This window comes from Diadema setosum, chromosome 14 (assembly GCF_964275005.1).
Source record: "Diadema setosum chromosome 14, eeDiaSeto1, whole genome shotgun sequence".
Lineage (NCBI taxonomy): Eukaryota > Metazoa > Echinodermata > Echinoidea > Diadematoida > Diadematidae > Diadema > Diadema setosum.
In genome coordinates, this window is record NC_092698.1 from 3,622,743 (window position 1) to 3,766,921 (window position 144,179).

At 38.1% G+C, this 144,179-nt stretch overlaps 7 protein-coding genes across 7 annotated transcripts in view; 5 read left to right on the forward strand and 2 right to left on the reverse strand.

Moving 5' to 3' along the window:
* Window positions 1–2,832, forward strand: part of LOC140237705 (HHIP-like protein 2) — a 13,411-nt gene extending 10,579 nt beyond the window's left edge. The window contains exon 9 of the mRNA XM_072317628.1: window positions 2,417–2,832. Within this exon, the coding sequence (XP_072173729.1) occupies window positions 2,417–2,754 (338 nt within the window). The 3' untranslated portion in view covers window positions 2,755–2,832. The remainder of the gene's footprint in view (window positions 1–2,416) is intronic.
* Window positions 2,833–12,781: 9,949 nt separating this feature from the next.
* Window positions 12,782–27,517, reverse strand: LOC140237568 (uncharacterized). Its single transcript, XM_072317504.1, has 4 exons — window positions 27,440–27,517; window positions 15,308–15,504; window positions 14,383–14,575; window positions 12,782–12,883 (listed from the first exon to the last, which is right to left on the reverse strand). The coding sequence occupies exons 1-4, from the start codon at window positions 27,515–27,517 to the stop codon at window positions 12,782–12,784; spliced, it is 570 nt and encodes a 189-aa protein (XP_072173605.1).
* Window positions 27,518–34,238: 6,721 nt separating this feature from the next.
* LOC140237626 (uncharacterized) lies at window positions 34,239–39,301 on the forward strand. The gene is made up of 3 exons (XM_072317552.1): window positions 34,239–34,322; window positions 38,146–38,369; window positions 39,220–39,301. The coding sequence occupies exons 1-3, from the start codon at window positions 34,239–34,241 to the stop codon at window positions 39,299–39,301; spliced, it is 390 nt and encodes a 129-aa protein (XP_072173653.1).
* A 7,661-nt stretch (window positions 39,302–46,962) lies between these two features.
* LOC140237846 (uncharacterized) lies at window positions 46,963–52,840 on the forward strand. Its single transcript, XM_072317776.1, has 4 exons — window positions 46,963–47,043; window positions 47,952–48,184; window positions 49,480–49,573; window positions 52,799–52,840. The coding sequence occupies exons 1-4, from the start codon at window positions 46,963–46,965 to the stop codon at window positions 52,838–52,840; spliced, it is 450 nt and encodes a 149-aa protein (XP_072173877.1).
* A 2,982-nt stretch (window positions 52,841–55,822) lies between these two features.
* Window positions 55,823–60,483, reverse strand: LOC140237485 (S-crystallin SL11-like). Its single transcript, XM_072317411.1, has 5 exons — window positions 60,345–60,483; window positions 59,140–59,232; window positions 58,339–58,457; window positions 56,751–56,861; window positions 55,823–55,987 (listed from the first exon to the last, which is right to left on the reverse strand). Exons 1-5 carry the CDS (start codon window positions 60,481–60,483, stop codon window positions 55,823–55,825), a joined length of 627 nt encoding a protein of 208 aa, XP_072173512.1.
* A 2,045-nt stretch (window positions 60,484–62,528) lies between these two features.
* Window positions 62,529–85,924, forward strand: LOC140237847 (acetylcholinesterase-like). The gene is made up of 13 exons (XM_072317777.1): window positions 62,529–62,558; window positions 63,829–64,000; window positions 76,351–76,422; window positions 76,921–77,171; window positions 79,167–79,326; window positions 80,968–81,045; window positions 81,426–81,544; window positions 82,056–82,223; window positions 82,641–82,970; window positions 83,724–84,022; window positions 84,758–84,915; window positions 85,105–85,144; window positions 85,672–85,924. Exons 1-13 carry the CDS (start codon window positions 62,529–62,531, stop codon window positions 85,922–85,924), a joined length of 2,130 nt encoding a protein of 709 aa, XP_072173878.1.
* Window positions 85,925–88,513: 2,589 nt separating this feature from the next.
* On the forward strand, window positions 88,514–99,765 carry LOC140237848 (acetylcholinesterase-like). The gene is made up of 9 exons (XM_072317778.1): window positions 88,514–88,601; window positions 89,495–89,748; window positions 90,702–90,861; window positions 91,969–92,046; window positions 92,451–92,569; window positions 93,190–93,357; window positions 93,767–94,096; window positions 94,666–94,958; window positions 99,600–99,765. Exons 1-9 carry the CDS (start codon window positions 88,514–88,516, stop codon window positions 99,763–99,765), a joined length of 1,656 nt encoding a protein of 551 aa, XP_072173879.1.
* Window positions 99,766–144,179: the final 44,414 nt, after the last annotated feature.

Genomic DNA, 144,179 nt, shown 5'->3' on the forward strand with positions numbered 1-144,179 from the left:
CAATCCACTTGATATGGATGTTGGAAAAAAGATTGAAATTGCAATAAGGACAGTAATTTAGAAATACTGTTTAGAAATACTGTTTCATTGCCAGCACTTCAGTGAGGCTTGGTAAGGCAGTCTACCATATCTGGTCCAATGAACTTCATGCAGAAAGATCTATTTCATGTACCTGGTATACAGTTAAACTCGCATAAGTCGATCTTCTCGGGACTGAGCAAAACACATCGACTTAGGCGATTTTCGACTTGTGCGTAAGTCGAAAAAAATCGACTTACAGTTTCACCACAGGTACATACATGTATGTTTAATGTACATGTATGTTGTCTACTCTGGAGCCGAGAGCTGGAGCGGTGTGCCGCAGCACGGGTCGCCCAGCAGGGCCGCGGCTAACTTTGCATGGACAGTGCATTAGTATTGGCACAGGTCCGATTACTTTACACCCTTGTTAAACCTTGGGGAAGTGAATATGAATGATATTTGAGCAGTGATTGATTCCAGTTTACCATACCGTAGCTTGAAATGCGTGTAGAGGTGCAATTCTGATTTACCCGTGCCCGTAACTTTCCCCCTACTTTCTGCTTTGAAAACTCAGCAGCTTCATCCATTATACCACTCCACTGCACAGCGCTGCAAATGCCAAGCTACATGTACACTGCAAGCTCAATACTGTACATGTAAATGAACGCATGTGCACTGTACGAATGCTGTACGTACGTAGTGCGACAGCTGACAGGGCTGTACCAGCGGACCTCCAAATACGAAGAGAGTTAAACGATCCCATGCAATCGCTTTGAATTTTGATTTTAGATCATTTTTTTTGTCACCACAAACTCATCTGACAAACAAAATAATGATGAGTAATAAATAATGAATAATAAATGACAGTGATTTATTACACAATAAAATCTTATTCGATTTAGGCACAGTGAATTCAATGGTTTTTTCCGTGAAAGTGTTCTTGGAATTTCATCGACTTAGGCGAGTATTCGACTTACAAAATTCGACTTGTGAGTGAACTAATACACGTACGTCAATGGAGAAAAATCAGGACTTTTTAAAATCATCGACTTACGCGATTATTCGACATATGCTACGTCGACTTAGGCGAGTTTAACTGTATATAACTTCCATAACAACTGTGGTAATACAAGTAGTTAAGTTGCCAATTGATGTGCACTCTCAATTGGTTGAGAAGAGTGAGGGTAGAAAGTGTCTTTCACCAGTCAATTATGAAAAAAAAAAAATCCCACAATGCCCTGATTTTATGATATACCTCTTTGTGCCACACCTGTCATGGATATATATATATATATATATATATATATATATATATAGAGAGAGAGAGAGAGAGAGAGAGATTATGTTATGGTCGTGTATGTTTAGAAGCAGTTGCCCACCTCCAATGTGTGTACCTATGATATGAAAATATTACACTCAAGCTCAGCAGGTCCAGGGGTAATTTTACTGTAGAAATGCTCGTCTTGTCCTCACAAAAAATTGGCAACCCTAAACTTTACTGCATATGATATTTGGAAAAGATTAGATGGGGAAAAATAGATGGAACTGGTTATATTCATTACATTTGCACAACCTCCCCCTTCCCGCCAAAAAAAAGAAACCAAAAAAAAATATGAAAATGCAAAAGTTTGCCAATTTTAGAATAATTTATAAACAGAAAAAGCACTCTGAGAGCACAGACCTCCGGAAAATTGTTCATTTCCACCCATACACACACGCTGAGAATCGCCCAATTTCCCAATGTAGAATCCTTTTGTTTAGGTCATCAGCTTCCAGCTGCGCGGCACCTAGCCCTAGCAGAGCATGTGCTTTAGCGTGCATATGCAAACCTTAAATATGTGCAGCTTGAACTCCCCAAGTTCATTGACCTTACCTACCAAAATATCAAAAATCCTTCAAAAATTCATGAAACATTCTCGGATCACTACCAAAATGTAAACATCTGTTCCTTGTGTCATTATCAACTTTTCCAGCAAGTTTCATCCAAATCCAACAACTTTTAGAGTTATTTTACACACAGTCAAACAAACTAACAAATGCTGATGAAGACATAGCCTCCTTCCTTGGCGGAGGCAATAATCTTTATTTAGGAATTAAGAGGCTTTTCTGCAACTGAAAAAAAAAAGTTGTGTATGAGCAATTAAGGGCTCAATTGAAAGAGAAATTTTACTCTACCTTATGAAATACTAACAATGTATCAGACAATGCAATATCAAATATAGCAACAAAATAACAGAAATGTGGTTTTGGGGAATCAATGGGTTAATTCTGAAAGTGAAGTTTAGTCTAAGATAACTTATTATTTCACCCAAGATCTTATCATCTGGTTTGTTGCGTTTAGATAATGCATCTTGTTGTTGCACACCCTTGCATTGTATTTTGCTTATCATAACAGTCATTACAGGCACAGTGCAGAAAATCCAGAACTACAATGCTGAACTTCGCATTACCATGCGTGTCAACGAAGTCCACAAGAGGGCGTACGACGTACCGAGCATCGGACGCCGAATTGTCATCTCGCAGTACGGACGCTCAGCTCGCTGCCGCTGCCCAAACGTGGAAGTCGGTCAGACCTACTTCATCATTGGCAGTTATCGTGGCACCTGGGAGCAGTTCGTCATCAAAGAAACCTCCATTGTTCGCCGCTTCCACTGGCACCATGCCTTCGTCATCCCGCAGCTGAACAGCGAGTGTCAGCAGCAGCTCATTGATCTCTTCCAGCAAGGTGGTTGATTCTTCAAAGACCAATGGTCAGAAAAATTTAGAGTGGTACGTCATTCAGTCATCATTTATCTTTCATTTCAGATATATATACATGTATATATGATTTATTCGACAAGAAGAACTGTACTAACTGCATGCTGTCTAAAATTTCTATTTCTGTTGAGGGTGCGAGTACTGGTAATCATGTTACCCAAAATAATCACATACTATGCAAGCGAATCAAATAGATCCAGTAAGAACAAAGTAGACATATAAGTTGCTGATTTTATTTTGCTGTGTAATGACCTTATTTCAAGTTCTATATTTGCTGACTTTAACAAGCATTTAGAAGCACTGTAACAATTACAGTTCATACAAGAGTTCAGATGTTTTTCTAAGAGAATGTACTTCAAAGTGAATTTTGTTTTGACTTTTATCTATCAATATAATGCACTATACCAACTGAAATTGAGTGATACTGCCTAAGAATTAATATTTAAAGTAAGTGATGACTGTTAAAACATTCTATTGCAGTATCATGACAACCTATAACACAATGAAATTTCTGTATTGATCATGCCACCTTTTCATTACTTGTACAGATAGTGTTTTAACATGAAAGACCAAATTTTTGCTTTCTGAATTAAAAGATAATTGAATTTAGTGATGTAAGAGGATGTGTAGTGTGGTGATATTCTCACAGTATTATCAGAATCATAGAGAAAATGTGCCTAAATTGAACACTCATGAAAATTCATAGACATTCCATGCCCAATGCAAGTAGAAAAGAACTTAATATTCCAACAGTTACCGTCCAGTGACCAAAATGATCATTGACAGAGCAACATTACACTGCTTCAATGCTGCTAGGTTATGTTAAATTGTTTAAAATTTTAACTGAGTTGGTGCTTTGGCCTCTTCGTGTACATGATGTATGAATCTCTTCTCAAATGTTAACATTCCCCGGTGCACTGAAATCAATTGTGAGAACAGGAGTCTACAGTGTACATGTACTGTCTTAGCAGAACCTTTGGATCATGTTCAGTAAGGACCATGAAGAGGTTGTGGGAGTGAATAGTGGGCCTGTCAGTTTGAGAGTTTTGGATTTTGGTCAATTGATGCAAGTTTGGCTTCCGTGCGTTACTTCATGTTAATCCTTGCAGCCGTGAATCTGATGATTATTACATGAAAACAGAGAGAATGAGAACTCTAGTGTAAACAAAGGGTGTGTTCAAGGGCTCTCCTAAAGTGAACCGTACCGTACTGTACCAGCGCCAGAGGAGCGCCTGAACACTCCTAAAGTGTACCGTTACATACTGTACCGAGCCAGAAGTGGACCATTTTCCGATGTGCTCCAAAAGTTCGCTGTAAAGTATGCGCGTATCATGAGCATACGTCACAATGCAAAGACATCATTCTCTTTGTTCGGGACAGCTGTAAGTAGTTCAAGCGCACTAGATGAATGACCCTTTTGCTACAAAATGCTTGACCTCTTCTAAAATTAGCTCATGAGGTACGCTTTCTACACAGAGTGCTTGAATGCTCCAAAAATTGGCATGGTACGGCACGGTGCGCTTTAGTTCAGTTCGGTACGGTTCGCTTTAGAGCGCTCGAAGGCACCCTTAGTCCATGTTTGCGGAGAAGCCTAGCTGCAAATATAAGAAGATATAAAATGTCAGCTGATCAGGAAAAAAAAACATTTTGATTTGATTAGGATCAGATGTTCACTGCTTCTCTCAGGTAGTAGAAGTTCTGATATTTTTGAGTATGAGTAAATGTAATAGAATTGAAGATCATTGTGCATCACATTCTAAGAGAATATGACCAGGGTTATGATTTATGTCAGTTATTAGATATATGACATAAATCATAACCCTGGTCATATTTGTACCAAAATATTTCAAACACTGACTTTGCTGGAAGTGTTTCAAGAGCAGATCAGCTACATGTAAACTACACTGTAACATCTGCTTTAAAACATGTGGCATGGTAATAGGACTTATATGTTGATAAGTTAATTTAATATATGAATACTTGTGTATATTGATACATAATGTGTATTCAATGTTTGAATACCTTGACATCATGTCAAATGAAATTCAGTGTGAATCTTTTTATTGTTGCTGTCAAATTTTGGCAGCTGGCAATAATCTGGGGTGATTAAATAATGTGCAAGTGTTCAATATCATGACAGTGATGTTTTTTATTTATGCACATGAATTTATGAATTGATGTGCTGCAACTTGCCAATCTTTTGCTTCTAATGCCACAACAGAAGTTAACCCGTTTAGGACGGTTTGATTTTGCTACAACACGCATTTCCCATAGATACCTGCGCGAGTATACTCGGGACTCGTCCTCAACGGGTTAATGTGTACCTGCTATAAGCATGAAACTGAAAGGCTAACATGAATTAAAAAAGTAAATTCCAAAATTGATTTCATATTATGTCATTGGATAAGATAATATTATCAGCTGATTAAGTGAGAATCATTCTGAGAATGTATTTGAAAGTATTGTGTTTTACAGTATTTTTGTAGTGGTTAAAGTGCTGTGTTTTGTGAGCAAGCCCCCAGGGTGGTGATGAATAGTGTTTACACTCTAAATAGATTGCCAATGTGTAGATATTGTTTTGTGAGTTTCTGAAATTATTAACATGTGCAAATTAGTACTGGATGCAAAAAAAAAAAAAAAAATATATAACTCTACCATTTCTGATCAAGTTTTCCAGACTTCCAATTTAAGTTTAAAAAATGTAGTGTTGTCTTGTCTCTTGTTCTCATCTGATATCAAGAAAAGAAAATAAACACTGATATAAATCAAGCATACAGTTTATTTGAATAACATTTCATGTCAGTTTGAAGCATATGATGTTAATTTTCAAGACGGTATAATATTGAACTCGCACTGCAGTGTTTTATCCGTGCTGTTTAACTCCACCTGTGGGTCTGGCTGCTGCTCAGCCATCCGCTATGTGAGTGTTTGTTGTCTTCCACAGGGCCAGGGCATATGCCACTCATAAGGATTTTGTGGAATTTTTCTACAAAATGGCCTGCAGTCACTTCTATTGTACGTTGAGGTCACTTAATTTGTGTGTCCCTGCTACAAATTGAGGTACATTATCAGATGATCTTATGAGAAGCATGTGTCATTACAACACATAAGTCAATTTTATGCAGTGTGTTACAACAGCTTTTCTCCTATTTTGCTCCGTTTGGCAGCATTTTGGCAAAATCCCACACTTCAACTTAAAGGGAATCTCTCCCCTAAAATTTGAATTTGAAAGGTGTGAGAGCATGTCCTAAGAACTCTAGAGAAAATTCTATCCCATCACAAAAAATGCCAAAAAATGTGAAATCAAATATCAATTTTAATAAATCAGCACGCACTAGTGCGCACTGCAATAGTAGCCAGATCTAAAAGTAGTAGCCGTGCGTAGACCATCGGTGTGTGCACGTTTCCTTCGTTCGCCTCCTTCTGCACACAGCTATATCAAATACATACTGTCTATCGGTATCGCCTCATCGAGCCATATGCATCTGCATGAGTAGATGCTGCTGCGGCTGCCTAGTCAGTGGCCCGGCGTGGTGCGGCGTGGCAGCAACAACCTAGCTGCGTACGTGGACATTTGCGTGCGTTTGCGTGTTTTGACAGTATCGTTGTACACTGATCGCACATATAATTATCGAACTATACAATCGAATGCAGTCGATAACGCCAGACGACTACTCTTAGATCAAGGCGCATGTAATCTTTGTCATTTTAGAGATTGCTCTATGCCTCTTTATATATTGCTATATCTCTGTATGTGAGTAACGTTGCACTCTTATATTTCATAGGGATATTACCAGTACAATAACCTACAATGTCAGAAAACTAAATTTCTGTGTACAGATACACTTTAAAAAGGAAAAAAAAATCAAGCTTCCACTTTGGAGAATATAACATAGGAGCCTACTTGTTTTTTATTCGTTGATATGAGGTAAAGCCAGCTTATAGGTCATGATAACTGACACAATGAGGCAGATTACATTATTCTAAGATATTTTTTATTTTTTATTTTTTATTTATTTATTTATTTTTTTTTTTGGGGGGGGGATGGATTGGTGACAATTAATAGATAAAATATGAAGAAAATTATAACATTGAATAGCTGGCCTATTGTAAGTAGACTGTCAGTTATGACAGGACCCTTTTGATCTTTAGGGGGTAGTCTATGATCTAGAGTATGCAATCAGACGTGGAAATATCGTGTATTAATTTACTGTTTCACCTCATCCTTGGACATTGTGGAGTGCACATAACAGCTGTAGTCTGAAAAGCCAGATTAATAGAGTAATAGAGAGATGCATGCTATCAACTAGCATCATTATGTAGATTGAAACTACACTGTACATGCACAAACTAGCAATGTTGAATCCTTCCACAGGCAATGGTGCTACAATATACTTAATTTCTATGCATACTGTTGATGTGACCAATGCATTGATACTGCACTTTCGTGTGATGCATGTAGTGTGTATGGTTAAAATGAAATATCCTATGCAGTAAATTCTGCACATGATATGCCACTGAGTATTATTTTCCTTCATTATCTTTGAAGATATATATATTTTTAGTAACATAATGGCTGGAAGTTGTTCATGCCCATGCCGTTTTCTAGTTCCATAGACATAGGTTTGTATCTGTGATATATGCCTGATTTCAATAATTAAAACAACCCACAAATAAAAACAAACAAGAAACCATACTGATATTTGACATATACAGCTGTACTACATGTATTTGTTTTGTGTATCTCTGTGTCAATGGTAATTAAACTGGTGTGTGTGTGTGTGTGTGTGTGTGTGTGTGTGTGTGTGTGTGTGTGGTGTGTGGGTGGGTGTGTGTGTGTGTGTGAATGTATATGATGAGGATTTTAGTCCATGTTTTGGTTCTAGTACACACAGGATGCAAAGAAGAGATCAGTAATACATTATTATTGTCCAACGAAATTTAATGGTTGAACAAAATTTTCAGTGCATTACGCGGTATATACCTTCACCACTCAGTATCCCGCTTACTCGCTGATAGTCTCGTTTCCAGGTCTCTGATCATGCATGCTGATAGCGGGGTCTTATCAAGAGGCAACAGCTGCTCCACTGAGCACAAATACTGTGGACGGAATCCCGGAACGAAGTCCTCAGGACCGCAGTTTTCTTTCGTTATATCGAAATTTCGTTACGACCGAACAAATAAACAATAGAAATACATACAGTAGATAATGTTGATGCTTGAATTTTTACTTCCGTTTGTTACCGGAATTTCGTTATAATCATGTTCGTTATACGGGAGTGCACTGTAGTGTATTCTGTGCCTAATGCCTGGTGCTGTCACTAGAGTGCATTATGGGTTTTCTTCTTCTTAAAAGAAACCCCAAAACAACAAGAAGTTTGTGGCAAGGACAGAATCTACTTGAGTCTTGAAACTAACTGACATACACAAAAATATATGGAGCAAAGACCTTTCAGAATGGTTGCCAAAAGTGCCAAAAATGTTAGGCATACACCTTTTCATAATTTTGAATAGCGAGACCGAACAATAAATTTGCATACCACTATGTATCGTCCAGGATCTAAAGCAATTCAGTACCATTTTATCGTCTATTGTGGGAGATCTATTTGATCTTTAACCTGTGCCATCAACATGCCTCATAACACTTGTAAGCACAACCAATTAAAGCCATGCGTGGCGTCCTTCATCATTCTGATACTCGGCGTTATAGAATGAGTCTCCAAGAAGAAAGATATTCATGTCACCCATCACGACGCCTTCAGAAAAGAACAAACTCACTAATATACGACATTAATCGATGTTTGTGTTTGATGATATGGTCCACAGTTTCATTCTCATTCGTTTCAGACATTGTTGACAAAAATTCTTGAAAAAGGAATGGAATAAAGCATAATGCCTGCGTATCACCCATATCTACCTTAAAGGGATTGTATAGTTTTAGTTGAGACCCATACTTCATGTTTCTAGCATTATTTGGTGAGATAATGAGAAACCTCTTATGGAATGTGAAAGAGGATGTAATTCCAAGAGGAATTCAACGTTTATTTGATGAAAATTGGATTTGAAATGGCTGAGATATCCAAAATAGAGCAATCCTATAATAACAGGTGTGACCCATCTTTTATTATATTTGCTTTGTTTTACTTTGTTTTTGGATGTCTCAGTCAGTCCAAAACCGATTTTCATGGAGTAAACTTTGAATTCCTCGTAGAATGGTATGTTCTGTATACTATTTCATAAGTGGTTTCTTGTGTGGTTAATACATTCTACGGTCGAGGGTTACAGGAAAGATAACGAAATTTAGAAAAATACGAACAAGGATAAATACAAATGTATGCCCAAATGATACTGAAACTACACTACAAAGACGGTAATAATAAATTTTCATCAAATGCATTAGTGTCACAATAAAAGCACCCAGTCGAAGGATGTTTTCTCCATCTCAGTCACTGAGTGATGGTTTGATACTGTGACTTATAAGATAATTGTAACAAATAAAGACAGAAAAAACTGACCAGAAAGAATATAAATTATTAGTGGATTGATACATCGTGCAGAGATGATTTAGAAAATTTGGTCATACTTCTCATAGCATTGGATACTTGAGTACTATTCGCTTTATGAATAACGTCATAAAATAAGTGTATTTATAAGTTCATAATATCCACTAATTTTTTAAAGGTATAAACTCGGCCACGTACACATCTTTATGACATTGTTGTTGTTGTTGTTGTTGTTTTTTGTGCGTATGTGTATGTAATATGTATGTGTGTGCGTGTGCAAGTGTGTCTGTTTCTACGTTCTTTATTCATCGATCACTCTCTGGCTCTCTTGACGCTTGAGGATGCATTATCCCTTTGTTTATGAAATGCAACCCACAAGCGGTCTCAGAGACTCCAACTCTCCCGTTTTCGACAGGAGATCGCCCGCCGAAAGCCCATTTTTGCAAAATCTCCCGTTCTCCCGCTTGAGATTCAATTTCTCCCGCCCTGGCTCTGTGTCTCCCGCTTGAAATGATTTTTTACTTAATATCATTATGTTGAAAAATAAGCCTGAGATAAACACGAGAGAGCATCTAACTGTTAGAACCCTAACGTTAGAGCACACATCAAATTGGAGTCTCCCGTTTGCTATAGGGGTTTCAGGCGGGAGAATCTCCCGATCAGAAGGTGCTTGGGGTTGGAGTCTCTGCGTTATAGGATTGTAATTCTTTGCCTTAGACGATGAATGGAAAGAAGAAGAAAGAAATTAATCTCACATTTTGTCGGCTATTCTAATTTCGTTGTTGTGAGCGTGTGGCATTACAGTTTAATGCTCTATAATATTATCATGGAACTTTGGTCTGTCTCTAAGGCAGTAATTCCCAACACAACGACTAGCCCCATGCTCGTTTAATTCTTTGACCTTTTCGGAACTAAAAGGCAAATGAAAGCTGGAGTGGCAAGATTTCCAAATCATCATTAAAACGCATTATTACTTTCACATTATCCAATTCCACTTGAAGAATTTGAGTGAATAAGACCACACCCCTTTCCCGTCTATTATTCGGGTTCGTTGAGGGCAGCAGACATTTTACGGCACAGGGCGCAGCCATAGTGGGTGTATCAGCCGACCCCCCCCCCCCCCCTGCTCTCCCCCACCCCGGGGCAACATGTTTACACGCACTTGTAACAAAGGTTCGCGCACTAAGCAAGCATTCGCGCACTCAGTACGAGACGCCTATTGGCTAAAGCAGTTTTTCATTCTGCGCGCGTGCTAATGTAGGGAGAGGGGTGGGGGAGTGCGGAGGGGGGGTCGGCTGATACACCCACTATGGCTGCGCCCATGCCAAAAATACACATAGCGCGTCACAGAATCGGTCAATAGGCAAGGAATGCAAGCCATTATAGGCACTGCGATGACGTCACAATGGACCACACTGTCATGACTGTGTAATAGAATGTATTGCACCAAGGAGGTTCACTACATTTTCTATACTTGTTGCGAAAAACAAACAAACAAACAAACAAACAAACAAACAAAACAAACAAACAAAACAAACATACCTCCATTCTCATCCAGCACAGTTGAATATCCTGTGCTAAAGTGGTACAGTTGAAGGCATCTTTGGGGCGGAGCATTCCACAGTCTGGTTCTTATCGCATTTCATTCCATTTCATTTATTAAGTTTCCACGCAAATTATACAGTGTTCTATTTGCTACATACATCCATGGCAATGTCAATTAACACATGGATTATAAGTTCAGCGTAAAAAGACTAGGCCCTATATCTGGGAAGAATGTCCGTTGATAACAAACACCTCGCGCATATGTGAAATAATGAGCTTGTGAGAATGTCTACAGTTTGATATTGTTGCAGATCATAGGCATTATATCTAGGGTATGTCAATGGGCTGTATGCATAAAAAGTAACAATACTATTATTGCCTGTGCAATTCTTTTGCTTGAATCCGTGGGACCTGGCAGATCCGGGCATAGGCAGCAGTCGGAGAAGTGATGGAAGAGGTAGGTGTGTGTGTGTGTGTGTGTGTGTGTGTGTGTGTGTGTGTGTGTGTGTGTGTGTGTGTGTGTGTGGTGTGCTGTGTTGGGTGTGTATGTGTGTGTGTGTTGGGGGGGGGGGGTGAAGCCACTTTTCTTCCTAGTACTGTATTAACATACACACACCCACAGCACGTAGACCTACACTCCGTTCTATAAAAATAGTGACACAATCGTTTGTACAAACACCTGTAGTGTACTCATTTACACAGAAGTTCGTACGAAAGAGGTAACAATTTCTGTTAAAGCTTTCGAGGGTTGTCTCGTGGGGTACACGTCACGAGGCCGAAACCAACGAGTAATGTATACATCCCACAAGTCATACAGCCCATGAGTTGGGTAATAATACGAATTTCACTTCAAAATCATTTTATTTGTGAATATTTCTGTGCTTACGTGTAACACACAGACAGGAATGCTACAGCCCACTAATTGTAGGCCTTTACAGCTCACGAGTCATGGACAGCGCATGAGTTCGACACTAAGGGAACAATAAAGCCCACGAGAGCGACACTATAATTAAGCCCCATGTTGCATCTGTCGAACTCGTGGGCTGTTTTTACCTGGTGTCGAACTCATGGGCTTTCTTTGCCTAGTATCGAACTCATGGGCTGTATATACAGACTATAGTGAGCTGTATCACTCATGGACCTGTTTTCAATGTCGAACTCGTGGGCTGTATGACTCTAGGGTGTCGGTCTCGTGGGATGACCCCGTCTCATGAACAAGCGATGCTGAATGATTTGAAAGTTCAACGAAAGTCCAAATTAGTATATGAACAAACAAATATTGACCATGAACACCTTGAACGCAGTCTACATACTGTAGTCTGGGGCCGCGGGAGAATAGTCTTTGGCTCTTCAAAATGTCGAAAATTGAACAGAAGAAACCGAACTTTCAAGGGTGCCGTTCCGAGATGGGGGGGGGGGGGGGGGGGGTGTTGGGAGGACATTGACCCTTAACCGAACCAAACGCGAGAACCCCCCGCTTCCCCGAAAAAACACACCTTAACACCGTTCCTCGGTCCCTGCATAGTGTATAGCTATTCCGAAACTTCCTTTGTCCACTTGTCACGTAACATCCACTGACATCGATTTGCGATTCACAGAGTCTCGTAAGAATTCCTGGCAGCATATGATTCTCCGTGGCATCATTCTGAGCAGTCTGAGGTATTAAGTGGACGAAGTTCAAATGACGTCATCAAGCCATGCTCAGGGGCAAAAACTGCATATGGGGGCCCCCATACGCGTGGGCAAGCGCGTAAGCGTTACGGGTTCTGTGCGCGTCCCGCGCGCTAGAGCTACGCGCTTACGACACACGTGATTTGTCTTTGCCCCGCTGGCAATGCGTCATTTGACGTCACGGAACCTCGTCTATTGATGCGCAATGAGTTTAAGTTAAACAGTGCGTTTTACATGACGTTGACGAAGAGGGTTCATCATGCAGGCTGCACGTTGGGGTATCCTCAAAAATCGCAGCCTCCAAGGTCGCAGTCTCCAAGGTCGCAGTCGCATCCGTCACAATCACAGCCGCCACAATCACAGTCACAATCATGGTCGCATCCATCCTGGATAACAGAAGTTGATAGGATAGAAAGATAAAAAAAAAAATAGACTGAAAGATAAAAATATTTTATACTTGAGACAGGTTTATCGATAAAATGATCAGATAGATAGATTAGTACACAGATATATCAATTTTTGTGCAGATGTAAAATCGGTTATACAAAAGATAATGAATCATAACATATATAACTAGAAAAGCACTCCGAGAGCGCAGACCTCCGCCAAGCAGTTACTTTTGATCTTGCTCTTCCATATGGAGATCTGTGATTTCCACCCACTGAAAAATTGCCCGAGATCCCTAATATAGAAGCCTTTGTAACGTCATAAACCCTCAGATGCGCGGCGCGCCTCGCCTTAGCAGAAACTAGGGCACGCATGCAAACCTATGTGATATGCCCAGGCTGAACGCCCAAGTTCATTGACCCTACCTGCCAAAATATCAAAAATCTTTCATAAATTCCCCCAAAATTCTTGGATCATTACCAAGAGTTAATCGTTTGGTACTTGTGTCATTCTCAACCTTTCCTGCAAGTTTCATCCCAATCCGTTCAATACTTTTTGAGTTATTTTGCGCACAGACAAACGAACGAACGAACGAACGAACGAACGAACGAACGAACGAACGAACGAACAAACCAACGGTAACGAAAACATAACCTCCTCCCTTCGCGGAGGTAATTATAGTATTTAAAAGTCATCACTATAGCTGTATAGAGAAAGAAAAGTGGATTTTCGTAGAGAGACAGGGTGTGAGTGAGAGTGTGTGTGTGTGCGTGTGTGCCTAGAGGCACGACAACGCTTAGCAGCCATCAGGAGCTCGAACCAGTAAAATCGTGTTTGGAAGCAGACGTCACACTACATGTCCCGAAATTGAGCAAAGATGGACACGAATAAAGGAAATGTTCCAATTCGTGTCTGATCGTAACAACATCTGGTTATTCGAGAGGACGTCAAATTCTGCTGCACGAGTAGTATCCAAAATCAGGAAACATGAACAAATTTCACTAGTTTTAAGAAGCTTACACTGGCTTCCAGTGAAAAATCGGATTCAGTTTAAGATACTATGTTATTAGAATTTGAATGTTTCCATAATATGTTTGCTCCACATTATCTAAGGGAGCTACTTCAAATCTACACATCAGAGAGGAACCTTCGATCAAAAAGTAGAGATTTATTTGTTAGTCCAACCAGAAGAACCAAATTTTACGGAGAACGAGCATTTGTTTTTAATGCCCCAACCCTATGGAATAATTTACCTCAGAAATTAAGACAAAAAACTGATCTAAATAGATTCAAGTCTGCCTTGAAAACGCTGTAAGTGGAATTGTATGTTTTTGTATAATCTTTTTATTTTTTTTTGAGCGCATAGGGACATTATCACTTTGTGTTATGCGCTATATAAGCACTGTCAATTATTGTTATTATAAATTTTGAGACAGTGTAACGCCAGTCACGCCAGCATACGGAAACTCGTGTTGGACGACCGACGGGCGAAACTCACCGAGCAACACTTGCAGTCGCATCCGCCGTCACCATCGCAACACCCGCCGTGATCGTGGTTGACGTGACCGCCGTGGTCATGTGAGTGTCCACGCCAAATCCAGCAGCATAGTAAGCATGAGAGACAGTCGTCATCGCACTCGTTTCCTGTGCAGTAGCACGACGCGCAACAATCATCTGAGCGCACTGTGGTGCTATGAAACCAAGTAGGAGAGTGTGACAGAATCAAAATTAATGGGTACGTTGCGCAGACGTCTGATTGATTCATTGCGAGCCATGTGATTACCCATGGTATAAGTTTCTCGTCATGTGATATAGATTACAGTACATACAGTACTCCACAATACATAGAGCCACAGTGATTGATTCCTTGATAATGAAATCATTATACCAATCATTGTGACTATGATGATCATCAAATCGATGCGATGTAAAAGACATTTCATTCACATTGCATGCTGGATGACAGTCGTTGAACTCCGTTTCTACAATTAAGAGTGAAGAAATTTTGATACTAAAAAATATTGTCTGAAATTCTAACGTTCACATCACCACACAAGATCATCAGTGTTGATGGTGATAATGGCAATGGAAGTAAAAACATTGATAATGAATAAGAACAACAATAGTAATGTTAATGACAGTAATCATTACAGATTACATTGTCAACATTGCGATAATTATCTCAGTTCCAAACTTTGATTAATCAATTGCACTTCCATGAGAGTTTCCAACCACTTTTGTTTTTCAATGCATAAAGGTAAATGAAATTTAACGTAGAGCATGTGTCGCACGATCCACACTTTCACGACTTTATTCGGTATTTTTCCTGCAGTACATAAATGTAAACGGCAGCGCTAGGCTATCATACTGGCTATGTGGCCAGAAATTTTGCGACAGGTATAATACTTGTGTTCATATTTTACCTAGGATGAGCAACAGGTTGCGTGTATACGGGAGCGTTGTCATAGTAACCCCGTCTTCGCTGCTTCTCCTCTTCCGATTCGACGCCAGTACCGTTCGTTTCCATGGGGGCGGTTGGCATGGGCTGAGCCGTCACCGCTGCTGTCGCTAAGGGCGAATTATCTGAGTATTCCGACGGTGGCATCGGGTCGACAGAGACCTGAATGAGGGAGGGAGAGAGATCGGGACGGTGGGATTGGGGGTTGGGACGGGGGTATACAGTAATATTGTTGAGAGTATATTTTCATTATCAATTTTACTAATCATTGTTAGTGTTTTATGATGTTAATGATAGAAAAAATGTCTTTCATTAGAGCATGTTGTTGAGATAAAAGACAGTTGATTGTTATGATGGCCTCTGAATATTAACAAAAAACATGTATAGCGGATTTTTGTATTGGCAATATATTCTAAAAGATCAAACTTTCTCGCTCTCACACATGGACCTTTTAATGCAACTTTCTTTTAGATTTAGCGCAGTCATTTTCAATTTCAATTTTCAAATCAATCATAGTTTATTTCCAATCAACGAAAATCAAAAACATAGTACAATGTATACATGTCATTAAATGATATTGTTCAACGCTTGCAAAAGATTTATGTAATATACGAGACAAATTATAAAACAACATATATGTACAATAATAAAGAGGAACACTGTACAAATACTACGTGGGCGAGCGGAAAATAAATTCGATCATGGAAAATAGTGATCCACTAAAAAGCAAAGCTTGTCGGACGTGGATCGCTAGATAAATAATGAGTGAATGATATACTATTCTATAACAGTATACATGTAGTTATTTTGAGATACACAGGTCGGGAAAAAATATAGAATACCAATGCTAAAGTGCCCGGACACTGTTCATTGAACCACGTGTACCGGGAAAATATGACAAGGACAATACATTCGTACACACATTCAATTACCCACACGCATATACACTGTTGGACGCGAGACAGTACCGAGAGGAGAGAAGACGGTAACAATACAAGTCTACGAAGAACAATAGACAGGAAAGGAAAAGGAGAGAAGAAAGAAGAGAGGTCTGCACACAGAACACGCCAAGTGCTGCGACATCTGGACAGGTGAAAGCTCAAGCATAAATTATAGCAATTTAAATTATCTAAGATTATAAGTAGAAAGTAAATGTTTTCTGAGTTTGTATTTAAATGTGACAAATTTGGGGGAATCTTTTAAACTATTATCTAAATTATTCCAAAGTCTGGGTCCAGTATAAAGAAATGTATTTTGGGCATGTGCGGTTCTCATTAACGGAAGATGGAATTCGTCGGATCGTCGCGTGGGATAGTTATGAACATGACTGTTTCGATGAAATAAATCGTGGAATATTTTAGGTAAAAAGTTACTGTTGTAATTAAACATAAACTGACCAAGTTGAAACACATACAAATCATTTACTTTTAATATTTTATGGTCAGAAAACAAAGCATCTGTATGTTCTCGGGTATGTAAATTAAAAACAATTCTAAGCGCTTTCTTTTGCAATAAAAGAAGTTTATCAAGTAACATCTGATATGTATTACCCCAAGCAAGAATCCCGTAGTTTAAATAAGGGAGTATCAAACTAGAATAAAGAGAATGCAGATGAAGGAAGATAGTATTTTAATCTATTCATTACGCCAATGTTACGTGAAATAATTTTACATATGTTATCAATATGATTCCTCCATGAAAGCTTGTTATCGACGCAAACACCAAGAAATTTAAAAGAAGAAACTTCTTCTAAGGGAGTAGTATCAAATGTTATATTGCCTGGGAGGCTATCTAAAGAATTTTCAGATAGCAGTGAAGTTCAAAGCTGCCAATTTGATAATGACAAGACGATTAGGCCCTATTTCTGCTCCAGAATTCCCTCAGGGCTTGATTGGTTAAAGGGATGGTATATCGTTTTGATGGAGATGGGGATTCTGGGCACCGTTTCATGAAAGTCGTCAGTCTCTGACAACTTCAGCAAAATCCTTGGTTTTGATTGGCTGAGAAGCTCTGGTGTCTGACTGCTACTATGGTAATTGTCAGAAACTGACAACTTGTCAGGGCTGACAACTTTCATGAAACGGTGCCCAGGTTTTAACCTTTTTCGAGATAATGAGAAATCACATTTGGAAATATGAAAGAGCATGCAATTCTAAGAGGAATTCAAAGGTTATTATGCTATGATGAAATGTGGTTTTGAAATGTCTGATATCCAAAAACAAAAAGGTCCTAATAGAGGTGGGTCTCATCTTTTATTGGGACCATTTTATTTTCTTTCTTTCTTTTTTTGATATCTCATCGATTTCAAAACAAAATTTCATCAAATAAACTTTGAATTCCTCTTAGAATTGCATGCTCTTTCATATAATGTCAATGGTTTCTGATGATTATCTCGCAAAAATTTAAAACCTGAATCCCCATCTTCACCAAAACGATACCACCCTTTGACGATTATGTGATTGGTATAGGACTACAATAACCAACCAAAATAATACCAACATTTAAACGTGCACGGGTGTACACATATTATGTACCTTCTTGTCCCGCTGAAATTGTGAAAAGGAGTAATGTTTAGTAAGGCATGTAGTTTTGCCTGCCCCATCAGCAACTAATTATGTTAACACAGCCCACGGGCAATAAAGAGGAAGTTAAATATGTACAACGAACATCGTTCATAATTATGATTGATCATTTCAGATAATAGCTGGTGCTACCTCTGAGCCAATCATGAATTCTCTTTTTACTGTCTGTGAAATAATAACTTAACAGGGGCGGATCCAGGAATTCTGTAAAGGGGGGGGGGGGGGGGGCCGTGATTAATATTTCTGGTGCCACTTCCGGGTTTCATTTTTTTTTTCTTTTTTTTTCTTTTGTTTCTAACGAAAAATAAAGGGGGGGGGGGGCGTGCGCCGGTTGCGCCCCCTTCTGGATCCGCCACTGCTTAATCCCCCAAAAGTCGGTGAAAAGTTGTCATTAACTTGGTAATTGCAACTGGAGAGGGTTGGTGTAAATTTATTCTGCGGTTTTGTTTTTTGTTTTCATTGGAGAATACTGCTTTTAGAAGTGATACTCAACTACGCCAACGCTGCTTTGAAGGGATATCAACTTCAGGATTATAACATTTTTGGTGAGATAATGAGAAACCTCTTATGAAAAACGAAAGAGCACGTTATTCCAAGAGGGATTCAGTGTATATTTGATGAAAATTGGTTTTGAAATGGCCGAGATAGCCAAAATAGAGCAATTCTTATAAAAGGTGGGACCCATCTTTTATCGGGATTGCTTTTTTTTACATTTTTTTTTTAATGTCTCAGTCATTCTAAAACCGATTTTCATCTAATGAACTTTGAATTACTCGTAGAATAGTATGGTCTGTATTATTCTATAAGTGGTTTCTTGGCATCTGGCAAAAATTTAAAATCCCACATCTCATCTCCACCAATACTATACCATCCCTTTATGGTAATCACACAAAATACGCATTCGTTTATGCACACACAGGATTAAAGCATGTGTTTGCTCAATGTAATTGCAGTTTCAACATCTTCCAGCATACCCGCAAAAACACAACAGCAATATTGTTGCTTGGTAACCGACAATTTGATGCGCAGAAGATACATCTTATTCATATTGCTTCATGTATAAATATGTATATATATATATATATATATATATATATATATATATATTTATATATATATATACATTATTATATATATATATAAGACTTTGGTGGGTGATTACATCATCACCTCTGTTAATTTTCTATGTGGTTGCAACTGATGTCAATGATTTCTGAAATCAGGGAAACTCAATAGATTTCTCATCTTAAAGGGATGTACAGTTTCAGTTGAGATGAGGTTTGAAGTTTCCAACATTTTTGATGGTGATTTTTTGAGATAATGAGAAACCTCTTATGAAATATGAAAGAGCATAATTATAATTCTCAGAGGAATTCAAAGTTTATTTGAAGAAAATTGGTTTTGAAATGGTTGAAATATCCAAAACAAAGCTCTCCCGATAAAAATGTGGGACCCACCTTTTATTAGGATCGCTTTGTTTCACTTTGTTTTTGAATATCTCGGCCATTTCAAAACCGATTTTCATCAAATAAACTTTGAATTCCTCTCAGAATTGTAGGCTTCTTACCATTTCACAAAGTTATTTCTAAACATCTCGTAAAAAAATACAAAAGCTGCATTCCCACCTAAGCCAATACTGTACCATCCCTTTAATTCATTTTAATTTTCAAATATTTTCCCACATCAAAATAATGCAAAATCTTTACAAAGAAAAAAAAAAATCATCATTTAAACAAGCATCTGAAATGGCACATAAATTACTTACATGGCTAATCATGAACAAATTTACGTACATACACCTTTACATACAGGTTCATACATAATATACACGTAATATACAAATATTTTGATAGGCGTGAAATTTTGCGAAATGATAGCACAAGACTGTTTAGAAGGAATATGGACGGAATTCACAGACTAAAAGAAGACCAATGCTTTTACATTTGGCAAGTTCCCTGAGTAAAAAGGGACAAATTAAAAATGATACTTTTTATTTTTAGTGGAAATCTTTAAATAATGGGAAAAATGCATATACCTAAATATACATATCTGAGTAAACGGATTGGCACTCCGATTCAAAAGAGAGAGGAGGAAGAGGCCCAAGTAAAGCAATTCTATTTGAATGTGATAAAACCTCTACTATCCTAGCATTTCATCTTGTTTTTAATCTTTATTTATTTCATTCAGGCCAACTTTGAGCACGGTCCCGAATCGCATCTTAATTTCAAGCCGAGGCAAAAATATTCCGGCGTAAATTTGGCAGATAGTAAGACAAAGGACCCCACATTTTGGGATTGGCCTATTGATGCTTGCAGCCGAAACAAACATATTAGTGATTAAAATCCTTCCCGAAGCTGATTAGGTACTGTACAGCTGCAGATTTAAGCAAAGATAAAGGCGTGGGGCTAACCAATATCTTCTATCATGAGGATATAATGGATATAAAAGAGATACCTTAACGAAGGAATAGGAAAACAAATCAATGAGCTCCTGATGGTCTAGCTGATATAAGCTTTAAAAGGATGGTATAGTATTGGTGGAGATGAGGACTTGGCTTTTAACTTTTTGTGAGATACCAAGAAACAACTTGTAAAATAGTACAGAGCATACAATTCTAAGAGGAATTCAAAGTTTATTTGATGAAAATTGATTTTGGAATGACCGAGACATTAAGAAAACAAAACAAAGTAAAACAAAGCGATCATCATAAGAGATGGGTCCCGCATTTTAGTAGGATTTCTCTGTTTTGGATATCTCAGCTGTTTCAAAACCAATTTTCATCAAATAAACGTTGAATTCCATTTGGAATTACATCCTGTTTAATATTTTATAAGAGGTTACTCATAATCTCACCAAAAAAGGTCAGAAGCCTTAAGTTAGGTCTCAACCAAAACTGAAACATTGCTTTAATATCTTTTAAGTCTATGCAAAGAGTGGAAATCAAGTGAAAATCTGTTTGCAGATCAGTTTGGGAAGTGTATAAGGTTGTGACACCATCATCCAATCATATGCGTACATGCATGCGGTTGTGATGAAAATCAAGATTTCTTTCAGATATTCGGAGAAAAGTTAAGATTTCGTAACAATCTCACTTTATTTCTCACTCAATGAAGCTTTACCATTTTGTTTTCTAGATAATATACTGAAATGAACAACTTGTACATAGACAGGTGTTTTATTTTTTTTTTCGTCGGGAAATTTTAAACATGTTCAAAAATCCCGTGCGAATTTGAATAATCGCAACTGTTAGTTCAGACCGTGTACGAACCCAAACACGAAGGGTAAATATGATTTACTATCAATTACCACTGAAAACGATTTTTCCAAAAATGCCTTTCGCCAGCCATCGCAAGTCACATTTCAGGCAATTCGCTCAGGTGTGAGGGGGCCTTTAGGAAGCAGGGGACCGTCAGCATAAGCATATAGCTTGACTGGGCTGATGGCCTCATTGGGAAAAATAACTCAGGATTACCTCTCACAGAAAATACAGATTTTTTTTTTTTTGTTCTACATTACAATAGTATGTTTTAGAGGGAAAAAGAAGATGTGAGCGATCTGAGTGCTGTGCGGGTGCAATAGGTGAGCTGAATGTTTGTGTTGGGGCCATTTATAATATACAGTATAATAAATTCTTCAGTATATCAATACAATGATACAAATAATTTCAAACCAAAAAATAAACAAAATCATATCAAATTATTATCCTTTATCTTACTTAATATATTGAGTTTAGATATATTTCTTTAAACCAGCTTTAATAGAAAACAAAGATGTTCGTGTCTTTAGGGAGTCGGGTAAAGCATTCCACGGACTGTATCAGGTCCGTGATGCCTCACTGACCTGTGAGCTATAAGAGATTTTGGATTATGTAGATGAAAATCTGTTGAGTGTCTTGTAGGGTACGAATGAATGTTGGCATTATAGTCAACAAAGTTTTGAAAGGACTGTGGTAACAAATTTTGCGTGTACTTATACATAAATACAGAAGTTTGAAACTTATGTATATCATCAATTTTTAACACATTTAGCTGCTTGAATAACGGGGTTGTATGCGCTAAGTATACGTAGAGTGTGAACATATTCTGATCGCCTTCTTTTGCAAATAAAAACAATAAATTTACCTGCGTCTTATTACAATTACCCCAAACAATATTACAATATGCCATATGAGGGAAAATAAATGCATTGTAAAGCACATTTAAAGATTATTATCATATTAAATGATATGTTCTTGTTACGATTTTAGTTTCTTTATCAATTTGTACACCCCTTTGAATAATATCTTGCTTTCATCTATGTCTCCTTGTTCCACACATTTTTAGCCGTAAGCAAAATATTCTGAAACCAAACAGAATCAGCAATTGGTTGGTTGTGTCTGTTCATATTGGATCGAATCTGATTACCATACTATAGATGACGACTCATATATATGACTGTGTATTCATCTCACGTTTGATATGATATAACTGTCAAGTAATAGAGTTTCATCTTTAACTTTTAAACTTCAATCAAAAGCAGGGGCGTCACTACCTTTTTTTTCAAGGGGGGTGCGTTTTGACACTAACTGTAACGATTTTTTTTTTGACAGACATCTGGAATTTAGGAAGCTCTCAAGACCCAGACTTTTTTGTTTTTTTAAGGCGAAACCAAGCGGGGAAAGGGTACAGCGTAGCTAGGATTTCATCTTGGTGGGGGGGGGGGGAGGGTGTGGGAGGGGGTTGTCCCCCTCCCACGGTGAGAATTTTTTGCATTCTGATGTTGTAGATGGTGCAATAAGATGCATGTTTTTGCTTGTTTTATCGACTTGAAACAGTCCCACTTGTTTAAGGTAGCAGTATATTATGATGTAGATTATCATTGAACAGTTTACCTATAAAATAGTATCATCAAATAAACTTCCTGTTTTATCATTGAGGGGCCTACACTGAATATCACGCGACCAAGCAAGAGCGAGCAGAGTTAGCGAGGGGGAGGGTGTGTCCCCCTATATACCACGGTAGAAACCTTTTGCATTTTGATGTTGTAAATGGTGCAAGTTGATGCATGTTTTTGCGTGTTTTATCGACTTGATGAAGTCCCACTTGTTAAAGGTACTCAGTATGCTTTGATGTAGATTATTACTGAACAATTTACCTATAAAATAGCATCATCGAAACAAACTTTCTGTTTTAATATTTACACTGAATATCATGAACGCGACCAAGTAAAAACATGCAGAGTGAGTGAGGAGAGGGTGTGGGAGGGGGTCTCCCCCTCCTACGGTGAGAACTTTTTTGCATTTTGATGTTGTAGGTGGTGCAATTTGATGCATGTTTTTGCTTGTTTTATCGACTTGAAACAGTCCCGCTTGTTTGGAGTAGCAGTATATTTTGATATAGATTATCATTGAACAGTTTGCCTATAAAATAATATCATCAAATAAACTTCCTGTTTTAATATTTTAGGGGCTACACTGAATATCACGCGACCAAGCAAGAGCGAGCAGAATTAGCGAGGGGGACGGAGTGGGAGGGGGTGTCCCCCTCCCACGGTGAAAACTTATATGTTGTAAATGGTGCAAGTTGATGCATGTTTTTGCGTGTTTTATCGACTTGAAACAGTCCCATTTGTTTAAGGTAGCAGTATAAATTTTGATGTAGATTATCATTGAACAATTTACCTATAAAATATTATCATCGAAATAAACATTCTGTTTTAATATTTACACTGAATATCATGAACGTGACCAAGCAAAAGCATGATGAATATTATGAACGCTGTCTGTTAAGCAATCAAACAGAAAAAGCATGCACACGAGGGTGTACATAACTGGCATTTCTCCTTTCACACGAAGTGATTTTATAATTTGAGACCTGAAATTCAGCGATCTGGCGGAAACTGTTGGTGCAATACTTGAATTTTTCCATTCTCCTCCCAAAAATAATAATTTAAACATTTTTTTTCCCATTGAAGTGTTAATGGCTGTAATTCCGAGTGTGCATCATCTCTGTGTATGTACAAAGTATATTGAGGTAGAGCTTAGGGGGAGGATGTGGGAGGGGGATACCCCCTCCCGCTCGACGGAGCTTTTGAGTTTTTAGAATTGAAAGAAAGCGATCTGAAGCACACGCTTTGTGGAAAAATACGGAAATTGTCATTCCCCATAGTGTACTAAGTCTATAGAAGGGACAAGGCAATAGGAGGGTGGCAAGATACCTCTCTCATATTCGATTCTATTTTTTTCCGCCTTCCAAATCGCCGGTCAAAATTTTGGGGAGGGGGGAGGCGACTGCCCCATCGCCCCCCTCCCCGGGCCTTGGCTACGCCAATATCCCTTCCCCGCGACGGAACTTTTGCCTTTTTTTTTCTTAATTAAGTAAAGTGACAGATCTGGTGCATACTTTCGATGAAACAATTGTAAATCTGTCAATCTGTAGGTGTATTAAGTCCATGGAAAATAGACCGAAAGGGGGAGGGTGTGGGAAGGGGTGTCCCCCTCCCACACGAGAGAGACTTTTTCCTTTTTAGAATTGAAATCCAGCAACCTGCCACCTGGTGCACACTTTGGGCGAAATGATTGGACAGATTTCTAACAAAAAAGTAAGAAAATCTTTTCATCTCGGGAATTATAATTATGTGGGATGGGGCAAATGGTGCGCTTGCCCCTCCAATATCTTTATGGGAGCAACTTTTTTTTCTGTCAAAAAGCGAGAAGATCTTCTCATCTCGGGAATTATTAACTATGGGGGGGGGGGCAAAATTATAATATGCTTGCCCCTCCAGTGTTTTTATGGGGGCAACTTTTTTTTTTCTGTCAAAAAAGCAAGAAAATCTTCTCGTCTCGGGAATTATGGGGGGGGGGGGCAAAATGATATACTTGCCCCTCCATTTTTTTTTTTTTTTAATGAGGCTATGTTAAGGCTCGCACTCGGGCTCGCATTATCAAAATGGATTGGTCAGAAGTAACGTGCTGTACAGAGACCCTACATTTACTTGGTAGCACACCCAAACGTGTGCGCGCTCCGTATCGTACGGATGTATCAGGGAGGTGGGATTCCCACCTCCCTGGTACGGTCGATAAATAGTAAACACTGTATACAATATACTATGTATAAAGTCAGTGCTGCCAGAGCCCGGGGTGCGAATTGTTTTTGCCCACGAATTTTTTGTCCCTGGTACAAAATGGAAAAAAAATAACAAAAATCAACAAAAAAATAATAATTTATTAGCGTCCGGCGTTGAGGTCGCTCGCAGACTGAAGTGGTGATTTTTTTTTTTTTTAAAGGGTCTGAAGTGGGGTGCGTTCGCACCCAACGCACCCCCCCCCCGTGACACCCATGAAAAGGCTGCTCTATATGTAAAAAGAAAAAAAAATGGAACAATGGAGTACATGTAAGAGACATGTAAAGAGACCAATGTACTATTAATAGGTACTGAGGCCCTATATTTCTCGTACTTTGAACATACAGACCAACACTACTTCAAACATATTTTTTTTTTGTTTATTGAGATTTATAGTTGTACATTCAAATGAAGTTCCGCCTTATTTGTATTTTGACATTTTGGCATTGTCTAATTGTACTTTTTTTTTGGGGGGGGGGAGGGTGTTAAATTTTCATGAGAAATATGAAAATAAATTGAAATTAAAGTGTATTGAAATGATGCATTATGTCAAAATGCTTCTCACGTTGTAGGATTGGTGTCATCATGGACCTACAGTTAATGGTCATCCACAATAACGGTGGCTGACTAAATGGCTACCGGGGACTCTTCGAGAGTGACCAGTGCCAGGCAACGATATAGCATACAATGTATACGGATGCAGATTACTTTCCTTTAACTCTGTGTAAACAGTATAATGTTGCTCTTTCATTGTGGATTCATAATTTTGGATGTGCATGGGCTCGTGAAATCATTTCGCATTATTTAGAATGATGCTTAACGTTAATTCCACGTACGAAAGTCTTATATACTGTAGAGCTGCAGACAATTCTTATTCCATCATATGAATGTCATACGGTGCGGCTTAATCCTAACACTATATGCAATTATGAGGTACCAATAATGGTATAATATGCATGTCAATCTCTTTTCTCTCGTCTCTTTATTACAGGTATCAGGTATCCCCTTCTCTGTTCTTTGTATTCGTATCATTATACAGTCCGCTGTTTAAAGTAATGTATTCCATCCACTGCACATGTGAAATTACAGGTCGCGATCGAAGTGATTTTTTTTTTTTTTTTTGGTCGTTCCCAGGGCTGCCAACATTGGAAACTAAATTTAGTTGAGAGTGAGACTCCCATAGGCCAATGCTATAATTTAGGAGTCAAAATGAGTGAGATCAATAGAAATGCATGCAAATGAAATAAAGTTTTAGAGTGAGAAAGGACCAAAATGAGTGAGTCTCACTCTCAATGAGTGAGAGTTGGCAGCCCCGCGTTCCTCCTACAGTTCCAGTTAGAACTTTGATTTTTTTTTTTGGAATTATATATGATGTTATCCGAGGCCGTCATCCCAATCAAGTACATTGCTTTAACTGATGACGGTCTCCTCCACTCGTACCTCATGGTTATGATATGTAAATTTATTCATACGCATGTCATTTCGTTTTGTGTATACCTGTTAGTCTATTTGCAACGAGTATGATTAGAAGTACAATGTATCTGATTTTGTCATTTTCATTTTTATTTGTGTGCATTGCTGTACATCTGTACAGGTGGACAAATAAAATCAAACTGAAGCTGAAACTATAACAGAGTGATATGGTAGCCTATTCCACGGAGCTACTGTGTTATCAGCTCCACATGCTCTTACGCTTCCTATGTCGTTGACGTTTTATTGTGCAGTCAGCTGAGTGTATTTGAACTTGTATTATTTCACACAGCAGCTGGCATGGCTGTGTGAGTATCAATGTGCACAATATGGACCAGTGCACTGCACGAGAGCACAACACCATGGCCATGGCATTCATTTCATTGTGGACCTCACAGTGACACGGCTGTGTGTATGCCATTGCCAAGAATGCAAGGTTACTCACTAAGAGCTAACGGTGTGAATGATATGCACGTCGAACCCGGACATTATACAGTATACACGATAATCGTGTAGCCTATATCATGATCTGTGTTATTTGTTGGCTATAATATTATATGATTGTAAGTGAACTTGGCACTCGCCATGCGCCGTAAGAGCATGGTATATAGACAGTCATATAGGACTCTACTCATATTGCGTTACACCACAGTGCTGTGTTTTTCTCATCCGCGGAGAACACAGTCCACAGACATGGGAAGACAACGACGACGGCGTGACCTTCCATTAGGTGAAATACCATTGACAATGACATCGTGATCAAGTAAGCGGAGGAGGTGGAAGATGAGGGGGGCGATGAAGGAGAAGAATGAACGAGATGATGCCGTGTTGGAGATTGCTATGATTATGTTTATGTTTATGATGACAAAATATATACTATATCTCTGGTACTCAAAATCAATTAATGACAAAATCATAACACATCACTAATTATCATGTCTTACCTGTTCAACTGCAACCGAATACGGGGGTGGAGGTGGATCGTCCATACCTGTAGGTGTCTGTGTTGTCTCCATGATCATCTACTGCACTTGCTTGGGATAACTACAGGTGTCTAGCAGCAATATGACAAGTGGCAAAGTCCAGGTTTTTCACACTGATCTGCAAGGAATAATTTCATTTGACACATTTCACGGAATACAATACACGCAAGGGCCACCAAATAATGGGAATGCTACGTCACTGTACACCAATCCGTGTCCGTGTTTGTATTCATGGCCACGCCCCCTCAGAGGAGGAAATCCCCTTTTCTAAAGAACTAGAGAAGGTAGTTGATCCCGTGCTGAGCGGATGCAGTATCGTACGTTTGAAACGTAACACCTGAGTCACACGGTTTTCTATAGCCACGTGACAACTATTGATGTCGCAATGCAAACATATAGCAAAGAAAAGTGTTAGCTTGACGTCACTGTATGCGTGATAATTCTCAACTGTAACTCTTCATTTTTTTAATGTCTTTCTTCTTTTAGTATAGCCCGCTCAATGTGAGATCTCAAAAGAACTTGATTGCGTACGCGGAAATCAGAAACGTACAATCTGTTGTGCGAATGACATTATAGCCGTAAGATTCGATAGCCAAACGTTGTTCTCCGTAACGTTTACTCATACTGCAAAGACTGACGAATTTATGCTTCAGGAGATGCAAGTTATCAGCCAAAGAGGGACGATATCATAAGCCTTTTCTCATATCGTTTGCACAGTGTCGGCAGACAGGTGAAAAGTCTTCTTTCCGTACAGAATGGCAAATTTGGGGGAACGTTTCACACCTGCAAATGGGGCTTCTCGATACCCATCATCATTTGAAAGTTTCAGAAATACACGTTTAATGAGAATTATGAGCTGTGGTTTAAAAGGGTAATTCTTCTTGGTTCACATGAATGTTTCTCATTTGGACGCTTGGCACGCTACTCTATAGGGGAAATATTGCTGGAGTTTGAAAAGAGGGAAAAAGAAAAGTTAAAACCAATAAAACAAGTAGCAAATTTAAGTAATGAAGTGAAGTGAAACAAGTTGGTTTATTCGGTATGACACACATGGAATATCTCCTTTATTTCATGGACTAAAAAAAATAAAAGACTTACAAGTGTCTCTGTAAGGAGTTGTTTTCTGATACTTTGAACTATATACAGACACGCACGCAAAACAATAAATGCACATGTCCATAAACACACACAAACAAAAACACATAATCAGCAAAATCTTGTGATGGGGTGGGGGGGGGGGATAAGGATTGAGCTGGGGGAAGGCAATCATACAAGTCGCATGATCTTTCCGTTTAAGACATTCTTTTGATTTCTATTATACCACTCTATACGCAGGTCAGCGGTGGCACATCTAAGCGTTATCGTTCAAAATTAGTTATCATTATTCAAATTAAGTTGTTATTCAAATGTCGTTGGTTAAAAGTGTTGGAATTAATATGTGACACAAATCATAATGTTTAGTGTGATCGACTCATTCTCTATATAGTGAAATTAAAATGAACAATGTACCTTTTTTAATTTCTTAGGTTGCATTTCTGGGCGCTGAATTAAAGAACCAAAGAGTGTATTTCATTAAAAACATATAAAGAGAGAACGCGTGCGATGAAATATAAAGAAATGTACTTGCTTGTATATAATTTCGTGATAAGATCTGTAAGATCGTGTGCTCATGGAAAGGGCTATTTGAGAAAAGGGTACATGAGCGTCACCATGGTTATGCATAGCTGCCGATTGATTGAAATTTGAGCCCATTATGGTAGCACGTTCTTTGTAGATTCTATACGTCGTTTATAGCATCATTCGTTTCAAAGCACATGCAGCGACGATAAACGATTAAAATAAACCCAGCTGTTATGTGCGTGACTCATGCACATATCGTATGAAATGCACAGCAGCCGGGGAAAGCCAACGTCACACAGGCATTAGCACCAAACAAATAAAACGCGAAAGCTCACATTCATTGATATATATTTCAGTAATTGAATGTTCGCATGGCAATTCCAAAATTTAAAGTTCTGATTAGCGAATAGTCAAACGTTGAAAAGAGTCTAATGTTTTCTCAACGATAAAGAAAATATTTGCTTAGGGAATGCTACATCTTTTCCATGCTGTCTTAGCTCTTGGCAGTATGTATAATAGGCCTACGTAACGTATGCTGTGAATTGGCCTGCCAAACATTGTAACTCCATGATTATACACCACGCTAAACCGTATCATCTGTATCCCTTTGCTTAATAGTTTCCTTATTTGGAAATCATTATTTACCTTCTGCCAGCCGGACTATCAGGTCTAGAGTATTCTTCCCTCTTCTGTTTGCTATTGTAGAAACAACATTAGATTTGTTTCTACTTAATAAGAGGTATTATAGTGCTGTAAAACATCCCACGTTTTACAACTACTACAAAATATACTACTTTGATGCTATCTTATGTGTTAGTTGCGTCTCTGTTTTTTATCTTCGTTTCTCGTTATCGTCCTTACTTTCTCACTCTCCTCCTCCCTTAATAAATTGATCGCTATGAACATTCGTAGTAAAATCCTATATACATACTTTACTATTACTGTAAGTGCAGGGTTCCTGTATACAGAGATTTTAGGGTCGTTATGAATGATGCATGTGTTAGTCCGTGCCCGCGCGTGCGTGCGTGTGCAGCTACACTTTTCATTTTTTTTTTTAACTTTCCCTTTCAACAGCCACATTTCTTTCTTTTCCTCGGGATCTGCGAAACACAAGATGTCAGATTTTGTTCTGCAGGTTCCTACTAAAAACAAACAAACAAACAAATAAAAAACTTCTTAAATTCTATTAAACATCCCAAGTATCCTGAATTATTTCCTTTCTCCTCGCTTAGGGCGCTGCTTTATCGATATCATCTATAAACTAAGTATTTCATACACTTACTTTGAGTTAATGTTTGATATTTCACGACCCCTTATCACAACTCAGAAACATGGTGGTAACAACTGGGAAATCAATTCCAAGTCATTACGATGAGCACTGCCCTCATTCTGTGTGTACCAGGTACACGGTCACCATGTCAAAATGAAGGTACAGGATTCTATCAACGCAGAGAATATCAGCGGCATCTTTGTGAAAGGACGCTCTCTTGTGGCGATAGTCTTTAAGTTTATGGCTCATACAATGCAAATGCGTGTTTTACTCGGGTTGATTTCTGATACCCCGATTATCAATAGCATGTCCCATATTTACTGTACACTACTTGGATCGGCCTACCTCCCCCCCCCCCACCCCCCCCCCCCCCCCGAAAAAAAAACCCATCCTAAACGAGAATTATATCGATACTTTTGATGCAACATCATCTGTCAATCACTACATTACTATTTTGATTAACAAAAGGTGTGGGAATGCACCTGGCGTAACTTTAACGTTTCCAAATACAGGATGTGTTATTTCTTCTTTTTTTTTTTTTAATCATTATCTCTAGTAGAATGAAAGTACATGTAATAGTATACATCTGGAAATGTAGTAGTATACACTGGTTATCAATCATCGGCTAGAGAGATCGCGGATTTTTTTTTCATTTTTTTTTTTCCTCCGGAGAGGGATGTATGAGGTATTTATCCTAGAAGGGGAAGTTTATCCTCAGATCATTATCATGCAGCTTTAGATCGGTCGATCTGTATGGACGTATTCTCATAAGTATATAAACTGAGCTCCAGTTTACAGTTTGAAGACAAAATGATCCATAGTCGTAATTGAATACAAAAGATTCTGAGTGCCATTCTCACAGGGGACACCAAAGATCGCATCATCACAGATATAACATTTTGGCAATTGCCAGTTACATGGAGCTCAAAATGTCACATGAAAGCATCTGTTGTATAATATAGACATACTAATGATAAAGAAATACTAGTAAATATGATGATTATTATAGTAATGTCCTCAGATCATTATCATGCAGCTTGAGATTGGTCAATCTTTATGGAGAGATTCTCATAAGTTTACAAACTGAGCCCCAATTTGTGCGCTGTGGCATATTGGATAAGACTCCCGACTCCAGATCGGAGGAAGTACCCGAGTTCGAATCCCGCCCAGTGCCTACGTCCTTGGACAAGATGTTTTACCCACCAGGTCCCTCTCGACCGAGGTGTATAAATGGGTACCTGGCAACGCTAGGGTAACAATGGCAGGGCCTTCTGGTAGAGCAGTGGCAACACTGAAGAGGCTACCCTGGGTAAATAAGGCCTTATTATTATTATTATCATTATTATTATCATTATTATTATTATTATTATTATTATTATTATTATTATTATTATTATTATTATTATTATTATCATCATTATTATTATCATTATTAATGTTATAACTATTATTATCATTATCATAACAGAATTGACAATGATTATTATAACAATGATAAAAATCAATTGCATATTATAATAGCTACAGTACAAACTCAACTACACCGTGTTATAACAAATTAATGCTTCCTACGCGCTTGTGATGGGCAAATATCTTTTTGACACAAAAGAAAGCAAATTTGACAAATTACATTCAAGGCGACAGTAAAAATAAACGTATCAAACATACAGCACCTAATATAAGCTGTGTATACTTGAAGACAAATGTTTACTTTGCAAATTGATAAATGGTTCTTTTCAAGGAGGATTTTGCTGGAGACAATGTGGCATACTGACGAATTGTTCTGTGGTATTGATGAATTCCATTAAATATTGATTATCATATAATATTCCGAGGCACAAAATAGCACAGACTATACTAATAGGCCTACTATGATCTGCACCCCCGCCACATTCTGTTTAATGAAAGCAAACAAAAGAGAAAGGGTGCTGGCCAGCAGATCTTTTCACAGTCCAGTCATCTGAACACAACTGGAAAGGGTTTCGACGGGGTGTGGAGCCGGGAAATGTGCAAACACCGGGAAATGTGCAAACGTCTTGCCGGGAAATGTGTAAATCTCTAAATTTCATCAACGGGAAATGTGCAAATGTGACGCCGGAAGATGTGCAAAAGCCGCCGGGGTATGTGCAAACCGTTCATTTCACCTATATTATGTATAGATGGAAGAGAAACTCTCACTTGCGGATGAATATTACAAGAGTACTACCTTTACCACCTGTCTATACCGACCATTTGTCCTTTTTTAAAAAAACATTTTCAACATTTTCTTGTAAACTCTGCAACGGATTTTCACCAGATTTGGCAGATAGCATCTTAACAGTGTTATGATCGTCAATTATTAAAATGAGCCCCACACCACCACCACTACCGAATGAGGGAGGGGGGGGGGGGTGCTGAAGCCTCAGAGTCCCTGAACTATGGATTTCTCTCTCTCTCTCTCTCTTCTTCTGCCTAACCGAAAAAAAGATGGAATTAAGTTAGTGCTTTGAAGACATTAATGACTGAAATTTCATTTTTTATTATAACGGATTCAGGAGTGCCCTGATTGGGAGGGAGGGGGGGGGGGTGACGCAGAGGAGGGGTATTGTCCACCTTTTCAGCATCTTCTAGATAAATCTCAAGACAGATTATCACCACACTTGGCATAGCATCTTTTACGTGGATATGATCTTTATTTGTTAAAATGCGTCCTACCCCCCCCCCCCCCCCACACCGCCAAAAGGGGGAGGGGATGAAGCGTCAGGGAGGGGATCATTTTAACAAATCAACATCAAGTTAGATGAAAATCCGTTAAGATTTTTCAAGAACATACAGAAAATGTGGAAAATCCCCCTCCTCCCCCTCACACCCCCTATCAGGGCACCCCAGGATCCGTCATCATCAAACCTGGTTATTTCAGTAACTATAGTGTCTGCATAATATGGCATTAACGTAGTTCTATCTTTTTCGGTTCGACAGAAGAAGATTAAAAATTCCAGAGACTAGGAATCTTAAGCTTCAACTCCCCCCCCCCGAAAGGAGGCTAGGGAGGGGAATTGAAGCCCCCCCCCCTTGGCCTCGTGTCCTGCTTCCCTGGATTTGCCATTAAATTTGAACTACTGTCAAAATTGTCTTTATAGCACCAACCAAGCTCTATCTTATTTAGTTATAGAATATAAGAAGGATTTTTACCAAACCGTAGTTCTGGGACTTTGAGGTTCCTCCCCCCCCCCCCCCCCGAAAAGAGGGGGGGGGGGGGGTATGACTAATCTGAACAAATTGAGATCCCATGGCCATAATGGTGCTACCTGCCAATAAAATCTATCAAGGATCTTATTAAGAAAATATGAAAGGTGGAGGTTCATGCGCAGGTTTGACATGGAGTTTATCTACCATCTTTATACACAGTATTGCTAAAGTAAATGGTTTGCACATTTCCCGGCAAAATTGAACTTTTGCACGTTTCCCGGCGTCATGTTTGCACATTTCCCGGCGTTTGCACAATTCCCGGCGAGACGTTTGCACATTTCCCGGCGTTTGCACATTTCCCGGTGTTTGCACATTTCCCGGCTCCACACGGGGATTGTTCAAACACATGTACAATGTACTTGCACTTGCCCTTCGATATCATGCGGTCTTGCGAGACACGGGCGCGCTGGCGCTCATTGCAAGACGTATGCTGGCTTATATAGGCAATGGAAATAGGCTCATATGAGATAGAACATGGATCGAACGTATCTCGAGAGCAGTTCGCCGTATTAGTGTTTGCAGGGAGATCGAACCACTTAAATACATCACCATTTTGGGACCGAGACGTGACCCTGACTTGAATTCCGCCGCCATCGTGTGTTCATCTTTCGTCTCACAACATAGCACACGCCACGATTTGCGATGGCCGCTTATGGTTCACAGCCCACCCCGAGCACCGGCCAGCTTCCGTATCCACAGAACCCAGCTATAATTGGTGTGGAGCAGGTAATCATTCGATTTGAACTGTGCCCCTGTGTGCCTATACGATATGCGCATGTCCATGAGCGTACCTCTCGGACAACCATTTCAGGCGATGCCTTCTTTGTAGAGAGAAATAGGCCAGGTCAATTTTTGTTTTTTTCTTGCTTCTTTTTTGTCTCCATTTTCCTCCAGTACACTTGTTGCTGTCTTAATGTATCATCAACTTTCCGTTTCAGGAGTGATATTCATAATACGAATATACAATGCACATACACATTACACACACACACTCACAAAAAAAAAGAGGAAGATATATGCATATATATATATATATATATATATGCATATATATATATTTTTTTTTTGGAGCCCACATCCTACAAGCTTTGCTTTTTAGTGGGTTCCTCATATTACACGCCAATTATATGTCCTTATACATTTGTGCATTATTGGTTCAAACTGACCATTATGTGTAAAACATTTCTGCTTCAAATCAAATGGAATATATAACTTGTATGAAATGTGGAATATGGAACATGAATAAAAAAAAAAAAAAAATATATATATATATATATATATAAACGGGTTTGATTATATATACATATATATATACATATATAAACGGGTTTGATATATATATATATATATATATATATATACATATATATATATATCAAACGGGTTTGATTAAGATCTTTTGTCACACCATGGGCACTGATGAAGAGTGTGACCTTGCCTTTCAGTATTTGAGAGCTATGTTCCGTTTTTAAGATCTTCAAGATCTATGAATTATTTTTTGACGGCGTTCTTCTACTAATTGTTTTACTATATATATATATATATATATGATATATATATATATAGTATATCATAATGTTTAAACATTATATATTCATATCAAATTGTCGACAAAATTCATATTATGTATGTATACACTCAGCAAAAAAAGAAAGTAAACACCTTTTTTAGCTCACATTTCTCATTGAACATTAGGCTAAATATTAATAGTTTACATACCATGTAACAGACAATTTGATTGGCTATCACCCAGGTAGGTCAATAAAAAGGGACACTTTGCGCACGAGTGAACAAAATCGTTTTTCTCTTCCAAGACACAAAAGAAAAAAAATGCAAAAATGAACAAGTTCTCATTCATGCGTATGTGCTCTTCATAACAGAACTAAAGAGAAATCCAACACAATAAGAAAAAATAATGATTTGGAAAAATTACCCATTAATCTATATAATATAGTCTATGTGGCACCCAAAGATAAAGAAAGGTTGAAATATTATTTCGAATTAAACACAATGAAAATGATAACTGGTTCTTGAATTTGTCTCGTTAATTCTTAAATTCCTAGATTAAAAGAAAATGGACAAGTTCTCATCCATGCGTATGTGCTCTTCATTAATGAGATCAAAAGAGAAATCCAACACAATAACAAACGAAAAAAAAAATATTTGGAAAAATTACCCATTAATCAGTGTAATATCTGTGTAACATCCAAAGATAAAGAAAGGTTGAAATATTATTTCGAATTAAAAACAATGAAAATGATAACTGGTTCTTAAATTTGTCTCATGAATTCTTAAATTCCTAAATTAAAATTGAGACAATGAAGACAATAGACACAGAAGATGTCGCACGATGGCGGCTGTTGGTAGAAGCTGTCGACCTCGGGTCTTCGTCAGCTTTATTGCCTGTTTATACAACAATTATGGATTAGACCTAGAGGTTTTGAGCATAACAAACTAGATGGAGAGCGCGTAATGAACATAATAAATTGAGTGTAGTTTCAGCATGAGTTAACCACTTCAGGACATACTTGGCAACTTATTTGGCAATTACAAAACATTGCCCAATATATTACTGTAAATACTGTGAAGAAGTAAACATAATGTGAACTTAATATATTACATACACAGACATATCATACAATGAAAATAAACAGCAGCATCAACTTCAGTAAAAATGTCAGCATCATGATATATACAGAATATGAATATATCTGCATATGAATGAGATAATCTATAGTTATATTTAGAGAGAGAGAGAGAGGGAAAAAAACGGTTTTGATACCGTTAAATGTTATTGTTATTCTTATTGACGCCTATTATACTTTACTGCATGTATACATGGTGCAGGGTTGTGTTGAATTTACAGATTCAAAGAGGTATGACATAATTTATGTTTTATGAGGCATTTTTAAGCCAATGTGATTACAAGGTCCTCCACAGTATATCATGAAATTAGATTTTTGATAACCTCTTAACTGATTATAACACTTAAGATTTCAGATATTTTGTAGTAGTTCAAAAAGTTTATCAAAATTCTTTTCGGGTAAACCTATTTCTATTTTCACGATTATTTGGTTGCATCTACGATATTCTAGATAACATGAGGCAAGCCACACTGTCCGATGAACTACAGATACTGTCATCTAAATGAATATAGCAGCTACAGTCTACCCTCCTGATGAAATTCATTTTCCAGTACTAGACCAGTAGAATTTTGTTTTTATTAAGGGAGGCACCAGGGCAATGAGAAATGATATGTTTAGCGAAAAAGAACAACAGCAATAAAGAGGGATCCAAAATCAACTACTATGTAAAATTATTAGAAAGAAATTCAACTCCTCGAGTATTTTTTTAAAAATGCACTCCACAAAACAAGAAGAATCAACAACCAGCATAGTAGGAAAAAAACAAACAAAAATAGTCATTTACAGACATTGTAAGTCTCAACAAGAGAGGAAAATACATCTTATTAATTTTCAGCGATTTATCAGGAATTCTCCGACGGATCCTCGCTTTACATGGAAATGTTAGAGCGCGAAGATAAAGTGAAAGTCAGCACGTCTTTGAAACCGGGAATTTAGTATTTGAATTCATTGTCTCTTTCATGAATATTAGTGAGTCAAAAGTCTGCGACGACGCACCCATAAAGGCATGGGAAAAATATTGTACTAGCCACACATGACTGTGGTTACAAATGGTCCTTTTGGCATGGGGCGGATCCAGGAATTCCGTAAAAGGGGACGCCTTTACAAAACTAAAAGGGGGTGGCGCACGAACCCCCTCCATTTTTTATTTTCATTTCTTTTGTTTTAACAAAAAATCAAAGGAGGTGCGCGCCCGTTGTGCTCCCCCTGGATCCGCCACTGCATTTGGCACGTAATAATTAGAATTAAACCGGTAAAGGGGTGTTTCTCCTTTTGCATTATTGAAGGAAAGTGGCTCTCACGCACCTACACATTTCGATATAGGCGGCTGGATGATTTTGTTTTCAACTACAAAATTTTCGCTTTAATCTGGCTCGTAATAAATTTAACAAGTTTGGAGTAAGAACAAAAGTAGAAGAATCATTCGTTATTATATCAACAGATGAATCAACGATTTACTAACAGTTACAATGTAATCACATGGAGAGTAGGTTTCTCTATCGAAGGTGACTGATAACGATGATTGTTTATGGATGAAGACATTTTTCTGTTTACGCTGGGCTTGCCCTCATTGTCTAAATTTGCGACCATCGTTGTTTTCATTGCAATGGCCGGTAAACACCCAATCACCTGTAATCATCCAATCACCTGCCGTCGAGTGAGCTAGCGGTCAATCGTCACATTAGCTGTCTGGCGATGATGATTAGGGCATTCACCCCGAATAGGCCTACGAACGTCTTCCATTATTGCTATCTCAGTAATATAATATTCTGGTCCGTCATTTTTCCTCTTGTTATGATTATGCGTGCGTTCGTGTGCGTGTGCGTGTGTGTGTGGGTGGGTGTATGTGTGTATGTGTCTGTGTATTTATGTGTGTGTCTGTCTGTACGTATGTATGTGTGAAGATCGCCATGGTGCCCGCATCAGGACCGCCGACTGGTCAGCCCCCGATGGCCATTACTGCCCAGCCCACACCCGGAGACTCGGCCTACCATGTAACGGTCGAGAGTGCGGAGGAGTGGCGGCGAAAGGAGGAAGAGAGGCGGCGAAAGGAGGAGGAGAAGAAAAGGGAAGGAACCGGAGATTCCGCTGATTATGAAGCAAGGGCAGGCTATTACAGTGGGACAAGGTACCGCGGTGACTCGTGTATAGAATCTTAGTGGCGTCACTGTCACTTTCCAGAAGTTGACACAGATGACCATACGAACATAAAGTTTTGAATTTCCTCATGATGTTGGTCCCAACATTGGTTAAAAGCCAATCAACAGCCGAAGCAAACTATACAGAAGGTCACAAAATGACACCCGAACCACACTGGAAGGCTTCACAAAGATGTGAATCTTTGTTATAAAATGAACCTTCGCAAGATCTTCATGCTATTGTATATTTAAGCTTGCAAGCGATTTTGCTGCCTCTCTCAAGTTGCCGCCGGATACTTAAAAAATCCATGGCTTTCACGAATGACCCGAAGTTCATACGATAAGAGCCGAAGTTGAATATTTACTTTATCGTGTGTCCATCTTGGCTCAAACTCGGGACAGTGTGACGCCTGTAAATGAGAGACACTCCACTTCATGTTCACGTTCCCTACATTGAACAGTATTTTGATTTTAAATTGATTTGATTTGATTTGATTTGAAGGGTTCGTGTATTGCACATTCATTTACACGCATTGTTGGTAACATAACAGTAGCAATATATATACGTAAATTGCGTACTAAGTTATTTTGTATCCATTGAATTCACAATCTTTAACAAAAGTGTACAAGCGGTACAATAAGTACGAATAAGATAAACTGGAGAAGAAAAGGGTTTTTAGATAGTATAGAATATAACACACAGAAGAACAAAACTTTCTATGAATAGTATGAAAGAAAGAGCAACCCGTGTCCCTTGAAGTAAAATCTATATCTTGTTCTTCCATCCCCCCCCCCCCCCCCGCCGTCTCTTGACACACCTTTCTCGATTTGGCCATGCAGTAACAACAACAACAACAACACTGAGGATTGTGACGTGTGTTGCCTTTTAAGTTTTTGCTGCGGTGATGACGACGACAATTGATGCTGTGGGGTAAGAAGTCTTCCCAACTTTCGAGTACTTTCTTGTCAAGCAGGTGTCATAGCTAATAATCTCCCTTGTTTGTTTGCTTGTTTCATTTTCCATCTGAGAAGATGGCTGGATAGACCACATTTAGCTGAAACGAACTGGTCTTCCATGGGGTCCAGTTGGGTGTGAGGCAGAACCACTTTACCGGGTTAAACACCCTGCTCATTGCGATTACGTGCATGAGTTGTGACCCTCTCACACACGGGACCTCCATTTTATGTCCTACCCTAGGGACAGCGTGTTCGACCTCTTCATCAGTATAATTACGGTTACTCACAACATGGACCCTACGTAGGGTCCATGCTCACAACATTGCTCGGTTAGCAGTAGTAGTAATTAGACTGGGGAATCGAACCCGGGTCCCTTGAATCTAGAGGCAGACTCGCTACCGACTGAGCCACACCACCATCTTTCACTGTTCATACATGTACTGTCTTTTCCCTTAATCCTTATCCCCCGGAAAGCTTGTAAGGCCTGTCAAAATCCAGTGGAGATCTAAAAATCTCGCAGGCAGCTGGTTAATCTTGACGATGTTTTCTTTCTGTGCTCTTTCCTATTAGCCCGTAAGTCAGGGAAAACTGTGTGAGACTTTGCAGAGTCTGTATTAAAGGGAATTCAGAATCTCAGATTCAGCAGCAATGATATTGATGTCCTCTATCCCTCTCCACACCAAAACGTCTTTCAATTCCTTCAACCAGTGTTAAAATATTATGGACTTACAAGGCAGGAGATATATAGGAAAAAAATCAAGTCGTCTGAGAGGACGCACAAGTATATAGGTTAAGTTGGAACCTCGGTACATTTTCAAATCATAAGGTAGCAGTTTATGTAACTGTAATGATAAGTATTTCTGATAACAAACATTCACCAATATCCCACAGAAATGCTGCTGTGCTGTTAATTGTCGCAAGGATATCATATCTTTTCTCCTCCTGCAAGCACACTTTTATATGCAAATTGATTTGTCAGATCACTACTTGCAGTATCGAAATGCGGTGGGAAAAAAACAGGAAATACTCGCTTGACGTCATAATTGTCAAATGCATCATGGGTATTTATAGTAATAAGGCAGGCACCATGCAAATATGGTGGCGCACAACGTCTACAGACTGCAAAAAAACAAAAAAACAAAAAAAAAACAAAAAAAAAACAAAACAAAACCAAAACCAAATAACAAAACGCGCACCATTTGAGCTGAAGTTAATTATTAACTTTGTGAAACATGAGGAAGCAAGCGATTCATATATTTGCATCCAGTAAATATCTAGCGTAATATAATTCCAACTCGAGCGTTAAAGCCCGAGTGTATTAAACACACACACACACACACACACACACACACACACACACACACACACACACACACACACACAAGACGTTTGAGTTTCCATTCTAATAGCATATAGGTACATGAGATAAAGCAGCAAGTTACAAGACATTTTACAACATGCGGAAAATACGCAAAGAAGCAAAATCGTGACGGATCTGCATATTCATTTTCAAGTCGGGGGGGGGGGGGAGGCATTTCGTGGGGCATTTTGTCAGACAAAGTTGTCAGACAAATTTGCTCTCAGCCAATCAGATGCACGGATTTCAGTTGCTTGTAACACTTTGTCAGAAAAATATCCGACCAAACTACTTCACGGAATGCCCCCTGTACTTACCATTTTTGATATTGTATAAATGCTATCACTGTTGGCTTTTATCACAATCACTCCTGACTGTTCATTAATGTTGCCTGTGCACACGATAAATATGAGGGAAGTTGCATATCTTGAACGCTCCAATAAATGAGATATATATTCATTGCCAACAATAAACTGGAGCTTACGTGACGAACTCAATTTATTTCGATATGTTTACCTCTCTATGTCACTAAAGACTTGCATGGTTTGATTAACGGACACTCTTAAAAAAATGAATGAAAATAAGATGGTATAAATCCAATATTTTTAATGTTACATTTAACATGATATACAAACGCTTTGAGGAGTAACAACATGTACAATGTTGGATTTACCATTTCATTTTTGTAGACTGGAGCTTGAGTAAAAATTGTCAACTCTCTTTCTGGTAGAACCGATAGATTATGAGACGTGTGGATACCATCATAGGTGGGGACTGATATGAATTGTTCTTGAGGTTCCTATAATAAGGTATACTGTAATGTAATCATACGTGATGCAGTTATAATGGCATCGTTCAAGGGGCTGCACATGAAAGTTGCATCAAGGCAATTTAATTCATTCTAAGGCCCACGGGTGCTCATTAATTTTCCTTTCGCTCTTTATCTTCTGTGTTCTTTTTTTAATGGGACATATACATAAATCTCTCTCGATTTATCTATCTTTCTATCTATCTATCCATCTATCTATATTATAGATATCAGTCTGTCTATCTATCAATACAATATAAATGTGTATGTTAGTCTCTTCTTTGTTTTATAGGACTGTGACTGTGGTGATGGGGAGTGTGTTGAAAACAGAGCTTTCTATCTTACGACAGTACTGACGTTCCACCGGCAACCAGCAGTCAGAAAAAGAAAAACATGCTACAGAGGTGGAAACACGGACACAACCTGGGTTATCTCAAAGTTTCATCCCAACCACACTGACTCTGCCCAAATACTCCACGTGCTCACGGATGCTGGATTAGGTCAGTCTGTGAACCAGTGTTGATTGACCAATGAGACTGTAGATAATGATGATGATGATCCACAGCATTTGTATAGCACCACATCTGCTATAGAAACATTCAAAGGCGCAGACTCCTCCTAAGGAGTTAGCAATTGAATGCCTGGTGAAAATGTGAGTTTTGAGTGAGGCTTTGAACTTCATCCAGTTTGTCAAGTAGATGTCAGTTTAAGATGGCAAGCGAACAAATATTGAGTAATACAGTGTACTGACAGGACAGTACTGATGGCGATATCATCAAACACACTATAGATGCAGAGTCTGACGTTCTTCGACAAGAGTGAGGTTTTTTACGTATTCACGTCGCCCTTGATTAACAATGAGAATTCAGAAGAGGCTACCTTAAGTATATAGGATCATGCTAGATATAACATGTTGTATGTATGTATGTATATATATATATATATATATATATATATATATATATATATATATACTTATATACAGTTCTTCATATTTTATAGAAATATATATATATATATGTATACAGTTAAACATAATGTTTATTATGTGTGTGTGTGTGTGTGTGTTTGTATTTATATGTGTATGTATATATATGCAGGTATGATGAAGGATGTCGCGTCAGGGACTGATGCCAGTAATTATTCTTATTTTCATTATCATTTAAAAGCTTGCGACATTAATGTCTTTTTCAGCTTTGCGACACACAAACAGATAAAGCTGCAGAAGACAGTGTCAAAACCTGACCTCAAAAAAAAAAAAAAAAAAAAATCGCCTCTGCGGCATTCTTTGTTATCGTCTCACAACTGTAGAACGTATTAAATACCAAAGATGACAAAAGCCAAAGATACTTATTGTTTATCAGCGTTATACCACTAATTTTGTATATGATAGAGGGAGAGAGAGAGAGAGAGAGAGAGAGAAAGGAGAGAGAGAGCATAGCTTTACGTTCGATACCCATCTTGATACACCCGAGTCCGAGGCTCTTTGCTTTTATACTCTATACAGTGCATTGCATTAAGTTATGTAAATGAAGCAATGTCTGTTTTTTTTTTATACAAATGATGCACAGGATAGAGTGCATTAGTGTAGGCGTAGTGCACTCGAGGGTATTTACAATTGTGAAACATGCACGAGGCGAAGCCGAGTGCATGTTGCACTACATTGTAAATACCCGAGAGTGAGCTACGCCTACACTAACGCCACGAAATAATCCTGTGCATCATTTGTTTTATAAAATGGGTCGAAAATTCGAAAACTAACATCATTTTCAGCGTTTTTCACGTACCTTTGTGGGTCAAGACGTCCGAAGATGTTCGTCCCAAACTTTTACGCACGTCGCACTCGCGGAAGTCCCGCACATACAGTATAAGTATAATGGGGGGTTGGGTTTCCGGACACCCGCATGAAAACTTACTTATTTTACATAGAATATGCACCCTTTACCTTAAAGACTTGATATAGACTCCTCATATAGGCCTACTAGACAACATACTCTGAAAACGGCGTGAGAATTAACCTGCTAAATCGTTGGATTTGCTCTTCAAAGTGACTCCATGTACGCGTCCGGTCCCATAACGCTTGGTCTACTGTACTGTACAAAGTGTACGTATATGTATAGTATAGTACAGTATACGTACGTACGCCACATATGTTATGCACAAGGGAAGACAGGCCGGCCGGCCGGCAGCCCGAACTAGAAGTTGTTTACAGGATTGACAGCGCGTACGCGTATGCATGCAATTCATCAAAGGAGCCGCCGCGCGCACAGACGATCGGCAATCTACCATAGGATTACAGGCAGTGCAATAGTACTGAAGTAAAGGAAGGAGGTGTGTCTCATTTCAGAGCTTCCTATTGGCTACATTTTTGAACCCATTTTATAACATCAAATAATGCGATTTAATATCATTTATTTTGATGTGCGTAAAGACTGCAGTGGGTAACTGGGTTTTGTTATTACTTACGTTTGCGAATTGTGTTTGAGCTTGTTATATTATGTCCGTTTTGTACTTCATCATTCTAACTGAAGTCAGCTGGCTGCAAGTAATTATGTTCATAAATAACATGAATCAATAGCACTATTCATTGTAATCTCTATTTCACATATAAAACTAAATGAGGGTTAATGAGATTTTAATGTAATTGTAAAAACCAAAGGATTACATCTTTTTTTTTTCGTATCTTTTAATAGGAATGTATTGCATTTGTACTCAATATGCTAGTAGCCAAGAATTATTATGCATTGATTCTGAAGAGTGTAATATTTATCTGGTATAACTATGTTATAACAAAGTAACCTTACCGGTTGCTTCATATAACCAGGTGTAAAATTCTCAATAAAATATGACAGCTTTTATACACATGATATGATATCAATCCAGTGTATGTAGTCATAATTATCACTGAGCATTGCCGGGCTTTGATAAGCAATGTTATACTTGTACACAAATTTTCACTTCGAAATGTCTTTCGCGCGAAAACAATCACTGTCTACAAGTCAATTGGGAACCATGGTCTGCAGCCGTAGTTTGAACGGGGTCAGCCTACGAGCCCGACACCCACGAGTCATACGGCTCAAGAGCTTGACATTGGAAGAAAAAACAAAGGTCAATGAGTCATACAGCCCATGAGCTTGACACTGGGCAAATAAGGTCACAAGTCCGACACAATAGGCAAAAAAAAAAAAGCCCACGAGACCTACACATTACTAGAAAGCTCCGTGATATAATGATCGCGTGTCGGATTCATGGCCTTGTTTTCCTAATGTCGGACTCATGGGGTTTATTAGCTTGTGGTGTTATGATAGCAACATTTTCATACATGGAGTCCTTGACGGGTCTTGAGATGCCCTCATCTTCTAGAGTAATTCACAAAATTTACAAGCTATGCTTCTCTGGTGAATTCCTATTTTGCATATTATAGTTACAAAATAAAGTTGTATTGCTTACTTGTTTATCTATCTAAAAACAAATTTAATATTATCATAATTGTATCCATGTTTTGTTGAAACTTATATGTGATTCAAAGTTCGTTAAAATATTATGCTCTCATGTAAGCGTTAAGTATATTGCTTTGTTTTATGTGGGAATAAAATCACTTGAATTGAATAGTGTTGAGCTCGTAGGCTGTATGACTCTCGGGTATCGGACTCGTGACGTGCACCCGCCTAAACGGCTACCCTTTTTTTTCAATAGGAGGAGCAATGTCGACATAAATACCGTATCGTTCTTTTTTGTAATAGCTATAGGGCCAACTCTCGAGGCTCTCACCGGATAATCTTCTTGTTCTTCCTGATTTTATGTATATATATATATATATATATATATATTCATCTAGACCACTGATTTTTACGCATCACGATGTATCGTAGTGATTGTATACCAAGCCGTATCTCTGTGAAAGACGCCCTCTTGTGCTGATAGTCTTTACGTTTATGGCTTACAAGTATACCATGGAGGTCAAAGTAGATGCATTGTACCTCCATGCTACAATACAAATACATGTTTTACTCTGGTTGATTTATGATACCCCGATTATCAATAGCATGTCCCATGTATTCTATGATAATTTTCTGTTGATTACTTGGATCGGCCTACCCCCCCCCCCTCCAAAAAAAAAAAAAAAAAAAATCATCCTAAACGAAAATTCTATCCTTACTTTTGATGCAACATCATCTGTCAATCACTATACATTACTACTTTGATTAACAAAAGGTATGGGAATGCACGTGGCGTAATCTTAATGTTTCCAAAGACAGGAGAAGTTTCTTTTTTTTTCCTTTTTTTTTTCCTCCGGAGAGGGATGTATGAGGTATTTATCCTAGAAGGGGAAGTTTGTTTTAGATCATTATCATGCAGCTTGAGATTGGTTAATCTGTATGGACGTATTCTATAAAGATATAAACTGAGTTTCACTAAAGAGTTTGCAGACAAAGTGAATCAAAATTGTGATTAGATACAAAAGATTCTGCGTGCCATTTTCACAGGGGACACCAATTATTTTCGTATCGTTACATTACACTCAAGCATCTCTTATAAACATAGTAATGATAAAAATACTTAATGATGATGATTAAATGATAAAAATAACAGTAGTAACAGCGATTATAATACAAAATGATAATAGATGACAATAAAGATAATAGCTTCTATAGCGCGTCATAACAAACTAATGCTTCCTTAGTGCTGGTGATGAAAAAAATATCTATTTTACACACATATGATATCAAAGCAAATCAACAAATTATATTCAAGGTGACTAGTGAAGATAAACGTATCAAACATACAACACTTATATAAATCGATATATTTGAAGAGAAATGTACACTTTCCAACTACTGATAAATACGTCTTTTCAAGAAGGATTAATCTTACAGGAGAAAATGTGGCATACTGACGAATGTGTTGTGGTTTTAAGTTCCATTGATTAGTAATAATCATAATATTCCGAGGCACAAAACAGCAGACTATATAGGGCTACTGTGATCTGCACCCCCTCCACGTTCTGTTTGATCTCAACAAACAAAAGGGTAGGGTTGCTGGCCTAACAGATATCTTCACAGTCCAGTCATCTGAATCACAGCCGGAAAGGGTTTCGACGGGTTCTGTTCAAACAAATGTATACACTGTACTTGCACTTGCCTTCGATATCATGTTGTCTTGCGAGACACGGCGCGCTCATTGCAAGACGTATGTCGGTTTAGGCAATGAAATATCGTTATTATGTGGGAGAAGGAAGAAATTCGCATGGCTCGTATGAGATAGAACATGGACCAAAGGTATCTCGAGAGCAGTTCGCCGAATTAGTATTTGCAGGGAGATCGAACCACTTGAATACATCACCATTTGGGACCGAGACGTGACCCTGGCTTGAATTCCGCCGCCATCGTGTGTTCATCTTTCGTCTCAGTACAGCGCAGCACAGCACACGCCAGCACCGCCACCACCGCCACGATTTGCGATGGCCGCTTATGGCTCACAGCCCTCCCAGAGCACCGGCCAGCTGCCGTATCCAGAGAACCCAGCTATTGGCGTGGAGCAGGTAACTAGGGACTGTGCCCCTGTCTGCCTATACCCTATATAATGCGCGTGTCCCTGAGCGTACCTCAGAAGGCGTTTTCACATCAGCCCGATAAAAATCCAAGCTCGTAATATTTTTCGCAGAAAATAGCAAAATAGCGCGCTATTTCGAAACATCGGGCTGATGTGAAAACGCCTTCTGACAACCTTTTTAGGCGACGTCTTCTATAGTGTAGCAAGAAATAGGATCCCTCAATTTCGTTTTCTGTTGTTGTTGTTGTTGTTCATGTTGTTGTTGTTTTTTTTTTTTGTCTCCATTTCCCACTGGTACACTGTCTTGTTGTAATGTAGTTCTATACCATCAGATTTTTGTTTCAGGGGTGATATTCGTACTACGAATACACAATACACAAACACACACAAAGGAAACACACACACCATAATATACGTATTGCCTTGATATCAATTTAAATCAAATCATACATTATATATATATATATATATATATATATATATATAATTAAATATATATATATATGTATATACTCTTAAAAAAATCGAGTGAAAATATTCACTCTTGAAGGAGTGAATACAAAAAAGAGTGAATACTCTAAATTCACTCTTTTTTTGTATTCACTCCTTAAAGAGTGAAAATTTTCACTCGATTTTTTTAGAGAGTACATATATATATATACATATAAATATATATATATATATATATATATATATATTTATAATCATAAAGGCCTATATGTAATATATCTAATATGTATGATATACTTAATATATAGGCCTATACAATAGTTTACATCTATGCAAAGTATAATGCATATGTGAATGGGATATAATATATAGACCGGAGAGAGAAGAGAGAAAACAAAAGAGAAAGGTTTTGACACTTTAAAAAATTGTGGGTTTTTTTGTGTGTAGATCGCCATGGTGCCCGTAGCAGGACCGACGACTGGTCAGCCCCCGATGGCCATTACTGCCCAGCCCACGCCCGGAAACTCGGCCTACCATGTAACCGTCGAGAGTGCGGAGGAGTGGCGGCGAAAGGAGGAAGAGAGACGGCGAAAGGAGGAGGAGAAACGGGAGGAGAGAGTAGATGACGTCGTAGACGCCTTTGTATATGGAGCAGGTTCCCACTATCACGCTGGAACAAGGTACCGTGGTGGCACTTGCAGAATCTTTGAGAGAAACTCCACTTCGTGTTCTCGTTCAGAAGTAGAATCTTGATTTTGATTTGATTTGATTTTATTGGTTCGTGTTTTTTTTTTTATTGCACATGCGTGTACACACATATATCATTGGTAGCGTAAAATACATAAGTTGAGTACAAAGTGCATTGTAATTTTGAATCCATTAGACTTGAAGCGTGCAAACTGCATGGAGAAGAAAAGTTCCTTTTACTGCTGTGAGGGGCACAGTTAAAGTTATGGGCCCAAGGTGATGTGAAAACCATAACTATGCCCGAAACGAAGCATAGGGCATAGTTATGGATTTCACATCGCCGAGGGCCTTTAACTGTGCCCCGAATATCAGGCTGTCATTATTTGTTTTATATACCGAAAATATAGACTCCGAAATATAGATACCGAAAATATAGATTCTAGTCTCTGTTACAGCACTCGTAATCAATGCTGATCGACAGCGCGGCGGTCGTATCATTGGTGCGTGCATTTATGAGTGATCTATGTGTACGGGGTTGCGACTGTCTCCAAACCTATTTACATGGCGCAGTTGATTCTATGCCCCGGGCACAGTAAATCATGACGTCATTTTGATCAAAAATGGGGCACAGCTATTTTCATGACTCCACTTTTAACCAATCAGATGAGAGGATATTATGAGGTGTATAATATGAAATATAGCACACAGAAGAACAGAAGTATCTTTGAATAGTACTATGAAACAAAGAGCAAGTCGAGTCTCTGATATAAACAAATCTAGAGTCGTTCCTCCTTTAAAAGATTAGGACGACACGCAAACGTGCTCCCAATCATACACCCCATAATTGCACTAAAATGTAAAACTGTCATGGAAAAGTGAATCAGAGGTGAAAAAATTCCCAAAATAAAAATAGCAATTAAGGTAATGGTGTCAGAGGAATAAAAATGCAGAGATAAAGTATGTCCGAAATGAAATATGTCAAATGTTAGAAATATCACAGATATAAGAATGCATTAGATGAGAATGTCGGGGATAAGATATCAGAGATATAACTGCAAAGAGGTAAAATATCCATAACGAAAAATAATGCTAGAGGTAACATAATGTTTAAGGTACGAATGCGAGAGAAAAAAAAAATGTTAGAAGTTAAAATGCCAAAGGTAGGACTGTCAAATGTGAAAATGTCATGGATAAAAAAATGCATGAGTTAAAATCTATGTCTTGTTCTTTCCCACTCTCTCCCTCCCCTGCTGTCTACTGACACATCTTTCTCGATTGGGTCATGCAGTAACAACAATAATGCTGACGATTGTAACGTGTGTTGCCTTTTAAGTTTTTGCTTCGGTGGTGACGATGATGACGACGGCGATGGATGCTGTGGGGTAAGAAGGCTTCTTTCTTCCGAGTACTCTAGGTGCCATGGCTAATAATCTCCCTTGTTTGTTTATTGTTTCATTTTCCATCTGAGAAGAGGGCTGGATAGCCCATATTATTATTCAGTTGAACTATGCTGGTCTTCCATGGGTCCAGTTGGGTGTGAGGTGGGACCACTGCACTGGGTTTAACATCCTGTTCTATACCATGAATAAATGAAGCGGGATCTTTTAGTTGTGATCCTCTCACACACGGGACCTTCATCTTATGTCCCATCCGAGGGACAGAGTGTTTCTCCACTTACTATAGAGGGGACGGTATGATTACACACAACATTGCTCAGTTAGTTGCCCTTGGAAACCTTGTAAGGCCTGTCCAAATCCTGTGGATGTCTACAAATCTCGCAGGCAACTGGTTAATCTTGACATGGATATTTCTTTCCGAGCTCTTTTCTATTAACCCGTAACCAAGGGAAAATCATGTGAGGCCTTCGCAGAGTCTTTATTAAAGAGAATTCAGAATCTCAGATTCAACAGACGATGTCTGTGGTTGATGCTACTTTTCATTAGCGAACACCTTCTGGACTTTTCCCCCACCCATCATTCCGTCGATGACATCGTAGGAAACCACAGAACAATGCTTCAGCTTTCTATGCTTCTTCTGTTCCTCTGTCTTTATCTTCACCCCCTTTTCCTCTGAACACACATAACTTTCTTGTATAGTTCCGACTGTGAAGCTTTATATTATTCCCCTGCATCCTTCTCCACACCAAAATTCTTTCAATTCCTTAAACCAGTCTTAAAATATATGGACTTACAGGGCAGGAGATATATCGAAAAGATGAAGTTGTCTGAGAGGACACACAAATATCATATAGGTTAATTTGGAACCTCGGTACATTTTCAAATTATATGGCAGCAGTTTATGACCTGTAACTGTATAATGATTAGCATTTTTGCTAACAAACATTCACCAATCTCCCCTAAAAATACTGTTGTTAATTGTCGGGAGGTTACCATTTCTTTTCTCTTCTGCGAGTACATCTTGTAAATGCAAATTGATTTGTCAGATCACTACTTATGCATATAGTATTGAAATGCGGTGGACAAAAAAAAAAAGGAAATCCTCGCTTGACGTCATAATTCTCAAGTGCATCATGGTTATTTATAGTAATACGACAGGCACCGTGCAAATTATATGGTGGCGCACAACGTATACAGACTGAAAAAAAAACGCGCACCATTTGAGCTGGAGTTAATTATTAACTTTGTGAAACATGAGGAAATAAGCGAATCATATTTGCATCAAGCAAATATTCAGCGTAATATAATTTCAACTCGAGCGTCAGAGCCCGTGTATATGTATAAAAACCCATCAAAAGACATTTGGCTTTCCATTCTTACAGCCAGAATATAGACAGTAGCAAGTGATAATACCTTACACAGAAAATACAGAGAAGCAAAACCACTGCCGGATCTGCATTTTCACTTTCAAGTCCATCTTTGATTTTGTATAAATGTTATCTCTGTTGGCTCTTATCACAATCACTCTTCAGTATTCATTGATTTTGCTTGTTCACACAAGAAATATGAGGGAATTTGCATATCTAACGCTTCAATAAATGAGGCAGCATATCGTCAACATTCAATGCCAGTAATAAATTGGGGCTTACGTGACGAACCCAGTTCGTTTTGATATATTTACCTCTCTCCCTCTCTATCCTTCTCCTCTCCCTTCTCTCTCTCTCTCTCTCTCTGTCACTCCCTTGTGCCCTTTCGTCTACAACAACAACAACAACAACAACAATAATAATAATAATAATAATAATAATAATAATAATAATAATAATAATAATAGTGGCCTCTTATAAAGCGCTGAGGTCCATCAATAATGATGCTCATGGCGCTCTTACATAACCAGCATGAACAGTACATAATAAAACAATATCATATCTTAGTCAATATCTGACGTTGTTTACACCAGACTGCTGCCGGGGTTGGGCGTATGGATTTTTTAAAGTTAAAAAAAAAAAAAAACAACAACACACACACACACACAAAAAAAAAAAAAAAAAACCCAGATAGGTTTGATTTCCCTCATTCTTTAATCTATGCATTATGATGCGTCATCTATTTTCTTTACCAAATCTGTCTGGACAATGCATATCGGAGATTGATTTTGAGTGAGGCAAAGTGTGACAACAAACATTTTCATGTTTACAGAAAAAGACCTGGGGCCCGTTGCATAAAACTTACCGTTGAATTTCAATGGTAACTACAGTCAAAATTAGGCGTCACAGCCAATCAGCATCAAGGATTATAAAATTTACCGCTAATTTGAAGACTTACCGCTAGAAAGGAGCGGTAAGTCCAGCGGTAAGGGTTTTATGCAACAGGGCCCTGCATGGTTTGATTAACGGACCAGCCTAATACTGAATAAAAGATGAAATGGTAAATCCAGTATTTTTAATGTTGAATTTAACATTTACGATAGTTTCGAGGAGCGACAACTTTGACCAAAAATTGACGTTGTTGGATTTACCATTTCATTTTTGTAGACTGAAGATAAAGTAGATATTGTCATCTCTCTTTCTGGTAGAACGGATAGATCATGATTATGTAGAGAGTATTACGAATTGTTTGTGAGGCCTCTATTATAAAGATGTTTAATGTAATGTTGTCATATGCGATGCAGTTAATGCATCAATCAAGGGGCTGCACATGACAGGAACAATGTTGCATCAAAGCAATTTAATCCATTCTAAGGGCATTATTTACCATTTGCAAATGAAACAAACATCCAGCTTTAGTGCTTCAAAATATTTCTAAAATGTGAGTTAGAGATAGAAACAACCAATGTAAAAGTATTAATCAGTACAATCACTGTTAAGTGCACAATACTTGTGATAAAATTGTTTCTAGAATAAACGGTCTATACAGTTACGGTGTATTGAGAAAAATAGTAATTTCTCCTTTATTCTAGGCTGTATTGCGATGTTTTGTTTTCGTAGGATGTTTTGCGATACAAGTGACCTACATAAGCATCAAATGTAGTTAGAAAAATGGTTCAAATCACCGCTCCCAATCGTACACAATATCCGGGCCCTCTCGCTCTTTAACTTTGTACGTGTTCTTTTTTAAAGCGACGCATACATATAAATCTCTCTATCTATCTATTTATCTATACATACATTGTATATAATCATATATGTTATTCTCTTCTTTGTTTTATAGGACTGTGACTGTGACTGTGACTGTGACTGTGGTGATGATTAACAGTCATTGGGAGTGTGTTGAAAACGCAGAGCTTTCTATCTTATGACAGTACTGACGTTCCACCGCCGGTAACCAGCAGTCAAGGCAAATGAGGGAAGTACCCTCTCTCCCCCCTTCCCCCCCCCCCCCCCCCAAAAAAAAAGGGGGGGGGGGTGGGCAAATGAGTAAGCAAAGGACATGATATGCAGGTGGACGTTTAGCACGGACGCAGCTCGGGCTGTCTCAATGTTTCATCCGAACTTTCCCGATAATGTTTTCGTACCCATGTATGAATTTTTCTGTCCCAGTACTCCAAGGGCTCACAGATGTTGGATTATAAAATTAGAAAGCGTGTCAGTCAATGAGACTGTAGACGTCAATTTAAGATGGCAAGTGACCAATTAATGAGTAATGCTCACAAAAACAGTAACGATGGAGATATCGATTGGAGCAGAGCACCAGAGTCTGACCAGGGAGGTGAGTTCTCTCATCTCCCTGCTCTGACGTTCTTCGACAACAGTGAGGTTTTTTATGTATGCATGCCCCTTGCTGAACAGAGAGAAATCTGAAGAGGCTAGTTATAGGATCATGCTAGACATAACATGGAATATATATATATATATATATATATATATATATATATATATATATATATATATATAAATATATATATACATATATATATATACATATATATATATATACATATATATATATATATATATATATATATATATATACATATGTATATATGTGTGTGTGTTGTGTGTATTTATATACATGTATGTATGTATGAATATGCAGGTTTGAAGAAGGATGTCGCATCAGGGACTGATTACTATCATTATTATCGTTATTATTCAAAACCTTGCGACATTAATGTCTTTTTCAGCTTCTTTGCGACACACAAACAGATAAAGCTGAAGAAGGCATTACGTGTCAAAAAAGCCTGGCCTAAAAAAAAAAAGGCATTCTTTGTTATCGTCTCACAACTGTAAAACGTACCAAAGATGACAAAAGCCAAAGATACTTTTGTATATCAGCATTATAACACTATTCATATGAACGAGAGAGAGTGAGAGAGAGGAAAGAGAAAGAAAGGAGAGAGAGCGTAGCTTTGCTGCCGATTCCCATCTTGATAAAACTGAGTCCGAGGCTCTTTGCTTTTATATTCTATAGTACAATGCATATTAAGTAAAGTAAATGAGACAATATTCTGTTTTTACCTGTTTTCGTCATATAATGCGATTTAGAATCAAGTGAGGTGCGTAAAGACTGCAGTAGGTAACGGAGATTTGCTATAATCTAAGTTTGCGGATTGTGATTGAGCTTGTTATATTTATTATTATGTCTCTTTTGTACTTCATTCTAACTGGCTGCAAGTACTAGATATATTATAAAAACGTGGAACTTAATTTGAATCAATAGCAACTGAACTTTAATTTTGATTCAATTTTCATTTGCTTTTGTGATGCGTAGTATTGTTAACTTCACGTATTTTTCTTTGTTACTACATTGTATTGACATGTGTTATTTTGTGTAGGTATATGAAAATGTTTTGCATTGGTGGAAATGGAATAAACGAAATGAACAAAATGAATGAACACTATTCGTTGTAATCTATTTGATATGTAAATACTTAAATGAGGATTAAAAAGATTTTAATGTCATTGTAAAAACAAATGGAAGATTACATCGAAGTTTGTCAGAACTTTCCTGCATGAGCATGACATACTATTATCATCTCTTTAAGCCATTCGATTTTTTCGTATTTTTCATAGGAATAAATTGCATTTTTACTCAATATGCTAATAGCCAAAATTATAATGCATTGATTCTGAAGAGTGTATTATTTATTTGGTATAACAATGTTATGACCAATTAACCATACCGGTTGCTTCATAAAACTAAGTGTAAAATTCTCAATACAATATCTGATATGATATAAATCCATTGTTTGTATTATAGTCATAATTATTATTGAGCATTGCCGGTCTTTGGTAACCAGTGTTACACTCGTACATGAATTTTCACTTCGAAATATCTCCCGCGCGCAAATATCAGTACAAGCCAATTGGGAACCATAATCTGCAGCCGTAGTTTAATTAAACAGGGTCAGCCTACGAGCCCGACACCCACGAGACATACGGCTCACGAACTCGACATTGGGGAAAAAAAGTCCTTGAGTTTAACGGCCCACGAGTCAAACAGCCCACAAGCTTTACACTGAACAAATAAGGTTATGAGTCCGACACTAGGCAAAAAAGGCCCACGAGACCGACACGTTACAGTACTATAGTAAGCTCCGTGATGTAATGATTGCGTGTCGGATTCGTGGGCCTTGTTTGCCTAGTGTCGGACTCATGGGCTTTATTAATTATAGTGACGAGCTCATGGGCTGTATTACTCTGGGGTGTCGAACTTGTCACGTGCATCCGTTTGAACGGCTACTTTTTTCCAATAAGAGGAGCAACGTCGACATAAATACCGTATCGTGTTTTTTTTTTCTTGTAATGGGGCCAACTCTAGAGGCTCTCACCGGATAATATCCTTGTTCTTCATGATTTTATTTCTCTCATCCAGACCACATTTTACGTGTTAATGTTTACGTGTCACGATGTATCACAGTGAATGTTCATAAAATATAGGATTGTTTTACTACGAATTGCATCTCTGATTCTGCTCGATGAAAGACAGCATTCATGAAGATCGATGAAATGAGACCGTGCAGTGTGACGTCAAAACTTTTCGATGTCCGGACACTCCATCTATCACTCAGTAATATGAAGGCTATATAGGCCTGTTTTCAACGTTCTAAATTCTGTCAGTCATAGATTTCCTGTAAATATTATTTATGCAGCAGTTACGAAGCTTGTAAGGCGTGGATCCACTGATGACTTTTCTGCTTACAGGACACAAGAGGTACACTTTACTCTAACATTATTCATACCATACATGATGTCAATTATGTGGGATGCGCGTATGTACATGACTGTGCGGTTTTTACATGAATGAGGTCGAATGCTTGGCCAAGAAGGTTGCGATCCTGTCGCGAGATCTGACGACTTCGCGGTTGGCGCGCAGTTTTGGGTACTGGTCAAGCGCTCCGGGCGCCATGTTGACCACGCTCTCGATGAAAGCATAGAAGATGAAGTCAGCCATAGATATCTGAAGAAAGTTAAAACGGAGAAAGTATTTGATGCAGGAGCCACACGCAGAAAGAGAAACAAGTGTTATGAATCTACTAAGGATATTGTACCACAAGGGACATTATAATAACGTCGCTATCAATCATACGAGATAGATTTAATTATACGCTATTGTCACCATAATAACAGATCAGATACATGTGAGTGTTCGTTGGTGTTTGTACATGTGCACTGTGTGTGTGTGTGTGTGTGTGTGTGTGTGTGTGTTTTGATGCTGTTATTGTTGTTTTTATTTCAATAATCATTTTTGAATGACTGGAATGCCTAATGTCAAATATCACATTCTAATTCAAATTTTAATCTTTGTTCTAATGGATAGTATCGCAATAACTGTAACATTACCCGAAACACACATGTCAGAAACAAGTCAATGGAATGGTGTTTTTTTTTTTTTTCATGTATGAATGTGGGAGAATACAGATTATTGAAAAAAAAGTATGTGTGTGTGTAAAGAAAAAGGAAAAGCTTATACAAATACAAACTCAAGCACAACAGTTCAGAGGGAGCTAGGAGAGCTCAAGAGATTGTGAACCTCATCGCTCGGGAGGGGAATAAAAAACGTTCACACAAGGCTGCATAACTTGAAGCTCAACAATATTATACTGTTCATAGAAATTAGGGGTGCAGATACAAAACTTGCAGAGGCTTGTATGGTGCAAACATAATACGCATGATGGCAAATAGTGGAATCGGCGTATTGTGTCCAAAATGTGACTACTCACGTTTTCCCCCACAAAGTACCCACTCTGTTGTGAGTTTTCCGAGATCTTCTGGTTCAGAAAGTTGACATATAGAGGGCAGGTTGTTTTCAGCCATACTTCTTTTAACTTCACCTGTGAAATACAAAACAAAACAAAAACATAAGAAAGAATTACAAGTTTGTATTAGAGATAATTGACTAATGATTAATCAACAACTAAAAAATACACATATTATTTGATGGAAAAGTTATAAATACATACTTATTTTTAGCGCGCCCGCGTGTTTATCACGTAGCATATTATCTACAATCATAATCACAGCAGTCTTAGAAAGAAAAGGCACGCAAAACCTTTCGCATTCACACACATATTTCATTTTATAGCTTTTATTTCTTTACCTTGAGTGATGTTATATGCCATTCTTTCTTTTTTTTTTAATCCGAAGTTTGTGGGTTTTTGTGTCCTCAGTCTGAGGGACTTTATTAAAAACCAATTATTCAGAATCATGCAAAAGTCAATACAAGCATAAAACAATTACCATGATAGTTCAATTTATATCAAATTAAAATTATGTATGTAACGGATTTTATCATCTGTTGCTCCAATACCTCTTTTTTTTTTTTTTTTTGGGGGGGGGGACAATATCATAACAATATAAAAGAAACTCATATAATATAAAACAGACACATAAAAGATACAGTAAAACGCCAATTTCTGTATTTTTCCATGAGATATAGGTCTACCTTATAATTTGCGTATTCAATAGAATTGACTATTGAATTAACAAAGAAACAATTCTTACAAATTTCTTGCCCGACTACTAAAATTTTCTCATCTATAATTTTTTTTCACTTCATGAACATCCAAAAATAAGGTCACTAATAATTGCCAAGATGTTTCTTAATTTCGGACAGTACAACAAATTATGCATTTAAGATTCATTTTCGTGACAAAATTTACACTGCGCATCATTTTGTCATTTTCCATTTCAGTTGATTATCTTTGAAAGATTAAATGTCATTTATCACTTTGAAATCAAACAGTTTAATCTTATCAAATTTCACTTTCGACAATTTAAATTATTGGTCGACAACTGGTTGCAGTCCTTCATGTTGAGGGTTAGCTATCGCTGGAGACCAGTCCTAAAAGCCTGCAATCATCGACCGGTTGCCTACCCTTTCACGACCAACTGACGACCAGAAGTTCGGCAGAAAGATTTCAGCGCAGCATCTAAAACCACTAGGAGACCACAAATCCGGTCACCGACTGGTCACTGAACACCGACAACCATAACTTTGCCGCCGATGTAAAACACAAAACAGAAACAAAACTCTGTTTACAATTTCTAAAAATCAACTGCCGACCAGTGATTTCAGAGTTCGTACGAATGGTCTGTGACCATGAAGTCTTCGTTCATGTGTGACCGCGAGGCCAAAGAAACTCATCGATTATGAATTTTGACGGCTTGCGACTCTGCGACTTGACGTTATAAAGCTTGTTACTTGAGTAACACGTGTGCTTGTATCAATTAATGAATATTTTGATGTCCTCAATAATCGTGTTTGATTACGTTTTATTCTCTTCCATGACGTAGTCGAGAGAAACAAACCTTCACTTCTTCGTCGAATTGACCAAACACGAAGTCCCACATGGGGCGAGTCAAGTCCTCCAGTGCTTCACAGATAACATCAATCCTGAAAGCTTCCTCTTCACTTTGACCATTGTAACCTGATAAGGTGGGAGAGAAATAGGGAGAACGAGAGATTAGATGCAGTCTACATTTGTTCTAATAACTATTATCTTTTTTTGAAAAGGATACTCGAGTATATCATTCTCCGTAGAAATGAATTTGATTAGAGTACAGTGCACTCTCGTTATAACGAACATGGTTATAACGAAATTCCGGTTAGAACGAAATGAAAATTTAGGCCGCAACATTATCGGCTGTATGTAATGATAGTGTTTAGTTGTTCGGTTATAACGAAATTTCGATGCAACGAAAGAAGACTGCCGGTCCCGAGGACTTCGTTATAACGGGAGTCCATTGTGTACAGAAAATTCCCGGGTTCACGTCACGAGACCGACACCCACGAGTCATACAGCCCACGAGTTATACAGCTCACATTGCAGTTATACGCACTGCCATTTTTATCTGTCATCTCTTGATTCTTTAGAGCAGTGAATGGAGTTAATTCTTTCTTCTCTTTAAACTGCGCTCCAGGCAGGCTTTCATTTTTGTGGTGCTCTTTCTTTCCTCTATAAGTAGATTCTTCTTGAAAAATTGTGCATCCAACGGCACATAAGCCATTACTCTCTAAAGAAGATAATTATACTCTTTACAGCTCCGACACGTTTACACCCCAGTGCATCCATCATTTATAAATTAAAAATATTGGAATGTGTTGATTACCATATTTTCTGGCGAGATGACGCAGGATTGCCTTACTCTGAACTTCTGTTTGGCAATCAATTTCAACGATGGGCAATTGTTTAAGAGGGAAATCTGTGTAGGGAAGATAAAAAAGAAAGTAAAAACAAATAAGCAAGTAATACATATCAGGGTATTAGTATAGGTAATACTCACACCAGGTATCTATGGAACTACTTTGACATGCCTGAAGCTATTCAATAGCCGAGGGTTGTTTTGGACTGATTCTAAGTTACGGAGTGTGGGTAATTATACTAATGTCATGAAATACTATGTGCATTTTTTGTTATATAAAATGATGAACAGATGAAGCAGACCATTGTCGTTTGATAAATCATTGTCCATTATGTTACCAGATCTATACATCTAAATTACTAGCAGCGTCAGTCCCACGTATGTCATCTCTTGTATTTCTTCAGTAGAAAGAATTTCATATGTAGGCGTTTAAAATTCTGGAGTAAGTACATAATCCGCGCGTGTAAATAAAACGATGAACACCTCCCGGCCACCATCGCGACATGAAAGTTGTAATGACCCGTCATCATGCTTATTAAGTCATGACCGGTCACAAGAGAAATCATGTGTTTGGTAAGATAATAATAAAAACCTGGTCACGCGAATGCTCTCAACCAATCACAGATTGGACTCTGTTGCATTGATATGTTTTATGAAATGATGAAGCAGATCGTTTACTTGCAAGAATGGTTGTCGAGCAGTAGAAATTTATCAAAAGATAAGGATTTGCTTCATTTTTTAGCTATTGCCTCGGGCGTGTTAGACTGTTCCAGAGGGAGAATTAAGCAACCGAGCGGGATATGGTCAGAGAGGGGTATGACGGGAATAATTTCAAGTTTCGTAATACAACAAGTTAGGTAATTAAGCCTGAGTTTTTTTGGTTTTTTTATTGATGAAATATCCTCAACCTTGCTGAAATGCATAATTATTGTTACTTATTCCATGGTACAATATTTTAGACAATGATTTAAAGACCGCGCTTCGTGTATTGCTGCAATAAGGTTTAATCCATGATATAAATTTCTACCAAGACGAAGTAGTCCATCACGTTTCAAAATTTCCATGGTTTATCAAAATAGTATACAACTTTCGTGAAGTCGGGCCCTTGTGTTTGCCAATGTTGGCAGGCATAAAGAAATGACAAATAGAATACAAGGTTTCTAATTTCTCACCGCCAGATTCTTTGACTTTCATCCATTCGTCCGGAGTTAGCCTGACATCTTCAAAATCTATTCCAGCGTCGGTGAGCAAGAGCCTGATGGCCTCGGCACGACCACGAGTTGTGAAATAGGTGATCTTGTAGCTCGACATGGTTCTCAAATAGATACAACCTCGCCCATTTACTCCTCGCGACAGAAGCTCAGGTCATGCAGTGTATGATAGATCTTCCCTAAGCCAGTTCTATTCGATAAGTACAAAGTACGTAGAGCCCCCAAACTGACCTATGTTCGAGTTAGGATTTGGCTCAGCAAGACAGGTAGTACATAGTTCCACATAAACTCGTACTCATGAATGTCGTTCAGTCCACATGTTCCCGATCAGCCGATACCCTTCCAATAGCACCGCCCCAGTTGCGTATTATCGGAATACAAAGCTTTGTGGGACGAAAAATGGGTAGTTGTGTATCATGGCATTATGTAACACGCCCCCTTCCGTGTTAGAAAAAGAGATAGTAATGTTGTTCTTTTCTTTTGTGTCAGTGTTGATTCACAGTACACCTTGCTGTTAAACTTGCATGTACAGTCAGTCTGGCTGACTGCTCTATATTCGTTCATTGTGAGCGACACGTACGCAGACCCAATCTCTCCTGCACTTGCTCATAATGATTTATTCTCTCTTCGGATACTAGCAAGACCCATATAATTGTCTGTCGCATTGTTCGTTTCAATATGAAAACTAGCGAAGGAAAAGTTACAAGTCCTGCAGCAAAAAGTCCAGGTCTTTTGGAGAGTATATTCAAAGTCCTGCAAGCCCGTAGCTCTTTGATGGGCGGGGGGAGGTTCCAAACCGGTTATAGTGGTCCTTTTTTAAGAAGGTGAAGCGAAAAGCACGTTAGTGTCAGTAAGGGGTACTACCTGCGCATTTATCTTTTTATTTATTTATTTATTTTTTTTTTTTTTGGGGGGGGGGGGTGAAACAAGAATATGTTAAATCTAAATCACATTTTTTTTTTGGGTGTGTTTTCAGGGTTGGATTTTTTTTTTCAATCCCAATAACTAAATGACGTATCGGCCTTACTATTTCTATTATTATTATTATTATTATTATCATTATTATTGTTATTTTTTTTCTTGAAAATGTTCCTAACAGTCTAACGTGCACACCAGATCGCTGAGCTTCATTTCTAAAAATGCAAGTGTGGAAGGATAATATATCCTCGTATACTCCCTCCCATAGAAATTCACACTACCTCTCTGCTCGGTCACTGCACTTAGATTTGATCAGGAGGCCTTAATCAATTAAAAAACAACAACAACAACAACACGCAACGATCAAATAATTTAGCTAATTTTCGTGAGTTTTTTTTTTTTTTGGTCAATTTTAATCGATCTTAATCGTTATTTCAAGGGTATAATCTATGTTAATCGTTAATCCTGAAACGAAATAATGTTTGCTATTCTGAAGGGTGTGTTAGTCCAAAAATGAAGCATTGTAATGAAATTACAAAAAAATATTTCATTTCGGACGAATAAACATCTAGTTCTATCGAATATATGTGTTTCGGAATAACTAACATTCCGTATAAAGTAACTTTCGGAGTAACGAACTTTCGGAATAACGAACCTAACGAACATCACCCAAGGTTGTCATCAAGTAGTGTAGCTGGGTATCAACGCGACACATGACTATGACATTGCTACACTTTGCATGAGGGACATGCAAAATTGTTAAGGTTTATAGGGAACACTTCCCGAAATATACATGTGGATTGAGTGAATGATGTAGGACACATCAGTGAAAGTTTGAGGAAATTCGGACAGTCCGTTCAAAAGTTGTTAATCTGTAAAGTTTACTGGCCGCCATTTCGTGTCCCATATACGAGATGAGGATAATCTGTCAATCACAATAAGCAGTCCTGTATATTTGCTACCAATAGAGGGAGTTCGAAATACCCTTTCATGAGACTGTGGATGCTTTATCTGAAGCCATGAGATAAAGCAAGATCATCACCATGATATCATTTTCATATACGCACTTCGTTTAATGCAACACTATAATTGTCTTCAAGAGACGAAGGTCGTCCGTTCGTTTGTAGTTACACCCAACCAAGTCTTTCTTGAAGGATAGGCATATCTGTCTGCGCCTTGCGTATCACACTTGGCAGAATTTCGCTCAAGAAATCAGAGAACAGGACAATGGAGTACGGAAAACAACCAGCAGAAGCCGTAAGCACCTTTTCATCCATTCATTTATAATTCATATTTCTGTTTTCATGAAGTAACACATATTATTGACACGTCTATATACGTTGTGGTCATAATAAAGTTGCCGAGAAACTTAACTTCGCGACAACTAGTAGACTAAGTACTCGATACAGTAAGCACCAGTTTGATGGTTGCAGAATTACCGACTAAGAATCGACAGTCAATGATACAATGAACTTGTGAGCATTATGGCTATGCACAATGTTTTAGAAATTACAAGTATACGAACTGTTTTTACAATGATATAGAAGTCACATCGAAATACATGATATGAAATTTCACAAAGCTTGCATTGGTTTTTGACTTAAATAATGTTTCTATCTAATAAAGTGAGTGATGCTGATCCTTGTATATGCGAAAAAAGGGGGAGGAAAACAAGAGGATTTAGACATGGTGTAATTTGTGGAAGACTATTTCTCTTAACACTCAAGTGAACAAGCAGCCAGGCAATTAGTGACTTGCATGAAATACCGATTGCCTGGCGTTTTTTTTTTAATGTATTCTGAGAGCTACAACATAACGACATTAGTAAACAGGTCACTGCTATCGTTGTTTCTTCTATTTTACTTTCGACTGCAGAAATAGAATTTGATAAACATCTAGGACCAAGATTTCAATGTCTATTATCCAAATATTTCAATTCAGCGGGTGACTATCCCAAGACACTTACTCTCGAATGAATACTATACAACACTTCGAACCTTGTATTATGGAATATACTACACAGTGGATCTATCTACACCGTTTATATCAATTCCTGAGTCAACATGTCAAAAGACAATAAGAAAATAGCAATATCACAAGCAGAATTTAATACTGAATAGATAAATCATGCATTAAGATCTCTCTGCGAACTGTAGACGATGATACACACCGTCAAAACCTGTACTTGAATAATATGCCCTCTTATCATTATAGCCATGTTGAACTAGGTATTACAAACACTCAAAGACGAATATCCGAGGACCAAATGGATCGGTCTACACTTGTAAGAGGTATGAAACAATATCTGGCCCTGTCTTGGTGTTTAATTTTCCGTGATTTTTTTTTTCTCTCTCTCATGACAAGGCAGTAAAGGGTATCAGAATTTTCATTACCCTATAGCATAAAGGCTAAATTTATATTCTTGCACAAAACTACCGTCAAAGCTTTTATGGCATCATCATCATTGTTATATCACAGCTATCATTATATAATCACAAACAATTCATTTGTATTTTCCATTCAAAAGCCCGATGGGGATAAAGGTTATCCTCCACCGTACGACGCAGGGGCTCCCTACCCGCCGGCTCAGCCCGGATACCCGCCGGTTCAGCCCGGATACCCGCCGGCGCAGCCCGGTTACCAGCCACCGGTCTATGGCCAATCCCAGACGACAACGACTACGACCTACGTTGCTGGGGGTACTCAACCTGTTGCTCAAACAATTGTGGTTCACGAAAAGTGAGTTTTCTTTTCTCGTTCATATACAATCATTCTCTCTCTCTCTCTCTTTTTCAAGGCATTGTCATCAAATAACGTTGTCACGTATATCTGAAAGGATGATAGAAACACATACACTGTAATTTGATTTCTTTTTTTTTTTTGGGGGGGGGAGGGGGCGGGGAAATATCTTATGTTGAAATAAAAACCTGTATAGGCGAAAGAGGGACAAATTGTCACGTATCTTACTCGTAACCCACTCGTATCAAACTCGTATTTTCCTTGTATCCAACTCGAATCCCATCAGACTCTTTTTTTTTTCTGTTAGAACAAAATATGAAAAGGTGTCATGATGTTAGAATTTTTTTTTTTTCCTTCCGATGATGAAAATTTAAACTAAGGTATCTATTTTTTCTTTAAACAGATAATTTTTGGTCTATCTTACAACTTACATTGCATTTTTTTCTTATAATGTTTTCAATTTTCAGACCACCGATTAACCATTGTCTCCATTGCTGCATAAGCATTTTCTTCTGGCCTTGGTTTTTCGTTTGGATTGCACTTGTAAGTATAAATTTCCTCTCTATATTTCCCCATTTATATATTTCCCCATTTTCCCTGTCTTGTTTTTCTTTAAAACACAAACATATGTTTATGACAAAATGCTTAAAATCGATATCATTTTACATCAAACTGGGAGTTTCCAGTATGACTTGAATTGATCCTGAAGGATTTCATTGGATTTGATATTGCCAGGAACATGAATTGTACATGAATTGATCATTACCAAAGACATTTGTACATACAAACTTATGTGTACCTACTACTATGTGTTTCAACTTGGCCAGTTCATGTTTAATTATAACAGCAACTTTTTACCCAAAATATTTCACGACTCATTTCATCGAAACAGTCATGTACATAACTATCCTACGCGACGATCCGACGAATTCCATCTTCCATTAATGAGAACCGCACATGCCCAAAATACATTTCTTTATACCGGACCCAGACTTTGGAATAATCTAGATAATAGCTTAAAAGATTCCCCCAAATTCCTCACATTTAAATACAAATTCAGAAAACACTTACTATCTTATACTTATAATTCTAGATAGTTTAAATTGCTTTAATTCATGTTTGAGGTTTCACCTGTCCTGATGTCGCAGCACTTGGCGTGTTCTGTATGCAGACCTCTCTTCTCTCTTCTTTCCTCTTCCTTTCCTGTCTTTTGTTCTTCGTAGACTTGTATTGTTATTGTCTTCTCTCTTCTCGGTACTGTCTCGCGTCTTATATGTGTGTGGGTAACTGAATGTCTGTACGAATGTGTCGTCCTTGTCATATTTTCCCGGTACACGCAGTTCAATGAACACTGTCTGGGCATTAGCATTGATACTCTATTCTTATTTCTTATTATTGCCGAAGCCAGCGTATCTTAAAATAACTATATTTTTACAAATGACTTAAGTAATCTATATCTAATACAATAGCTGTAAAAAAAAAAAAAAACACACACCTTGAATTATATATTGTTTACTCATTATTTATCTAGCGATCCACGTCCCACAAGCTTTGCTTTTTAGTGGATCGCTATTTTCCATAACTGAAGTTATTTAACGAACGCTCACGAAGTATACATGCATTGTTCCTCGTAATTATTGTACATATGTTGTTGTATATAATTTATTTTGTATACTACATGAATCATTTGTAAACGTTTGGACAATATCATTTCATGACATGTATATTTTGTATTATGTATTATGTTTTGATTTTCGTTGATTGGAAATAAACTATGATTGAATTGAACAAAGATTTTACAAACTTCTATTAAAAAAAAGTCTGTTGAATAGCTGTTGGAGCAATAATCATAATGTATCTACTCATGTTTTCCTCCTCCAACAGTGTTATTTATTTACTTATTTATTTATTTTGCCGAGTTTGATTTATCATTTTTCTGTCGGCAGTATTGCTCTCAGATGTACTATAGCTCTGGACGGATTTAGATGAAATGTGGTGGATATGTTCGTTACGTTCCTATGGCCTTAGCGGAGGTTTGCGCATTCAAACTTCATCTATCCTCCCCCCCCCCCTTATTCTTTATTGAATCTCTAGCAGTATAAAAAAATTATGGCACTGCGTCTTCTTTTTCACACATTATTATAAAACCCATACGCTCACACACATACGAAGGACATTCGCATAACATTACATACATCGCAGAATGTGTACCGTGTTAGCACTACACTGCAGAAATCCTGGCATGATAAGCAGCCCCTTCTAGACATAACTTTGTTTAGTTCCCAAGTTCACAAATTCCTGAAACACAAGTGATGCTTACACAAGAAACTGCGAAGCTGGTACAACGGCAAAGGGATATAATGATGCGCATTCATACCTCGTCCCAACAACACAAAGGCATACCAAATCGATACTCTGTTGAAACTGTTAAAACTTATCGAGGAAATTTTGATAACAAACGCTAACTTAGACTTTGATCCCTCATTAAGAGCGTAAAAGTGATAATAGTCCAGGCTAGGCTCCATAGAAAGTACACCTAACCTTGTTTTTTCATATATACAATGTTTTTTGATGGTTTCTTGTCAATTCGAGGGTGCTGATTCCAAATCCGATTGATGCCACTCGCGTAACCTTGAGCATTTTCGGCAAAATGCAAAAATCCAAAATGGCCGCACGATATGCTAATTCGGCCATGATAATCCCAGTTATGTCAATTTTATGACCAATTATTCCATCAAAGTTTTTTAAATTTTTGTTCCTTGAGTAATTCTACTTGCACATGCAAGAAATTTTTCATTTGAAGAGGTACATTTAGTATTTTAAGCTTATTTTCAATTCAAAATGGCCGCCATTCCTATACTCATGTACTATATGAATGGCAAAAAAAAAAATATGCATAGAAATAGAAGACGAATTTTCAGTCACATACCTACGCTTTTATCAAGTTTTGCATGTGCAAAGCAAATCTGATGAGTGCCACTAGCAAAACGAGTAAACAAACAAGCAAACAAAATGAAAATTTATTGTTTTTAGGCTAATTATATTCTTCTTGATACAAAACTTCAAAATGGATGCCACTCATATACCCCTGCACAATGATCGGCAAAGTGTACATGGAAATATTTTTTTTTCTGTCACTCGGTACACTGTTTATCAATTTGTGTGCTGATTAAATCAGAAGGTTGTTGTTAGTTTCAAAAGCTGTTTTATTTGTTGATGCAAACGTCCAAATTTGCTATTTCAATCTGAATTTTCCCTCAGGAATTTGGAAAAATCCACCAAAGCTTTAGTTGACGCCAACATCAACATTGTTTATCAGGAATTATTAGGTAATAACATCTAGTATTTACTTGTCTTGAGATGTTCACTCTGACTCTGATTTACTGAATTAAAAGGCTTAATCCTAGATGATGACACAAATGAAATTTCCAATTACCTGTCCTGTTCTACGTTATCTAAAAGCGCTGTTACACAAACTTTTCAGTCCCCTCATCCGAGAAAGAACATGAGGCAGGGGAAAGTGGAAAAAAAGGGACCACCTCACTTCCCGTCGTCAAATCTCTGAAATGAAAACAATGCCCAATTTTTTTTCTTGTTAACCCGGATGAATTATATATGGTAGATGTGGGGGCCGTGGGGGCTCGGGCCCCCACACTTTTTGTGCGCCGTACAAAGGAATACATAAAGTGTCATCACTTTGGACCCCCACACTTTTTTTTAACCTGGAAGTACGTAAGTGGCACTCAGACAATAAATAGAAATAGATAGAGATCTTGAAGTGTGATCTCGGTGAGTGTATGTTTATCCACTGAAGACCTTTTTTTTTTTCTTGTTAGCCCATGAAACCCGGAAGTGGGCCCCCAAGCTTTTGAAAACATTCCGCCGGCCTTTGTTATAACAACTTCACACTGCTTGTCTTTAATCTTCAGCAATTGCAGATTCTGGATTGTTCTAGGTAACCAGACCAGCAGTGTTAAGACTCTTAATGATGGCCTCCTTAATGGTGGCTGTAAACTAACTCCACTAGAGCTCTTTTTAACATATACATGGTGACATAACATTCACCTCACGTAGGAAGTTTGCAGATGATCTCGCCTTTACATCTCATAGAAAGTCCTTGGATGACATCAGCCGAGTACTGACCCATCTCAAGACAATAGAGGAGTACTTCACCTTCTGGAGACTTTGCCCCAACCTTTATTATCATCAGACCCATGCCTTCCATCTTAGTAACCATCTTGCCAGCGCTATGTTCAAGGTAGCCATCTGTGGCAAGCCTTCCAAGCATAGGCTAAGGAAGTCTACCCTCTTTCACTGGCACTCGATCACTCTCCCTCACGCTGAAAGGAAAGGATGGCAAGTGTCACCAGTGCCGTCAACGCATACCCTGACCTTCTAAACACGAAAGCATGGGGGCATTTCATGAAGCGTTTTGTCTGACAAATTTGACACATTTGCTCTCAGCCAATCAGATGCAAGGATTTTTGTAGCTTATAACAGTTTGTCAAAAAGAAAAGATCTGACAAAACGCTTCATGAAATACCCCCTTGAACAACCTGCCATCAATGCGTCTGAAATCCCACAAGCCTAGATTTCCCTCCCGCAACTTGAAAGCTTTGACCCCAAAACAGGTTGGTGCAGATGCTGATCTGATGTCATCTCTGATACCACCCAAGTTACCTACAACTGTCTCTGGCCTGGCAACAAAGCCATAGGGCTTCAAAGGGTGGTGATCAAGCAAGTCTTCATGTCTTCATTCTGTTTCTATGGCAAATACTTGCCCTCTGACCCCTGAGGAAGTGCTGAACATCACCAGATGTGGTTGTAATTAAAGCAATTGCAGGGCTAATATGCATCTTAAGCCTGAGAATTCTGCAAATTTGGGGCTGATGTCGCCTGCTACAAAACATCCAATTAAAGGGTTCCTTAAAGACAATAGTTTTCCGGGTATCAGACAAGACTGAATGCGATCATTATGTCAAAGTGTATATTATCAACACCTGGGAACTGTGAGAAAACTGAAAGAGGTATCTAACATTGCTGGTTGGTTGTTTAATGAACATTGATGAATAGTTTGTATGGTATTGCGCTTGGACAGTTTATGCCTTCCCCAGTTTTTGTTGTTGTGTTAATTCAAGAAGAAAATCAAGTTTGCTCGATAATATCAAGGCGGTACTTCCAAATTATATCATATCAAGTGATGGAGGTTATGATCCATTTCAAACTCGCCTCAGGACTCCTCCCTCCACCCCCCCCCCCCACAACTCTTTGCTGGAAAAAAAACAACAACCCTACAATGTAAAGGGTTTTTAGTTGTGTCATTAATGTCCGATGTGTTTTTGTCTGCAACCATGTACCTCTGCACTTACTGTAAAGGATTTTTCTGTACTTTGTTGATATGGTTTTATAGGGGAATGCATGTTAGAAGCTTTGCTTTCTAGCTTCCCCTCCATTTTCAACATTATTTGATAAATACCATGCATCTAGGCTTCTTAATATATTGTGTTAGGCATGTAGAATATGATGGTATATTGATTTCTTGCGAGACGTTTAGTGAACTTATATTCGTTGAGACAAAATGAAATATATAAGAAACTGTGTTAAACATCATAAGGTTTATGAATATTAAGTGCTCAAATGTACATGTAGGGCCTCTATATTGCAAGTGACACCCAAAATATTTGTATTGCACATGCAACACTTCATGACAGCGTAGGTACGGGACTGGAAATACAGTAAATTTGTTCTATATTTCCATGCATATGTTTTGCCATTCATATAGTACATAAGCATAGGAATGGCGGCCATTTTGAATAAAAAATGAGCTTTAAATACTAAATGAACCTATATGGAATTAAAATTTTTGCAATGCAGATGGAGTAACTCTAGGAACAGAAATGTACAAAGTTTGGTGGAATAATTGGTCATATGATGCACATTATTGTGTTTATCACGGCCGAATTAGCATATCGTGCGGCCATTTTGGATTTTTGCATTTTGCCGAAAATGCTCAAGGTTACGCGAGTGGCATCAATCGGATTTGGAATCAGCACCCTCGAATTGACAAGAAATCATCAAAAAACATTGTATATATCAAAAAACAAGGTTGGGTGCCTTCTAGCCTGGACTATAAGCAGACAAATTTAATGAGTCATAAAAAGAAACACTTCTCTGTCTGTTTCGTTAAGAAACCTGTCCTTCAATCAGTAAGGTCACTCTTTGTCACATCCTATGGACTTCCAAATCATCTTAAGCACAGATTGGATAATAACATTCTTGCTGGTCCCTGATATGTGTGAACAGTAAATCAAATGTTGTTGTCTTATCCTGGACCGATTCGGAATACTAAAATGCATTTTTGCAATTTTTGATAAGATAATCGTGCTTTTTTTTTTCGAGCGTTTTACAGGAATTGCAATATCATTTCAGTCTTTGTTCTGTCGTTCGTAGAAATGTTACGGTTAGATGCCAATCTTTTGAGGGTTATGATACGAAGGCAGTCACCATAAACTCAATACAAAGACCCAATTTCTCTAAAATATTATCCTTTGGCTCGCGTAAGCACACATACTTCCTGCATGAGGTACTATAGCACCCCCTCCCACCCCCCCCCAAAAAAAAAAAATAGAAAGAAAGAAGAAGCAGATGCAGAAGAAGAATTTTCAATTCACCATAAGAAAAGGCATTATGAGCTTTGTCCTACACCCCTTTGCCAATTTATACTGTACATCTATCCTTGTTTCGACACAGATTTATAAATCTGATGGCCCCCAGCTCTGAGCGCGTTACACGATCGAACGCATTCGAGCCGCGACATGATTTCTTGCCGCCAACTCATAACATTGTCATTTTTCTACACTGTTTTCTGCAGTGCTTGACACATTGATTTCGGACGACGCCACGCCCATGTAGCTTCGATGGAAAACTCCCTTCGTCAGTAGTCTTCGCGAAGTCGGGAGTGTCTCATTCATTTCAACTCAATCAACATGATATCGAAGCCAACAAGTCATTGGAGAAGGCCTTATACGATATCTAAGTTTGGCAGTGCCAGCTCCAGAAATCTACATTGCACCCAATTGATATAAATTCTATTCTGTGTGTATGATAAGCTGTTGGACATGCTACCATTTACCTCTCCACTCCATGGAGGGTAACTCCCAGGGCAGTTATACCAAGGCCCTGTGGCATGTAAAGATGGAATCAAACATAAAGTCACAAAATCAAACGTAATTCAGCTTTCAGCCAATCAGAGGTGAATATTCAGAGACTTATGTTTAATTTGTTGTCTTATGTTCTATCTCGACTTTTATGCAAAAGAGGCCGGGATAGATTATCCTTTGACAATAAGTTTCGTCTCCCTCGTTGGTACAGCAAGAGCAACCACTTTGATCAAATCGAAAGCAACAAGATATATCAACTCTGGTAATTTAGCGTGTTTTTTACATATCAAGTAGGTTATAAGTATGTTGGTAAATGATAGGGCTATAACTGTCCTCGCGGAAATTTAAAAAATTGAAGAATCTTCATCTTAAGAAATTAAGGGATATTCTTATAAAAACAGTTATTTATAGTTCAAAGTTTTTAACGTGGGATGCTTTTATCCCTATAGGTGGCAGTCATGATAGTAATATATGCCTGTGTTTTTGCTAAGCGGAAGGTTAAGTTTGTTGTAGGTTTGATGCAAAATGGATTTCGTACGCTAAAGTTGAACGATGATGATGTGATGATAATACATGTATGCGAATATGTGGCATCTGCTGAATGAGGGTATTTTTGTGTTTGTATTTTTGTAGATACATAGAGTGTTAAAATGAGTCTGGAATTTGAGGATTTGGAGGTCCATAAGTGGAAACCAGGTGAACGCTGATCATATCAAATCGTACAGCAAAATGACAATGTAAATCTATGAAGGAAATAAAGAACACATAACTTAATCTACGTCCTGTATGTAGATGCTCTAACAGTATGAAGAAATATTATGTGAACTTGCTCAATACTGCAAAGAATCATTGTCTAGAAAACAATGAATAGCCAACGACATACGGTCCCGTATATATAGAAACATGTAGGAATTGCTAATCCAGAGAATGGATTAGGGAAAATTAGTATGATTTTATGTCTACATTTATATTGATTGTAAGTATTTTATACTGTCGTTTGGCCGAGGGCGTTTTTTTTTTTCGAATGCATTGTAAGGTCTGAATCCTTAAAGCTCCGCTTTTTAAGTGCTTCGTAAGTGCCAAGAATATGCTTGTTTTTTTTTTTCTCTCGCGTGAAATGTGCGTGCTTTCTTTTGTAGTTTACGAGTAATGTAGATTTCCTATTATTAAAAAACTGCGATAAACAACATAATCTATCCATTTTTACCTATCATTTTCTTCTTATTTGTGTGAATTTGAATCATTTCCAAAGGTCTTATGCATGGATTCATGTTTGTAATGTTCAAGTATGCAGGGAATGTGTCTGGTACAACATTTTAATCATGAATTGAAGGTATCATAAACATGGACGACAAGAAATGAACAGTGATGAAGGAAGGGGAAAGGAATTAGACATGAATGAGTTGGGGAGGAATGAGGGCGCAAGAAGAGGGGTCAACGTCTATAGATAGTTACATAATTACTGATTAGTTTTTTATATAGTTATTTCGTTTTCAAATAAACAATCAAACAGCATTATCAAGAAGAAACAAAACAAAGCACACATAAAATCAATGAAGTTTCCGAGTTTATGTGATATCTCAAAATCTAAAGCTTTGTTGTGGAAGGTAATATTTGATGTGTGTGTGTGTGTGTGTGTGTGTGTGTGTGTGTGTGTGTGTGTGTGTGTGTTTTAATGGGTTCCCGACCCTTGGAACGTGTATTTCAAACACACCCTTCTTTTTTATTCTATAATAACCCATTCCGACGCCATCTGTTGTTACAGTTCAAAAGCAGCATCAAAAGCATTTTTGGCATGTGTGTGTGTGTGTGTGTGTGCGTGTGTAAGTATTTGTATAAAGAGTATAATCACTTTTGTTAATTTTGATAAAAATGTGTGATTATTCTTTTACTTTGTACAGCGGTATCAGCGTAAAATTATATTTGTATTGCATGAATGGTAATTAATTTAAATTATTATAAAAGGGTGTGTGTGTGTGTGGGGGGGGGGGGGGGCTTGAACGGCTCCAGACCTGGGTGGGGGATTGGGAGGGGTAGTGGTTTCTCCCTTCACCCCCCCCCCTTTCAGCTTTGATGGTAGGAAGGCGGAACCCTCATGGATTTGCTTTTTAAAAAATGTTTTTGCCATTTTTTTCCACTTGCCTCCCCCTTTTTTTTTTACCATATAGCTCAACTGAGCCTTGCTCAAGTGAGCTGTTGCATTCATTCGTCTTCCGGCGTCCGTCCAGCGTGAATTCTTTCCCAAAGCCCCCCAAATCAAAGAATCTTTCAACATCTTCTTATCTAGAATAAGGAGCGACAGAACAGCTTAGGTATGCTATGAGTATAAGTACGTTGTTGACTGAACTTTCAAGTTTGATCAAAGTGGATGTGCGTGTGTGTGTGTGGGGGGGGGGGGACAAATTGGGACCCACTTTTCACATCATTTTTCAACTTCTTCTTGAGTCCCATGACGATTTTAAACCAAATTCACTAGGTAGCTAGCATCCCTAGGGTGACAAGATTTTAATTTGTTCAAGAAGGCCACCCAAAGGCCAACAGGGGTCAAACATCATGCCCCCCCCCCCATAGGGACCCTGAAAAGCTACCTCCTCTCCAAGTTTGCTGTGTTCGGGGAAATAGTCTGCAAAAATACATGGGTGGTGACTGTTTGACACTCAGATGAGCGCGAGACCCCCCCCCCCCCCCCCCCCCCCCCCCCCCCCCCCCCCCCCCCCCCCCCCCCCCCCCCCCCCGCCAGTCCCCAAGGCAAAAGTTAGTGTGTCGATTCCCCGGCTCTGGTTCCCCGGCCCCAGTCTGATGTGGACTTGGACCATGACGAGAAAAGCTATAAAGTGAATATCTCTCACCCATGAATAGTATTAGGTATGCTAATGAGATTTTAGCTTGTGGTGGCATTTCATGAACTTGGAAATCAAGATTGTTTTTCCAACATTTTTCATAAACAGGGATAACAACAACTCAGCGCTGCATATTAGTGAATAACGCAATTAGCAAAGCCGTGAAGTAAACTCAGTCGCATACATAGGTGCTTTTGTCATGCATGCTGTATGACCTGAGACGAAACGAAGGTCAACAAGCATCACACTCGGTCAATATTTGGTCTATATGCACACAAAAACACACACGTACAATCACACACTCACACATTTTATGCAAAAAGACACACAAATATATAAATGTATATACACACAGACACACCAGTCTCAGCACTGATACATGCTCATACTGTTTAAGAAATATAGTGAAACATGTGTGACTTTTTGTGTCGATATATCATGTCGAGATAAAGGAACATTTATAGACGATTTCCCAAAGAACATGGTGGCAGTTACGAAGCACTCCTTGTCTTAGGTAGTTTTGTTAGGTGCGGTGTATCACTCTGTTTGTCTTCTTTATTTGGTTAGTTTGGTTCGTTCAGGCCAAAGTCTCAGTGACTTTGTTAATGGTTGTGTGCAAGGTAATCATTATCAGTTTCTATTTACGACGATAACAATTACATAACTCGTAATGACACTCATGATTGTGCCAATAAAGGATATACCGATAACAATGATATTGATACTTATAATAATAAAGAAAAGAACGACGAGAAGGATCTTTTCAGCGATTCATAAAATCGAAATTTCATTCATCAAAGTAATAATCCCAGTAAAGTGTAAAGTTGATTATCTTAACTGAACAGCCGTGGGATTTTGTTTTTTCTTCTACCTACATTTCTAAGTTAGAATTAAAACAAACGTCTCTGTTATTCTTTCTTTTTTTTACCTCGCCTCATGTTACGGTCACGCACAACAAATTCAAAGCCTTTATTGAAATAATATGTTTAAAACAGAAAAGATATTACCTGAGTGGAAAGAGAGAGAGAGACAGAGAGAGACAGACAGAAGCAGAGAGAGGCACATATATATCCGTATATACCGAAAACAATGTTCCTGATGAATCATTATCGTGAGCCCCAAGAAGAAAACTTTGCTTTTGTCAGTGGAACCTTAACAAGCTCTTTTTTTTTTAAGCATATCCAAAGGACCTGCAGGAATGCAAAGGCATATTGACTATATTGATTTATGATATCCTAAACATCACTTTTGTGTCGAAATGAATATCTAAATACATGCCATTTTTATTCTACAATAATTTCTATAATATTTTTCTTCAGAATACTTGCATACAACAACAACAACAACAACAACAACAACAACAACAACAACAACAACAACATGCTCGTTCTAGGGGAAGGTGCATTTCAAAATCATGTGTTAATCATATTGGTACATTAGCGTGGATTGGCAGATGAGGTCATCAACAGAATCTTGGTTTGGAAGAGCTTTTGTTTTTGTTTTTTGTTTTGTGGGCGTAGCCAAGTAATGTGAAGAGAACTAGTAGAAAGAAAAAAACAAACTTGGCATGTATAGTACGTATTTAAATATTCAATAGACCTGTCCTGGACTGTACTCAAATTTATGCATGCTTTGTTCACAAAAGTTACCGTTAACAACCACAACGTTTGCCGGAGGCTTGCACAACCTATAGCAACAACTAAGTGAATTTCTGTCTATGGAACTTAATGTGAGGAAGCAGGTGGATGAAATGCTTAGTTACTAGGCTGTAGAAAAAGAAACATACATTTATTGTCATACCTTACAGAAACTGTCTGTTCGGACGTAATCTCTAAAAGGACTATGAGTGAGGAAAATGAATAGCGCCATCATGGCCTATATCGCTGGAAAAAGGACGCTGTGTTTGTTTTGACACAACTCTAACAAATCTCTGCTCAGTTTACTTTGTTACAAGGATTAAGGAAATCAACAAAGAACAACAAATCTTGACCTAGGAATTAGATATCCACTATCGCTCAATTGATTGCAGTGGTCAGTTCACGACTGGATGACTAATTCATGACTGCTTGGTCAGACGGCTTGAAATCGTGTCGAAGTTAAAAACGTTAATATCCAGAACGGAGCAGGAAAATAGGAAGACCCCGAGGATGTCAAGTCGGTTCATATAAACACATCTTTTATATTACACACGCATGTTTCCTCCGAAAATTTCACTGAATTAACTTCAGGGAAATACATCCGTGTGAAATCAGATCGTAACGTGATCAACAATGCAGGCATTGTGTTGTAATTACTGTGTCGGAATTATAGCAGTCTTGGTGAGCTCCTTTCGAACGGGAGTAGCAGGCCCCATGGTGAATACGTCAGCAGGCGCTGTAGAAGGTAGGGTGAACGTTATTTTTCTTTCATTATCCATACATTTCGCTTTGATTGTAGTCTTTTACATTCCTTATAATTTTTTTTTTTTTTTTGTGATTCACTTATCGTAGAATCAGATTGAAATACTTTGACATTTAGTGTTGTAAGCATGGACAATCACAAATCATAACAATAATTTCAACCCACCCATATAAATGCAACATTATATTCTTTCCGTCTTTAGATTGTTCATGTACATAGATATCTGTTAATGTTTCAAAACACCATGAAATTATCCTCGGCTCGTTGTACTCAAAAGGTGTGCATGGGTTTTCGTGTCATCGGAGAAAGAACATCTCCTCAGAAGCATTCACTTGATAGAAGATTTGACCAAGTGACCAAATGTTGGTCAGTCTTAGTTTACGAAAGACATTGAAAGATCATTGCAAACGTAGGGTATGAACGTATTACACTTACAAAACGTTCAGCAAGAAAAATTTCCAGTGTGAATATATCTCTCAGGCTACACAGACCATCTTGACGAGCGTTTCTACCTGCGGGTCGACAGGGACATCGACGTCTATCTCGGCATCCCGTTCGCTGAGCCGCCGACTGGCGATCTTCGATTTGCCAATCCTGTGCCGAAGGAGGCGTGGATAGGGGTGTGGAATGCCACGTATTTTCGACCGATCTGCCCGCAGGTCCTACCCGGTCGGCTCGGCGGTAAAGACGAAGACTGCCTTTACCTCAATGTTTACGTACCTCAGCCGGTGGTAAGTGTCTTTGCGAAAATGATGAAAGTATAAAATATTTTTGCTAGATATATAAACTGTTAGCCACTGATCATCTTAGTGGTGGAAACGATCCTTCAAAATGCTAAGCAAATTTTCTTGACATTCAATTGAATCACCTTATCAGACACTGTGTCTTTTAATTTATTGCCATAACATGTCGGTCCTGAGGTTGAAATAAGATTTATCTTACAATACCACTCTGCTTTCTGCGTAGAGAATAATTTCGAACGACAAAGAAAACTGGTTACAATTCACGTATTTATACATTTTGTTGCTGTCGGACATGTGATTGCCTTACCGGCAGTGCTGAAATAAAGAAGAGTAATGATCCTGATCTATTAAACATAATATTCCCTGATAAATTGGATTAAATGTTGTTTCATTACACTTATTTCGTCAACATTTTGTGCCGTTTGCAGAATATTGCGGGATGGCGAAACTTGCTGTAAATTTGTTTTGCCCATACCCATTGTCACACCCCTTCCGATCCCATGTTATCCGTGAACTGTGATCACAATAGGAGCAAATCCGTTTGACATGCGTAGGGAGTTACAGGTAGCATTAGCAGAATGACAAACATTAGTATCAACCAACTGATTGGGCGATCTTGGCTGACGAGAACCGATATCATCGTATCATTATCGCGATGTTGTGTGTGGACAGCTAAGTGGCTATAATCCCAGTTTGCCAGTTGTGGCCTACTTTGGCTGACGTACTGGACTAAAATTCCGCGTAACCACAAATTTGCTTGTTATTTTACAACATTTCTAAATACTCTTGCAACTCCAAGTTATAATTCATGTGTCCAAAACGGCAATGGTACAACGTATTTTCTCGACGTAATTAGGCGCCACCAGTAGTAGGGGCCCTAACCTTTAATTACCAAGTTGAAACGTCACACACGGCGATGCAGGGACTGAACAGTTACGGCATTCAGTTTTGTAAATAAAAATGGTTTCAGTTCATTATTTCGAAGATTCGTAAACCGGAAAACGAAATAAGGTTCGTAATTCTGAAGGTTCGTCAGTAAGCACCGTCTATGCATTTTACGGATTAACTATCTTTATTATTAACTATCTTATATTATTATTTCAGGATAAATGAACCTTCGGAATAACGAACCTCATTTTCATCTAGCAGAACGGACATCACCCAACAACAATGTACTATGTATCTGAAGGCGGTTGAGGACACCGAAAACTCTCCATCAAAGTATCCAAAAGTCCCATAAATTAAAAAAATGATAGCTTTGTTCATTTAGCAATATAAATAACTGTTCGACGTCACAATATATTTTCGCCGACTATGCCGACTATGCGGCTTGAATAATAAACGGGGAGTCACATAAATACGGATTCTGTCATTTTTGTCATGGAGTGTTGACGCATTTATCTTATTCAAATTTCTTCCAACTGACAACTCAATTCAACTCAACTCAACTCAATGCACACGTTGCATTGTTTGGTCGATAGATAATACTGTGGAACATGACGTATTCCCGCGTCAGTATATTATGGAGCTTTAGATTTTAGACGCGCGGACGTTCAAAGAGAAAAAAACATGATCTGAGCGTGCGCAGTAACTTGATCCGCGCTACTGCGCACGCTCAGATCATGTTTTTTTCTCTTTGAACGTCCGCGCGTCTAAAATCTAAAGCTCCCTAGTATTGGCATTAAAGTTAACCCTTTCGGTGGCAGGGACTTTGGACTTTTTGCGTCAATCAGCACTCAAAAGCACACAGAGGGTTAATGCACTATTGCTGCTCACCTGCTGTATAAAAGCAATGTGTGATCATATATGCTATAAGCTGCTACACGTTCATTCGGAATAACCTGCGACACAAAAACAACCATGACAGCAACAACGACAAAACACTTTTAAATTCTTTAAGTCTAAAAAGCAGGAAGAGTTGCCGGAAACGCATGTAATTAATTTGCTTGATGAAACTTGTACCACACTGTTATCTACCTAAAGGCGAACCTCTTGCCAGTGATGGTATGGATTCACGGAGGTGCGTACAACACGGGCACTGGAGGCCGGGCCTGGTATGGCGGCTCGGCATTGGCTGCTTTTGGTGACGTCATCGTGGTAACCATAAACTACAGACTTGGCCCTTTTGGATTTCTCAGTACAGGTATCTTGGAAAGAATCGTTTTACGTTGCGGCAGCTGAGGTATGGAGAAAGTTAAGAAGAGAGAGAGAGGAGGGGGGGGGGGGGAGAAGAAGAAGAAGACTGGGAAAAAGTGAAAACAAGTATTCAGTCACAGCTATGATCAATTAACAGGGATATAAATATCTGAAAGTTTAAAGTATTTTACCAATACACGCATCGGTAGAGCACGTATTTTATCATAAGGTGAGTATAATAAATGTTATGCGTATAACCCTTTTAAGAACTAGTACTACGGCAACGTCTAACTGGGCATAATAGCAGATACCATATCTAGCGATAATGATGATTCTAATAACAACATCGTCAAATTGCAATAAATCATATTATTTTCTTTCATCAGAAGATCTCTGTAATAGTAAAAGAGAATGATAATTGATCATGTAGGGCATATTGAAAATGTGGACTTTGCCACACCCAGGAGGTACGGAGAGGCTGACCAAGTACCCCACCCCCCCCCCCCCTTCCCGACCACACTATATGAGTATCACCTAATACCTCCGTGGCCTCACAATTAGCACAACAATTGTCGTTTGATAGAAAGTGTTTGATCTGTTTGATTTTCAGGTGATGACAATTAGATAAAAAGGATATCTGGATATTTACCAGATAAACTTATTTTACGGTCATTTTTTTTTCTATTATTAAGAGGAGGTAAACAAAAGATAGTTTTAAAAGAGAAAACCAACCTCTTGAAAATGAATAATCAATGGTGATGTCCCCAAAAGTGCAAAATTTGTGATAACCCTTTTTTTTTCTTGCCATGGCTTAAAATTTCTGCAGAAGCAACATTTTGAATTAGAATTTCATGCAAATATTTACATACATAGTAACCTGTATAACGAAAAGTAAAGTGTGAATTTGTTGTGCCCTTATTAAAGGACAAGTTCACCTTCATTATAATAAGGATTGAGAGAATGCAGCAATATTAGTAGAACACATCATTGAAAGTTTGAGGAAAATTGGACAATCGATGCAAAAGTTATGAATTTTTAAAACTTTTGTGTTGGAACCGCTGGATGAGGAGACTACTGAGGCTCGTGATGTCATATGAGTACAACAGTATAAAGAAAATGTAAAGAAAATTCAACATATTTTCACTTTTTTTCGCATAATAAAAGAGCACTTGACTTGCCTCTTTCTAAAGGCAATGGGAATAATATTACCGATAACATATGTCAGTAACGAGTCAAGGGAATGTGTACTTTTTTCAAAAGATGAAATTTTGTGAAATTCTCTTTATATTTTCCTTATATTGTTGTACGCATGTGACATCATACACTGCAGTAGTCTTCTCTTCCAGCGGGGACTGCACAAAAACTTCAAAAATTCATAACTCTTGAACGGATTGTCCGATTTTCCTCAAACTTTCAATGATGTGTTCTACTAATATTGCTACATTCTCTCAATCCTTATGTTAATGAAGGTGAACTTGTCCGTTAACTATCTTCGTCATGCAGTGGAAAGATATATCAAGGCATATCACATACCTTAAATCTATGAATACTGTCTTAGCATTTGAAGCAAGATATCTTTGTGATTCGACGTCTTTTTGTAGTCTAAAGCTGCTTCTGAATTACTCTTGGCGATAACTCGTACCGACAGGAGATGAGTCAGCCCCGGGAAACTTTGGTATGATGGACCAGGTACTGGCCTTGACTTGGATAAAAGATAACATAGTCCGTGAGTATATTTTAGCTCCCCCATTTTAACTGTTTGTATAAAAATACCTTACCAAATGTTGTCTTTTATCTATTCCCGTAATTTATCCTTTAAGTTTGTTTACTTTTGTCTTTTCATCCTAAACTCCTTTCCTGTGCCAAATGTGCGCTAATTTCACTCGCAAGCCCGTCAAAAGGAAATTGATGTTGCACGTTGAGACTTAACGTAGTCCGTTCTCACCTTTTCACCGCTACAGAAGTAGATGATGCATTTGTTAAACCAGAACCGTTTGTGATGATCCTTTCCCCAGTGAATCAGGTATCAAAGGTAACTAAAAGGACAGATAATGTCTATTGCTATAGCTATTTAATAACCCAAAATGCTCTGTGATTGCGTCCCAGATTTCGGCGGCGACCCGACAAGGGTGACACTGTTCGGCCAGAGCGCCGGCGGGACCAGCATTGGCCTGCACCTCGTGTCGCCCCTCAGTCAAGATCTCTTCCAGTATGCCATCATGCAGGTAGGGGGAGTAGTAAATTCTTGAATAATCAATCCTTCATGACAACGTCATGTTATCTCGGTGTTAATAACTGGACATAGAGATAATGTATACGCCATACTGTCATCCAGCGCTTAGTTTGTACCAAACACATTGCGGTGGCGAATGTCGTCATAACTCTGAGCATGGCACAGCAACATTCAGCGCTCTTCTACAATTTCCTGGACAGGATGAAAAATTAATACTCCTTTACATCTTTTACACGAATGACAAATGATAGTGAACGGATAAGTTTTGAATTATTATCAAGAAATTTGTGCAAGTTTATCATGAAGATCGTGACAAGCTATGCGAAGAGACTTGATTCGATACATTTTATGTTGTACTAGTGTCATGACTGTTGACCTGGTAAGAACTTTTGCAACACCATCGTGCTGTGATTATTAAAGTTTACGATGTCAAGACAATATTTGTTAATTCTTTCTATCTTCCTCTCCTCACCTCTCTGTTTTTTGTTTGTTTGTTTTTTCAGAGCGGAAGTACTTTAACCCCTTTCGGCTTTTCGGACGACGCAGCGCGATCCCGCGAGGAAGCGTTCCGTGTCGGGGAGAACCTCGGCTGCCAGACCACTACTAGCCGAACTCTCATCGCCTGTCTGCGCCGGCAGTCGACGGCACAAATCCTTGCCAGCGCTCTGTCGGTAAGACGCTAAAACTTGTCGGACTGAAACGGACTGTCAGGCAAGCAAACATTATCAATCAAGCAAACAATAAAACAACAGTTAAACAGTCAGGTAAAGATGCAAACATTCGCTGGCAGGAATTCTGTAAGCAGGAAGGATTTTACTTTTAAACATTATAGCATCATTTTTTTTTCGATGGCATGACTATATATTTAATGAGTAAAATGTATGCAATGACAAAAAGTTGTTTGATGTGATTTTGATTTGAAGATAAAAACTAGTTATGGAGTGAGTATATTACACACAGTCATTACTCTCACCGAGCGATTAATTGGGGATCTGTGTTGTTTTCCCTGGCAAGACTTCATCTCACTTGTCACGTGGTTACATTTTTAAACGATAATGCATCATCATCTCTATATTTGTCTCCAACAGTTCTCCTTCCTCTCGGCACCCGTCATCGATGGGGTATTTCTGCCCTACAACCCGGAAGTGCTAGTTACTCAAGGTCGGTTCAAGCGCACCAATGTCCTCCTGGGTTCGAACCACGATGAGGGCACGGCCTGGGCTCTGGCGGCGTTTCCCCGCAGTATGACAGCGGACGAACCGCCCCACATGGACCGCGACACGTACGATATGTGGCACGGCCGATTCACGTACGGTTTCGTCAACGACCTCGTGCTCAAGGCCATGGACCAGGAATACTTTAACTGGACACAAGTGGACAACCAAGAGGCTGATTACTTAGAGTCTTTCGTTGCCGAGGTGAGTCCAGAGTGTAAGGCGACTTTTAGTCAACCAAGGAGGTTGTGTAATACGCAGGATGGGTCTTTACTTCTATATTATAAACTGTCACTCTTTCAGAAGTTTTTTTTTTCAGTTATTGCCAAGGCATTGCCTATCACACCTGCAGGCTCGCAGCCTTGTAAAATATAATCTAGTTTGTGTCAAGAAGGATCTTGCTCGTGAGACATCCTTGACATGGTGTGTTTGCCCGGAGCCGGATCCTTGAGTCCAAGATTTCCTTGCTCACAGTCCATCACATTATCTACTGTTGCACAGTGATTCCACATCTTGTATGCAGAATCAGAAAAATGGTTTTTGAAGGGAACAATCAGACGAACTAATTGTCAGCTAATGGTGGTATGAGGTTTACATTTCTATGACATATTGGTTTCCCAGTACGTCATCGTAATCTTCCCAAGAAACCTGTGTAGAAAGTTTGATAAGCTACAGAATTCAAGGTTACTATTCTATTCAGTATGCCCCATAATCATGAGGGCACCGGTTATCCAAAATTATCCCGTGTGGATCCTCGAGCTCAAACGCCATTCAGAGATGTGACAACTTGCTGACAAGCACAAGGCAATAACCCTTGAACCATACCAAGCTGTCTGAAGAAAAGCGAAACTCCCATCTATATCTTCCTCCTCAGCTTCCTACTCCTCCTCCTCGTTCAATCCTTTTGAATTTCTTTCATCATCTCATTCTTCTATTATTCTCTCCGCATCCTATCAGATCACAGACCAGACATTCGTGGCACCCGCCGACGCGCTAAGCCGTGCGTACGCGGAGCGCGACGCCGGTGACGTATACCTTTACCACATGACGCACGTCCCCACTCTATCGGTGTACCAGATCACGAAACTCGCCATAGGACCTGGCTGGATGGGCGTTACGCACGGTGAGGAGTTCCAGTACGTATTTGGCTGGTCCTTTCTGCCAGAGGTCGACCAATCGAGAGCAATCTTGCCTCCCTTTGAAAAGACCTTTATGGCAGACGTCATGAGATATTGGACAAATTTCGCCAAAAATGGGTAAGATGTGAAGTATTTTTCAACATTTACTCAGCGGCTAAGAAGACAGAGTTGATTTTACGGGTGTTTTCAATTATTTGGATTCTATACGGTTACAACACATGCAAGTGGGGCAAAATGCCTTTGAGTCACAAAACATTTTTTCTTTTTCTTCTTTTTGTTACTGTTATTTTGGTTTTTCATTGTCCGAATGTTATTGTGTTTGCTAGTCTTCTTGTATGAATAGCACCAGAGCGCTTACAAACACCAGCATAAAGCGCCATATGAATGCAATTATTAATATTTTTTTCAGCTTTAATAGACAGTATGTTTGTAGACAAGCAATATTCAATATGATGTCATAATGGCAAGACGATAAAGTGTACTTAATCAAATTCATGTACATATTCAAATAAAGCATATTCCATCAAGATATGTGCAATGTATCCGGTCAACTATATGGTTTTCTGTACTATCACTGTTTTAAGCTGACCAGACACGAGACATCTAATTCTTACCAGGTGTCTGCTTTTGAGTTGTGGAAGATGCAGTGTTCCCTTGATTTGATGCAATAGAAAAAAAAAACTGTTAAGAGCAGGATGGCACTCTTGTGAAAATGATATCTTTTTTATTTTCGCATCTTTTTATCCTCTGTCGTGGAATTTCAACCTATCAAGTTACGAAAACATAAATTGCAGGTAGCCTAAATACTGAATAAGCCAGGGACAATTCTTCTTACTCGTCTACATTCGTCAGAAACCCGAATTCCCCCGCGACTGTGACATGGCCAAAGTTTAGTGTACCAGAAATGCAGTACCTGAGGCTCGAACCCGTGTTCTCAACAGACAGAGCCCTTCGGGCAGATACGTGCAGCTTCTGGAACACCTACATACCTGAGCTCGTGGATGTTTCACGTGAGGATTGAAAATTGATTTTCAAATTGTCTCCCTCTCTAGGCTATCATCATGTTGTCTTCATATTATAGACCAGTTCGCAATTACGCATAGTTCAAATCACCCCTCATTTCAAAGTATCGAAGCAAGACATTTGTAAAACCACATATCATCCATTTACCTAATCCAATTTGCTTTTAATGTTAACAGTTAGCTCCATGGAGTGTTTAGAATGTTCTCTCACTGCAAAGTAAAGAAACCAACTAGGCACTGTCCACTGACTGCGCGTTTTACACATTCCTGACACACTAAGCGACTGTTGTATCTGATATAGTGCCGTTTACAAGGACCGTTAATGTAATCGGGAACTGTGCCGTAAACTGGTTCGGCAATAACTTGTTTAGGGTCTTTTCTGCTTGTGTGTTTAGGGATTTTACAACGTTCGTATTTCGGACGTCACTTTGCTTTTCATGTTTGATCTACTAGCATGGCTGATTTCAAGTACAGCAATTTTGAGATAAAATGAAAATCTTGAATCTCTTCATACTCTAGATTTTGGTCCTGATAGATTTTCTTCTTGACTAGCACTGTAGAAACTTTAAATTTTCTTTTCTTCTGTGATAACTTTAGACAACTAACACTCTTTTAAGTGGAAATTTAGAGGGAGCTTTGCACATCTTGCTAACAGAATGAACCAGTTTATGTGATACTTTCCGTTATGCCCAAGCGTAAGCACTTTGTATAGAAATGTGACAGTCAACGTTTTGATTATTGCAGGCGATATAGCTTCAACTTTGACCAGAACGTCGACTTCAACGAGAGCCTCGTCGACGTCGACTCGTCACCGAGATCGTCTGTGGTGGAGTTCGAGCTGGACAGCAGAGAACGTGCGACGGTCACATCCCCAGCAGTTTTGGAAAGACGACGCACCGTGAACGATAAAGCGATTAACTCCTTTGCCAAGTTCAACGAAGAGGGCGCTCAATTCTTTTTACAGTATTTTCCACAGGCCGTCCTTTTCTACGTCTGAGCAGAGAAAAAAAAAGACTTCAACAAAACGCGTGCGAAATTAAAAAAGACATACTGCGTGTATTATCCTTTATGCATCAGTTCTTGTCTGATATAGGAGCATAATATGAAGGAACTCCAGAATGACACTGGACAGGTGTGTCACTTATCGTGGATTTTCAGCGAATTCGATGCGATATTTTCAAAATGGTATTGGTGTTGTCCTTGAAATGAGCAGTTGTATGATAGTAAAATCGGTAAAATCGATGAAATGCTGAAAACAACAATGAATGCTGTAAAAATAGTTACTAGGTTACCGTGTGGGAGATCCGCCAGAGAGCCAAGGTGTACGGTTGGCAGGTTGACGAATGGAGTACGAAGACTGAGAACGAGGTGATTTTAGTCGACTGCCACCTCCACTGTCATTGAGCAGCTGTCGGTAAATTACACACGATCAAATCATCTCATCGTGAAATCTGCACGTTATGCATCTATATCACCTCCCTGATAGAATGCAGGTAGAAAATGCTATATTACGGCAGGGAGGTGCTCACCTCCCTGATTACGGGAAACCCGCCAGGGAACCGTAAGGTTTAGGATTGGCAGGTTGACGAAAGGGTTAGGGCTCACATCTGTAAATATAATGGAATATACCTGACCGCATCACAAAATCGTACCAAAGATACTAAAATAAATGACCAAAAAAAAAAAAAAAAATCAGAAAAGGCAGTTTGGCAGAAACTGAATGGCTGCAGATATTGAGTATGAATTCCTCTACAAACTGCATTTTGGTTGGAAGATGAAAGCTTTTCTCATGGAATTTGAAGGAACTATATTTGATTGGTGCATGTACAGAAAATATGTGATTTTTTGAGTAAAAAGAACTCGTAGTCTGACTTTGCGAACCCTTGGACAGAGTTTGAGCTGAAGAACTCCCCTTGGAAATTTGATGGATGAAAGGGTATAGCTCACTTTTTCAGTTTACCGAAGATGAAACACCTTATTTCTCCCGGCTATTTTACAGATTTTTTTTTTTTTTTTTGGAATTTCAACACACGTCTCTATGGGGAAATATTTACCCGTGTGAGCCAGTTACGAGCGAAATGAGACTTCGGCACCCCATGCGATAAAACCTGTGGGAAAATAGCCACGTGGTATGAGACTCCTTTATCACTTGATAACAATTTTAAAAGACTGAGCATCATAAGTCAATGTAACAGCGCACTTTACTATCATTTTACATTTTGCTTTTGATCATTGTTTTAAATGACATGAGTGGAAGCTGGGGGAATGTAGCGGTATTATATGTAAAGATGGAATAAGCGGACTTGCAAAATTTATTAAATGCTTATGTCGAATTTAAAGGAAATTATTCATAAAAGGCTCTTGGAATACGTACAAAAGAAGAAGGAGAATGAAAAAAAAAATAGACGAAATAAAAGATGAAAGAGGAAAAATGTGGAAACCAAATTCAAACCAACTCAAAGGTTGCTCCATGCACGGCCTTGAAATGAAATGATGAAGAGACGGGCTTCCTGTCATATTTATTTGTTAAAATGGTATGACAAGTTTGAAGATGTATTAGTGGTTCCTCAACTCAAGCTTTACTATTTAAGATAGCGTTCTTCTTTTATCACTTTCCAATGTCACCATAAAGGTATTATGTCACCTTATCGCATTTTGTACATTTTGTTTAAAGAACTATATCATCGAATGTTTTGTTGTATACTTAATTGAATTGTCTTCGGAATAGATGATACTGATATTTTCTGAACTGTGCGCCCTGCTAAATGTTCCTCTAGTTGCATAGGTATTACATTTAAGCGGTGCCGTCATCACTGTAAGTATGTTGTTATTATGATAAATTTTCATTAATGTCATCAACATTATCATCATCATCATTAATGCAGTATACATCGAATTATAATGTAAGGGTTGGACTCCAGTTCTACTACCAAAGTATTGCTGTTTGAAAACTAAATTTGGAATGCAAGTTTGGGCAAACAACAATACTCGAGCTATCATGGTCAATCTGCTACATCGCTGTATAACTGTACTGACTTAGTATTATGATACAATCAAAATCTAATTGATAAATGTGAACATCTAATGGAAGTTCAAACCCAAATTGGTCAAGGCGTGATACTCCCTCTTAGCATTGGTCACAATATATAATAACGGTCAGATGTCTTTCCTGTGTTGGACAATGTGTTTGTTTGTTTGGTTGCTTGCTTGCTTGTTCTTACAGAGTGTGAATTTAATTCAAAGAGTAATTATTTTGAATCCATTGTCACAAGTGTTATTGATCCTTGAAATGAAGATGTGACCTTTAACCATGTTAACACAGCAATGCGAACGTGCTGCCTGACACAGTAACTATTTATTCAAATACTGATAAAAACGACATGGCAGAATATTTGTCATCAGATGTTAACTTTCACAGCTGGTAAGATAATATTTTAACCACAAAGATACCAAGTCTTATCACCCTTTGTCTGTGACGAGAGTACGGCAAACGCACGGAAGAACTCGCTCTACACATATCACTGAACCATTTTCACACACACACGTACATACGAGTGTACACAATATAGAAAGCAATTTTTCGGCGATGACGGGACTGATGCTGATTATCTTCGGGCTGGTGTCGGCAACCTACGCCGGCCCGGTGGTGGACACCGTATATGGACCCGTGAAAGGTGATTCTTTACCAAATTCTCACCACTTTTTCCCCTTCCAGCATTTAAGACTGTTGCTGTTTGTACCATATAGGTAACGTTACTCAAACATATAGAATCTGCAGTTTTCACCTGTAAAAATAATCGTCGGAGGGTGACGCACAAAACTGTATGCCTCACTCATTAAAACTTTTAAAGTTGACCCAGTCTGTGAAGAATTTCCAAAGATTTATATTACTTGAGTTATTATATATAGAAAATATGAGTATTCTGACATGTAATGTTGTTTGTCCGATTTCGTACGCAGTTTTTCTAATGTAATCACCATCATGTATGACATACTTGCTTATTTTCTTTTGAAAAAAAAAAATCAAGGTGTGATAACAGTATGATGACAATGACTTCTTTTTCGTCGTTATAAACACCAGACAAAAGATGGCTCATTATGTATTACCAAACAAGTCTCTTCTAACGTACACAGCACAGCTATACTTCGTGATATCATTGTGAAATATTACAGAAGTCATGATAATCAATTGCTATTTAATTACTCTTACAGGAGATTAAAAATAGAATCTTTTCATTGTCATGACGATTTGAATCTTGCTGAGGAATATTGAAATAATCATGATGATTAATTGCTATTGAATCACTCTAATATTAAAAAAAAGAGAATCTTTCCATGGTCACGACGATCTTAATCTTGCTGAGAATGAATGTCCCGTATCACTGTAGGATATTAACATCATCATCAACACTCCAAAATAACAACAGACCGCAACAACAACAGCTACAGGATAACACAGTCAAACAGAAGCTGATTCTTGCAGCTGAGAAAGGCTTCTAGGTATTCAACCTGAACGAGTAAAGTACTGTCTGCATAATTCACATACCTTTGTGTGGACGTCACTCAGGTCTCACGGAACACTTGACGGAAGAATCTTTCATCGGCGTCGACAGCGACTTCGACGTCTTCCTCGGCATCCCGTTCGCCAAGCCTCCCGTGGGCGACCTCCGTTTCGCCAACCCGGAGCGGCCGGACCCTTGGAGCGACAACTACGACGCCACGTATTACCGACCCATGTGTCTGCAGATGTTGCCGGGAGTGCTGTCGGGCGGCGTTGACGAGGACTGTCTCTACCTCAACGTCTATGCACCGAGCCCCATGGTAAATAGCCAAAAAGAGAGATTTAAACCAGAAAGTCCTGCTAGGAGAGCGCGAAACATTCGGCAAGGCAGCTAATATTTCCCTAAATCGAGGCAATTGTAGTACTGTAAAAAAAAAAAAAAAAAAAAAAAAAAAAAAATTATCACAAACCCTGTCAAGTGAGTTGATGTTCGTTATTCCGAAAGTTCACTATTCCGAGGGCTCATTAGATCGAAAGTTCGTTAATCCGAAAATGAAAAAGTTCGTTATTCTGAAAAGAAGGTGCTTACTAACGAGTCTTCGAAATAACGAACCTTATTTTATTTTCCGATTAACGAATCATCGGAATATAACAAACCTTCGGAATAATGAACTGCTGACGTAAATTCAAACAATATTGAAAAGAAAATCCAGAAACTTTGCCAGTATCGTGTCCAGATATTGTGTTGTTTCAAGACTTGTATGAACTTGCCCTTTTTGACAAATCATCTGGAACGTCTCTTAAGGGGTTAGACCCTAAGTAAACAAATTTTAGAAGTGCCCCTAACTCTTAATGAGAGAGACTCTTTGAAAAATTCCTGGATCCCCATCATCACGAAAAATAATGATTTCTTCCTTACACCATTTCTTATTTTCTCTAGAAATTTTGTTCAGATCCTTCTACTAACTTTTTTCCATAAGTTTGCTAATAGAAACAACAAAAACAAAAGAACAATGAGAAAGACAGGAGAGAAAGAGAGAAAGAGAGGGAGAGAGGGAGAAGGAGATATTGTATAGAGAGAAAGTGAGAGAGAAATAGCTAAATAAAGTATAATATTATTGATTTTGTGGTAGAATGCATAGAATTAGGCTCCTCATAGTATTTGAAATACAGGGTGCGCACAATTTTCGTTATTTTATTTTTAATAACAATGATAAGGGAGGTGAAACGAAATGAATGATCAACCTTTAATTTGAATCTTTTCAAACTCTAGCCCACCAATGCAGCTGTGATGGTTTGGATACACGGTGGTGCATACAACGTAGGTACCGCAGGTCGAGCGGTGTATGGTGGTGTGCCTCTGGCTGCCGTAGGTGGCGTCATCGTGGTTACCGTCAACTACCGTCTTGGCTCACTTGGATTTCTGAGCACAGGTCAGACTAAACAAATCTTCGTCCAAGATTTTGTACATCTATTCTCGTCTTTACAGGAGAGGCATAAGACGATTACCTCTTCTCTTCACATTGTCCTCGTTTTAGTTGTATCCAAGTTGCATGAAAGTTCTCTTGTACAGGTTGTTGATTTTGTGATGGTGCGTAACATTACTACCTTGTCCGTCTGGAAATAATTGCCTGAACTTCTATCGATAACTTTGACTGCTTTGAAAGTACATTAGATATGCATTGTCTGGTAAGTACTTCATACTGCATCACTGTTGAATGAAACGTCTAGTAGACTAAGACTAATTAATATAAATTATTTGGAATACATTGTGCTCCACGAAACAAAAATAACCACAGCACACTAATTCTTACTGGGTATCGATCATTGGCCAAATTGATTCTATTTCCACTTCAAATTGCTCACGAGACTTTCAAAACAAACAGCATGAGTACATTTATGGAAACAAATAAGTAATTTAAGTCAAGTATTCTCAAGATGTAAAAATTATCATTAGTGTATGGGGGAAGGCACTGCGTCATACCCGGTCCAAAGTCAGAATAAACTGACAAATTGCATTTTCTTTCTCACCGCTGAGAACTTTAAAAGATGGTGACAGGAGCTTATGACCCGTAATCGCCAAGAATCTAAAGGGCCTGTTAAAGGCATAATCTACCATAATACAGATGAAATGAAAACCCAGCATTAGTGCTTTAAGATAGTTCTAAAATGTGAGTTAGGGATAGAAACAACCACTGTAAAAATTTGAATCAGTAAAATCGATGTTAAGTATTGTTAAATATACAAAATGCGAACAATAGTTAAAATAAAAATGTTTCCAGACTAAACCGTCTACAGTTACGGTTTAGTGAGAAAAATACAGATATCTCCTTATATTCTAGGCTTTATCATGAAAATTTGATATGATAGGATGTTTTGTGGTACAACAGACCTACACATATGCAATGTCATATCTTGAAAATTTTTCAAATCACTGTTCCAAAAGGTAAACAGGACCTTTAAGAAAGGAACCTCACATGTACTTCAGAGTCTGTTGGCAGACCTAACTTCATCTCTGTAAACTTTTTGACTGTTTGCAGGGGACGAGGCTGCCATGGGGAACTTTGGCTCGTTTGACCAAGTGATGGCGCTGCGTTGGGTGCAGGAAAACATTGCCAGTAAGTCTGATTGCCTATGTGTCTCCGATTCCGGTTCGCTTCCTCTGTTTTGAATCTCATCTGCCATCCTTTTATCATTTCGGAGACTGTGACAATAGTTAACAATAAGTGTTTCGTAATCCAAACATGTTTAGAATTTCTTTTATGGTGAATCGTATACAAATTCTGTACTCATGAAAGATTGAAAAATGTATAGTTCTCATTATGACAACATCAGTTTGTCTTTATATCAATTTTTTAGTTGAAGCATGTACGTGTATGCTCGATTGTGCAACAGCACGTCAATTAATTTGTGAATACTTGTTTGATGTACTTATAATATGTACGTTCGTCCTTTCACACTGCCCAAACCGTTCACTAGTCAGACTTCTCATCTTAACAAAACCTCTCTAATCGAACCTTAGATTTCGGCGGTGATCCGTCCAGAGTGACAATATTCGGCGAGAGTGCTGGTGGTACGAGCGTCGGCCTTCATGTAGTCTCCAAGGAAAGCCAGGACTTGTTCCAGTCGGCTATTATGCAGGTAGACCTTTAAAGATAATAAACATTCTGGTCTGTTCGACTGGACTTTCCAGAGAGAGTACAGTTTCGTGACTCTTGCGAGTCACGAAACTGTGCTCTCTGTGTTTTTCACAAGTTAGCCCAGTCGAATATAGTTTGATTACGTTTTAATATCATACTACATTACCTGGAAGAATACTACATTACCTGGAAGAATAAAAATCTGTTTCGATATAATCCTTAAGGTAAAATTACACCGTGGGTGTGTTTGTGTGTGTGTGTGTGTGTGTGTGTGTGTGTGTGATAATATTTGAATGGAAGTGAATAAGCCAAATACCATAGTATTGGAAATAGAAGTGTTTGTGAGGTGTTTGTATCTTGAAAATGCTTACGCTTGTCATGATTTTGTCGATGCATTTTAGTCGTTTTGTACGATGTTATGATAAGTCCCAGGCAATGGTGTTCACAAACGTAACTGGATCTTCTGTATGGCGTTGTGAAGGTGAAGAAGAGTTCATAAACTCAGTCATAACTACATGGACCTAATGATTCTCTCGTTAAGGTTGATATTATGTCTGTCAGTTAACTATAACTTCCTGTAGTTCTTACCAGCCTGGGAACTATAATATTTTTTCTCTACAGAGCGGCAGCACGCTAACACCCTTTGCCTTCAATCCCGACATCGACGCCGCTCGCAGCGAGGCATTCAAGCTTGGGGAGAACGTTGGCTGCTCGACGTCGTCGAGTACGGAGCTGGTGGACTGCTTGAGGACCAAGTCGGCAGTGGATGTGTTGGTCGGTGGACTGAAGGTAAATGGGAGTACGACCACTCATATACTCGGTCTGTCGGTGAGGGCGTCTGTGGCTCGCTATTGAACGAACACATGATAATAAAATCTCCATTAAAACATGAAAGCATGAAACATTCTAATCAGCACCAACATAAAAAACACCGAGCATAGTTAGACAAAACTAAAATATTTGCATCCGTTTTCCCCTAACTTGCTCTTTATGCTTGAGTTCCGTACAGCGAGCAATATGTAAACATAAGTAGTTTATAAAGTTGTAGTAGTTGACCATTTTTTAATATGAGAGGTCTCCGTGTGTTTTGACGCGTCTGGCATACCTCTCGTCTATAAAACACAACTTATCTGAAAAAATGTTTTGAGAAACCAAGTCCCATCTAGGTCCTCAACCTTCACTATAATGTTCCTCTCAGTTCGCCATCCTGTCCGCACCAGTGGTCGACAACCGGTTCCTCACCGGTAACCCCCAAGATCTTTTGGAGGCTGGTGACTTCAAGCACCGTAACATCCTGCTAGGTAGCAACCATGACGAAGGTACCGCTTGGGCTCTCTCCATCTATCCAGACTACACTCTCTCGCGGACGGCACCGCACATGAGTCGCGCCGACTACGATGAGCACCGCGACGACAACATTGACGGCATCGTCAACGACATCATACTGGACGCCATGGACCAGCAGTACATTGACTGGAGCGTTGCCGACGACCCAAATGCGGATTATCTTGAGCAATACGTGAATGAGGTAAGATCGTTTGAGCTTTGATTTCTCCTTTCATTTATGATGCAATGAGGTAGGATATTTGCACCGAATGATAGGGCATTCTTTACTTGATCACTATTTGATTCTTCGAAGTGGCGGTTGGAACCGATATAGTTATGATAAACGGAACTGCTTCAGAAAAAAAGAGGTTACATCAACAACTATTACCACTTCAAGTACTAAGTCATCCTCTGCTACTGTAACTGCTATAGCACTGCTACAATTCATTTATTTCTGATAATTGAAATGTGAAAAAAATATTTTAAAAATATGCATGAAATATATTTTGGTGATACTGATTATGGTAATTGTAGTGGTAACTTTGATTAAGATCTTGATTACCACAATCTTCGAACAGGAAATATGTTGTTGGGTAAAACCTAGTCGTTGTTGGGTAAAACCTAGTCGTTGATGTCAGCTATGCACAGATGCAGTGATATAAAAACTTTCTCTTGCCTCTCTTTCTCTCCCGTTTTGTTCATGTCTGTCTCTGTCTGTCTGTCTGTCTGTTTGTATCTCTCTCCCTCCATCTCTCTGTCAACTTTACTCAGATTACCGACCAGTCTTTCGCGGCTCCAGCCGACGCTTTGGCCCGAGCCTTTTACCAGCACGGCGCGGGCCAGGCTTACCTCTACGAGATGACCCACGTGCCCTCCGTGTCCATGTACAGCTACAGCCTGATCGGACCCCGCTGGCTGGGCGTGACCCACGGGGAGGAGATACCCTTCGTCTTCGGCTGGGCCTTCATACCCGAGGTGCAACAGTATCGACGCAACCTGAAAGACGAGGAGCTAGAATTCATGGTGAAGATGATGCAATACTGGACCAACTTTGCAAAGACAGGGTGAGCTACTGTATGTCCCCCCCCCCCCAAAAAAAAAAAAAAAAAACAAAAAACAAAAAAAAAAACAATCAAATTTTCGCATTGATGACGCCCAAAATGATTAAACTGTCTAAATGCTACTTCAGGGTCTTAAAAAATATAACATCTTAGTTCTATTTTGCAGAAAACCCCATTCAATTTGGTTGAGCGGTCACAGAGAAATATGGATTGTTGTAAAGCATGTCATGAGTCTGATTCTACCAAGTTTAGCACTTCGATGCTTTTGTGTGTGAATACAATAGACAGAACTTGGAGGGAAGATATTCTTGACATCCTCTACAAAATTCTTCATTTCTCTTTGACCACTGAAACAAATCGAATGGGGATTTCTGTAAGATGTGGGCAATGAGTTATGGCTCATACCCTGAATTTGTATTTGGATTGATTCACTATTTTTAAAGATATCATTGCGGAGGGTCCCGTTGTAAATATTCTTTGGGACATGCGGTATTGAAGAATGCTCTCAATTAGAGTAGCAAAGTGTGATGCCATTACCATTCATCGCTATGGTAACTGGTTCTTAGCCTCACCTGCCCCGAATATCTGTAAACACTATTGTTGATAAACGTTCTCACACCTGGTTCCACCCCCAAAAGTAGTTTAAACTTATAAACGGTGATTCCATCATTAAAGGGATGGTACAGTTTTGGAAGAGGTAAGAATTGGGCCTTTAAATTTTTGCGAGATATCAAGAAACCATCAGTTGTAAAATATAGTACAGAGCGTACGTTTCTAAGAGAAATTCAGAGTTTATCTGATGAAAATCGGTTTTGGAATGGCTGAGACATCCAAAAATATAGAAAAACAAAGCGATCGTAATAAAAGCTGGGTCCCACATTTTATTAGAATTGCTCTGTTTTGGGGTATCTCAGCCATTTCAAAACCAATTTTTATCAAATAAACGTTTAATTCTTTTTGGAATTACATGCTCTTTCATATTTCATGAGAGGTTTCGAATAATCTCACACCAAAATGTTAGAAATCCCAGGTTAGGTCTCAACCAAAACTATACGATTCCTTTAAAGCTATGTCGCTGCTAAATGGAAAACGAGAATAGTAATTCCAGCCAAGTTGCCTTGTTTTATTGGATTCAGAAATCCAACCGCAATAATTTCCTGCGTTGACAGTGCTTGAGCACAAGAGCGTTTAGCACGAAGGGCTATTTCTCAATGAAAACAAAACAAATACATGGCAAAGTTTGAACCCTTCATTTTCAGATTGGCCATGTAGAACGTTTATCCTCCAGACAACAACAAATCACACATGACCCTCTGGAATCCTTTTTAAGAAAGAACAATAAGGTTATCTTTACAAAAATTGGAAGGATGTTCATCGAGGCGACCCAATCATTTTGCAATGTTGTGTCTGGCACACTTTACACAATCTGAAAGTGTGCCATCAAGGTTATCTTTTTATTATGAATGCGCTCATGTCTTATGCCTGCTGGAGTCACTTGAATAACATTAATATTAATATGGGTTATAATAAATGGAAGTGCGAAGAAACGTGGTGCGATAAAATATACATAAAGGATAGGCTGGCCATGCATCCCTATATCTGCAACGAAATCTAGTTGTGAACTGAAAGCTTTCTTAAAGCGAAAAACAAAACCAAAAATGTGAAAATCCAAAGACGCCACTTCCAGTAGTTAGAAGCTAAATATGTCGAACAGCACCCCCTGCATTTTGTCAAGTTTGGAAACAAGTGCTGATCAGATCTACTGCAGTTATTCTTCAGAGTACATAGAAATATATGGCAATTCCTCACTCGATTAATGAATGTTAAAGTTTCTTAACATTCATTTCTTAACATTCATTAATTGTGCATACTGTTTGTCACTTTTGGTTGCTTGCTTCAGTAGTTTCGTTAAGACATTTAAGATTTTTGTTAGGTTGCTTCATCCGCACAAACCAAAATGCTAGCGGTCTTGTAATATTTGATAACCAGAATCTGTACAAAGTTTCTTCAGTTAGAATTTAATGCCGAAAACAAACTAACATAATTAATGATTAAATAATAATGATGAATATTTATGGACTCATACGGGATTGTGTTAGGTGCTAGAGGTCATACGAATATAATAAAATAATAGAACGCTTAAATTCGTTGTTGAGATTTACTGATATTGTAACGTTGTTCATTAAAAGCAACGGATACAGCTTCACTATCTAGCACTTCTTCCAGCATCATCTACATTCTTAATGCTAGAAAATTTTCAACAACAACAATTTTGTATAACAACAACAAATCAAACAGCAACGACAACCCACAGCAACATCGACAAAAGCTGCTACTATTCTCCTCCTCTTCCTGATCCTCCTCCTGCCCGCCGCTGTTCTATCATCTTTGCTGTTGTTGTTGTTGCTGCTGCTACTACTACTACTGCTACCACTACTATTCGACACTGTGATAATACTGCATGCTACTGCCACTATTTCCACAAACATAACTACCATAACTACAACGACAATAACTATACTACAAGTCTACTACAACTACTACTATTACAACTACAGTAACAGCTTCATTACTACTACTACTACTACTACTACTACTACTACTACTACTGCTGCTGCTGCTGCTGCTGCTGCTGCATCTATTATACTACAGGTGGAAGTAGTGTTTCAGAATTGAGGCTTGGATCTCCCCCATGGATGTCCCATCAATGTAATGATTTGCAAAGCATGGACATGTTTGAGTTTTTAAAGGCAAATTGCTCTGTTTAAACCCCTCGTCTTTTCTGCATACAAATTTTCCAAGGTGTTTGATATCTAACAAACGTCTATATAGGTGGTTATTAAGAGGTGTAAAAACTTTGACATTGATTCCGAATATGTTTCCAAGGAAGGCGAGGATTGTGTCGGGGATCGGTGAAGGGGGAAATATGGATGGGAGGTGCAAATATCTTTTACTTTAATATCGAGTTTATGTTTGTTTATTTGTTGTTGTTGTTGTTTTTTTTTTTGGGGGGGGGGCGGGGGTGTACACACCACTCGACTAAATGAAGTAGAATGAACTGGGGAAAAAATTGATTGGTTTCGCTTACTTCCTCCTTAATTGCCTGCGTGATTAATGGCCAAGCACATAAATGACAGTGATAACTGGGGCGGCATCTTTCTATTAATAAAGCACATGCTGCCGTATACAGTTCTGGATGATCAGATTCGTTAAGTAGCGTGGAGAATGGGCAAGTGATATCGTAATCATCACTTTTCGTGTCCAGTAATTGATCCTACACTGTCTCTCCTATTGCGAAGCATGCAGCTCAACATAAAACTTTCCAGAGAAGACAGAAAAAACAATCTGCACAATTATGTAAAAACACTACGAGACATTGAGCTAAATTTCCCTGTTTAAATATCCTACGTGAGTCTACATTGAGCTATACGTTGAACGAGGTTCTTTTATCAAAAGCACGCAATAAATCACTCAAAACAATTTACAGGTAACTTTTACGAAATATCTAACGTTTTTAGTACCCTATTCAAAATGGAACTTAACTTATACTGTTAGCATGGTTGGTAACCGCACGCACTGTAGGCCTATGTGTAACACATACCTGCATGACTCCATGTTTCATTTTTGTAACTGTCATTTCCTATATTTCATGCACATACTTTGACACATTGTTGATGGGGAGTGGGATACAAGACCTGCGGGTCATGGTACTTAAGTTTACCTCTTCTTATCCAAAGCAATCCCGTTAATTGTATTACAATAATTATTTTCCACTTCTGCCTATCTTGTTCCTTTGTTACGCTAAATCGATCTTTGTACTGGTATTTGGTCAAGACAAACATATCCGTTCTCCGTGTAATTATATGCCTATGAACTCGGGAACCTACAGTTTTACAAGCTTTAAAGCTTTTATGTAGGCCCCATCATATTTATTATACTTACTTGTGACATCTTCATACGATATGACCATGAACATTTGTGTCAAGTATATTTTTTCTTCTTCTTCTTCTTCTTCTTCTTCTTCTTCTTCAATCAAAAGACATGATTGTATATATTTGGTATTCTTGTTTTATTGTCAATAATTTTGTAATCTCATCATTGAGAAAATGGAAGTGGAAATATGAAATAAATTTGATTTGAATTGAATTGAATTAAATCGAAATATTCCTTTGTGACTTTCTATGTATATAAACATTGTCTAGAGTTCAGTTCAGTTCAGTTTTTTTTTTATTTCTGCATTTCAAAATCAATACAAATCCACAAATCAACAAAATACTTACATAGTCATTTACACAGCTAATATTCGTAACGTTTGGATCTTACATACATTTTTTTTTTCAAGAACGAATATCATATATGAAAGGAAGCAATAGGAAATGATAAAAATGAAATGCAGGGGACCATCGTCATAAGCTAAGCTTGACGAGGAAGATGGCCCCAGGTAATAGTGTCGAATAGATCACCAAGCGTCGAATAGATCACCAAGAGTGTCGAATAGATAGATATTATAATAAGAAAGTAAAAGTTTAGACTGAAACTTTGCTATGGCCCCAACGAAATATCATTCTGTTATTTGACGGCATTAGAGGTACATCACCTGATCATGATATTTCTTTCCATTTTCTCTCACTGTCTCGAACATAGGGACCCTAACTCTGCCGATCTGCCAAACTGGCCGGCTTTCACCGTGCCCGAGTTGGAGTACATGGTTCTGGAACCAGACCTCCGCTCCGACCGAGCACTGCGGGCGGACACGGCGGCTTTCTGGAATGGCCTCGTGCCCAAACTCGCCGCCTCCTATGCAAAATAGGTGAGCACCGCGAATTACGTAATTAAACTCAGGATCTCTGCAATCTGAATTGCAGATTGCTTTGTTTGATCATTACTACAAACGAGCTGACTGTTCAGTTGAATTCATCTAATTGAACCATGCCCCGGTTAAATGATTCCAGTTGATTTAATTCACCTTTAATTGTACAAATGTTTTTGCCGTTGAAAGTACATATCAATATGTATATTTCAATCATAGAATATATCGTATCATATTCTACGCATTTGATTCTGTAACGACAATAAAAAAAAAATAAAGACATACCAAGAGTAAACTGGATTTATGTGTCAATGCAGCCTGAAACATGATGGGCAAAATACAATATCTAGTTTTAACCTTGTAGCCTTTCCTTGGATCATGAGAACTACGAGAATTTCTTCAACATTCAATCAATTCTGTTGCATTTTCACATAGTAGACTTGAACACACTGTGAAGATACTGTAAACACACTTTTGGACACTGTGTTCTTTCCAGTAGGGGGTGCTTGATTTCACCCCGAGAGATATTGCCCTTGTTTGAAGCATACTCCTTTGTGTGTTAGTTTTTGTTTGTTTGATTGTTTTTTCACTCATCGTCATTTCATTCCATTTTAACTGCTTGGTGATTAAAATGAATAGTGTTTTCCGCATTGAAAAGTAAAAGTTATGAGTGTGAGCAGTATGAAATGGTGTTCTGGGTTTTTTTTCACTCTTTCTCTCCACGCATTTAGAAGACCAAGTCCACTGAAGCGTCATCGTCGCAACAGAGAAAATCAAACAGGAATCGGAGCTGGGCCGTGAAAGAAAAGCGACGGACTTTTGAGGATTTCGACAAAACACGGATCTGATGATTTTGATGAAATAGAGGGACCATGAAGAAAAATCGGATTAGAGAATGTTTTTAATAATTTGGATAATCCGTAGAAATTGAAACAAAATGAAAGATAAAAATTCTGAATCATAGTCTTAAACTGTAAAAGAATATAGGCGATTTTGAAACTCAATCGAAACACGAAATATTGTATGCTGTCGTGACCGCACTATAGATCATCGATTACTGTATAATAAACAGCAACAACATCAAAAAAGAACGTTTAACAAATAAAATGATTAGAAATATATATGTATTAATCTGAATTGAGACGATGAATAAAGGCAGACCAAATGAAAGGATCAAAATATACGTTGTGAAATAAGAGCATCTGTTTGTATTGTCTGTGTAAACTTTTATTATAGCGTTAGATTTTAACTACAAACAGATATTTTCTAATCTTATTGTCAAGAGAGAAAAAAGAGATAAATATAATATTGAACGAGAGAAATATAAACAGCGAATGGAAGAGAGGCAGAGAAAGAGAGAGTGAGAGAGCGAGAGAGAGAGAGAGAGAGAGATAACAGAGTAGACTGATGAGTCAGATAGACAGAGACATAAACGTCATCTTAATCAGCTAGAGTACAGTGCCTTTCTATGTGTAAGATAAGGTGTCTGTAAGGCCTTGAGTCAAATCTAGAATTGCATAATTCAAATTTATAAAAATTCTTCCGTCGAGATGTTTTCATTGCAAGTGATTGAGAAATTGCCCTACATCGACGTAAATAAGCACTGCATTGATCAGTGTTTTAGTAGTAGCCATGATAAAAATCATGAGTGTGCATACTACGTACATTTACGTCGATGTAGGGCAAATGTCAATCAGTTGCAATGAAGACATCTCGACGGAAGTATTTTCATGAATTTGAATAATTACGCAGTACCCTTTGCATGCTATAAGAATTCACCAACACTTGCAGTCTGGCGGAATCTCGGTGGTGTAGTGGAGATGACACATGTCCGGAGATCACGAATCCTTCTCTAGTATGTACGCCCATGATTTTTATCATGGCTACTACAAAAACTCTGATCAATTCAGGGCTTATTTGCGTCGATGTAGGGCAATTTGTCAATCAGTTGCAAAGAATTGTATAAGTTTCAATACCCTCGTACACGAAATAAGAAATTAACAGAATTCTATAAATCACACATATTTTCACTGTGACGCTGATGACAGAAACCACAAATCCTGTACATTACGTGAGACGAAACCATCTCATTACAGATCTCTCGTAATTATTTTTTCTCATAGTTTATTTTTGAATAAAAAAAATGTAATAACTTGTATCCTTGTAAGCAATTTATCATAGCGTTGCAATACCCTAGCAATGATGATTTTTTGTAGGAAGAAGAACTATTTTCGTAGGATAATGACCATCAGATATAATATATTTGTAAAATCTAGTCTGAGGGTGGTTAAGTATGGTTAAGACCAGTATTACTACAACCTGATGTTGTGTAAAAACATGTGATTTTTTTTTCTTACTTCAGTTTTTAAAGAATCTTTTTCATTTCATTTTAATTTCATTTATTGTGTCTGCCAGGTGCGAATTAACAAATCACTTTAGAAAACATGCATACTAATTCATCATTTATCATGGCTATCATGGCTAACTTTGCACTTGATAGATAAGGAAATAATCGTGACAGAATACAGAGATATATAATACAAGGAAAATCAAACTACCACACAGGAGGATCCCCAGTAAGATAGCCAACCTTAATATTTGAGGCTTCACTATATAGGTACACTAAGAAACTTTGACCACTCCGTTCGTAAAATGTTACAGATCATGGACAGATGGAGTGGCGTCGCACTTTTGTGTCTGTCTATCACCTTCTAAGGGCGTAAGAGACTCCTTTCACAGCTAATATGTACCGAATCTTTAAATGTTCATGACTTGGCGACGCTGACCGATAAGACATTATGCATGTACTCTTCTATCGCTCTCCACAAAAATTTCTCAACGGTCAACGAGTCTTGGATTGGTCAAGTGATATATCCATGTTCTGCTTGTCTGTCGGTAACAAGTATAATAGGCTAAATTTGCCGAAACGGCCTCAATTACGCCAGGTTTTCGTCATCTGCTTGATCCTTCCCACACGATTAGTCTTGTCAAGGAATGAGCTTCAAACTTCAGTTTTCGCGATACATCTTCAAGGCTCGATGATGGTGACAAAATTGTAAATATATCGACAATATAACATGTGTCTGAAAGCATGACAATATAAGTTGTCTGAGAAGTCACAAAGAATGGTCAAAGCTGGGATTTAAAACTGATACAGAAAAAGGGGATATTTTCCTTCATATCGAAATGGTTTACGATGACCATGTGTTGAAGTGAAGCTCGTTGATGTTAGTATCAATAGGGTTAAGGTGGACATATCTCTTTCTTCTTGCACTGTTTCTTGAAGAAGGACATGTACGAGGAATAAAACAAAAAAGAATAATTCCGTGACGCCACAGGCAATGAGCGTGCGTTCTCAAGCCCCGATAATAGGCCAAAATTTCATTTACCATAAACATGTACTCGGCAAAAGGCTATCAATGTCAAATATGGGATCTCTGGTCGTAAGTCGTCTTAATCGCTCGCACGTGGGATGAAGTGAAGTGAGTGGCTAAGAAAGACAAGGAATAGCATGTGCTTGAGAGAGATGGAGGGGGAGAGACGATGGGAGAGGGAGGGAGGGAGGGTAAGAGAGATGGAGAGAGATTGGGGGAGATGGTAAAGGAGGGATGGGTGGGGTGTGGAGGAGGGGGAATGGACGAAATCACGGGCGCTGATTTGCCTCATCTTGTCCGCGAGATGCTGGAGGGAAGCTCCGAGGCGCCGTACCTGACGCGTCAGCGCGAAGGGCAGAGGCTTTTTCCTCCCATGCCGAAATCCTGTTGCCATGGCGACGGAGAGTGGAAGAGATGTTCATCGTGGATAAGAGACAAATGGACCCATCCCTTAATAGATTGGATTTAGCATCTTTTCGTTTTGCAATCCCGGCCGTTTTTGTTATAGTCATTTTGCGTCTCTTTGTCTCACCTACTTCCTTCCTTTCTCTTTCCATTTTATATATTTTCCACACTGAGATTTTCGTTGAATCCCCGAACAAAAACTCGGCTCTATACTAGCCACCAACTTGTCGTGTTTATTTGTTTGTTTGTTTGTTTGTTTTTGCCCCTGATGCTACGACGGTGGGGAGGATGAGGGGATGTATGGAGCACAGCGTACAAAAGAGAAAGAGAACTAGAATCACATGCAAATCACGATGCTAATGACATTAGTAATATTGTGAAAATAATAGTTATGATAAGAATATTTTGTACAAAATTGTTATCATATAATCTATGATAATAATCATAATATCAATGTAACGCAGATCATGATTGTATGCTTTTATTGAAATGGTTATAAATCTAAATAAAGAGGGAGAGAAATAAAGAGGGAGGGAGAAGGGAGAGAAGAAGAGATGTAGATGGGAGATATGATGAGAGAGAGAGAGAGAGAGAGAGGGAGGGAGATAGAGAATGTGAAATGGAAGAGACACGGCGAAGAAAATTATGGGTTTGTGGCTTTATTGACGTCCGAGGAATATGCTCCATCTCCTCACGGCAAAGTGGTCAAGATTTAAATGGAATCGAAAGACCTAAATCTTCTTCCCCACTCTAACAAATCTTGCTAGTGTCGTGTCGAACGGCAAGGCATCGCTGCATGAAGCCGGGTCAACAAATAAGTGGGCTCCGAAGGCGAGCCTCACCTCCTGGCTTTGAACAAAGCACATTGTAATACCACCAGTGTAGTCCCAGAATGATATATTGAATTATTTATTTCCTTTATGCTTTTGCATGGATAATACAATGGTATATTCTATATCTAACATGTGTACATACGTTCCTCTCTCTCGCTCTCTTTAGACACACATACGGTCACACACTCGCACACACGTGAATACATGTATATCATTAACATAATATATCAGGGTTCAATTTTGTCCGATGGCCCATTCTGAGGGCCACTAAAATCTTTAAATCTTAAATTTTGGTGGCCCGACACCAATTTTCATCTGCCCGGGCACCGCTATAATGTCGAGCCCTGTATGTAACATATTCATACCACATACATCATTTACAAGCATATATATGCACACCTGCAAAGGGGACAAATTTTGTGCTTGTATGACTCCTCTTTTTATGTCAACAAAGTTTGGGACCTTAGCTGTCATTTCTAATGAATTTAAAACATATAATAATTCAATCAAAAGGAAAGAAAGGTTCTGTTTCTTTGAGATGTATACATATTCTCTGCAGCAATTCAGTTATATAATTGTGATGCGTTTTTTTCTTGCATAGCGTTAATCGCTCAAGGAGTCCCTATACGCTATGAAATCTATATATTAAGAGAGAGAAAATCAAGAGAAGAACTGAAAGTAAGACTTTACTCAGAACACTTAATGTTTAAAAAAATATATTACTGTCTCGCCCTCCATCCTCTTAATTAAATTTGATTCCAGAGTCTGCTGTAACGTTAGTGCATCACTATCTGTGTGTAGTTCTGTAAATTCTTTCAGCTGCATTGCCTTTTCAGTAATACATACATGAGATGACAATGATAATAATTAAAAGCAACGATGTGCTTTACTAGGACTAGATTAAACTTCCGTAACCAGAAGGTATTATAATATTTACTGTTGCTCTTACGATCCGGACTACATCATTACGGCGGTAATGGTGGCAGTGGTAATGATGAGGACACTACAAGCATTGACAAGACAGTGATGCCTATCAGGTTAATAGTAAAAATAATGATAGCAAAGATGATAATATTCCAACAGTGAAACTACATACTACTGACAACGATAATGATAAGAGTGCGATATCTATGTAATAACAAAATAATCATAACCATATATGTGTGTCATTACCGTAACAGTGATTGTCCTTGTTTTTATTGTTGTTTTCAATGATCATTATCATGATTATTGTTTATCCATGTCATAAGTACAGTTATCATAACTACTACATGTATCATACTTATAATTTTCATTACTGCTAATGTCACGTGGTAATTCAGCTCATTTTAGTTCAGTTTGATTTCTGCATTCCATTTTCGATAAAATATAACAAGCTTAACAAAATGTCGGCATAACTGTAAGGATTGTGTGTGTGTGTGTGCGTGTGTGTGTGTGTGTGTGTGCGTGTGTACATCAATAATATTACTGTAATCTTTGTCGTACTAATAGAACAATTATAACAAAGAAAGCAACAAAATGCACAGAAGAGTCAAGAAACTTTTAAGCTAGTGAGCTAAACGAACGGATGGATGAACCTTTCCGCTTCTCACCTTAACTTCTCATTCATCTCGGAAGAGATCCTTGATGAGCCACAGGTCAAAAACTGGTAACCAACCAAGAGGATAAATAATTATGGAAAGCGCGGTGGGCACAAAGCTGTTTTTTCCCTCCCATCTGTTCATTTTGGTGATCGATGCCCCGGGTAGGAACGTCGAGAAGAGAACGGGGAAAACTCACCAGTCTTCCAGAGAGGGAGAAAAGAGAGAGAGAGAGAGAGAGAGAGAGAGAGAGAGAGAGAGAGAGGGAGGGAGGGAGAGAGAGAAGGGGTAGAGAGGAGAGGGAGGGGAGAGAAAGTATATATATTTATAGAATGGAAAATGGTCGACACGAATTATTTTTGTTCCACTTTTATTTTTAATAGAATTTCTTCAGTTGTTGTTGGTGCTTTTTTTCATTCCCGTCTCCGGATGTTTAGAAGAAAGACGGCTGGCTGGTGGTGAGATATGGCTTCCGGTGGCAGGGGTCGTGCGGGGGAAAATGGAGGAGAGGAGAAGAGAGGGGAAAATGACACAGAATGACATGCAGAGATAGACAGATAGATAAAAAGATAGGTACAACCAACCATACATTCATGCATACATACATGTACACACACATCTGTGCACACACACAGACACACACACACACACACACACACACACACACACACACACACACACACACACACACACACACACACACACACACACACACACACATATATATATATATATATATATATATATATATATATCTGAAGTTTGAAGTCTGAAGTTTGAAGTTTATTAGCAACAACATTTGAACATGTACATTTTCAATCATTATACAATTGTATTTACATACATATATGAAAAAAAAAATACTTATCTATTACTCCTTTACAATAACACGATTAAATGAAGACATTTGAGATTTAAATGTGATACATGTAGCGTAATTCTACAAAGTTGTTGTTAGCAAGGAAACCAAAAGTTAGCACACGTGCTAGTCGAGATTGGTCACCTTGATCTTCATACTAAAAGCTAAACACAAACGAAAAATTATTACATGGTTGGTTGAAATGGCTGTTAATATTTAAATACAACGTACATCATATATTTTCTAACATAGAAAACTAATTATACTTGATACAATATCTATTAGAGAAGGAAATCTGCGAGGCATTTACGAAATGTAGATCTTTTGCTTTGTTCACGCATTTCTCGTGGCAATGTGTTCCAAAGTTTTGGTCCTAAGTAATAAGTAAGAAATTGAAAATTGTCCCTGTGTGGTTCTAAATTTTGGTAAGTACAGCATTCTTTTTTCATTTGTTCTTGTCCTGTAAGTATGATGCACAATTTGGCAATAGTCATACAGAGGGTGCGGAATAGTTCCATTGCAGAGATCGTACATAAATGTTAAAACTGAGAACTTATATATATATATATATGTAGAAACATTTATGTACAAACATTTTCTTGAATAAAGAAATGACTCAATCAAAACACACACACACACACACACACACACACACACATATATATATATATATATATATATATATATATATATATATATATATAATATATATATATATTGTTATGGATATAAATATGTGCATTGTATACTATCATTTCTGGGCACTTTATTGTTCGGCGGAAGAATATGTAAATAAAGAGTTCGACAAGATGACCGAGATCGACCAAACACCTTGTTTGAGAGTCTGGGTATTTTCTGTGCTTATGATGGTTCGTTAGGCCAAAGTTAACCTCCGTAACAATTATATATATATATATATATATAAATATATATATATATATATATATATATATATATACATATATATTTGTTCATTCATTATTATTTATTTATTCAAATTCATGACATTCTTCCGTCGAGATGCTTTCATTGCAACTGATTGACAAATTGCCCTGCATCGACGTAAAAAAGCACTGAATTGATCAGTGTTTTAGTAGTAGCCATGATAAAAAATCATGGGCGTACATACTCGAGCGGGAGTATGTACGCCCAGTTTGTCAATTATTTATTTATTTATATATTTATTTCATTCATTCATTGATTTTTTTTTTTTTGACCTACCTAGATAATCAGACGAAGAGGGAGATAGAAAAAAGGATTGACAGAGAGAAGAAGAGAAATATCTATGATATAGCCATATCTTCAGAAAAAAAGTCCCCACAGAGGCACTGAGATGCGTGGCTCTGCAGAGCTGCTGGTAACAAGTAAAAAAAAAAACAATAATAAAAAACAAAAAACCAAACAGACACAAACACAAGCAAACACCGATTAACACCTCAATGCAATGGAAGCACAGCAATCTAGTATATAGTTTGTCTTTGTCATATCATAAATAAACTATTTCTTTCCTAGTATATGCATTTGAATATTATATATACGTATATATATGCATATGTATATATTATATAGATATATATGTTTATGACTCACATACATATGGATTATATATATGTATATATATATATATATATATATAACATACATATAGGATTTTATAAACTATATCTTAAAATTTAATTTACGAAGAGAGAGAGGGGAAAAAAGAATCATACGAATAAACACAAAATCACATAATATGTTATCATATATATACATGTGTATCATAATATATATATAACATATATATATTATACATATATATACATATATTTATATATATAGGCCTACATATATGTTGAGAATTCACGTCAAGACTCCTGAAGAAGGCGGAGGCCCCTGAAAATTTGAGTCGAATAAACTCATTCTTTATTGGCAAAAAATGCATTATCAGTGTATTTCTTCTTTATATATATTAATATATATATATATATATTAGATGGCTTAGACAGTTTCTGGTATGTGATTGGTCGAGAGCTCGTCACATGATACTGTTAGCGAGGATCGCAAATGCTATATTTTCCCAGCTCGTTATATTTCACCAACTGGGCAAATGAATATATTTTTCCACGTGTGTCGCCCTCTTACCGTTGAAATAGGAACAATTACACCAATATGTATAAGGGTGTGGGACCACGTCGGTAACTGGGGCGAGCAAACGATTACTATCGATAACTGCAGTCTGGATCGATATAATCTGTCCCCCCCCCCCCCCCCCCCCCAAATCCACGATACGTTAGAGAGTAGACGGCACGGCGCGGCGCGGAGTAGCGTCAAGCGCTAGGCTTGCCTGGTTGGGGAAGCTAAACGTTAGTTAACGTACCCAATGTAGGCCCTACCGTTTACGTATGCACGTATCACACTCGGCCCGCGAAGTTTGGACTCACACTTCAAAATGGAACCCCGTTTTGTCTATAAACGACGACGAGTTCGATAAGATTTTGGAGGATAAGGATTCTAGCTCCACTAAACATGTCCTAAAACAAGCGAGTTAATAGTCTAGAGACATTTTGTTCAGTTCAGTTCTTAGAACGAGGGCAATTCATTCATCTTTATTGTACATTGATTGACATAACTTAGACTAGAGATGCTAGATCCAACTGTTTAGTGTTAGGCCTAACGTTACATCCAACAAGTGGAGGACTACGACACCAAGCAGACTGGTTTGCAAATCACTGTGTTTCTACAATGTTCATCTCTGCAACAGAGGAAAAAGAAGACTGATCGTGATATTGCTGCAGATTCCTGGTGACAGAAGGTAGGCCTAACGTTGTTACGTCTAACGCGTATACCGGTCCTGGCACAAGACAAATTGACTAAAAATCACAGGGTAGAAAAAAGATGATGCACTGGGCATGGGGAGCCGAATTGGACGCATATGTGATGTAGACACTAACTCTAGACTTAACGAGTTAGACGCTAGACTTACGTAACGTTAGACCGTGTAGATATAGGCCTAACATTTAACAAACATGAGAATCTACCTGTAGCCTAGCCCGACCAGACGCTGTTAATACGCTACGCGAATACAGCGTCAGACCAACGAGCGGGCACCTACAAAGTGGGGAACCACAACACAACTACAAAACTTATGAAAATTTATACGTTCTTTATAAACAATGTACACGTTACCAAACGTTACTCACCTTAAGTGTATGCTTGTATTACAGAAGGTTCGTAAGTCCATTGAGAGCCCTCGTGATAAGTCCGTGGTACCAAAAAATGATACTTTCTGGCGGATTCCCTAACGCCGTCAGGGTTCATCGTTGCAGAATTCAAAATGGCGCCTTGATCTCTGCGGAAATCTTTTGCGTGCGTGCGATGCGCTGCTTGAGTGTTGGTGTAGCAGCACGGTCGACAGCGCGACCTTTTGAAAGGGCATTCAGATCATGTGACCTCGGATATTGGAAATGGCCTGGCGTGAAAGACGATGTACCGTTCGTGAACCGTTCACACATGCTGCATATAACCATCATTTTAGGTAAGTTATCAAATCTAAATTTCAATATTCATAGCATAGATATGAAGTCTCATTATCATTTTGTTCGTCAGATGAGTTTGAAGTGACAAAAAAATGATCTAAAGTATCAAAATTCAATCCGATCGCATGCGATCGTTGGACCCTCTTCGTGTTTGGAGCTTCGTTGGTACAGCCCTGTCGCGCTACGTATGTACAGCGGCGACTGGGCTGTGTATACTAGTAGTTACCTGTAGCCCTACTACGAAACAAATGTCAAATGATAAAAATTGCCCAGTACAGTACCAGTAGGCCATAACGTTAGGCCTAAGAGTAAAATTAGAATTGTTTTGTGAGTAGGCCTAGACCCTTGAACATTGATCTGCTGATCTTTTGGACCCGAACCTAATTCAACTATAAAGCGTAACTATAAAGCGTCGTTACTGGACTTGAGCCTACGTTTAGGGCCTGCTGTCGTTAGAGGACATGAGCCTGAACTACACAGACAGCTCATCTCAGTCGCCGCGCCGCTACACTACAAAATGGAGACAGCGCGCACACAGCGTCTGGTCGGGCTAACATGAGCGTATAAACGGTTAGGCTATGCGTCGTTAGTGTAGGCTCTTCTGTAAAGCATAATCAAGGGCAAGGCCATCTAATATAACAGATATCGACTGGTAGGGGGTGGAATGTAACAATCTTTGGAACGCCAGGGAGTTATATTTTCCCTCGCGATCATATTTTCCCTCAGCGCTGCGCGCTTCGGGGAAAATATCCCTTGGGAAAATATAACTCCCTGGCGGTCCAAAGAATGTTATATTCCACCCCGTACCAGTGAATATCTGTATAATATGTATATATATATATATATATATATATATATATATATATATATATATATAAACACATACATACTACCTATATATTATGTAATCATAGGAATGTTGAAAAGACATCATCATGTCCTTCAAAATTAATGGAATTAATACTGAAATCAACAATCATTTATTCAAAAAAGCGAAACAAAGCAAAAAAAGCAAATGCAGCCCATGAAAGTTCCCTGACCCTGACCCTAACCCGGAATATCCTTACTATCATATTTTGGGAGTTTGATTTTGAACACTAACATTGTGAAAGAAAAAGTTCCTACCAATATATCGTCTAGAGATCAATATCCTAGGAAACTTTGTTGGTGGGATACGGCGAGGAATTTGCCTGGTGATCAGATTGTCTGTGAAGGCCTCTCACCTACAACTAATTAGGCCTACTCTCATCAGAAGTATTGCTATATTACTGTTACTATACAATAAACTCTTACTTTACTTGTACTACGACTGCTGCTTCTATTTCCACCACCACCACCATTACTACTACTGCTACTACTACTACTACTACTACTACTACTACTACTACTACTACTAGTACTACTAGACTGATACTGCTACTGCTACCACTTCTATTACAACTACAACTACTGCTGCCACTACTACTGCTACTACCTCTAATACAACTTCCAATGAGGATCAAATTATACTTCTTCTTTGTTTAGTTCCGGTTTTTTCTTCATTCGAGCAGTTATGTAATTTCGAAGGACGAGGAAAAGGTAGCGTGTTCCAGACCCTATTACTCACTGATACAGCCATACCTAAGCCTCTCCTTGAACTTTAGCTCAGACAAGTAATTTTTAGCCCGGTGTGTATTTTGGCGAAAGTGCAAGCTAACCCTAAACATAAAAATATATAAAAAAAAAAGTTGGCGAGTTCATCCGATGAAATTTTAATTCGCTCGTCGGCTCCAACTCCCTCGACGGCAATTACGTCCCCCGTGGATGGCGCTGGGAACGGTGCCCAAAAAGGGATTCACACGTCTACCGGCTCCACAGTCATTTTTCACTTTATTTTCAATTATCTTATTGGAAAATACGACGCGTCAAACGGAGGTAAATTCATATCTTTGTGGAGAATGAGAAAAGAAGGGACATAGAGAGGGAGAGAAAGAGATGGAAAGTGTGTTAGTGCATATGAAAGTTAGAAAAAAGTCAAAGAAAAAGGAAAGAATATTAGACAAGAAGAGCACACTGAAGTTCTTTGTTAAAATATGACTTGAGGGAAGAAATGGACGTAGAAATACGAGGGCTTGTCACCCTACAATCTTTCAGTTTAGTATCTACCTCCAGTAAGACACGGATCAGCTGCCAGTCAGTCTCTTTGTTAAACTCTGAATCGCTGTTACTAATACTGTTTTTTTTTTTTTATATAGATATCTATGGTGAATTTTTAAAATGTCGTGTGTTTGGAAGAGAGTGAGAGAATTTAAATTCACGACAAACGCACTTCAAGTTGGGTCTGAACCAGTTACCTGAATTTGAACTGAATGATCTTACGCCTCACATATTCCTCATATTAACAATGTAGTGGTGAGCTTATTACAGCTGTAATGTGAAATCCTCACTATATCGCAAAGACTTTTTCATATCTTATCCATTTTTTTCTTTCAATATACTAGCATTATTAATGTATGTCATCTTCAGTCCTATTCCTCTCCTATTTTTTAGGTATAGGGCCTATATATATATATATATATATATATATATATATATATATATATATTTTTTTTTTAATCCAAGCGTTTTTATATAAGCGTTTTTCGTCATCTTTTTCTCATGTGAAATGAAATGCAATCAAATTAATTCTGTGAAGACAATCAAACTTATTCCCCTGAGTGAATTATTTTCATGTCATTCTCTTTTTCTGACAAGAACGCTAAATAAAAAGATACTTAACGTTCTCACAACATTTAATTCCGTATAAACACGATACCATTTCATAACATATCAATGACATTGGATTGAATTGAACTGAATTGAAAACACAGCATGTACACCCTAGAGCTATTTTACATTTAGAACAGAATAAGTAGGCCTATATTAAGAGTCCATAGTTGTTGTTGTTTTTCATTAAGTTATGGACAAGTTGCAGAAATATATCAAAATTGAACCGTATTACCATATCTGTAAAAATCTGTAATCAAACATGGAAATCGAAGAGAATGCATAAACAGATCGGAAAGATAAGTCTAATACCCTTACATGCAACCAGGCTGATAATAGACTTTATCATCTCGTATGGAATCACAGACCGTGCCATACCAAAGGGAAAAAAAATGAAAAGAAGAAGAAAACTAAACCGAAGTAAATTAAGAAGCAAAAGAAGAAGAAGAAAAAAGAAGAAGGAGGAGGTCGGAGGAGGAGGAGGAGGAGGAGGAGGAGGAGGAGGAGGAGGAGAAGAAGAAGAAGAAGAAGAAGAAAAAGAAGAAGAAGAAGAAGAAGAAGAAAGAAAGAAAAGGAGAAGGAGAAGGTGTTAGAATTATTTCATGTTCACACGAGTTACCGGAATGTGCATTTACATCCTCTTCCATGCCAATGATATTAGATGATATAGTGGCCAGTGTTTTAACTTTGAATGGCTCGACCGCGTTGAAAATCAGCTCTAAACATACAATGTAAAAACATGCGTTTGTATACGTGTTGGCCGTGCTTATGAGCACCGCAGAGCGCCTATAGCTTCCCGAGGCAATGTAATTATGTAAAACAGGGTAAAAGCCGAGTGTAATGGTGGCATTTTATAAATAGATCACATTCGTTCAATTTTCGTTATTTCTTTTTCTCCGCTAGCACGCGATGAAAGGGCGATTGACTAGCTAATGGAGGAAATGACATGTTTTGGCAGCAATAATTGATTGTATGTATATGGTTGTGCAGTCATACAGGGATAATGAGGAGTCGACTCCTATATAGCTGAATCTATTCTCCCTTGACTTTTTCAAAGTCCTAAGCTATAGGCTTCATATAACAAATTATCAAGTACTACAATCATTCAAAGGTTAAGATCATTATCACAGATAGGGATTACACTCTAATTTTCCCCTTAGACAACACACTTCATTCCCAAAAACACAACTCTGTTCATTTGTCTTCTTCAGTGTACATTGATTATGTAGGCCTATTGAACCCGGCATACTTCGGAAGATGAAATTTACTCAGGTTTTATTTTATGTGTGTGCTATAAGAATTCTATTTTGGGTGGAGAAAATGTGCTGGTGGTGCTTGTAGTGCGGTAGGGATAGACGTAGAAGTATAGTCACACCAATACTAGTGGTGGCAATAATGCGGGAGTCGCCGAAGTAGCATTACGATGAGAGTGATAATCATGAATGTCATTGACAATATCGTTGTTATTATACATGTGTAGTTATCAGTATTGTTGTTATCATGTATTATTGTTATCGTTATTGTTATTATTAATATTATTATTATTGTTATTATATTACTATAAATACCACTATTACTACTACTAATACCACTACTAAAGTACGTATTGTTATTATTGAAAACATTATTATCATTTTTATCACTATCATTACCATCCTCATCGTCATTATCATTAAATCATCAGTTATATCATAACAATCATTATTCTAACAAAATCTCATCATTAACGTTATCATCATTATTATTCTCTTCATAATCATCATTTAACATTAGTGTTATCATTCCTATCTATCATATTATATCTATTGTCTTTGTTATCATATATATTAATCACTCGTAGTTCTTGTAAAATATAAGTACAGCTGTTCGTGGCAATCTTTGTCTACTAGAGTATACACATTCTCACGAATAAACGTGGTCTGTCGCCCTCTCGTGTTTCTGGCGATATTTTCTCACGTTCGCGTACGGTTCTGGTGTTTGCGCTCAGTGGGCATCAGCCTTCAGACTCTCCAAAAAATCATCAACCTATCTAGATTTGAATGGACTTATCACCCATTAATCAATCATCAAAGTACAAAGGTATTACACAAATAGAACAAAAACGATACTAAAATATCAAAGATTGCAGGAAGAAAAATGAATGAAATCATACGACATAAATACCTGCAACACTACTGAGTGCTTGACAGAAAGGATCAAACAGTAAGTACAGAACATTTAGAGAAACATCACCTATACCTCCAACGCACCGGTGCCACCGCCACTACTACTACCTGTCCACTCCCAATTTTACCACTACTGCGCAACTACCACAACTACCACTACTAAAAGCATCACCACCACTACTACAAACATCACCACAGCTTCCATCATCACCATCACCACCACCACTACCACCACTATTACAACTATTGCTATCGACACCAACACCACCACTACTACCACCACCACCAACAACAACAACGCCACCACTATTACCACAATTAGCACCACCACTGCCACCACCACCACTACTACTACTACCACTATCACCATTACCACCACTACTACAACCATCACCACCACCACTATTACCACTATTAACACCACTACCACCACCACCACTACTACCACCAGCATCACCAGCAGCACCAGCAACAAGTGCAAAATTACACATCAACCCTGCAGGCAAGCATAAAAGAAAATGCCATAGCTAGGAACACACATTTGAAAGTCCATGGCACAGAAAGGGTCAAATTTGCTATTAAAAAAAAAAATAGAGCTTCTAAATAGGAGCCCTAAACGCGTGATAATTTTTTATATATCATTTTGCGGACAAAAATAATGATGATGGAATTGCTGCCATCTCTTTTCATCCGTGTCGCTTTAAAATTTTCTAACGCCACATCGGCTCTGGAATCCTTAATCATACCTTATCAATCATGACAAAATGAAATGATATGATGGCGATCCTTCCACAGAAATGTTTGTTCCTTTTTGATGTCAAAACATCTGGCTATACTGAAGTGAAGGACTGCAGTATGTTTCGATAATGTTTACGAGTTCCTCATTGCGTCTTCATACGGGTGTTATCTTTCAAGTCTTGATACATGAGAAGAATAATTTCTAGCAAGCCGCCCCCCCCCCCCAAAAAAAAAAAAGACCACACACACACAAAAAAAAAAACACACACACACAAAACACAAAAACCCGAAAAAAAAAACATGAAGAAAGTATGAATATCAGAAACTTCGTGACCCAGATAAGCGTACACTGTGATAAAATTTAAACATACGAGGAACCTTAAGGCATGTTTAACTAGCTTTTCCGTGGTCACTGGTGGTAACCACATGTCTGGTTTCGTTCAAAGATACGGACGCGGGGAAACAGAAGAACTCATCTTCTTTAAAGATAAAAGATTGTGAGAACAGAAACAAGAAAACAATATCAAAGACGAAAGCAACAACGACGACAACAAAGAAGATCTGCCAAAAGAGAAAAAATGCTATTCCCTGTTCAAGAATTCTGATGGTTAGTAAAACCTTACTCCAAAATTCTCACCCTTTCTTCATCTTCTCCTTTTTCAATTCCTGTTAAAAAATGAAGCTCTTGCGATGCGATCATCACTTCGTGTATCCGCACACGTCGAGAGAGTAGGGAGGTGATAAATCAAATAAGGCAACTATTTTCAAAAATAAATACATGTGCTGCCAAGAGCATCGAAAGGTTTCATAAACCTGCCACCATGTATCCTCAGCATCCTTCAACGACACGACACCCAGCCGTTAATTTACCGAGTCCAGGGCTGGTTTTGGCAGAGACCCTTAAAGGCAAATTCCGTCTTTCTGATTTCGGATGTGATGACCACGGGTTGAGTATCAAGGAGGGACCGCCTTGAAATCGGGAGTGGAGAGCGCGAAGGGTGTGGGAGCTTGATGAGCGTGCAGCTGCGCGCGATTTGCTCATTGTTAGTTCAGTTCAGTCACCATTTTGATTCTATTTCTGCAATTTCTCCGTGAAAACCCCCTCATACATGAATTAACGGTACATGTATCAGTTCAAACAAAAATCTACATACTAAATTCGCAATATAATGACCACGATAATCTTTGACGTATTGAAAATAAAATCAAAGATAATAATGACGGAATGTTTCCCATCGTTACTGTGTGTAGTGAGTTTCGTGGATAGTAAGGGAAAATAGACAGATAGACAGATACACATACAAGCATTAGCACAAATGGAACATGGTAAGATAGGCAGTCTCCTCCGAGACTGTTTTAGCTCTTTAAACCTCCATTATCCAGTATTGAAGAGGTGTCAAAGTTATATGTATGTAGATACAGCATCTAGCAATCTCTGACTTTCATATAGAAGCAACAGTGATATTTCGATAACAAATGGCTAAATGGTTCACAAACAAAATTGAAGGAAAGGTTGAGAGATGAAATATTATTGCTTTGATCTGATGCTGCCCCCTCGATATCTGACGCTTTCAACCAAAGGCTAATATTATTTTACGTAAGACTTTATTCCAAGATATTTTTATCTCAACATCATATAACGGTCGATATATTTCTACAGGGGTCTACACATCAATCAATTTTTGTTTCTATCTATCTATCTATCTATCTATCTATCTATCTATCTATCTATCTATCTATCTATCTATCTATCTATCTATATCTATGTATTCATCCATCCATCCATCCATCTATCTATCTATCTATCCATCTATCTATCTATCTATCTATCCTTCTTTCTTTCTATCTATCTGTCTATCTATCTATCTATCTATCTATCTATCTATCTATCTATCTATCTATCCATTTATCTATCTGTCTATTTACCCACCCATCTATCGGTCTATGCATCTATCTATTGATCAGTCGCTCTGTTTCTTATATAAATTAATCCATGTAATCATATTCACGTCCCTGTTTCTATTCTATGCTCTTAATTTCTTTCGATATCAGACCTATCTGAATATATAACAATAATTACATTGCTCAGTGAACTGTTTAGTTTGGTTTTATTTTTGTCATCAAATCTTGATATACTGAAACAGATTAGATGCAAAGTATATTATATTGAGTAGTAAAATAAGAAGAATAAAAATTATTTGGAAGTAGTCTGTTTCATACCATATACTACAAAATAGTTGTCACTGTATTTTGTGACACGCACCAAATTACGAACCATGCTATTTCGCAGCAGTCTGGCAGTAGGACAGTGTTGCGATTAAAACATCTTCAGCTTTGATTGCAAAAAGGTGTTTTACGAAGAAGTCGAACTTAAAAAATGTTAAAACTGACTTAAAATTATGGTACGCAATTGGTTTCACTTTTAAGTTTAATGTATTTTTTTTTAGAACCCACCACAAATTGTTATCAAAATTCTCAGAAAAAAATCTTTTGCCCCTTACTTTATATTGTTTATCAATGCCTGTATGAAAAAGTCTCAAAATTTTCATTTTTACATGAAAGTCAGAATATATTTTGAAGTTACACACAGGCTATCATAACTTTATAAGTTGATCTAAAAACTTACGATCGACTTAAATTCTTTGTGAAACACCCTACAGGGTTACAAAGCCAATGTAAACAAAAAGTGTTTTGCAAATGGCGCGTACAATGTCATCATCAAAATAATGTCATGGGATACATTCGCAGCGTGTACTGAAAACAGCCCCTCTGCAAATCTGGATTTATTGCTCTGACGTGCAAATCCGCTCGGGTTGTGGCGTGAGGCCGGACACTGACTTTAAATGGCCGAAATGGTCCGGTGTGATTTAGTGGACGAAACCCTCTCGCCCGGTGTTCACAGACTCAAGGCTGCTAGAAATGAATTATGAACAAATTGGCTGGAACATTTATCCCCCGAAGGACTCTTACATATTTTGTATTTTAGACGCATTTTGCCTTCTCTTTCTCCCCACCCCTCCCCCCCCCCCCCCATCTTTCGAAGATATTGATTGCCTCAATATTTCTCCTTTGAAAACAAACTCATGTGCGGTCGAACGGGGAGCAATGTTTTCACGTTTGCCTAACGCCGCTTTCTAAGCTGTAGCCATTGTCCATATCTTTGTGCATCTCCTTTTATTGTCCATCCGCAAAAAGTATTGACCTGTTCGTTTGATATTAGGGAAGATACAAATAGTCAAATGCACGTTCATTGCATTATATATCCCATTTTATCACTATGAGCCATTTGAGATTAAAACTGTTCAGAAAGAAAGAAAATAATCAAAATATGTGCGATCATTTTAATGATATCTTCAAAAACATTTCTTGTTATGTAACGAGTGAGGTATAAAATGGAAAGTCTTATTGGTTTTTTTTTTTTTTACTGTTTGAGAAAGGCCTTACTTTTTTTTTTAAAAATGGCGTTCAACTGTTCTGCATTCAAACTCTTATACTAGCATTGACAAGTACACTCATATTTTCATATTGTCTTCAATATGCATGTTGCAAAGTTTTCTTCCTCTGCAAAATCATTAAAAAAACAAACAAAACAAAAGCAAAACAAAGCATTGTCAAAGCTAAAAAACAAACAAAACAAAAGCAAAACAAAGCATTGTCAAAGCTTGACGAATAGATGATCATACAAACAATTTGTTTACTCAAACCTGCGATATACAACCAACGGTCTTGGCATTGACAAATTGGTATCCTAATCATTTTCTTCATTCAAATCGTGTCACGTGTAGGGTTTGTTCTGTTTATTGTATACTGGAATAAATCAATGTATTATACAATCAAAAGAATTTTTCCAGAATTTTTGGAATTTTCTTACAAACGCAGACTAAACAACAACAACAACAACAACAACAACAACAACAACAACAACAACAACAACAACAACAACAACAACGACAACAATATGTGACACTGCCAAACAGATGCTTTATACCTTCACTATACAGACTCAACAAAATTGTCGAATATTGAATACGAAGGGATTTTTTTATCGTAACTTATTGACAAATTGCCTTATCTATACATCGACATAGATAAACACCGAATTAATCAGTGTTTCAGGTGTAGCAATGATAAAAGATCATGGAAAAAAACATACAGAAGCTTGATTCGAACCAGCAACCTCTTGGCCACCGGACAGGCGTCTTAATTTAAGTATTTTTTTTTTTTTTGAGTAAAAGGTTTATATATATATATATATATATATATATATATATATATATATATATATATATATATTCATGATTATGTGTATGTTTTTAAATACATATAGAACTATTCATCAAAAGTAATAGAAATTGAAATAAATCATGGATGAGAATTGTTGTAGATGTCAAAAAAGAGTCGCCAGTTTGTTCCATCGGACAACCACTCCTCAGTTGGTATCAGTAGACCTAAAAAAGTCCGCTTCCTCCCTCCCCTCCCCTTTTTGGAGCTGAAAAAGCAACAACAACACATGAACTTGCAACATCTTACAATCATAGAGAGTACTTCTTTTGAAAGAAATGTTAGGCAGCTCCTGGGAAATGGCGATAAAAGTCTTTATTTTTGTGACGCAAGTTTTTATAGTGATATTTGGCTCTTTATACGAAGCAGCGCGGGTCACACCTTCGGTCTGTTCAGTCACGTTGCTTTTATTGTGATAATGTGTTCCATGTGAAAGCTATCAGAGTATTTTTAAGGTGTCTGCCGCGTCCCCGGGGCTTTGCCCTGAGTCAAGATGGCAGCGTCTGGCCGACGATTTGATTGGCTAACCTCTGACATGTGACACACTGCACATCCGAATGACACCAGAGGAGGGTTGTTGTGATAAACAAAAAGGCGGAGTAGAGGGTTCAACCACTTCAAAGAATAATGATCTCTTCCCTCCCCCGCCCCCCACACACACACTCTTTGGAAAATGTCAGTTAAAGTGCGATTCTATACAATGCTCAAGTTGATGATAACAAACAGACTAAGATCACATTAACAAAATGGTAGAAGGGTCATCAAATACGGAGCTAAGAAAAGGAAGTTTTAAAGTTTCATACGTCTCACAATACCGAACGGTGGTATTTCACTTTCATTTTCATTTATTGTTTTGCAGCGTTTTCATGAACACACATTTCACAAAGAATATACTTATTCAAGATATGAAAGTATATAAGAGATACATTTTGATATCGTGATGTAACAAAACACAGGCTTGACAAAATCAAGGAGCAATATAAATCATATTTTCCAATGTTTTTCTTACATTTGAAGGGGTTGCAGGCTGGGGTTGACACAAAAAACAAGAGCTTGAAAGTGTGACAACCCTGAAAGAAATCTACCATCTGCATTTACCTGTAAATTTAATCCAAGAGGTGCAGGTGTATTTGCCGGGGGGGGGGGGGGGGGCATCATACATGCTCATAATCACAACTGCGATTTAAATGACATCGTGATGTTGCTTACCCACAACTCCCCTATTACTTTGAGCATCGACACCTGACTCTTGGTCGAAAATTGAGAAACTACAATCATGTCCTCATTGCCAGGTGACTGGCAATGCGGCAGACACGGCAGACACGGGGACGCGGCAGACACCTTAAAAACTGAACTGAACTGAACAAAACTGTCATGCACCGGATGCAAGTGTTTCCTTTTCTTTTTGATGTCATGTCAAAAAGAAAAAGAAGGAAACTCCGCGACGATTTGGGTATAGATCAATATTGGAGACTAGTTTGATCACGATATCACCTCATCTACTATGAAAAAGTGATCGTTGATATAACTGTTTCACGAAAATATGAACATTAGACGTGTTATAACTTTATTATTAAAGATCCGACTTAATCTCAACCATTCCGCCACCCTGATGTTGCTCTCTCTCTCTCTCTGTACAAGACAATATGAACACCATGTGTACGAAGGGTGATGTTCTTTATTCCGAAAGTTTGTTAATCCGAAAATGCAAAGACGGTGCGTACTAACCAATTAATCTTCGGAATTACGAACCTTATTTCATTTTCTGATGAAAGAAACTTCGGAATAACGAACCTCTTTTCATTTTCGGATCAATGAGCCTTCGGAATTACGAACATCTTTTCATTTTCGGAATAACGAACCTCTGGAATAACGGACTCATCCCATCTCCCTGATGTTGTTCTTCCGTTGAAGCCGATACGAACACGGTATGTATTAGCACTTTAAGTCAAGAGAGAATATCAGGTCCTTTTTTGAAGATTGCTCCCACGGACTCACGTCTCTGTCTTTGCACGTCTTCATGAAAGTCATGCTCAACCAGAGATAGGACCCCAACGTATTGCCCCACTGCTGTTTATTCCCCCATCTTACTTCGTTACAACCGATTCAGTAATAGATGAATGACTGAACAAACGTTTTGTTTTTCATATGTTCTGTCCACTTTATGCCGCCAAACGTGACTCGATATGTCGATTTATTGACTACATGCAGCTTGCCAGGTCGTTGGCTTTTGAAGGACAATTCAGTGCCACAACCTCGTATAGACATTGGTTTCCATCTGAGGCAAAGAGGACGTACGTGCAACCTATAAAGGCATACATAAGATGATTTTAATGAAAGTCGTGGTTAATGCGGTTAATGCAGTTTGTAGGATTGATCTTTTATCTAAAAACGTGAGACGTAAGGTTCTTACACTGCTCGTACACTGCATTTAGAGTATGTGATGAAAACCCTATGTATAATGTTTACATATTAGCCATTTATCACGCGCTAGCCAACAAAATAGATGTTTGAAATCTTCACCGTAATCGATTTTTGTTCTGGTTTCTTGAAGATGATGTGTTCAACACCGTTGAAAACAAAGAACGTTTGCATGGACCATTCTTAACAGGGTAACGCCTTGACACTAGGCTAGACCTTTGACAATACTGCACTGCGTCAGCACTGACAAAGATGAAGGTACTGACGTGTGTGTTACCATCAACGGCCCTTTCCTTTCCCTTGCTTTAACCCCTGCGTCCTGGGTACTGTCCCCAAGATTAATTTATGTTTCGATCCATCTCCTGGTATCATATACAACGTGATAATTGTTTCTTGACCCATGACCTTTATACGACTAAAGCTGCCAAGAATTACTGGTGCAGGATGCTGTAAATCAGGTTTGGGGCGGCCGCTCGATCGCGCCCGGGCAGGCAAGGCCGACTCGTGGCGTGGACTTCGTCACGTCTTGAAGAATCGCGTTTCGGGAACACCAGGGGAGTGTTACTCCAGGTGGACCAGTCACCACTGTCACGTGACCTTACTGCTGGGTGGTGGTCGAATCATATTCCGTTTTTGATCCGATTGAAGACACTTACTGACCGCGTTTTTCCCAGAAGTAGTAACCACACACATTACCACGAGAAGCTCAGAATTTTAAACCAATCACGGTCATATTTTTTTTTCTTTCTACATACCTCTCTTTCTCAACTTAAAACATGATTACAGAAGAATTACTTGACTTTTGTAAGACAACACTATTTACAGTACTCAGAAAATTGATTCCGAATTTCTGATTCCTAAAACATTGAGAGATGACTTGAACTTGTAAACTCGTTTGCTGATCATAAGCGTTAGTAGTACACTTTAATCAAGTCAATACATCAACGCTAATCTTATTCCATTCTCCTACATGGATAATGATCGCAAATGAAGTTAACAACTGTCAACTTGGAGACGAAGTGAATGCCAAAGTAGAAGATACCATTTGAACTTTGGTCCAATGACGTCCAAACAAAGTTCTTTGTCTATCATGTTAAAAATCCTTCTAATCACCATCATATCGTTGTCAGAATCATCGACGTCACAATTTCTCCTCCTCCTCCTCCTCCTACTTCCTTTTCTTTTACATCATTATCATCCTCATTATCATCATCGTCATCATGAACATGATTTATTCTTCATCTTTTCTCGTTCTGGTTTTCTTTCTCATCGTTATTACCATCACTACCATATCTTCTTTTTCTTCTTCATCTTCCTCTGTTTGTTCCTCTACCTTTATTCTTCTTTCGTCTTTCATCTTTACCGTCTTCATCAAATTCTCTTCTTCTGCATCTTCTTCTCCAACATGCCCGATGTCCCCATTCTTGCTCTTATCTTCATTCTTCAATTTCCTTGACATTATCATAATCCTGAAAATATTGTCAACGAAGCCTTGTAAGGCAATGTCGTTTGCAGCAATTTATGAAAAAGTCAATCTATATTCGAATTTTCAACCATTTTGGTAAAACTCTTATGAGGCGTATACTTTATCCTTCGGATTGAATTGTGTAGTGCGTTTTGCGTTTGAGGTAGGGAAAGTCATTAAACTCTGCCAAACTGCGTCACTTTCACATTACCTCGCACTTTTTTTTTTCTCTCTCTCTTCTGTTCTGCTAGGTCAAGACCATACTCCTTATGTATTCACACCCCAGAGGGTGATGTAATGACATGCTTGTAAAACATATTTTTTATATACAACCACGACCTGCTGTCGTCGCTTGAAATTCAAACATCACATCTCCATGACATTTCAATTCCACATCGCACGTACATCATCGGCACTGGTCTTTTTTTTTTCGGAGGAATACGATAACTGTCATTACTATAAAATATCAAAGAAAAATATTTGATAACACTACAGTCCAATGACCGATGCAGAGCGAATTATGGTCAATATAGTCTTATGAGAACAATCCGTCATAATTATCTTTATTAGTTATATCTAAAATATATTCAATAATCTGTCATTTACATCTCTTCAAATCCATAGGACCTTACATCTCTGAAGATAATAAGACATGATATTCATTCATATTGATGCATTCCTGTTAAAGTTTTTTTTTTCGTTCTTTTAGAAGATAACGTCACTGTCATTTTTTTGCCTGCTATTTTCCGATGAACACTCACAACATGATATTTTCAAGCTGTGAATGACATTTATCAAATATCACTGTAAAAGAACTTTTTTTCTTTTTTTGAACTTTCTCATTATTTGCCGATAATAAGAATACACGTAAGTCAATATCTTTGAAAGACACCTTGTATAGTAGGAGTACAAATATCGTTTAGCTTTTAGTTTGAGTCTGTTAACTGAAGGCATATTTTTGAGTGAAAATTTAATGACTACACGTCATCATCAGGTTAAAAATTACAGCGGAGATCGACGACAACGCGGTGCAGTATCTCATGTGAAAGATACAGGTTATGTTCGGAAGAACTTTGACCGAGGATTTAACGATCTCAGTCTTGGAATTAAAAAAAAAAATGCTTAAACCTAGCTGGAGTTACATGCTTAGTACTTTTAAAAGTTGATAGACATAATATTAGTCCTGCAAGTCGAATACAAACCATTTCTCAAGGAAGTTACTCCATTTAGGGCATACCGAGCCGTATCTAATATGTCAAAACTCCGGCAGTGGTTAGCGAATGAATGCTAATGTCGAGCTGGTATCTGAACACTGTGAGTCCATTAGCCACATGTTAGCGCGCACGTCATGACGAGAGCATAATGACTGTGATTTCTTCATCGGCGAGGTACGTATGATTATAAACCTTTTAAATGGGCTTTTAAGGCGACACAGACCAATTGTTTCTTTAACGAGATACTGTCATAGCATACACTTTTACGTCTCTCCATTATTCGTTCCTGTTACTACCGATATTCCTTTTCTTTTTATTTCTTCAGCAAAAAACAGGATTAATTGTCATGTTTGCATTTCATTTTTGTGATATTCATATATTTCTCCCAATAAACAGTTTAAAAAATGTACACTGAAAAAAAAATATTTTCATTATTTTGAAGGATTTGCGTTCATTCGAACCCTTGATTGAATGAATGATTAATTCACTGCTTGTTTTTGTCTCATTTGTAGCAATACTGAATGGTATGCAATAACTACCGTTCAACGATTGTATGTATCATACTTATCATAATCATGACAAAAATGGGGGAGAGGGCATAATCATGCATAGTCACTGCAAGAAATATTTCAACGAATTCGATTCCACCCAAATACCATTCGACAGGACATCACCAACCTTGCAGAAGAGAACAAAATGTTTTGGCTAGAAGGGTAACAGAACCAACACCAAGTTTTCATCTTGTCAGTTCAACGTTTTATAGTTTCCAGGTGTTTTAGGGAGCAATTTAACCCCCCCCCCCCTCCACTCCCCGTCCATTAACAACCCGATAAAACGTAAGAATGGAAGGAATAAATCTGCGTCAACTAAATCAGGGTGAAAATACAAAACACCGAAGTCTTCCCTCCAAGCTTGTCACTGGTATACGACGCTTGGAATAACTGTATAAATTAGTTGATTTAATCACGTAACAATCCGTGAAGAAACTGTCCATCTCTGTACAAATATTTCATAAATCCTAACATATATTTCCATCAAGTGGAACCGGAGTGCAGAAGTGTAGTGGCGAGAAACGTGGAATGTGTATCCCGCGACGCTGGCGCAGGGAGCAAAGTGTCATGTTTATGGAAGCGGGTGGCTGCGTGTATCTCGGGCCGGCCTGCCCGACACCGCGATAATTGCCGAGCGGGACACCACCATCACGTTTCGCCGCTCAGGGTCCACACGCGACCCGGCGCGTCATCCGTTAGGAGACCCCGAGATGACAGGGCGCACGTCAACTTTTAATTGCGTGAAAATAAATATTGTGGAAAGAAAGCTCCAAGATAGAGAAATAGCCTTCTTAAGGGATAAGCGCTTAGTGATATGTATATATATAAATGTTTTTTTTTTCCTTCTCCTCAACGTCTCTAATTCCAAAATCCCTTAAACTGCATCTCCTTGTTTTTTCCCCCACTCTTTTTAACTTTCACGACACCGTTCCGATGACAGATATTCCATTTGGAGAAGGCAGGCTTGCTCGTGGCCCAAACCCAGCACCAAGAATACTAATTCGTCCGAATAGCGAAGATCTAGCCTCATCTACACGTCTTATTTCCATATCATCGTTGCTTAAAAGCAAAGTGACGAGGGACGGGAGAAGATACAGCCGAGGAATTGAGAGGGGAGGGGCCGGGGAAGAAGTAAAAACGCGGAAAGCTGCCGTTCCATGTTGACGCTAGCAACTTGGGCGTAGATGAACGCGTCGATGAGCCGTGCACGCCAAACTCTTTTGCCCGTCGTCAGGGGTGTGTGTTTAGTTTTCGAGCGTTCCACATCACCATCGGTCAACGGTCATTGCGGCGTCCGTTGAGCCACGACCGATCCGCGATCCATCAGCCACCTATAACTTCGTTCCAGCCTATAATATTCGACGACAATTCCTGGGCGTTTTGTTAGGGACTGATCGTCTGCGTTTTACGTGCCACGAAGGTAAGCGTACAAAGCCATGCTCGACCTCGGCGCACTGTTAATACCATACTTACTTGTACATCTCTGTATCAAAGACATTCTCTGAATAGTGGTGTTTACATAATCAGTTACCTTATACGTCATATATTGTGTATCTATTTACCTATACCTAATATACACTTCTCATTTATGGTATTCATTTATACTATTCATTTATTTATTCACTTATCTATGTATCTATCGATCCTCCACCCATTCATCCATCTACCTCTATCTATCTATCTATCTATCTATCTATCTATCTATCTATCTATCTATCTATCTATCTATCTATCGATCTATCGATCTATCGATCTGTCTATCTGTAGATGTATCTATCTATCTAACTATCAATACGATCTTCCATCCAATGTGTATGTGTATTTATGTTTATTGTGTGTATTTGCGTGTTTGCACCGCTGCGTGCGCGTGTTGTGTACACTTCAGCAGGAAGTCAAACGTACCAGTACATCAGCTACAGGCTCATTCAACACACTGGCGGCTGGATGCTTATAATATATCAAGTTCTGTGCCTGGCGCGAAATTCATGATACTACTAGATGTTTGATGAAAGTTAGCAAAATAGATACCCATTGATATTGCTCTGTCGGACGACTGGCTTACAGTTGAAGAAGAAAAAAAGCAAAATAGAATTGCAAAGTTTTCAGATATCACAAAATTAGAAACTTTGAATACATTGGTGAACATTTGTGAGTAATGATAAATAAAAGAAGAGAGTGGATGGTCACAAAGAAGAATGGGCAGAGTAGCAACAACATAAATAATTTGGATAAAAAGATCAACAGATGGATATCGAAAGAAAGATAAAGAGAAAAAACAGTGATAAAAACGTGTTTGCTAAAGGACTTTATGGTGTTATTGCTATTTTTGATATAAACCCATCATTTGACTCCAGAAGGCAACCATGAATCCCTTTGGCGTTTGTAGGCATGCAGATGAATAAAGTATAATACATCTAAGTATAATGTGCATGTCGACTTATCAGAATCGATCGGGCCTGACGTACGTAGAGTGAAATGCCACATCACTTTCAAATTGTCTGTAACAGGTATAAAATATTTCATAGAAACAAATGGTAGAATTATGAAATCGATCATGAGAAAAGATATTAACGGAGTTTAAAAATTTCACATGTCTTCAAGCAGAGATATCATATTTTGCCAACATATTTTGCAAACTAGGTGATAAGATGACGTCACAATCGCTTGACAGATATCAAGTTTGTTTGCATCGGTTTGCACAACAAAATGTCACATTTACAACCATCAAATCGTTGTAATCTCATCATCATAGCTAAGTTATTGGAACATATTAATCAATCGATGAGAAGGATAAAATGTGTTCATTTAGCATAAAAGCATTTAGCATAAATAAGGCATTCCAGTCAAGATTTGTGCGTAGAACATTGTGCAGCCTTATCATTCCGTAACGTTCTCTTCATAATTCTATGCCCTCAAAACTGTTTGGATAATCCTACTGAAATTGCATTTACTTTCATTTCTTCCAATCGGAAATTACAGGTAATATGACCTTAGAGAGGAGTTTTAAACTTAAATGTAACAAACTACAAAGCATGCATCGTCAGAAATTGTTTTCAACAAAACAATTTTTCCAATTTATTACAGGTAATATGACCTTAGAGAGGAGTTCTAAACTTAAATGTAACATACTACAAAGCATGCATCGTCAGAAATTGTTTTCAACAAAACTCCATGACAACTCTGTCCTTCCACTCAATGTTAAGGATGAATTTCGAGAATGCGTCTAACCTGCAAGTGCGTATACATATCTTTGATTGTATACACTGACATTGTAGGTATAAGCTTGGGGGGGGGGGTATAAAATAAAACGCATTGGACATTACTGTAGGTAGGTCCTTCATGCAAACTTGTCTTTCACACAGCTTGTCCCCATTATCATTGGCGCTTTTGCCTGTTTCTTCGCCTATCTCCTTTTCACACGTTATCATCCACACTTTACTACTATCAGCTGACTATTAACATGAACAATCCCGTTACTTGGTCAGACTATACGAAAACCAGCATCAGAAATAGCTGCACAGCACAATGATGGGAAAAGTTTTGAACGTAGCATCCAATGATAGTGTATGTGTGTGTGTGTGTGTGTGTGTGTGTGCGTGTGTGTGCGTGCGCGCGCACACACACACACAAGCAACACACTCGCTTTGGCCCGAATTCACGAAGGTGGTACAAACCATGGTTTAAACCATGGACAAAAACCATGGAGCGCCAAGTGTCGCATGGAATATTTCGTTACGAAATTGGTCATTTTGTCGACAAAATGACCGTTTCGTTAATGAAATTATAATTTCGTGGACGAAATGTTCATTTAGCTACAAAATGTTGTCATTTCGTTACAAAATAATCATTTCATCAACGAAATGACTGATTTCGTAACGAAATATTCCATGCGACACTTGGCGTTCCATGGTTTTTGTCCATGGTTTAAACCATGGTTTCATTTGTACCACCTTCGTGAATTCGGGCCTTTGTGTCTATAATGGGATGTGTTAATGTATAGCAGTAAATCTGCAGCCATACACACAAACACACACCCTAATGCACACTCACAGCAGTCGTAAGGATACAAAATGTATTTTGTATTTTTTTTTTCTGTTGTACTATGTAGTTCATAAACCCTCTGTGATTTTGACGCTTTTCCGTCTTAATCTCGTACTCGGTTTTTTTTCTTGTTCTCCTAATTCTTCTTCATGTTCTTGTTCTTCTTATTTATCTTCTTTTACGATCGCCATGATTTTTTCTGTGAGATTCTTTCATATGACATCTTTGATTATTAATTTTGTACTATGCAGAAACAATAAATGAAATGAAATGGATGAAATGGCATTTCGCATTGAGCGTGATTTGGCTCTTGCTCTTGAAATCAACTGACGAATTGCAAAAGGGACTGTCGAGTGACCTGCATTTGTAACATCATACCGCTGTACTTTGCATTGATGTATGTTGTTCCCTGATATCGATAATCATTATGCTATTTCCTTGATGTAGTCACCAAGTTGTGACACGTTAGAGGCGTGATGTCATTTTTGCCGTGTATTCTTAAAATTGATTCTTATCTAGTCCTGAGAAGAGGAACAGAAGCGTATAAAGGGCGAATGTAACTGAAAGAGAACAGCGTAGGGCGAATGTAGGGAAAATGTAACAGATTGGTTATGATAATCATGAAGGCTATGATTTCAACAAATTCTACAAATATAACGAGTGCTATAGGGGACTAACTACTTGTAATGGTAATGATATTTCTGCAGTGTTTATAGTCCTACTACACTCATGGTGATAATTTTTGTTTTAGTTTAAGATAAAAGTAACTCAGAAAAAAACAAACTAGTCATGTTCAAGAATAAAGTGAAAATGAAGACTAGGGAAAACATGAACTTTCTTTATAACATCGTTTTGACTGAGATTCATATTTTGCTTTTCGTTTTATGTGAAAGACATATTATGTACATTGAAGGAGAAGTAGGCCTACACCACGTCCTAATCTTGAATAAGAACAAAGGACAAAATCATAGCGTGAGGAAATTCTTTAGAAATCAGTTAATAAATATTTTGTAATTACAAAGTTGTTTTTAATGATATATGTATACACAATATATATTATATATAATTATAATGATGTTTGTAGTCCGCGTGTTGGTACCAGTACAGAAAAGATGACGAACTAGCGTAGTAATGCAGTAATAGAGAATAGAGTCATCTTGTTTATTTTCATTTGTTCATGTCGACCCTGAAGGAGACGCGTGTATTTGTCGAAAACTTTGAATTTGAATAGATAACACTGTCGGACTGAAATGCATTACTACGCTACTTCGTCATCTTTTCTGTATATATATATATATATATATATATATATATATATATATATATATATATATATACATAGGACCTCCAATTCATATATTATTGTATATATGGCACCTAATTTAAGCAGAAAAACTTTTTGTTTCCTTAATGTTTTCACCTATTTTCTATCCCATTTAATCCGTGCTTTACTGCCGGCAACGCTAAGAACACATTTTCGATATACTGTCTACGAAAGGTGCCATCTAGGAGGCTAGGATTGCTCTACAACCTGTAGATCTTGGAATACCTCATGTGATAGTACGATTTGGGACGCCCATTCCTTCATAGTTTAAAGAAGCACTCCAGATTCCAAGAAACTCCTATAACTGTTTCAAAGCACAGTTAAAGCCCTGAAGACTTAGAATTTATACAGTGTTCATTGGGCATTTGGCCTATGCATCATTCGTCATTGTGCGAGAACCTTAATAGGTTAATGGAGACCTCCGGATTTTTACATTTAAACAACTAAATTGGTTATACCCGGTATACCGTTTCAAAATTTATAACAAATTGCAATGAGCAAGGATGATGACATGGCAGCCTCTCACCATAAGAATGCATGAGTGGGGGCTCAAGGAAACAGAACAAAAGAAGAAGGTATGCATACATTCCACACAGGTGAACTTGTTAGTAAGCGGTATATTGTAATGAATCACATCCCTATAATTCTGAAATATGTGAGCCTCCTATGTCATCGTCCTTGCTCAGTGTATTTTTTTTTTCAGAGTATTGGTTTCTCTGCTCAAGGACCACAATAAATAAAAACCACAAATCGATACGTGGAGCTGTCGATTCATGTACTGAAACATGGTGTGAAATTATGAAATTAATCGTCTGGACTACCCCTTTATCAAGTTTCTCTCAAAGACACTGAGAAAACAAGAAATCCGCTGTCATGGTTGAGTGGATACATGACGACAACGGGCTCTCAATTGTAAGGTCCCTGGTTCGAACAATTTTTATGTTGATTGGGGTCGACCTCACAAGTATTTCAGTGCTTACTTAATGTGTCTACGTGAAGGAAATCTAAACATACAAAACATTGAAACACTCACTCACGCACCCCCCCCACACACACACATACAAACAAAGTTCTGTCCTAGCTTTTGTATCTAGAACCTAATATTCTCGCGCATTTCTCAGAGAAAGAGTTGATGTCTTTCATGCACATTCCACCATTTTTTATTTTTTTTTTTTTTGGGGGGGGGGGTGGTTTGGGGAATGTGCAATCGAAGGCAAAATTTATGTTCAAAGGCCAGCTTTACGCAAGGGTAGTCACAGCTGTCATACCAGCTATTTGAAGTGACTCCGAAGGTGCCATCATAGATGACCTACTGAGCCACAAACAATCTCAGTGTCTTCATTTACATGTTCGATTTCGGTCAGATGTTCACTGATCTGTTGCTTTAAAAGCGACTGCTTTCACCTTTAATAACAACTTTCCCTCAGCCGCCGTATAAACCACTCCTGTAAACGGCACTCGACCATTTGTTTGCGCGTGCGTAAACTGCGTGTTATGCGCGGATGCGATGGTTTTGAATACGGCCAGCCGCTATCATTTTCGGCCCATAATCCATCAAGAGGGGTACTGAGAACTACTCAAAACCTTCCGACAGCTCGTTTTGTTCAAGTCCCCCTTTCCACCCAGCCTAAGTTCCCTCTAATAGCCTCAAATTTCCATAAAAGCTGTCCATTTTTTTTTAACGAAAGAAGGAGAGCAACAATAATAAATGCTTGAGGCAAAATGCGCAAAATCAAGGTCAGCATTTTTTTCTTCCGTCTTTTGTACGGCTTTATCTGCCGAGGGTCTATTAAGAGCATCCGAATGGGGTTGACTTTCTGCAGAGTTGCACCTCGATTTAGATAGATGTGTGTGATTGTAAAGACGGCAATTCTCTGCTCAAACCCAAAATGCTTTGAAAATGCTGCTCGTGTTTGTAAGAGAGAAAGAGACAGAGACAGGGGAAGAGATATGGGAGAGAGAGAAAGAGGTTCATGGGCAAACTAATGGTTTCGCGAGGAACATAATTCAAAGGGGGGGGGGGAGCAGAAATGTTTTCATTGTAGATATTGTCTCAATCTTTCAAGCGAACACAAACAAACAAACCAACTAAATAATGCAAATATGAAAACAAAACCATTCTTTTGGACTGGATGTTATTTTCGAGAGACATGATGGGATGGACAAGTCACATTTGTAACATAATCATGGAAATTTCACAACTGGAAAGAACACAGTGTACCACAGTGTGTTCACAGTGTGTCCACATTGTCGACTATGTGAAATCGCTCGAATTTAACAGTGTGAATATGATTTCACACTGTGGTGTGGTTTTCACAGAGTGAAAAGGGGAGTGTTCAATTAGTAATGATTTATTTCACACTGTGAATTGATGACTCACATTGTGTTCACACTGTTAAAACTCTCAAATTCAACAGTGTGAAGAGATTTTACACTGTGTTCACACTGTATTTCACACTATGTTTCTCACACTGTGAGACGCTGTGTTCTTTCCAACCCCCCCCCCTCAAAAAAAAAAATGGGTAGATGGTAGATAAGAAGTAAAATATTATTGCTTATTTTACTTATTTTGAGGTCACATTTTCAGGATCCGCGTGAAGAACACTGAAGAGACGAGTGGATAGGAAGAGAAGAATAGATAGGTAGACAGATAAATGATTACAGACAGAAAGAAAAAAAAAAGAGAAAAATGGAGGATGTATAGATGGATACGCAATATAAATACCATCCTTTTAATTCACATTAAGGACTCAACTGTTGAAGCTGCGAATCACGTGCACATCATGTGCACTTTATTTGCCATTCACGTCACAAGGATACATTCACTGTGAGATTAGGTCCTGGATATATATGATTAAACACTTTCATGTTTAAGCTCACGACGTTTCTTTATATTTTTCAGATGTCCTTCGTGTCATGTTATTCAATATTTGATTCAAGTTCAACCTGTTTTGATTTTTTAATGCTTTCGTTTGATGTGTTTATTTCTTCTAATCGTTTTAAGTGATCAAGTCACAACAATCATAATTATTACATCAAGTCTAATAAGCTTTTTATTCGGTTTGTAGTCTAATTCTTCAAACATAAATGCTGCTCAAATATTCTTTTGTTCTTTCTTCGTTTTATCAATAATTTGTGCATCAGCTGATTGCACATTATTGCTCTAGATCAGGACGATTTCACAAAGACAAAATAGACTAAAAATTAGCCTTTGCTTATGTGAATGAAAGTAAATCTGATCAGAGCAAATCATAGTAATTACAATACTGCTTTCTAGAATCCCTTTATTAGGAAATATCTTCTCTGATGGGCTTTCTTTCACGATAAGGGTTCATCTCAGAACAAATATTGTCAATTTATTTATCCCTGCAGTTAGATAGTCCGATATTCCAGGTAATCAAAACATCTAAAATATATGAGTAATTAATCTTAAAATCTGTGATATTTTTAAAGTATCTCTGTGACCAACTCTGCGTAAGTGAATGAATTGTTTTTGTCGCCATACTTTATTGGTATATACACAGTTCAAGTGGAGTGCCTGTCCCGTAACATTGATATCTCATTTTTCATTTGTATTTTCTTTGTACTTTAAGATAAGGATTGTATACAATATACTTTTATCATTATATATATATATATATATATATATATATATATATATATATATATATATAGACATTTTTCCTTCCTTTCTCATATCACACACACACACACACACACACACACACACACACACACACACACACACACATATATATATATATATATATATATATATATATATATATGTGTGTGTGTGTGTGTGTGTGAGTCAGTAAACGCATGCTCTAGCTGTACATTGATAAATTTTGTACAATATCTCGAGTGATTATTATCTTACAGGCTAAGTTTTTCTGTAAATGAATTACTCTTTTCCATCGCTGTATATTGATATTCACTTCTTTGCCATTTTTGCAAAGTGTGCATTGTTTCTCGTTTTAAACATTCATTTGCATATGTGTGGTATACTTCATGACTTGTACCTTTTACAAAATGATTTGAAAAATGTATACTCTATATTTTGTATTGAATTTTGTTTAATGGAAATAAAGTATAATTGAACTGAACAATATCAACATCCGGGACATCAAGGTACGGCAATCTAAAGACAACAGTATTCGATCTGATTCCTTGACCGTTCAAATCTCTCAGGACCACATCTAAAAATGTCATTGACATTGTGCATAAACACGTGATTAATGGTAATGATGGAGTTAATACGTACAATGTGGCATAGTCTGAGACAGACACAACTTCACGTCATGTTGCCGAGTAGGATTCTGCTGTCGGTTGCCACGATCGCGTTACTAGATTAGGAAATACGACAATATGGCGCCTCATGACAAATTGCTGTCATGATCAGTGAACCGTGTTGAGAATGTGACACCATGCCTAAACTGACTTTGATAAATATAGTTAGATTTAAAAAAAAAAAGAAAAAAAAAGAAAACAGTTTTATCAAAATCTGGAGCAAATAAGAAAGTGATAGAATTCTGAAGTTCCATATGTTTTCAGTTTGATGTACGAATCAGAGAAAATGACAACTCTTCTGTCACTTTGTACATGAAAATGGTTTCATCCCACAAAAAGAAACAAACATACAGCCAAACATGCTTGCGGTTAATGATATATAGCAACCACACACTGTTATGCTAGTCCTCTCATAACACGTACGATATGCTATGTATGTATGTATGTATGTATGTATGTATGTATGTATATACTATATATATATGTATATATATGTATATATATATATATATATATAATAGTAATAAAATAATATAATAATACAATAGTGTATGATTGAATATTCTATTTTGGAAAGGCAAAGACTTATATGGTGGTCTCCAGCTGTGAGAGACTTCCGAGGCGATGCATCGTCTCTTCCTCTATGTGGAAATGTGGAAAATGAAAATCCCAAAACGTCATTAGGCTAAATCAGATTCAGATTCGATCAAACTGCTTATTTTATGGTTTGTCAAATTTGTACACAGAGTGATAATTATATTGAACTCAAAAAGCTGTTTACGGAGAATACAGCTCAGAGATAGACTCGTATACATGCGCTGCATGGTCAAAGCGTATAAGTCACGATTGCTGATGTCTTAACTTCAGTAATTGATAATGGAGAAGTTCAGTGGGTTGTTTTACGATGCAGCTTGGAGTGAATCCTCATATTTAATGCTGCACGAACTGTACTTCCAGACGTCGAACAGAGAATAACGGGTTTACAAGATACTTAGATAATTTGAAATCGTTTCAAAAAGCAGCAGACAAGCTGTCTCATTCCCATGTGTGTGCACAGAAAATTATTCAGAAGAATGCACTGTTTTGTTTGTTTGACCCTGTCAACGCCGTTCATAATCTGTTTGAATTCAATTCAATTCAATTCAAATTAATTCAATTCATTTCCATTCCATTCAATTTCATTCCACTCACTCTATTCCATCTGATCCCATCCCATCCCATCCATTCCATTAAATTTAATTCCGTTCAAGTCCATTCCATTCAATTCAGATCAAATTTTATTTCCAATGTTCCAATTTTCTCAGATACTACATTTACACCAAATCAAGGTAATGCAAATTATATCATCATACAATTTGAAAGCGGAAAACAAAATTAAAATTGTTTTGTTTGTCACTGTTGATAATCTGTTTCTATTCAATTCCATTCCATTCCATTCAATTCCATTCAGTTCATTTCCATTCCATTCATTTCCATTCCATTCAATTTCAATCCATTCCACTCCATTTCATCTCATTCCATTTCATTCCATTCCATTCCATTCCATTCCACTCCATTCCATTCCATTCCATAGATATTCCATTCAATTCAGATCAATTTTTATTTCCAAATTCCCAATTCTCTCAGATACTATTTACACCGAATCAATGTGATGCAAATTTATCATCATACATTTGAAAGCGGAAGAACAAATTAGAAAGCGCATAATCGATATGAAGCTATTGGTTCATTGTGCTATCGGAAAAGAGAAAAAAGAGATTATTGACCGCATTTATTGTAACATTCATGACTTTGGGGAAAATATGAAAATTCTGTGGCTCAGTCGCTGGCGTATCTAGCTTGCAATCGAATGAATTGGGTTTGGGTTTCGAATCCAAGTGAGTCTTACTGAACAATGTTGTGTGTTATCTTGTCGTCCCTTCAAGAAGAGGCACCTGTCCCAGTGATATGACATAAAATGGACGTCCCGTGTGTGAGAGTGTCGCAACACACGTAAAAGATTTCGCTGCATTCATTCATCGCAAAGAGCATGGTGCATAACCCTGTGAAGTGGTTGCACCAAGTAGCCTACATACAACTGGACCCCATGGAAGAGCAGCGACTGCAGCTGAATATGGGCTGTCCAGCCCTCTTGTGAAGTGGAAAATGAAAACAAAAGAACAAACAAGCAAGCAAACAAACAAACAAACAAACAAACAAACGTTCGTTTTGCTTTTTTTTTCATTGCTTCATTTCTACATTATATCAAGCACACTTGTAGCATGTATAAGGCCATTAAAGGTTTCTGTGCAAGTATCTGTGATATTAATGTGACTAACAAAAGACATGGAGGGGAACATGCAAGTTATGCTGAGTCGAGGGGAAGGTGCATTCCAATGTCTTTAGCAATGATTGACAAATGAGGTCACAACAGGAATATTGGTTTGGAAGGTTTTTTTTTTTGTGGACGTATCCAAGTAATCTCAAGAAAAATAGGAGAAAACTTAGTTAAAAATATATGGAATGTTTCTAGATATTCGTTTCGCCGCAAAAGTGATGTTGAGGGTATCATAAATCAACACAAATCAGCATGCATTTGTATTTCAGAGAACCTTTAAGCTCGGATTTGTCATACTGAAACGTGTTCTGATTTTCCCAAATAAAACAATCCTCAAATGTTCTGTCTTTTCAACACAGTGGCTATAACAGAATAACAAGAGCAGTAAGTTTTTTCCAACCACCTGCACATAATTCGGCTGAAACTCAATTTATGGTCACTTTTTCTTGTTGTTGCTGTTGTTACGGGTTAATTCCTCTCAGATCTAAACGATATTTCTTTGTTTATTTCCACGGAAAACCATACGCATAATTCTTAGTTCTGGCTTTCAGAACCCGTTGGTGTAATGCTAGATGAAAAGAAACATATCAAAACCTGTTCTTGAGCACTTTAAATCAATGTAAGGAAACTTTACTTGTCTGAATGGCAACAGAAGGTTGTTATTTATTTCTTAATTTTTGCTTCTTTTTTTTTTTTGGGTCGGTACACCTTTTTGTGTATATTCTTAACACACGCCCTCAAGGGGAAATGATAATTGTTTCGACGGAGTTGGCCAAACGGACAAGAAAAACAGAAATCTGTCATGAATAACTGTAGCGACATCTACGGCAAAATGTAGAGATTCAATTGTCATTCCTCGATTTGACACCTTCCTACAGTGTAGAGAGAGAATGACGTATTGCAAATAAATGCCTGTGAAAAAAAAAATGATGGTTTTGGTACATTTTCTATCCTTGGCATACGTCTAGTTGACATCTAGTCACTACGTATATATTTGAAACCAATAATGTTGCGAGACGCTCTATCATCTTTGGTTGAAACCTTAATACTATCGGAGACGAATAGATGGATGCCGCGCAGTGGAGGGTCCTTATAACAACGCAAAAAAATTAAATAAAAATAACAATCCGAAAGCAATAATATCACACATTAGTGACTTCCCAGTTCACTGGATATAATAGGCAAACTACACCTATTTTTTTTTTTTTCTGATGTGCTGTCATCTTATCTAAAGTTTAATTGTCACACGTGCCAGTGTTGTGTGTATCAGTATGTTACTGTTATGTGGGTTGAAGAAAGAAGCTGCTGAACCGTTATTTAACAAGGTGTCACACGAGAAACATGATTTGGATGGATTGTCAGCAACGTAATCGTAATCAAGTCCTGGCCCCTGGCCCGTAGCGTGTAGAATCACACCTAAATAATTGATTTATTTCATATGTATACCTTTCATGCAATCTTGATACAATTAATGTCATCAGAAATAATAAAACACCCAGACAAACGCCAGTTAGGTCCTAGACCATCTCATATTGATTTTCTGTTCGAAGTGCGCCCAACCATACAGGATACCTGGAGGGCATGGCAGTGATCTTGTCGTCACTATAGCATTGATTAATGTCGCAATCATTGGTGCTGCTCAATAATAGGAACGGGGACAACAACAACAACAACGGCAAATAAGAGAATTGAATCTGCAATGAAAGATGAATAAATAAGTGGATATCTTTTCCACGACGCGTCTTCTATATCTGTGTGGGACTGAGGCTCTAGAAGTGCAGAGCGAAAGCACACCACCAATTATTCATCAGCTCAATTATTTCTGGACTGTCGGCGGATCCGAGCGAGAAAAAAAAAAAAAAAAAAACCTGCTGATGAATCAAAACTCTTATTTACAATTTCTTCGCAAGTCAACAAAAACGTGTTAGGAAATATTTTACTATAAGGGTGATACCGTGTCCGCACAGTACGAAGGTATTAAGCAGTGGCGAATCGGCAACGGGCGGAAAGACTCGTCTAGACTCTTCGGAGGAGCGCGCAAAATGCAACGTGTTCACGTACCTTGTTGGCTTCCCCTTGCTCGGCCGTCGCGCATGGCTTACCACAAATATTGGTTCGCACTCTTCTGTTATTCGTGATAAAAAGAGGCAATTCTTCATCTCGGCTTTCCCCCCATTAAGTTCCGAAAATGCAACTGTGCCGTACCAGTGTATAGTGTTTTGTTGGAGGAAGGGGGGGGGGGTGAACGAATCAGGAAATACGTTTGAGCGATCTGGAGTTCATGACGCACAAACGCACAAACACCAACAAACAAATTAAAAACAAAAATTATATATATATATATATATATATATACGCATATATAGTCTGATTGATATTTATGAGTGTTTGTGAAAGAGATTTTAGCCATCACGGTTTCAAAAATAAAAGTGTTGCCATGCCACCAATGGTTGAAATTCGTAGTTTTTTCCTTCCTGTTCACCCTGTTTCTATTGATTCTTTGTTGATACATTATTATTGTCTTTATACGAGATACCATTACTTTCTTCTGTTAGACCAGGAGTTTTCGTAATCTTATATGTGAGCAGTTACCTTTACCTTTCTTAAGTAAACTCGACAGTCGACTTCTCAAGTTATACTTCATAACTATGAAGGATATGATAATAGTAGTAAACATGTTTTAATTTTTAGGCAACTCTGAATTCCCTCTCTTTAAGAGTCAGATAATTAGGATGACTCTGCACATATTCGCATTGTCTTCTCGAATCCGACTGAATTCTGTAAAGTATAGCAATTACTTTACAATAATTTTGACTATATAAACACATTCCATGACCAACGGCAATATCAGATGAGATAAAATTCGCTTGTCAGTCATACGATTGTTCTATAATACGACCACTTTTAAGGACCTCTTTCCTTTGTATGGTTGTGTACTGTAACAGTCTGGGGATTTCTCCTGCCAACATACATGTGTGTGAGTTTGTATAATATTTGTGAGTATGTTGTGTATGTTCGTTTATTATACATGTGTATTTTGATATTCTCTTTGCTGCTCCTTGGATCATCCATTCATTCATTCTTGTCTTTGTTTGATAATGGATTCGTATTCTTTCCTATATTCTTCTCCGCCACCTACTTCCTGCCCATTCTTTCTATCACTGGCCCTTCAGATTCACACCTCAACAAATTGAATATCCGACTCGGAATGGAGAGAAAAAAAAAGTCAAGGCATTCGTTATCTCCTTTTTCTCCGTTGTTAGTCGTCCAAATAAGGATAACGTATGAAAAGCTATCTCTCACGAGGTGAGAATCTGAAAATGGGAAGAGGGGGATAGAATACGACGGGCAGAGGGTGAGAAAAAGAGAGAGGTAGGGCAGACTATGTTTTTCTTTGAAATATGGAAAGAGGGAGAAGGAAGGGGAGCGGAGGAGTGCTGGCTATAAGCGTGGGTAGAAGCCGAGGCGTCAAGTCAACGTGATTTGGGTAGAATCAATCTCAGTGTTGCTAGCTTCTCGGGCTGCCGCGATCGAGGGGAAATAGGGAGGGGGCGAGGTCGATGTGGGAAGGGGCAAATCGGGTGAGGTAGGTGAAGTAATACATAGAAAATGAACGGCAGAGATAGGAAAATGAAAAGAAGGAAAGAAGGGGAATGAGTGAGAGGGAGGGGGAGGGAGAGCGACGCTTTGGTCGTGGCGTCATCGGGATAGCGAGGCCGCATGGACGCGGCCTGGCGCGCGTCAAAACGCGACGTGGAGAAATGACTCGTAACCGTTCTGCCCACTGCCTTCGGCTTTACGCTTTGCATGTGTTTTGGGGGCAATCACGAAGTGAAAAAAAATAGTGTGAGGTAAAATAACTGTCGCATACTAGATCGTAGTGGAGGTTTTTTTTTTTCTTCCTTTTCAATCTATTTGGCACCATTCCCTGTACAGATTCATCCATATTTTGTTAAACGTTGTAATATATCCTTGCGAAGAGTACGATTTTTACTCTGATTTGTATTCTTTTCGGTCACACCATGTAGGGCCTACAGATGATGCAAATGCCTAAATGATTCAAAATATAATAATTTAAAGAGCAATGTACTTTCATATACGACAAATAATAGCTATCAATGCTCGATTATGAAATGCACAAAAATTGGGGAACCGACATTTTGTTCGAGCAGAACTCTAGCATGTTTGCATAGCCATTATACATCCAGCGTAAGTTGTGCGTGAGTTTAAAAATTAAAACATCTATACACCTTATAGCGAAAATGAACTGTTTTATAAAAAGGAGGGAGGAAATAAGGGTAGGCTGAATGGTGATTTTGGAATAGGACGACTTGAAATTTGGAGAAGTGGTAACTAATTGCATCGAAAAACTTGTCCTCGGGCCTCATATAATCTTAGAATGCAGGAATCAACGCGTTATCACGCACAGACGGACTGTTTTGTTTTGTTTTTCCTATGGAGTAAACATATTCCCAAATATATCTAGGGCCTACTACAAACGCATGGAAACTACAAGATGAACGTAACATCTCCGAACTCCACGATGGATATTATTTGAACGAGTAAAATATAAAAAGGGAGTATACCTCTCATGCAAAAGGAAAAGAAAATAACAACATAGCAAATGCAAAAAAAAAAGCGAAAAAATAAAACAAATCAAAACTAGTAATCATACAACGCAGAGGGCCATATAAACAAACATAGATTTTGTATACAAATACATAGAGGTGTGTATTTATGTCAGTAGTCCATGGCAAGGCCCATCTTGTGTTGTTGTTTTTTTTTTTTAGCCTAGCTGCCTCTAGCATTCATAATAAAGCCATCAACCGATCCATTTAGCAGTCCAAAATGAAAGAAATGCACATAACAACATCATCCCTACTTTGCTAGTTTGCTGCCTAAAAAAAAGAAACATGTTTGAGCCAGGACTAGACACACACGTTATTTGTGTAAGATCCTCTATAATGATAGACTATACTGCCCTTAAGACTGTGTGATGAAAACAAATTTTGCTTCTTTACTCAACTTTTACCCTTTTTTTTCCAATTTTTTCCCTTTTGGAACTGCGTAATCGTGTGAGAAATTGACGTCGTTTCATAATCATCAAATAACACCGTGTGCAAGACGATTCATTACCGTCGGTATTTTGATGAAAGCTCGTGAAATGCTCACCCATTGTCACCCATTACCAAGCTTTCTCCTTCCTCTCTTCTCAACTTCTCTTTCTTCATACTGTCGCTTGCCTTTGTGCGAATCGACATAGATGAAAATTAATCACCTTGTCAGGTTGAGGGCCTGATTTTTCCCCTCGACGGTACCATATGCATATTAACTAGCCTTTAATGAGGTAAACTATTGACTCCCATAAAAAGCGACTCTTGCCGTGTTATCTGATGCACGAACCATGCAGGCTCTTACTCGCTCCGTCTGTAGGCCGGGGCGGGGTAGCGCCGGGGAAGGGTGACGGTGGTGATGGGATTGAAATCGTGGAGCTGCGGAGGAAGCATGCACGGCGGATGAATGTCAATGGAACGAAGTGTGCTTGCTGCTCTCGCGCAGGTGTTGATTGCATAACGAGAGAAAGAAATATTGAAATATCCGGAATGCAGCGGAAAGAAATCACACTGAAATGTGCGAATCTACAAGCGCAACTTATTTGAAAACCTGTACGTAACTAGTATATAAACCTTAAACATGCTCACAAACAACTGGGCCCTGTTTTATGAAGATTGATTATAAAGTTGATTTCTATCATAAGTCAATGGCAGCCTGTGTGGTAAGGAAATTTAAATCTAATAAATTTTCGGATAAAACAGGGCCCTGAAGGACTTTATATTTTATCAACAAATCAACCGTGTTCCCTAAGACCTTAACTGAAATCAGTATCGTCAAAATGTTACTTTGTTGGCCTTTTTACACCATCGCCCAATGCACAGATGTAATGCAGTAGAACTTAGATTATGACACATATGTTTGTATCTTATAACTATATACTCTGTCTTGGAGGAAAGGAGAAATTCGTAAGGAATTTTTTTTCCCCCAAGCTTTCTGAAATGGTTTGTACTTATTTGTTTTTGTTTAGACAGGGATTCTATATGTAGGCGTTATACATGTTGAGAATTTGAAATGTGAGTGTTCCGGCGTTAGGACGATTATACTTCGCAGTATTCAAGGACGACTGAAAATGTCTTACGATTCTATCTCGAGAAGAGAATTTGACCTATAAATAAAGCGTGCATCTGTTCAAGTACTTCCTTAGTGTTTAAACACAATTACCCTCTTTCATCGAAAAT

Excerpts from the sequence above, each read along its gene's own strand:
- LOC140237568 (XM_072317504.1), bottom strand. The coding sequence starts at position 27,517 with ATGATCATGGAGACAACACAGACACCTACAGGTATGGACGATCCACCT. Across the intron at positions 14,576-15,307 it reads CAACCTGTTGCTCATCCTAG|CACCACAGTGCGCTCAGATG; the intron begins GTAAAATATGAA and ends TTGGTTTCATAG. Across the intron at positions 12,884-14,382 it reads GCGACTGCAAGTGTTGCTCG|GATGGATGCGACCATGATTG; the intron begins GTGAGTTTCGCC and ends TCTGTTATCCAG.
- LOC140237626 (XM_072317552.1), top strand. The coding sequence starts at position 34,239 with ATGGCCGCTTATGGTTCACAGCCCACCCCGAGCACCGGCCAGCTTCCG. Across the intron at positions 34,323-38,145 it reads CTATAATTGGTGTGGAGCAG|ATCGCCATGGTGCCCGCATC; the intron begins GTAATCATTCGA and ends GTATGTGTGAAG. Across the intron at positions 38,370-39,219 it reads GGCTATTACAGTGGGACAAG|TAACAACAACAACAACAACA; the intron begins GTACCGCGGTGA and ends TTGGCCATGCAG.
- LOC140237846 (XM_072317776.1), top strand. The coding sequence starts at position 46,963 with ATGGCCGCTTATGGCTCACAGCCCTCCCAGAGCACCGGCCAGCTGCCG. Across the intron at positions 47,044-47,951 it reads CAGCTATTGGCGTGGAGCAG|ATCGCCATGGTGCCCGTAGC; the intron begins GTAACTAGGGAC and ends TTTTGTGTGTAG. Across the intron at positions 49,574-52,798 it reads ACGGCGATGGATGCTGTGGG|GACTGTGACTGTGACTGTGA; the intron begins GTAAGAAGGCTT and ends TTTGTTTTATAG.
- LOC140237485 (XM_072317411.1), bottom strand. The coding sequence starts at position 60,483 with ATGTCGAGCTACAAGATCACCTATTTCACAACTCGTGGTCGTGCCGAG. Across the intron at positions 58,458-59,139 it reads TCATCTCGCCAGAAAATATG|GTTACAATGGTCAAAGTGAA; the intron begins GTAATCAACACA and ends CCACCTTATCAG. Across the intron at positions 55,988-56,750 it reads GGTACTTTGTGGGGGAAAAC|ATATCTATGGCTGACTTCAT; the intron begins GTGAGTAGTCAC and ends AACTTTCTTCAG.
- LOC140237847 (XM_072317777.1), top strand. The coding sequence starts at position 62,529 with ATGGAGTACGGAAAACAACCAGCAGAAGCC. Across the intron at positions 77,172-79,166 it reads TTTACGTACCTCAGCCGGTG|GCGAACCTCTTGCCAGTGAT; the intron begins GTAAGTGTCTTT and ends ATCTACCTAAAG. Across the intron at positions 82,224-82,640 it reads TCCTTGCCAGCGCTCTGTCG|TTCTCCTTCCTCTCGGCACC; the intron begins GTAAGACGCTAA and ends TGTCTCCAACAG.
- LOC140237848 (XM_072317778.1), top strand. The coding sequence starts at position 88,514 with ATGACGGGACTGATGCTGATTATCTTCGGGCTGGTGTCGGCAACCTAC. Across the intron at positions 93,358-93,766 it reads TGTTGGTCGGTGGACTGAAG|TTCGCCATCCTGTCCGCACC; the intron begins GTAAATGGGAGT and ends TGTTCCTCTCAG. Across the intron at positions 94,097-94,665 it reads TTGAGCAATACGTGAATGAG|ATTACCGACCAGTCTTTCGC; the intron begins GTAAGATCGTTT and ends AACTTTACTCAG.